Here is a 144179-nt window from a genome sequence, read left to right on the forward strand (position 1 = left end):
CAATGGACTGTAATACATAGCATACCAATACACTGTAATACATAGCACACCAATACATAGCATACCAATACACTGTAATACATAACACACTAATACACTGTATTACATAGCACACTGTATCATATAGCCCACTAATGCACTGTATTACATAGCACACCAATACATTGTATTACATAGCCCACCAATGGATTGTAATCCAAGGAGAATCAACATTTCGGGCACAAGCCCTTCATCAGGAATCAGGATACCTGTAATACATAGCACACCAATGGACTGTAATACATAACACACCAATAGACTGCATTACATAGCACACTAATACACTGTAATACATAGTACAACAATGGACTTTATTACATAGCATACTAATACACTGTAATACATAACACACCAATACATTGTTATACATAACACACCAATGGACTCTAATACACAGCAGACCAATATACTGTACTCACATAGCACACCAATGGACTGTAATATATAACACATCAATATACTGTAGTATATAGCACACCAATGGGCTGTAATACATGTTGAAGATTGTACTAAGAATTTTATCTTCAGTTATGGCGTCTGGTCTTTTCTCTGTTAATGGGCTACTGATTGGCAACATGCTCCAGGTGATTACTAAATGAGGATGCACAGCACATGCCGTCTAGGCTCTGCAATGTTGTGTGAGTTGCGAAGGGACGCTTACACCTGTTGAGTGGAGTTTATAATCATATACCGGCTGATTCAGTGGTGAGAGCACGGTCACTGTACAAGTTGACCCTTGTACAGCACAATCATTGACTCCACTGAAATGTAACATATGCAGTGCAAATCATCAGGCCACACTTTGATTGAATTCAAATTTGAAATCACTGGGGTAGCTTCTGAATTTAATTGGTAGAGACTTAGTGGTAGATACAGGAATTGGCCATTCAGCCTGTTCCATCATTCAGTACAATCATGGCTGATCTTCATCTCAAATTTATTGGATCCACATTTGAACAAATATCAATCAGCCTCGGCTTTGCAACTTTTCCTCAACAATTGGCAATGAGGTCATGGTCACCATTATGGTGTTAACTCCAGATTGTTATTGAATTCAAGTTGCACCTTATGCTATGGCAGGATTCAGACCTGCATCCCCAGAGGGGCTGAGGTTCCTCAAAGTGGCTGAGGGACCTTATGCGAGGCATCTCACCCCCATAGTCTGTGCCCCTTTGCACTAATTGTTCATGTTCTTCTCCTGCAGAGGGAGAGAGGGATGAAGTGACATGAGTATGGGTACATCAGCACTTTATATTGATAGATACAGACAGAGTTTGATTATCCGTGCGTGTTACTATTAAGAAGAATATGGAATGGGGCAATTCAGGAATAAAAGTGTTCTGATTAAAAGATGGCTCAGTGTTGCCAAAGACTGAGAGCCAATGAAAAGTAATAGAAATGTGTGACTGCGATACCTGTGAGGTGTTCATCCTGAGCTATGTTTGTGGTGGGGGGTCCTTGTCCCATTTGGTGAGACACTATCAGATGTGTAGAATAGAATAGAACCCCATCCCTACAACATAGAAGCAGGCCATCAAGTCCACACTGACCCTCCGAAGGGCATAACCAAAATCGCCACAACTGTATCCCTGCATTCCCCACAGCCAATCCACCTGGCCTGCACATCTTTGGACCATGGGAGGGAACCTGGGAAGAGTGTGCAAACTCCACACAGGCAGTCACTTGGGGCTGGAATCCAACCCAGGTCTCTGGTGTCGTGTGGTAGCAATGCTAACCACTGAGTTGCCCATATGCAGTCACCTAGCTGGGATGAAAGGTCAAAGGTGGTGCATGAGCTGCTGAATGTTGGATCACCTTTTATGCTTTAAGTTTGGAAGGAGTAACAGGAATGCAGAGTACTGAGAAAATGGTAGGATTCTTGGTCATGTAGATGAGCAGAGAGATCTTGGTGTCCATGTACATAGATCCCTGAAAGTTGCCACCCAGGTTGATAGAGTTGTTAAGAAGGCATATGGTGTGTTGGCGTTTATTGGTAGAGGGATTGAGTTTTGGAGCCATGAGGTCATACTGCAGCTGTACAAAACTTTGGTACGGCCACGCTTGGAGTATTGTGTACAGTTCTGGTCACCGCATTATAGGAAGGATGTGAAAGCTTTGGAAAGGGTTCAGAGGAGATTTACCAGGATGTTGCCTGGTGTGGAGGGAAGGTCTTATGAAGAAAGGCTGAGGGACTTGAGGCTGTTTTCGTTAGAGAGAAGGAGGTTGAGAGGTGACTTATTTGAGACATATAAAATAATCAGAGGGTTAGATAGGTTGGACCGTGAGAGCCTTTTTCCTCAGATGGTGATGGCTAGCATGAGGGGACATAGCTTTAAACTGTGGGGTGACAGATATAGGACAGATGTCAGAGGTAGTTTCATTACTCAGAGAGTAGTAAGGGCATGGAACACACATTGCCTGCAACAGTAGTAGACTCACCAACTTTAAGGGCATTTAAATGGTCATTGGATAAACACATGGATGAAAATGGAATAGTGTAGGTTAGATGGGCTTCGGATTGGTTTCATAGGTTGATGCAACATCGAGGGCTGAAGGGCCTGTACTGCGCTGTTATGTTCTATGTTCTAAGTGGGAGAGGCAGTGACACTGTGATTGCCCATAGCTTTATGTTAGTCACGTTAAAGTCAGGAAGTGGCAGAAATTAATTGTGTGTGAGGTATCTGATGCCTGGCTCCAATCTTGTGTGTGACACTCCTGTGCCAGTAGACACTTACAATGCAATCTCTAACTCTGTGAGCAATGAAACATCAAGTAGACAGTGGTACCTAACCTTGGCAGAGTGTGGCAGATCATTCACTAGGGTGGCATGGCGGCTCAGTGGCTAGCATTGCTGCCTCACAGTTGAGAGTGTGTTGCTGGAAAAGCACAGCAGGTCAGACAGCAACCGAGGAGCAGGAAAATCTATGTTTCGGGCCGGAGCTCCTCGGATGCTGTCTGACCTGTTGTGCTTTTCCAGCAACACACTCTCAAGTCTGATCGCCAGCGTCTGCAGACCTCACTGTCTCCCACTGCCTCATAGTGCCAGGGACCTGGGTTCCATTCCACCCTCGGGAAACTGGTTGTGGGAAGTTTGCTTGTTCTGCCCGCGTCTGCATGGGTTTCCACTGGTTAGGTGGATTGGCCAAGCTCAATTGCCCATCGTGTTCGAGGATGTGCAGGCTAGGTGCGTTAGCCACGGGAAATGCAGACTTACAGGGCTATGGTAGGGAGGGTGGGATGCTCTTTGGAGGATCACTGTGGACTCAATGGGTCAACCACCTGCTTCCACACTGTAGGGATTCTTGTGGCATGGGACCCCGGTTCTTTAATGCCAGTCATAGCTGCCAGTCCGTATCTACCTCTGCCCAGGCTGCCCTTTGAGAGCCATCATTGGCTTTAGTTGCTATCGCCTTCTCCCCAGACAGCCCTCAAAAGAACCCTGTGTGAGACTGTGCTGTCCCCTTCTGTCTACTCTCTGATATTCCCGAGATTGGGGTGCCAAGAGTGGAATTTGAGTGATGTCTCCCCCCCCCCGGGTTGGAAAGAGTGAAGTGTAGTCTGAATATGGTTTACGTTTGGAGCCTGGTGTGTGGGAATGGGGGGGGGGGGGGGGGGGGGCGATGAGAAACGCAGGCATCTTGTGCCCCACTCGCCCATAAAAATGCCACCTCTTACCCACGCACGAATACGTAATGAGCCGAGATGAACGCATTCCCTGAAGCGAACTCACCCCCCCCACACCCCCCCTCCTCATCCTCCTCCCTCATTCATCTCCACCTCCACACACAGACTCAAATTCACAAACAAAAAGACAAGGTTGTGCCCCAGATTGTGTCGGGCGTGAAATAACACTCTGCCTGAGGCAAGTTACAGACTGGAATCAAACCCTAAAGCCCCAGACAACTTCCATAAATCTGCCGACGTTGCTCCTTTATATTATATTATATTTGGACCGGCGCTTTCTCCCCAGTGTGACGCTGAGTCTGTTGAAATTCTTGAAGATTAGCCCGGAACATGTTGTACCTCTAATCCAGACCTCTCATAACACTGATAGCAATGCCAAGGCAAACTAGTGTATGCACAGTGTCCTGATATGCACTTGATTATTTCTCCAGCTTCCTTTTGAGAGAGCTAGTCTGCTCTGTTGAGCAAGGAATGTCACAGTGAGGGAATGGGATATCCATCGATCCAGGTTTTAAAAGAACCTTACTGGACAGGTCAGCTGCAGTTTGCAGGCTGGTTAAAGTTCGTGAGGAAAGGCTGAAACTTTACCTCTTATCCTCTCAAATTCAAACAGCCAGGGCAGACAAATGTTTGCCACCATTTTCTGATTCTCACTTACGTCAGGTTGCCGGAGTTTGAAGCAAAAACAGAGACTGCTGGAAAAGCTCAGCAAGTCTGGCAGCATCTGTGGAGAGAAATCAGAGTTAACGTTTCAGCTGGAGTGTTGGCTCAGTGGTTAGCACTGCTACCTCATAGCGGTAGGGACTCAGGTTTGATTCCAGCCTCAGGCGTTGGTCTGTGTGGTGTTTTCACATTCCCCCCCTGGTTTGATCCCCCATCCAAAGATGAGCAGGTTAGGGTGGATTGGCCATGCTAAATTGCCCGTAGTCTCCAGTGATATGCAGGTTGGCCATGGGAAATGCAGGGTTATGTGGAGGGAGTGCTCTTCAGAGGGTCAGTGTGGACTTGATGGGCTGAATGGCCTACTTCCGCACTGTAGGATTGCAAGGTCACAGGACCCAAAACACTAACTCTGATTTCTCTCCACAGATGCTGCCAGACTTGCTGAGCTTTTCCAGCAATTTCTGTTTTGTTTCTGATTATTTAGCATTGTCAGGTGGCACGGTGTCTCAGAGGTTAGCACTGCTGCCTCACAGCGCCAGGGACCCGGGTTCAATTCCTGACTCGGGTGACTGTCTGTGCAGAGTTTACACATTCTCCCTGTGTCTGTGTGGGTTTCCTCCCACAATCCAAAGATGTGCAGGTTAGGTGGATTGGCCGTGCTAAATTGCCCATAATGTTAGGTGCGTTGGCCAGATGGAAATGGGTCTGGGGTAGGTTACTCTTTGGAGGGTCGGTGTGGACTTGTTGGGCGTGCTGTAGAGAATCTAATCTCAGATGGAAATGTGTTGCTGGAAAAGCGCAGCAGGTCAGGCAGCATCTAGGGAACAGGAGAATCGACGTTTCGGGCATTAGCCCTTCTTCTGAAGAAGGGCTAATGCCCGAAACGTCGATTCTCCTGTTCCCTAGATGCTGCCTGACCTGCTGCGCTTTTCCAGCAACACATTTCCATCTCTGATCTCCAGCATCTGCAGACCTCACTTTCTCCTCAAAGAATCTAATCTCAGTCAAGCATCTTTGGCTTTTGTAATCGATTGATTTTGTTGCAACTCTTTCTGTAGCATCTCAAAATAATATGGGTCAAACCCATGCCTCCTCTCCCTAACCTTGGGGCAACAGGAACGAGACTCAGGTTGAAAGTCAGTTTCCAGAGCTGGGAGAATAATGTGCCGAAGGAGGGTCACCGGACCCAAAACATTAACTCTGCTTCTCTCTCCACAAAAGCTGCCAGACCTGCTGAGTTTCTCCAGCAATTTCTGTTGCCGATTTCCAGCACCCGCAGTTCTGTGGGGTTTTGTTTTGAATATTGTGCTGAATCCACTGCAGCTTTGAATCTGCAGTGCCCCCGTTTGAAAAGTGAGAGAGTGTAATGGGGGGGGGGGGGGCGGGCCAGGGGCGGGGAGCGGTGCTGGCAATAGATACAGGGAACGAGTCTCTTCAGTGTAGGGGTTTGGACACACAGACACAGCCCCGTCCCTTTTCAAACCCAGCCTCATGATAGATTTACAAAAGAGGCATTACTATTGCACAACAGATATAAACAACAGTTACCCACCAGGCAAGGGATGTATTAAGGTCAACCAGCAACCCCTTGGCTTCCTTCAGTGTTCACACTGTGCTGCCACTAATCTCAAATCAACAGGAAGCCTTCTTAAGGACGGTTGAATTCCTAATGCACAACTCATGCTGATAAAGAAGGGAAATACTTGTATTTCTATAGCGCCTTTCATGACTTCAGGCCATCTCCAAGCAGTCTGCAGTCAGTGAGATATAATTAGAATGCGGTTTCTGTTTAGCTTAGGAAATGCATTGAAGGAACTGCCTCAATCTTAATACAGTCTCTGCTCCCAATCTCCGATTCAGAGAAAATCCAGCACTCATTTTAAACCCACAAACATCAATGTGATCACGAGCAGATCATCTGTTTTAGTGATGTAGGTTGAGGGATAGATGTTGTACAGGCCACGAGGGAGTTCTTCCCTTTCCTCACTGGCAGGGTCCTGGGTTTAACAATGCTGACTTGAATTTAACACGTGGTTATCTCTTTTCACTTGCCAGACAAAACTGACAGCAAGCCGCACAAAGAGCCGTTGGGAGGGAGCCCGATGCTTGACAAGAAAGATGAGTGTGAAAGAGCAGGAAGGGCTGGAGGTCAGAGAGAAAACAGCTTTACTTGTTCTCACTTTGACAATTTGTGAGGCTGGTTACAGGATTTGGGAATCATAGAATCCCTACAGCCTTTCAGCCCATTGAGTCCACACCAACCTTTCAGACCCACCCCATCCCTATATTATCCCATGGCCAATCCGTCCAATCTGCACATACAGTCATAGAATCATAGAGACGTACAGTACGGAAACAGACCCTTCAGTCCAACTTGTCCATGCTGACCAGATATCCTCAGTTAATCTAGTTCCATTTGCCAGCAGTTGGCCCATATCCCTCTAAACCCATCCAGATGCCTTTTAAATGTTGCAATTGTACCAGCCTCCCCCACTTCTGGCAGCTCATTCCATACATGTACCACCCTCTGTGTGAAAAAGTTGCCCCTTAGGTCCCTCTTATATCTTACCCTTTCAACCTTAAACCTATGCCCTCTAGTTCTGGACTCCCCGACTCTGGGGAAAAGACCTTGTCTATTTATCCTATCCCATGCCCCTTATGATTTCAAAAATCTCTATAAGGTCACCCCTCAGCCTCCGATGCTCCAGGGAAAACCATCCCAGCCTATACAGCCTCTCTAATCCTCCAACCCTGGCAACATCCTTGGAAATCTTTTCTGAACCCGTTCAAGTTTCACAACATCCTTCCGATAGGAAAGAGACCAGAATTGCACACAATATTCCAAAAATGGGCTAACCAATGTCCTGTACAGCCGCAACATGACCTCCCAACTCCTGTACTCAATATTCTGACCAATGAAGGAAAACATCACTATCCTACTTACCTGTGACGCCACTTTCAAGGAACTATGAACCTGCACTCCAAGGTCTCTTCATTCACTAACACTCCCAAGGACCTTACCATTAAGTGTATAAGTCCTGCTCTGATTTGCCTTTCCAAAATGCAGCACCTCACATTTATCTAAATTAAACTCCATCTGCCACACCTCAGCCCATTGGCCCATCTGATCAAGATCCGTCCTTGGACAGTGGGAGGGAACTGGAAAACCCCGAGGGTGCCTGCACAGACACGGTGAGAATGTGCAAATGCCACGCAGACCGTTGCCTGAGGCTGGCATCAAACTTGGGGCCCTAGTGCTGTAAGGCAGTAGGGCTGACCACTGAGTCAATGTGCCACTCATGAATAGCTGAGGTGACAAACATGGGAGTGAGTTATAGTAGCGGAGTAGTTATAGTAGTTATAGTAGTCGAATGTGCCTCCAACAGTGCAGCACTCTGTCTGTACTCTCCCTCTGTACAGTGCCAGTCTAGAATATGACCTCAGGCCTTGGAAGTGGAACCTGAACCAATGACCTTCAGACTGCATGGGATAGGTTTCTTCACGAGCCAAGGCCACCAGCTGGAAGCACAGTATTGTCAGTTCCGTCCTGACATGAACGAACAATGCAGTGCTTTCTAATCTGCAACTCTGGAACGAAAGGAAGGACAAATGTTCGGCACAACATCGTGAGCCGAAGGGCCTGTTCTGTGCTGTATTGTTCTATGTTCTATGAAATTCTGAGGTGACATTTGCAGTCTGTTTCAAATATAGAAACATTCCTCATAGCTTTTGAAATAGTCACCTGCATCTGTGTGCAATCGATTTGAAAAAAAACTGTCACCAACTCTAAAAAATGGATTGATGTAGTGTTTCCCAACACCCCCCCGTCCCCCCCAGCCCAGAAACATCGAGGTAGATTTTCAACTCACCACACAATGTTGGTACACTTCTGGGGTGGGGTGCAGGAATGAGACATCTGGGTATATTGTGTGCACAGATCATTGAAAGTGAAAAGACAGGCAGAGAGCAGGTAGTATATAGTGGCCTCAGCTTTATTCATGAGGATATAGAGTACACGAGCAAGGAGTACACCCCAGTCCAACACCGGCATCTCCGAATCAAGAGCAAGGAGGTGATGTTGAACCTATACAAGAAAATTGTTAGACCTCAGCTGGAGTACTGTGTACCATTCTGGGTGCCACGTCATAGCAAGGTTCCAGGGATGAGGAATTTCAGTGGTGAACACAGATTGAAGAAACTGGGACTGTTGGAATTGGAGAGGAGAAGGATGAGAGGAGATGAGTGGGCTGGATAGAGTTATTAGGGTGAAGCTGTCCCCATTTGTAAAAGGAACAGGAACAAGAGGACATCGATTTAAAGTGATCTGTGAAAGAAGCAAGAGTGATGAGAGAGAACAAAATCTCCTCCACTCAGTGAGTCGTCAGTGTCTGGAAGTGCGGTGGGGGCACATTCAACGGAGACCTTCAGGGGGGGCACTGGATGCTTACTTGGATGGAAATGGCATGCAAGGGTACATGGCAGAGCAGGAGATTGGCACAAGGTAAAGATGGTCATTGCGAAGAGCTGGGGAAGGCATGATGGGCTGAAAGGCCTCCAGCAGAGGCGTAACAATCCTGTAGTTCCATGATGTCAAAGGCGAGGGGAGGCTGTGGCCCAATGTATTATCGCTCTGCATTTAATCCAGCAGTCCAGGCAATCCTCTGGGAACCTGGTTTTGAATCCTGCCATGGCAGAATTTGAATTCTGTAAAAAATCTGGAATTAAGAGACTAATGATGACCCTGAAACCATTGCCAACAAAACTCTTCTGTTTCACTAATGTCCTTTAGGGTAGGAATCTGCCATCCTTACCTGGTCTGGCCTACATGTGACTCCAGACCCACAGCAATGGGCAATAAATGCTGGCCTAGCCAGGGATGCCCTCATCCTGTTTGAAAAAAAAATAAATTAATGTGTCATTGTGAGGCAAAAACCCATGCTAGAAATTTTCCAAATTTAATTTTCAAGATTTCAACAGATTAAAATTCCCCAGAGTAATTGGGATTGGATTAAAAGTGTGTTTCCACGCACCTGAACCTCTGAGTGTCGAAAGTTACTGCTATAAAGAGTTCCAATTGGCAAAGCCGGTTTGAGACCCAGAGTTGGCATAAGGTTGAATTTCTACCTCAGCCTTCTCATCTATCAACCTACAAATACTTCAGCACTCCAAGGGTTAACTTCGAGTCCTATATTTGTAATGTTGCGTGTTATTTTTCTCTCCTAGTTGAATTCTTGGCTTGGACTCCTTGTTTATCTCTCCCTGGTTTCAGAACGAGGGCGATGAAGACATGAATGCAAATGAGTAGAGCAAGGAGCGACACAAATTCAGTGCTGCCGGGTAGACGCAAGTCCATTCGTGCCGGCCAATCAGCGCAGATGCATATTCAAGGAAAACATTGGAAAAATCCGTTGTAATAAAACTGTGGAAGGGTGGACTCTATGTTGGGAGCTTCATCCGTGTTTAAAATTAGCCCTTGTCATTAAAAAGCACTTCACTGCAGAAAGGCAACAAGTACAGAAAACAGGAAAGCCCCAGATTGTCTGTTAATTTGTCAGTCCTGATCTATCCAAAGTAAATTTTATTGTACAGCAAGAATTTGCTTTAATGTGGCATTTTTAATGTTCATTGCATCACATGAGAAATTGTCAAACATAATTTAACACAAAGCCATATAAGGAAGAAGAAAGACATAGAGTTTCTACAGCACAGAAAGAGGCCCTTCAGCCCATCATGTTACCACTGGTCAATCTATCTGCGCTTATCTCATCTTCCAGCATGTAGACTTCAGTGTTACGGCATTTGATTTAATTCTTAAATGTTGTGAAGGTTCCTGTCTCTATCACCCTCTCAGGCAGTGAGTTCCAGACTCCTACTACCCTCTCCGTGAAAATTGTTTTCCTAAAAATCTCTTCCAAACATCATTTCCCTTTCTCTAAAACTGTTCTTCCTGGTGATTAGTCCCTCAACTGAGGGGAATTGTTTCCATTTACCCTACCTACATACGACAATGCTGTCACTCTAACAAGGTTACTTTGTCTTTGGGTTTTTTTTTAAGAGAGGTCGTAAAGGCAGAGGTGCTGAGGGGTCCAGAAAGAGCTTAGTTTAACAATGGCAGGGAGTGGCCAGTTCATAGACTCATGGAGATGTACAGCACAGAAACAGACCCTTCGGTCCAACCCGTCCATACCGACCAGATATCCCAACCCAATCTAGTCCCACCTGCCAGCACCCGGCCCATATCCCTCCAAACCCTTCCTATTCATATACCCATCCAAATGCCTCTTAAATGTTGCAATTGTACCAGCCTCCACCCCTCCCTCTGGCAGCTCATTCCATACACGTACCACTCTCTGTGTGAAAACGCTGCCCCTTAGGTCTCTTTTATATCTTTCCCCTCTCGCCCTAAACCTATGTCCTCTAGTTCTGGACTCCCCGACCCCAGGGAAAAGACTTTGTCTATTTATCCTATCCATGCCCCTCATAATTTTCTAAACCTCTATAAGGTCACCCCTCAGCCTCCGACGCTTCAGGGAAAACAGCCCCAGCCTGTTCAGCCTCTCCCTAGAGCTCAAATTCTCCAACCCTGGCAACATCCTTGTAAGTCTTTTCTGACCCCTTTCAAGTTTCACAACATCTTTCCAGTAGGAAGGAGACGAGAATTGCACACAGTGGCCTAACCAATGTCCTGTACAGCCACAAAATGACCTCCCAACTCCTGTACTCAATACTCTGACAAATACCAAGTGCCTTCTTCACTATCCTATCTACCTGCGACTCCACTTTCAAGGAGCTATGAACCTGCACTCCAAGGTCTCTTTGTTCAGCAACACTCCCTAAGACCTTACCATTAAGTGTATAAGTCCTGCTAAGGTTTGTTTTCCCAAAATGCAGCACCTCGCATTTATCTGAATTAAACTCCATCTGCCGTTCCTCAGCCCATTGGCCCATCTGGTCAAGATCCTGTTGTAATCTGAGGTAACTCTCTTCGCCGTCCACTACACCTCCAATTTTGGTGTCATCTGCAAACTTACTAACTGTACCTCTTATGCTCGCGTCAGTAGTGTTGAAATAAATTCTGTTTTGCTTTCGGCTGGGTGGTCTGACCCACTGCACCTTACCTGGAGGGGAGGGGTGGAGGGGAGGGGGAGGGGTGGAGGGGAGGGGGAGGGGTGGAGGTGTGGAGGGATGGAGGGAAGGGGTGGAGGGGTGGAAGGGTGGAGGGGTAGGGTGGAGGGGTGGAGGTGTGGAGGGATGGAGGGGAGGGGTGGAGGGGTAGGGTGGAGGGGAGGGGTGGAGGGGTGGAGGGGAGGGGTGAGGAGTGGGTGGAGGGGTGGAGGGGTGGAGGGGTGGAGGGGTGGGGTGGAGGAGTGGAGGGGTGGAGGGGTGGAGGGGAGGGTTGGAGGGGTGGGGTGGAGGGGTGGGGTGGAGGGGTGGAGGGAGGAGTGGCGGGGTGGAGGGGAGGGTTGGAGGAGTGGAGGGGTGGAGGGGTGGAGGGGAGGGGTGGAGGAGTGGGTGGAGGAGTGGAGGGGTGGAGGGGAGGGGTGGAGGGGAGGGGGGGAGGGGAGGGTTCGAGGGGAGGGTGAGGAAGTGGAGAATTGGCTTCCATAGGAAATCCAGACTTTAGGATGTAGGCACACAGCTAATTGGTGAAGTGGGAAAAAAATTAAGGAATCAGAACCAACCAGAGTCCGAGGGGAGCAGAGATTTGGAACTGTTTTGTAGAGTTTGACGGAGGTTGCCTGGGAGTAGGGAGGGGCACAGCCATGGAGAGGTCTATAAGGAAGAATGCAAGTTTGTTTTTAAATCGAGGTGCTGCCGGACTGGGAAAGGTCAAAGATAAGTTCAGAACAAACAAAAGCTTGCTCAACCTGCACTGATGTTAAATTCAAGACAATAGTGAAAGAGGATTCTGGCTATTGAGGGAGTGCAGCGAAGGTTCACGAGGTCAATTCCTGGAATGGCGGGACTACCTTACACTGAAAGACTGGAGCGACTGGGCTTGTGTACCCTTGAGTTTAGAAGACTGAGAGGGGATCTGACTGAGACATATAAGATTATTAAAGGATTGGACACTCTGGAGGCAGGCAACATGTTTCCGCTGATGGGTGAGTCCTGAACCAGAGGACACAGCTTAAAAATATGGGGTAGGCCATTTAGGACAGAGATGAGGAGAAATTTCTTCACCCAGAGAGTGGTGGCTGTGTGGAATGTTCTGCCCCAGAGGGCAGTGGAGGCCCAGTCTCTGGATTCATTTAAGAAAGAGTTGGATAGAGCTCTCAAAGATAGTGGAATCAAGGGTTATGGAGATAAGGCAGGAACAGGATACTGATTAGGAATGATCAGCCATGATTATATTGAATGGCGGTGCAGGCTCGAAGGGCAGAATGGCCTACTCCTGCACCTATTGTCTATTGTCTATTGATGATATTGATATAAAAGGAGGTGATGTCAGACATAGACAGCTGAGATTGCATGAATCCCTAGAGGAACATAAAGGCAGTAGGAGTATACTTAAAACGGAAATCAGGAGGGCAAAAAGGGAAGGTGAGATTGCCTTGGCAAATAGATGTAAGGATAGTGCAAAGAGATTCTCTAAATACATTAAGGGCAAAACATTAAGTGGTGAGAGAATAGGGCCCCTTAAAGATCAATGGGGCCATTTCAGGAGATGGAAGAGATCTAAACAAATGCTTTGTGTCCTGTATTTATTGTGGAGCAGGACATGAAAGCTAGGGAAATTGGGGAAATAAACAATAATATCTCGAAAAGAGTCCATATTGCAGAAGAGGTGCTGCGGGTGATCATAAAACGCACAAAGATAGATACACCCCTGAACCCAAACAGGTGTCTCTCAGACCTTTGTGGGAAGTTCGGGAAGTGATTGCTGGATTCCTATCAACAACAGCCATGGATAAGGTGCTGGAAGACTGGAGGTTGGCTAATGTGGTGCCACTATTTAAGAAAGGCTGTAAGAAAATACCAGGGAAACTATAAACCGATGAGCCTAACATCAGTAGTGGGTAAATTGCTGGAGGGGATTTTGAGGGACAAGATTTACATACATTTGGAAAGACAAGGATTGACTAGGGATAGACAACATGGCTTTGTGCGTGGGAAATCATGTCTTGCTAACTTAGAGTCATACAGCTTGATTGAGATTTTTGAAGAGGTGACAAAGAAGATTGATGAAGGTAGAGCTGTAGACGTTCCCTATATGGACTTTAGCAAAATGTTCGACAAGGGTCTGCATGGTAAGCTGGCTGGTAAGGTTAGGTCACATGGGATCTGGAGGAGCTATCCAATTGTATACAACATTGGCTTGAAGGTAGGACACAGGGTGGTGTTAGAGGGTTGCTTTTCAGACTGGAGGCCTGCGACCAGTGGTGTGCTGTAAAGATTGGTGTTGAGTCAACTGCTTTTGTTATTTATATAAATGATTTGGATGTGAACATTGGAGGAATGATTAGTAAGTTTGCAGATGACACCAAAACTGGTGGTGTAGTGGACAAAGAAGAGGATTATCTCAGAGTACAACAGGACCTTGACCACATGGATCGATGGGCCAAGGAGTGGCAGATGGACTTTAATTTAGATAAATTGAGGTGTTGCACTTTGGTCAGGCAAACCAGGGCAGGACTTATACAGTTAATGGTAGGGCCCTGGGAAGTGTTGCTGAACAAAGAGACCTGAGGGTGCAGGTTCATAGCTCCTTGAAAGTGGAGTTGCAGGTGGCTAGGATAGTGAAGAAGGCATTTGGCACATATGCCTTCATTGGTCAATGCATTGAGTATGGGAGTTGTGATGCCATGTTCCAGCAGTAAATATACATTGTTGAGGGCCACCGTTGGAATACTGTGTACAACTCTGTTCACCCTTCTGCAGGAAGGATGTTGTTAAATGTGTGAGAAAAGAATTACAAGGATGTTGCCAGGGTTGGAGGATTTGAGCAATAGGGAGAGGCTGAACAGGCTGGGGCTGTTTATCCTGGAGTGTTGGAGGCTGACAGGTGATCTTACAGAGGTTTATAAAATCATGAGGGGCATGGATAGGGTAAATAGGCAAGGTCTTTTTCCCAGGTTGGGCATAGGTTTAAGGTGAGAGGGGAAAGATTTAAAAAAGACCTGAAGGTGCAACTTTTTCACATCGAGGGTGGTGCTTGTATGGAATGAGTTGCCAGAGGAAGTGGTGGAGGCTGGTACAATTACAACATTTAAAGGGCATCTGGATGGAGGACATGAATTGGGAGGGATACGGGCCGGGTGCTGGCAAATGGGACGAGGTCAGATTGGGATGTCTGGTCAACATGGATGAGTCGAACTGAAAGGTCTGTTTCCGTGGTGTGTGATTCTATTGTGTTGCAGGATTTGGAATTAACCTTAACTTGCTCCAGAAGACAAGACCATAATATGGCTAATGCAGAACAATCATCGACGCATGACTAATCAATCGACAATAAATTAAAGTATTAACCTAATTTAGACATTGCCTTTCATTTTCCGAATCGGCCCAATGGATTTTCTGTGACACGCTCTGTGTCACGCCTGCAACTGCACACCTCTGCCAGCAGTTGGAGTATCATGAGATCCTGAGATGGGGGTTGTCAGTTATATAAGAATACAACTCCAACAAGAATTCCATCTCCATCAATGGTGATTGACCGAACACTGACATTTTCTACAAACCCACCGACTCCCCCAGCTACCTGGATTACACCTCCTCCCACCCTGCCTCCTGCAAAATGCTATCCTCTATTCCTAATTCCTCTGCCTCCACCACATCTGCTCCCAGGAGGACCAGTTCCACCACAGAACACACCAGATGGCCTCCTTCTTTAAACACTGCAGTTTCCCCTCCCACATGGTTGATGATGCCCTCCACTGCATTTCATCCACCTCTGCCCTCAAATCCCACCCATCCAACAAGGACAGAACCCCCCCCCCCCCCGGTCCTCACCTTCCACCCCACCAACCTTCGGACACATCCCATCATCCGCCAATATTTCCCCCACCTCCAAACGGACCCCGCCACCAGGGATATATGTCCCTCCCCACCCCTATCCGCTTTCCACAAAGACTGTTCCCTCCGTGACTACCTGGTCAGGTCCACGCCCCCCAACAACCCACCCTCCCATCCTTCCCCTGCCACTGCAGGCATTGCAAAACCTGCGCCCACACCTCCTCCCTCACCTCCATCCAAGGCCCAAAGGAGCCTTCCACATCCATCAAAGTTTTACCTGCACCTCCATACATGTCATTTACCATATCCATTGCTCCTGATGCAGTTTCCTCTATATTGGGGAGACAGGACGCCTACTCGCAGAGCACTTCAGAGAATATCTCCCGCACCAACCAACCCCACCGCCCGGTGGCCAAACATTTCAACTCCCCCTCCCATTCTGCCGAGGACATGCAGGTCCTGGGCCTCCTCCATCACCACTCCCTTACCACCCGACGGCTGGAGGAAGAACACCTCATGTTCCGCCTTGGGACCCTTCAACCCCAAGGCATCAGTATGGTTTTCACCAGTTTCCTCATTTCCCCTCCCCCCATCTTACCCCAGTTCCAACCTTCCAGCTCAACACCATCTGCTTGACCTGTCCCATCTGTCAATCTTCCTTCCCACCCATCCGCTCCACCCTCCTCTCCGACCTATACCCTTTACTCTCACCTCCATCTACCTATTGCACTCTTAGCTACCTTCTCCCCAGCCCCAACCCCTCCCATTTATCTCTCCACCCCTGAAGGCTCCCAGCCTCATTCCTGATGAAGGGCTTTTGCCCGAAACGTTGATCTTCCTGCTCCTCGGATGCTGCCCGACCTGCTGTGCTTTTCCAGCACCCCTCTAATCTTGACTCTAATCTCCAGCATCTGCAGTGCTCACTTTCGCCTCGCTGAGTTGTATAAGAATCTTCACCCTGGAACCCCATGAGGTATGGGGTTGGCTGCACCCTTACTGTCTATAGCTCAGGTTTGCTGACACACTCCCTTTTAGGGTGGAGATCCATGGGGCCACTTCATGTGGAGTGATCAAGAAAAACCAATGAGAATAGGCTCTTTGGCTGGCACGGTGGCTCAGTGGTTAGCACTGCTGCCTCACAGCGCTAGGGTCCTGGGTTCAAACCCACTCCCGGGCGACTATCTGCATGGAGTTTGCACGTTCTCCCTGTGTCTGTGTGGGTTTGCTCTGGTTTCCTCCCACAGTCCAAAGATATGCAGGTTGGGTGGATTGGACAGGCTAAATTGCCCTGCAGTGTCCAGGGATGTGCTGGGTAGGTTAGCTGTGGGAATAGGGTTGGGGAGGTATGGATCTGGGTGGGATGTTCTTCAGAGGCTTGGAGCAGACTTGATGGGCCAAATGGACTCTTCCTGCACTTTTGGGATCCTAAATAAGAGGTGTGTTACTGCAGTGCTAAGGATTATACATGAGTCACACTGATAAGATAAACATTGTTAGGGAGACTGTGAGGAGGACCTGGATATCGAATCTAACTCCTCTGAGATTAGATGTGGTTTCTCCACCACGCTATGACATCTTCACAATGGGTGCGGCTTAAGGCATTCCTCTGTATTAACCCTTTCGGACTGTTCCACCCTGATACTACAGTTTCCATATCTATTCCTATAGCATTTCAAATGTCTTCAAAAGGGAGCTTCTTCTGTGTGGAATGATTTGGGGACGGCACAGTGGTTAGCACTGCTGCCTCACAGCGCCAGAGACCCGGGTTCGATTCCCGCCTCAGGCGACTGACTGTGTGGAGTTTGCACATTCTCCCCGTGTCTGCGTGGGTTTCCTCCGGGTGCTCCGGTTTCCTCCCACAATCCAACGATGTGCAGGTCCGGTGAATTGGCCATGCTAAATTGCCCGTAGTGTTAGGTAAGGGGTAAATGTAGGGGTATGGGTGGGTTGCGCTTCGGCGGGTCGGTGTGGACTTGTTGGGCCGAAGGACCTGTTTCCACACTGTAAGTAATCTAATCTCGATTATACAGCACAGAAAGAGGTCACAGATTATCCAGCACAGAGACAAGGCATAGATTACAAGCTGTTTGAATATTCAGCTATGCACTGGTGTTTGTTTCGGTGAGAAATCTCTGAGATACATTTTGCCCCACTTCAGCACGTCAGCAAATCTTTGAACTCTGTTCTCCATTCCACTCACTGAGTTTCCCTTCAAAAGTAAACCGTTTGCCTTGTCCACTTTCTGTGCTGAGAGGTTCCATTCTCTGAGTCAAAAATGTTTTCCTTATCTTTTTATTGGATTTATTTGTAACAAGTTTGTACTTATAGAGCTTAGCTTGGATTCTCCCATGAAGGGGAAGTATTCTCGTCATAGCGATCGTGTCCAATCAATTCGCAATTGGAACAAGCTCCTTTGGGTCACTCGTGGTCCTCTGAATAAGAAAGGTCAGAGCCTGTTTAAAATTTCTGACAGTTGTAATCTCTCAGTTCCTGCACCACCCTTGAAAAACCTTTCTCCTCTTTCTTTGTAGCTTGTGTGTGCTTCTTAAAGTTACGGTGTGCCCCCATTGTCATGAGCCTTCAATCATTTTTACGAAATCACACGCATCAGGAATGTGTGGAATGTGTGCTTGCTCATGGCTGTGCAGGTGTAGCAAGCCTAAAGTGGAAGCCTTTTGCAAATCCACTCAAAACATCCGTCACTGTCCTGCAAACCAGGGACGTTTGCCAGTTGCAATGTCTGCTGCTTTAATGTTGTGGAATGCCCTGCAATGAACTTCAAAATCTGGACAGTTTCATACAAAGGGGATCCAGTGGTACAATACAGAAATAAGCCAAGAACGTGCATTGGTTTACAAATTGTGAGGACTTCAAGATTTCCCAGAACAATCGCAGAGGCACTGACAATGATCTATCTCAGTTCAGGAGGTGGTTCCCTTGGGGGGGGGGGGGTTGGAGAATTGCGAACTTTACGTTCTTGTTCAAAAGGAAGGTTGCAATGATCAGCCCAACAATTACAGGCAAGTCAGTTTAATGTCAGCAGTGGGAAAACTTCTGGAAACAATTATTCAGGATAGAATGAATAGTCACAGGAAAACACATGGATTGATTCAGACGAGTCAGCGTGAATTTGTTAAAGAAAAATCACGTCTGACTAATTTGGGATAATTCTTTAAAAAGGTAGCGCAGACGGTTAATGAAGTGAAAACTATTAATGTGGCACACATGGGTTTCCAAAAACTGTTTGGTACAATGCCAGATAGACTTGTGAGGAAAGCTACAAGTCATGGTATGAAAGCAACAGTAGCAATGTGGATACAAAACTGGCAAGGTGAAAGGAAACAGACAGTCATGGTCAATAGATATTTTTCGGCCTGGAAGGACATTCAGACTGGATCATTACAGGAACCCTGGCGTTTCCAGATGTGTATGTGGTGGGATGGTAACATAGCAATAAAGTCACTAGACTAGTAATTCAGAACAACAGGCTGCGAACTTGACATTAAGGCACACTTATGCTCGAAACCTCGATTCTCCCTGCTCCTCGGATGCTGCCTGGCCTGCTGTGTTTTTCCAGCACCACATTTTTCAATTAAGACACTCCAGCCTAACTTTGAATTCAAAAGATATCTAAAATAAATGTTGACCATGACAATTGTCATAAAAGTCCTCCTGGTTCACTAATGCCTTTTATGGAAGAGAATCTACCACCCTTACCTGGTCTGGCTTCATGTGACTCCAGACCCACAATAACATAGTTAACTCTTAACTGCCATCTGGGATGGCCGAGAAACACTGGCCCATCCGACAATGCCCTCATCCCATGATTGAAAATATATATGATCTAAATTTTGGTGGACAAATTAAAAATCACACAACACCAGATTATAATCCAACAGGTTTATTTGGAAGCACTGCTTTCAGAGCGCTGCTCCTTCATCAGGTAGCTAGCTGATGAAGGAGTGGCGCTCTGACAGCTAGTGCTTCCAATTAAACCTGTTGGACTCTAACCTGGCGTTGTGTGATTTTTTAACTTTGCCCACCCCAGTCCAACACCGGCTCCTTCACATCATTGGGGTACAAGGGACAATTTCAAATTTTGCAGATGACACATAACTTGGGGGGAACTGTAATGTGAGCACAGTGTAGATATTCAAAAGGACATTGGTGGAGTGGGCAGATGGGGCGGCGGATGAAATTCGAGGTGGAGAAGTGTGAGGTGATTTACACTTTGGAACAAAGAACGTGGAGAGACAGTACAAAGTAAAGGAAATTATTCCAACGAGTGTACTGAAGCATAGAGCCCTGAATATATGTGTAAATAAGTCCTCAAAGGTGAAAAAGAGAAGCAGAAAGTAGAGAAAGCATACAGTGTTCTAGCTTTTATAAATAAGGTCTAAGAGTATCAGAGCAGGAGCATTGATCAGAGCTCATCTGGAATATTGTGCATAGTTCTGGGTGTCACATTGTGGGAAGGATATGAACATCTTGGACAAAGTGCAGAAGAGGGTAATGAGAATGGTTCCAGGGATGCGGAGAGATCGGAGAAGTTGGGGTGGTTTTCCTTGGAGCGGAGAAGGTTAAGGGGAGATTTGGTCAACATTTTCAAAGGCGTTTGGGTCTGGAGAGGGTGGATAGGGAGAAACTGTTCCCACTCATAATCAAGGAGTGGAGTACAGTTAGAAACAAGGGCAAGGTGAGAAAAGACTTTACTTCACTCAGCAAGTAGTTCAGGTCTGGAATGCAGTGCTTGGGGGGAAGCAGGTACAATTGAAGCATCCAAGAGAGTATTAGATGATTATTTAAATCAAAACGATATGCTGGGTTATGGGGAACAAGCAGAGAATTGGCACAACATTAATGTGCTCTGTGTAGACATGTCGGTGGCACAGTGGTTAGCACTGCTGCCTCGCAGCGCCAGAGACCCGGGTTCGATTCCCGCCTCAGGCGACTGACTGTGTGGAGTTTGCACATTCTCCCCGTGTCTGCGTGGGTTTCCTCCGGGTGCTCCGGTTTCCTCCCACACTCCAAAGATGTGCAAGTCAGGTGAATTGGCCATGCTAAATTGCCCGTAGTGTTAGGTAAAGGGGTAAATGTAGGGGCATGGGTGGGTTACGCTTCGGCGGGTCGGTGTGGACTTGTTGGGCCGAAGGGCCTGTTTCCACACTGTAAGTAATCTAATCTAATCTAATCTAATCTAATGTTGGGCTGAACCACCACCTTCCACAATGTAACAGCTGTTTGATTCTGTGAAACATCTTTACTGGAGTTCGCTATGGTTTAGGGGAAGGCAGGGGGCTCTACATATCATGGGAAAATGACCAGATAATCTGTTTACAGAACAGGCCTGGGATGTGGGGGGGGGGGAGTTGGTTGGGGAGGGGGATGGTGTTGGTGGTGGTCAGCGAGGGGATTGGGTAATGAGAGCCAGAAACTGTAGGTTCAAGTCCCACTTCAGAACATGATGGCCTAGAAAGATATGTTCACAACATTGCTGAACCTGTTAAAAATCAACCCACAAATCCTCCCAACACGTGTCAACGCCTGGGGGGGGGGGGGCGATTCCTGGTCAACCACATGATAGGAAGACCATTGGAGTCTCTACCATCACTATGCATAAGAGTGGACTTCAGCATTGCATGGGGAATATGAAGGTTGGCGTAACAGGAGAGAGTCCTGGACATTGAAGACCATTAACAGCAATGGTACAGCTGCTGTTTTTAAACTCTACCTACATCACCTTACCGACAGCAGGGTCCCCGACCACAGCAAGGGGGTGAAAGGAAGCAAATCTTCAGAGGTGATAGCCCACTGGTATAACTGCTGGCCTGTTAATGCAGAGACCCAGGTCAAATTCTGGGGACGGAGGATCAAATCCCGCTATGGCTGATGGTGGAATTTGAACTTAACCAAAGAAATCTGCAATTAAGAGTCTAATGATGACCACGAATCCATTGTTGATTGTCAGGAAAAAAAAACATCTGCTTCACTAATGTCCTTTAAGGAAGGAAACAGCCACCCTTACCTGGTCTGGCCTACATGTGATTCCAGACCCACAGCAATGTGGTGGGCGCTTAATTGCCCTCTGGAAAAGTAGAGCTGGACAATAAATGCTGCCTAGCCAGTGATGCCCTCATCCCTTGGCATCAATGAATAAATGAGGGGACTTAACTGAGGGAAACCTTATGTTCCATTAGTGCCCGACAGGAGTGATTTCTCTGATTGTGGATTAAAGGACAGCAGCACATTTACCTTCTATCAATGAGCTGACATACCTCCCCTGCAATGTGCTGCCCAGATTGTAAAGGTGGCTTAATGCATAGTTTCTGTAGCAATTTCAGAACATAGCCATTGTGAGCATCTCTCAGCAAATAAATTCCACACCCCCAAGACTTTAGCCTTTATGCTTTCCATTGTTAAAAAGTGCAAGATGGCCCTGAGTATTCACTGCAAGAAGCTGATAAGCTGCAAATGTGTCTTCACTCTGTTTCACCCAGAGCCAGCAGATAAAGAAGGCACAATTACAAATCCAGCTGCTTTTACACCTGCCCTCCACACTTCATACAACTGAATCTGCTGCTCATAACCTTGCACTCAACAAGACAGATTGCGTGCAATATTTTGAAAAGCCATTAAGAAAAAGAGTTGGTTAAATGTTTTGCAGAATTCTCTGTGCATTTTTATCACGGGGTTTCACTCTTTAAGGCCATTGAAATAATACGGACAGTCAACAAAACACACAAACAGAAACAAAACGCACACAATCAATAAAATTCACCGAAACTGCAAGTGTGGGAGAAACTCAACAGGTCTGGCAGAATCTGGAGAGAGCAGTCCAAAGTTAAAAATCATACAACACCAGGTTATAGTCCAACAGGTTTAATTGGAAGCACTGGCTTTCGGAGCGACGCTCCTTCATCAGGTGTCTGTGGAGTATAAGATTATAAGACACAGAATTCATAGCAAAAGTTTACAGTGTGATGTAACTGAAATTATGTATTGAAAAAAGACCTGGATTGTTTGTTGAGTCTGTCATCGTTTAGAATGAGCATGTTGGTTTCAGAGAGAGAGAAGTAGTTAGCATTTCGAGTCCAGTGACTTCTTCTGTTCTGAAGAACAGTCATTAGACTGGAAAAGTTAACTTTTCTCTGGAAATTTGTGCTTTTGTTTTGAGATATTCAGCACCCATTCAGTTTATTTCAGCAGGGACACTTCACCTCAGTAGAATCTCCCAAATAGACAACCATTAACATGAAGAACAATTCCCTCCGCCACCAGTGCTCAGTAGCTGCAGTGTGTACTATCGAGAAAATGCACTGCAGAAATTCAACAAAGGTCCTCAGACAGCACCTTCCAAATCCATGACCTCTTCCATCTAGAAGGACAAGAGCAGCAGGTACATTGGAACACCACCCCCTGCAAGTTCCCCTCGAAGACTCACCATCCTGACTTGAAAACAAGAGGAAAGCACTGCAGATGCTGGAATCTGTACTGAAAACAAAATAAAATCTGGTAATCACAGTGGGTCAGACAGCATCTATGGACAGAGAGCAAGCTAATGATTCGAGTCTAGATGACTCGTCATCAGAGTTGGAGTGAAGCTCTGATGAAGAGTTATCTAGAGTTGAAATGCTAGCTTGCTTTCTCTCCGCCATTGCTGCCTGATCCACTGTGATCTCCAGCAATTGTTGTTTTCTGAGTTGAAAATGAAGTGGGAGATGGCACAGGACTGGGTGACACCAAACACACGGACACAAAAGATGGCCGCTGAGCCATAAGTTGGCCACTTGACACACAAGATGGCCGCCGGACCACAATATGGAGAGAGACAGCAGAGCTAACACAGATACTGCCTGGGGCTACTAGAATGCCAGCACAATGCACTCACAACCTTGTTGATTAGTTTAAGGCGGGTGCAGGAGAGAATACACATGCGTAGCGTGCACTGCCTACCGAAGTGTCTGGGTCCAACCAACATCTTTGAGAAAAATGCTAACTACTTGTTACGGACTCAATACATAGTGCTATAGCCAGTGCTGCAGTAATCGTCCTTCTCAAGAAGAGCGATTAGCGTCCTTTACTACAGCAATGGACTTCTGCACAGACATTGAAACTGACAATGTCTGCGCTGAAACTGACAACACACAGACTGAAACTAACAAAGGCTGCGCTGGAACGGGCAATGACTGCATCGAAACTATCAACGATTCTGCAATGTTTACAAAAACAAACTATGTTACAGAGACAATAACCTCATCACTGACCTATTGTATTACAAAATGGATAACAGTATCTTGCCATGTGCTCCGGGTTGGGAGAAGACTCGCAGCTGACCACTGTGCTGTTGGCATCTTTCTCTCCCCGGAGCGCCAGTATTTCCTTGTACAATAAACACTGTCGTTAAACCCCGACTGTGACTCTGCAGCTGGTGATTTTCCCCACAACAAAAATTCATCTCAGTTCCTCCACTATCGCTGGGTCAACGTTTTGGGATTCTCTCCCTATAGGCATTGCGGGTCACTCCACAAGGGCTACAGCGGTTCAAGAAAGCAGCTCACTACCACCTTCTCAAGGGGCAACTAGGGACAGGCAATAAATGCCACTAGATCCCATATTAAAACAATTGGCTGCTGCATCTCCAAGATAACAGTAGAGACAACACCGCGAATGTAATTATCGCAAAGAAATTTGAGATGTCAGTGGTCATTAAAAGCATTGTAAAATTTTAAGTCTTTTCTCTCTTTTCCTCTTTCGGTCTGTGAGTCATTCCATTGTGCAAGAGTGGATTGCACAGTTGGTTGCTACTTGGATACAGTTTACACACAAGACAAGACTAAGGTTAACTGCGGTTTGTTCAAACCTGCTGAAGAATCCTTGGAATTCCTTCGGGGGGGGTGCAGATCATGCAGGAAGATCAGAACGATAGGCAATCTCGAGGAATGTTCACAAAGACGTGGGTAAACTGTGGAATGTCAGCCGGAGCTCGGCCTGCCCTCCAGTGACCCCTACAAGAAAGGAATGGAATGTCTTCGTTAGATAAATGATCGCAAACCCTTTCGTTTCCATCATATTTGGTGGCACTAATTTGATCCGGTCATGTGTCAACTCAATTCTGTAAAGCAACCAGTACGTTATTGTCAGCTATTTTCACTGTCCCACAAGAGTCTGTACTGGGGTCTCAACCTTTTAACAATTTACATCAATGGCTGAGACGAGGGAAGTGGCTACTTTCACAGACGACACTGAGGAAGGTGGGAAAATATGTGGTGAAGAGAATGTAAGAAAATCGCAGATGGATATAAGTACTTCGAGTGAGTGGGCAAAAAATCTAACAGATGGACTACAATGTGGGTAAATGTGAAGATGTTCACTTTGGAAGGAAAAATAAAAAAAAAGAGGATTACTGAAACAGAGAATTCCAAGAGTTAGGTGTTTAAGTGCATGTCACAATAGGTTGTCATGCAGGTAGAGCACATAATCAGGAAAGATAATAGAATGTTATCCTTTAGAATGAGATGAACTGAACATAAAGGATTGAGAGCATGTGGTGGGTGCCTTTGTGCGTCTGTTTGTGTGTGTCCATGTGTTTGCCTGGGAGTGTGTGACTGAGTGTCTCTGTATGTGTTTCTGTGTGTGTGTGGCAGAGTATGTGTGTATGTGTCCCTGTGCTTCTGTGTTTGCATGTGTGCGTGAGTGAAAGAGAGAGACTGAGTTTCTGTGTACATGTGCCTGCGTTTCTGGGGTGTGCGCCTGTATGTATGTGTGTGCATGTGTGTATTTATGAGTGCCTGTGTAGTTTGTGTGTTTATGTGCGTCTGCGGGTGCATGTGTGTGTGTGTGTGTGTCTATGTAGGCTGAGCTCCTGTGTGTATGCTTATGTATTTCTGTGTAAGGAGTCCATATGTGTGATCCTCTATGTGTGTGTCTCTCTCTCTGTTTGTGTGCGTGTGTGTGTGTGTGTCATGCATAGGCACACATCAGCCTCCAAACTAATGACAATTTGGACTTTACTGATTATGTTCTTGACAGATTATGGTCTCGTGACTCAGAAGCGATTCATTGATCCTTTCATGCGGGCCCAGACCTGGCAGGGGTCATTTGGAGCCGAGAGTTGGTTTCACTGCCTGGCTTTACCGAGAGCAGACTAAACTCATCAGCTCCTTGCATGTTTAAACCCCTCACATAAATTAAACCACACTATTCATGTTCACAGACAATGCAGCATATTGTCCTCCCGAGGATTCCTGTGGAGTGCCAGTGGAGGGGGAGGGGGAGGTGAAGAGAAGGAATGTTTTAATTGCTTACTCTGAAGTGTCAAGGCTTTTAACGGCACTCCTGTTTCTCAGCCCATTGGCTACAGATCCAGTCGATGTGTATTTCAGATTCGTAAATAGCCAATGATTTCCCAGATGGCTAAAAGCTTGAGGGAAGTGAAAGCTCCTTAATGTTGGCATAATGCAAATGACAACACGCAGAACTCCTCGAGAGCAAGTGGTTGCCGTGCAAGCTGTAATTTCTCAGGGAACACTTGAGTTAAATTTAATGTTTTGTGCAATTCTTTTCAAGGGCAGTGAGAGACGTGTAATAAATGCTGACCTAGCTGGTGGTGATCACATCCTGTGAACGAATAAATTGAAAAACTAAAATAACAGAGGGTTAGGATATTTGTAAGCACCAATCAATACTGCAGGGTCAACACCAACAGTTCAGGCAAATGTACAAACCAGGAGAATAGCGTGACATAGAATCCCCACGCCGAGAAGCAGGTCATTCGGCCCACCAAATCCACACCAACCCTCTGAAGAATATTCATCACAGACCCACCCCATTCCTGTAACCCTGCATTTCCCATGTCTAGCCCACCCTGCCTGCACGTCCCCAGACACTGTGGGAATTCAGCGCGGCCAATCCTCCCTAACCCACTATCAGGAATTTGTAATCATTGACGTTAAGGTGGTTATCTATAAAGTGAGAATTTTACCTGGTTGGCCATTTTTCCCTTTCATTTTGAGTGGGGGGGTCACCTTTAACATGTTTTAGACAGGAAGAGAAAGAAAGACTTGTATTTATGTGGCACCTTTCACAATCTCAGGATGTCCCTTAAGAGTCAATGTAGTACTTATTGTTTTTGTTGTAATGTAGGATCGCAGCAGCCAACTTGTGCATAGCAAGCTCCCACAAACATGATACATGGGCAGGTTATTTTTGTTTTGGTGTTGATTGAGGAATATGTGTTGGCCAAGACACTGGGGCTAACTCTATGGTTCTTCTCTGAAATGGAAGATTAGCATCGGAGAATCATAGAGATGTACAGCACAGAAACAGGCCCTTTGGTCCAACTTGTCCATGCCGACTGGATATCCTCCATTAACCTAGTCTCATTTGCCAGCATTTGGCCCATATCCCTCGCAACCTTTCCTATTCATATACCCAGCCAGATGCCTTTTAAATGCTGTAATTGTACCAGCCTCCACCACTTCCTCTGGCAGCTCGTTCCATACACGCACCACCCTCTGCGTGAAAAAGTTGCCCTTTAGGTCTTTTTTAAATCTTTCCCATCTCACCCTAAACCTATGCCCTCTAGTTCTGGACTCCCACGATTTATCCGATCCACGCCCCTCATGATTTTATAAACCTCTATGAGGTCACCCCTCAGCCTCCGACACTCCAGGGAAAACAGCCCCAGCCTGTTCAGCCTCTCCCTGTAGCTCAGATCCTCCAACCCTGGCAAATCTTTTCTGAACCCTTTCAAGTTTCCTAACAACCTTCTGATAGGAGAAAGACCAACTTCAGGGGAGAGATGTAACCTCCATTCAATGTTTCATGATCACAAATACAGCACTCCTTCAGTGAAAAGTTGAGAACGTTATCAACAGGCCTATGGTAGCATTGTGCTAATTTTACTCGTTATAAGCGGTCCCTGATTTTCATGATTCTGGACGGAATACCCTGCATGGATATGATTCCGAGTGAGGAGGGATGAACAGGCTTCCCTTGTTTCTCAACTCCTCTCGTAACAAGGTAAACGTAAAAAGTTGTCTATCCTTTGTAGATACCTCTCCCTGCCATTAATATATTAAAAGGAGCTGAATTAACCAGTATTCTTCGAGTTAATAAAAGGGTGACTTTTTAGCACTTAAATGTGAGTTAAGATAACAAACACCACGCACATGCACATGAATTAGAAGTGTGAATTGAGTGAAAAGATAACGGTTAAAAAGATTAATAAATCAGTCACAAAAACAGAAAGTGCTGGAAAAGCTCAGCAGGCCTAGCAGCATCACAGGAGAGAAATCAGAGTTAACTTTTGGGTTGAGAGACACTTCCTCAGGACTTAACGAATCAGTCTCTGGTTTTCCCTGGGAGCAGATGGTGGAATGTTTTAGCCGTTAAGTAGGATGATACTGATGTTGGTAGTGAAGCAGTTGTTTTTGAGATTCTTGGCTTTGCAGTTTAGTTCACAGGCTGTTGTCTTGTTTCTTTTTAATATTGACTTCAATGGCTTGCCTGACTTCTAGGATTCAAGAGCGAGAGAATGTCTTTACCTGCAGCACAGGGGTGTTCAATTGCTGTCCTTAGCTTTGGCTTTTGCAGCACACCAGTCTACGCAAGCACTTCTGCCCACTAACACACTGAGACTAGGTTGGCAGGGGTTTTTAACACCTATTCTTGTGTATTGATGAGAGAATAAAGCAAAAACATGTCTTCTGAACTCATGTTTACAGTCTGGGATCTAATCCAGAGGAGAAGGCTTTCCTGCTGAGAGGCATCATCAATTTTTGCATTTATAGAATCCTACAATGTGGAAACAGGCCATTCAACCCATTGAGTCCAAACCGACTCGCTGAAAAACATCCCACCCAGACCCAACCCCCTCCCTGTAACCCTGCATTTCCCATGGCTAACCCACCTAACCTGCATACCCCGGGCAATCTAGCACCCCAATCCACCCAACGTGGGCATCTTTGAGCTGCAGGAGGAAACCCAAGCACCCAGAGGAAACCCACGCAGACACGGGGAGAATGTGCAAACTCCACACAGACAGTCATCAGAGGGTGGAATTGATCCTGGGTCCCTGGGTGCTGTGAGGCAGCAGTGCTAACCACTGAGCCACTGCATGTCTCCTCATTTTAAGACTCTCTGCTCGAAGTTGTCCTGACACTCAAATGGTCTGATATTCCATGGGCTCACATGGAGAATTCAAGCAACCAATGAATTCCACTCTCAAGATTTGCATTACCAGACATTCCCAGCTTAGGAACATGGGAACAGAGGTGGATCATGCAGCCTGTTAAACCTGCTCTGCCGTTGAGGCGGCCAATCAAACATTTCAGTATCTTTCACTCACATTGTTCCCCCTATGGACCCTCATATTTGAAGTATAAAGCATCTCTCAAACCTTTTCCTTCCAGGCTCAGTTTGACAGAACAGGAATAAGTGTGAAAACTTGGGCATCTGAACTACTTTTCGGGGATGGTCAGGGCACCGGTGCATTTAAAAAAAGCTGGTCACCGTACCATGAAGAGGATTGCACTTTTGCAAAACACCTTAAAAGCCAAATGCAGAGAGTCCTCGGGGATGCTGATTCTGACCGAAAGCACAAATGTGTTGATTCATCAGTTACTTGCAAGGATAAGTTGTTCAGTTCTCTGAGGGATACAGGCCTTCCACATTCCCACAGTAACACATTACTGTATCCCCTTACTTTTGAGGTGGGGCTGTTGCATTTATAGGAATTAGTGGCCAGTGCCCATTAGGGTTTGCATGTTGAGCTCCGAGTGGATTGGAGTTGGATTCAAGGCTGGTTGAGCTCATGTAAATTTGATACCTTAAGATCAACAGGTTAGTACAATTACAAAGGCATCTGGATGGGTACATGAACGGTAAGGGTTGAGAGGGATATGGCGAAAGTGAGGACTGCAGATGCTGGAGATCAGCGTCGAGAGTGCGGTGCTGGAAAAGCACAGCAGGTCAGGCAACATCCGAGGACGCAGGAGAGTCGACATTTCGGGCAAGAGCCCTTGATCAGGAATGAGTCTGTGAGCCGAGGGGGTGCTGAGATAAATGGGAGGCGGTTGAGGCTGGGGCGAAGGTAGAAGGAGCTGGGGGTAAAGGTGATAGGTCGGAGGGGAGGGTGGAGTGGATTGGTGGGAAGGAAGGCGGACATGTAGGACAGGTCATGAGGGTAGTGCTGAGCTGGAAGGTTGGAACTGGGGTAAGGTGGACGGAGGGGAAATGAGGAAACTGGTGAAATCCACATTGATGCCGTATGGTTGGATGGTGCCGAGGCAGCAGATGAGGCGTTCTTCCTCCAGCCGTCGGGTGATAAGGGAGTGGTGATGGAGGAGGCCCAGGACCTGCATGTCCTCGGCAGAGTGGGAGGGGGAGTTGAAATGTTGGGCCACGGGGCGGTGGGGTTGGTTGGTGGGGGTGTCCCGGAGATATTCTCTGAAGTGCTCTGCGAGTAGGCGTCCTGTCTCCCCAATGTAGAGGAGACCGCATCAGGAGCAATGGATACCTTAGCACTTCTCAGATAGATCCCGGAGCACACAGAAGAAAAAGACTATTAATGACTATAGGTCCTCTTTTCACTCTATCGAAAAAAAAGAGTCCCAAAACTATTTGTCATCATGGTGCATTGCCAGAGCTAAGTGAGTCAGAGCAGGGAGTTCAATAAAATGGGCAAAATATCAATTGAGGGGGAGGGCGGAAGGGAGGATACAGAGTAAGGAAGGGGCATTGATTGTTCTGAGGGTTAAGCTGACAATCTGATTCTGTGACCACGAGAGCAGAGACAGTGGCCTTGATAGGCACTGTGGAAAAGTTGACTGATATTGCTATCCAAAGTATTGCAGTCATGGTGCTCAGTTTTGAATTTGATTCAGTTTTGGATGCGGGCTATTCATTTTCTAACACCAATTACAACTGAAATGCAAAATATTCAAAATATTGGACATTTGAGATGAAAGCAGTGAGTAATATCAAAGGTATTTGGTGAGAACTGTTCAGGGAAGTCAAAAATCAGGCATTGTTTCAAAGCTGAGGTCTCAGTGTTCTGTCAGGAAATAAAAGCAGGCTGCGTTAATTTAGCTCCTTATGCAACCACACAATGTCCCAAAACCTCTTCACTGTAAAGTAAGTACCATTTAAAGTGCAGTTTCTGTAGCAATGTGGGAGAAAGTGAGGACTGCAGATGTTGGAGATCTGATGAAGAGCTTATGTTTGAAACATCGACTCTCCTCGGATGCTGCCTGACCGGCTGTGCTTTCCCAGCACCACACATTTTGACTATTGTAGCAATGTGGCAGTCAGTTTGCATACAGCAAGCTCCAACAGCATGAGATAAAAGAACAGATAATGGCTTGGATTAGGCTGAGGGCTAATTGCTGGCTGGGGGATAAATGAAGCAAATGCAACAGAGCAGCCAGTCTCCATCCAACAAAACCTCACAACCAGAAAGGACCCGTTACTCTGTACGGGTGGCATTGGCTGAAGGATGAATTTCGTCCAGGCCATCAGAGGGAAGTGCCATTGCAGAACCACAGGCTTTTAATGCCCATCCCAGCAGACAGATAGAGCTTCAATTTGATGCTCACTTTCAACGGTACAGCACAGCCTCTGCACTGTGTCCAAACATCAGCCTAGATTGTGTGCTTAAGTTGCTGGAAATGGACCCTGACTTGCACCCATATTGTTTCCCCATCACTCTTACACTGGATCCCAGTTAAACAATCTGGCCTTAAAATTTGCACCTTTGGTATTAACTCCTTCCTGAGCCTTGTCCCCTCCACGTCACTGTAATCTGTTCCACCCCACACCATCGGAAATACCTGTGTTAATTTATTTCATTTTCATTGCTTCACCATCACTTATTTGCCTTTACCTGCTGAATCCCAGCTCTGAATTGCCTCCTTGCAGCCCTTCATCTCTGGGTCTCTCTACCTTCTTTTGAAATTCTCATTAAATTCTCTTTGTCCTTAGGATGCTGGATGTCAAATGATGCTTTATAACCTGTGGATGCTTCATGACATTAAAGATGTTATGAAATGCAAGTTGTTGTCATTGTTTATTATCCTTCCTCTCCTAAACATGGTCCAATTCCAGCATGGCCTCTTGCACCTGACCTGAATGGTTATGCTTCAAACGTTACCTTATACATCAAGGTTGAAACGTTTATACACAATCATGAGCACATTGCCCTGAAGCAGTCCATGTTCAAATGAAACAGGATCTGGGCAACGTCCAGGCTTGGGCTGACAAGTGGCAGGTAATATTTGTGCCTCACAAATGCCAGGCTATGACCATCACAATCTAACCACCTCCCCTTGTGGTGTTATCATCATTAAATGTGGCGTTATCATCACTAAATGTGGCGTTATCATCACTAAATCCCCCATTATTAACATCCTGGGGGTTACCATTGATCAGAAACTCAACTTGACTTACACCAGAGGTGAGGAACACTGCAGCAAATAACTCACCTTCTGACTCCCCAAAGCCTGTCTATCATCTACAAGGCACAAGTCAGGAGTGTGGATGGTCATCAGTTACCTGGATGGGTGCAGCTCCAACAACACTCAAGAAGCTTGACACCATCCAGGACAAAGCAGCCCACAAAATCTGCAAGCATCCACTCCCTCCGCCACTGACACTCAGTAGCAGCAGTGTGTACTATCTACAAGATGCACTGCAGAAATTCACCTTCCAACCCGTAACCACTTCCAACTAGAAGGACACAGGCAGGAGATACATGGGCGCACCGCCCCATGCAAATTTCCCTCCAAGCCACTCACCATCCTGACTTGGAAATATATCACTGCTTCTTCACTTTCATCGGATCAAAATCCTGGAATTCCCTCCCTAATGGCATTGTGGGTCAGCCCGGAGCAGGTGGACTGCAGCAGTCAAGAAGGTAGCTCACCACCACCTTCCCAAGGGTAACTAGGGACGGGCAATAAATTCTGGCTTGACCGGTGGCACCCCCATCCCACAAATGAATAATAGAACAAACAAATATAGGACAATAGGGAATGGGGCTGATTTCAGAGCTCTTTCAGGCACAGTTGATGGTATGACCTCCATCTACATTGAATAATTCTCACAGTTTTGCAGATCAAAGAGTCACCATCGTACCTGCACAAGCCCTTCAAATGAGCATCAATGCCAAGTGCCAATCCCCTGTTTTCTCCCTAAACCCTTACCCTCTACTTGTATCCAAATAACCATCCCATGCCCTCTTGAATGCCTCAAACAAACCTGCCTCCACCACAATTTTGGGCTGTGCATTTTCATACCCTAAAAGCCCACCACGTGTAAACAAAATGTTCTCGTTTCACCCCTTGTCACTTTTAGCACATCACTTTAGATTTTTTTTTGTCGCGTTTACAAAGTAAAGCAGGAAGTCCTTTTCACAAACTAGCCAACAGTCAACCCACAAGATCGCCATTTGTGGGGAGTTAGTGCATACGAACTGCTGAGTTTGCACCATTGTCAAACATATGGAATCAGAGCTCACATAGCTGTTTGAGTCACTTTTCTGAAAGAGTGCTGCATAAAAAACATCTCTAACTAGGCAAAACCATTGCTTAGCATTTCACTTTGCCGTGATAATATCGTCAGATAAATCAGCCCTGTGGGATGCGTGTCAAGAATTCTGGGATCAGAGGCTAATGGATTCCATATGTGCTTTCAACTTGCAATACATCATCTTGCTTACCTCTGTGTTGGGAGCATCAATTCTTAACATTGATCCTTATGTTTCAGTTGCTTTTGTTCTGCAACATCTTTCCTGGTGCATAGAGTCATAGAGCTGTACAGCACGGAAACAAACCCTTCGGTCCAACCCGTCCATGCTGACCAGATATCCCAACCCAATCTAGTTCCACTTGCCAGCACCCGGCCCATATCCCTCCAAATCCTTCTTATTCATATACCCATCCTTTTAAATGTTGTAATTGTACCAGCCTCCACCACTTCCTCTGGCAGCTCGTTCCATACACGTACCACCCTCTGCGTGAAAACGTTGCCCCTTAGGTCTCTCTTGTATCTTTCTCCTCTCACTCTAAACCTATGTGGGACACTTGCTCAAATATTTGATGTGTGGTATTTTTCAGGTCTCATTGTATGATTCTCACCCAGGCCAAACAGCATCTTTCTTTTAACATGGTACTGGTTCCTGAATTGTAAAACAACGTGAACAAACTGTTTGCACAAGTAAGTTTTGAGAAGATTTGCAGGTTGAGCTTCTGGATGTAGGTTTGCTTGCTGAGCTGGAAGGTTCATTTTCAGACATTTCATCACCATACTAGATAACATCTTCAGTGAGTCTCCGGATGGAGCACTGCTGATGGTTCCTACTTTCTATTTATATATTTGGGTTTCTTTGGGTTGGTGATGTCATTTCCTGTGGCGATGTCATTTCCTATGGTGATATCATTTCCTGTCTTTTTCTCAGGGGTTGGTAAATGGGGTCCAAGTCAATGTGTTTGCACTAGATCAGTAACATCAGAGGGTGTGGAGATAAGTCATTGTCAAAAAAAGATCAAGGGATGGATTTTGTAAAGACGCAGTGAGTTGTTATTAGATTAGATTGCATTTCAGTGTGGAAACAGGCCCTTCGGCCCAACAAGTCCACACCGACCCGCCGAAGCGCAACCCACCCATACCCCTACATTTACCCCTTACCTAACACTACGGGCAATTTAGCATGGCCAATTCACCTGACCTGCACATCTTTGGACTGTGGGAGGAAACCGGAGCACCCGGAGGAAACCCACGCAGATACGGGGAGAACGTGCAAACTCCACACAGTCAGTCGCCTGAGGCAAGAATTGAACCCGGGTCTCTGGCGCTGTGAGGCAACAGTGCTAACCACTGTGCCACCGTGCCACCCTCGGTGAGCTGGAGGAGATTGTCTGGCAGGGTGGTGGAAGCAGTTTCAGTAGGAACTTTCACAAGGGAATTTTATAAGTGGGGAAGTGATGGCCTAATGGTATTATTACTCGACTATTAAACTAGGGACCCCAACGTCGTTGGGATCTAGATTCAAATCCCACCATGATAGGTGGTGGAAGTTGAATTCAATAAAAATCTGCAACAAGATATAGTGATGACTGTGGGTCTGGTGTCAGTTGTTGGGAAAAATTGATCTGGTTCATTGATGTCCTTGTTGGACGGAAACAGCTGTCCTTACCTGGTCTGACCTACATGTGACAGCAGACCCACAGCAAAGTGGTTGATCCTGAACTGCCCTCTGGATAATTAAGGATGGGCTATAAATCTGGCCTAGCCAGTGATGCCTATATCCCATGAATAAATTAAGAAAAGTATTTGAAAAGGTGATTGTTTCAGGATCATGGAGAAACAGCAGACTAATTGGACATCCGTTTCAAATGCCAGAACTGACTATTCCACCAGTTGTTCAACTTTAACCTCAGTCGTATATTTGATGCGCAGCTCCACATATATAAATACTTGACATTAATCCATTATCTCGCAAATCTTCCTTTCTCAGGGTATTTTACCCTTTAGTTTTTCTTCTCATCTAGTCCTGAGATTAGATTAGATTCCCAACAGTATGGAAACAGGCCCTTTGTCCCAACAAGTCCACACCGACCCTCCGAAGAGTAACCCACCCAGACTATGCAGGATTTTCTCTTGTTGGTGTTCATCTTAGGATCTGTACAGTGTAGAAAGAGGCCATTTGGCCCATTGACCCACTGACGAGCATTCCACCCAGATCCCAACACTGCTCACACTAACCCACCTAGCCTGCACTTCCCTGGGCAATTTAGCATGGCTAATCCATCTAGCCTGCACTTCCCTGGACAATTTAGCATGGATAATCCACCTAGCCTGCACTTCCCTGGGCAATTTAGCATGGCCAATCCACCTAGCCTGCACTTCCCTGGACAATTTAGCATGGATAATCCACCTAGCCTGCACTTCCCTGGACTGTGGGAGAAAACCAGGGTGCCCAAAGGAAATCCATGCAGACAAGGGGAGAAGATGCAGACTCCACACAGACAGTCGCTCAAGGGTGGAATCAAACCTGGATCTCTGGTGCTGTGAGCCACCATGCTGCTCTAACCTCACCTCATTCAATGTCTGTTGATTTCTTCCAGTTAAAGCTATTGGTTCACTTCTTCCAGGTGTCCTGATAATGAGGTGAATTGGCAGCAGGCACAGTAGGAGGCTAACTGCAGGAGGTACAGACTGAAGTCGATGTGTGCACATCTGAGGCCCCCTCCACGTGCTGTTTCTCTTCAGAACCCCACTGGGTGTCATTTCTTGCAGACCACATAATGAGCAAGTGGCAAGAGGTGATGATGGGTTCGTTTCTGGTCGGAACAAGGCAGTGCTTTCTTCCAGTGGAATCAAAAACCTTGGGACGCTGCATGTGAACATAAAATGCTGGAAATTCTCAGCAGGTCAGGCAGCGTCTACAGGGAATGGAGCAGAGTTTTAATCCAAACTGTCGGAAATCGTACCAGGTTTTAATGGAACACAGAGGCTGGGAAAGTGGGGTAAACAGAGGAACGATCAGAAGAAAACATCCTCGATGGTATTGAACGCAGGAAAGATTAGCTAGCAAAAGCGATTATGGTGAAAGGCAGCAAAGGATGTAAGTGAGATGAGCAAAGAAGCAGGCGATGGATTAACTGGGAGGGGAACTGGGAAAAGCGAAATCCCCAGTGATGTCTGCTGTTCTAAGAAATGAATGTGGACATTTTTGGCTGAATCTTACCAGAAAATAATGGGATAATAGTAAGGTCCTAGGGAGTGTTGCTGAACAAAGAGACCTTGGAGAGCAGGTTCATAGCTCCTTGAAAATGGAGTCGCAGGTAGATAGGATAGTGAAGAAGGCATTTGGTATGCTTTCCTTTATTGGTCAAAGCATTGAGTACAGGGGTTAGGAGGTCATGTTGCTTTGGAATATTGCGTGCAATTCTGGTCTCCTTCCGATCGGAAAGATGTTGTGAAACGTGAAAGGGTTCAGAAAAGTTTTACAAGGACGTTGTCAGGGTTGGAGGGTTTGAGCTATAGGGAGAGGCTGAACAGGCTGGGGCTGTTTTCCCTAGAGCGTCGGAGGCTAAGGGGTGACCTTATAGAGGTTTACAAAATTATGAGGGGCACGGATAGGGTAAATAGGCAAAGTCTTTTCCCTGGGGTCGGGGAGTCCAGAACTAGAGGGCATAGGTTTAGGGTGAGAGGGGAAAGACATAAAAGAGACCTAAGGGTGGTGTGTGTATGGAATGAGCTGCCAGAGGAAGTGGTGGAGGCTGGTACAATTGCAACATTTAAGAGGCATTTGGATGGGTATATGAATAGGAAGGGTTTGGAGGGATATGGGCCGGGTGCTATCAGTGGGCCTAGATTGGGTTGGGATATCTGGTTGGCATGGATGAGTGGGACATAAGGGTCTGTTTTTGTGCCATCCTTAACTGGTCTGGCCTACATATAACTCCAGATCCACAACAATACGGTTGACTCTTAACTGCCCTCTGTGCAATTAGGAATGGACAATAAACGCTGGCCTAACCATGACTGAATGAAAAAAAAATAGTCAATTCAATCTCTTCTCAGATGACAAGCCTCTCAGGAATCAGATTAGTGAAGCTTCAGTGCACTTACTCTATGGCATGTATATCTTTTCTCATTAAGGAGACTAAAACTGCACACGGCACTCCAGGTAGGGTCTCAGCAAGGCCCTGTACAGCAGCAATAAGACTTTCATGGTCCTGAATTTAATGTCTCTTGTGAAGAAGGTCAACAGACCATTTGCCTTCCTAAATGCTTGCTGCACCTGTCTGCTTGTTTTCGTGACCGCTGTACAAGGATATCCAGTTCCACTTTGTCCTTGAATGTTTCCCAGTCTATCACTGTTCCAATGTCACTCTGCTATTCCGCTTTTCTGACTGAAGTAGATGATTTCGCAAATATCTACATTATATTGCATCTGCCAGGTATTTGCCCACTCACTCAACTTGTCAAAATTGTCTTGAAGTCTCCTCACCACTCTTTTTCAGCAAATTATTGCATTTGACTCCCTCATCCAAATCACTGACCTATGTTATGAATATCTGGGGACCGAGCATTGGTCACTGTGGTACTCCACTTGTGACCACCTTCTTCCAAAATGGATCCATTTTTTCCGACTCCCTGTTGTCTGTTTGCTGAACCCATTTCCTGTGCCAACAAACTGACCCCAATCTCATGTGTTTTGGTTTTTGAGCACTAACCTCACATGTGGGACTTAATTGAAAGCTTTCTGAAAATCCAAATACACCCTATCCACCATTTTTCTGAAGTCAAATCCAATTTGTGCGACATGGCTAACTTTAGCATTGCAGTTGTGTGGAGCTATTGGGTTATTATGGCCTCAGAGATTCCTGACTCCAATTCCCAACTCGCTGTTCGAACTCAGGTATGTGGAAGGACTTTGCTTGCATTTGCACTCCTGAAATCCACAGAGCGGGATCGCACAGCATTAACGTGACAGATATGGAACATTGGTCAGTGTCAGCTTGATGGAAGAGTATTTTTAAAAGCACGGCTTTCACGAGTAATAGATACATAGAAAAATGAAAAGATAACATCAAAATGGCTGTGTGGAGTTTGCACATTCTCCCCCATGTCAGGGTGGGTTTCCTCCGGGTGCTCCTCCCACAATCCAAAGATGAATCCCATAGTGTTCAGGGATGTGTAGGTTAGATGCATTTGTCAGGATTAAATGTAGAGTAATAGAGTAGGGGAAGGGATCCGGGTGGGTTACTCTTCAGAGCATCGGTGTGAACTTGTTGGGCCAAAATGGCTTGTTTCCAAACTGTAGGGATTCTATGATCTACTCTATGAAAATAATAATAAATAGCAGCTGTATAGATAAGGTAAACAAAGGGATGCAATGGCGCAGCGGTATTGTCATTAGACTATTAATCCAGGATGGCAAAATTTGGATTGAATTAAGAATCTGATGGTTTCATGGTCATCATTAGACTCAATGTGGAGGTGCCAGTACTGGACTAGCTACCTGATGAAGGAGCAGCGCTCCGAAAGCTAGTGCTTCCAAATAATCTGTTGGACTATAATCTGGTGTTGTGTGATTTTTAACTTTGTTGTTAAACTCTTAATTCCAGGTTTTCACTGAATTGAACTTCTGCCATCTGCCGTGGTAGGTTTTGAACTCAGGGTGCCAGGACATTACGTGGGTCTCTGGATTAAGACATTGATGATGACCATGAATCCATTATTGATACTGGAAAATCCCATTCGGTTCATTAAGATCCTTTAGGGAAGGAAACTGCCATCCTGCCAGCCTTTGGGTGACTCCAGTCCCACGGCAATGTGGTTGTCTTTTAACTGCCCTCCGGGCAATTCAAGATGGGCAATAAAGACTGAGCCAGCAAGGTCCTCATCCTGTGAATGAATAATTTAAAAAAATTAATTACATTTTTAAAAATTGGGAATTTGGAATCTAATGGACCCCATCAATATGTTGTTGATGATTGGGGAAAAGCCCATCTGATTCATGAATATCCCTTATGTAAGGAAACTGCTGTTCTTACCTGGTCAGGCTTATATGTGATTCCTGACCTCAGGGTGGTTGACTCTTAACTGCCCTCTGGGTAATTATGGATAGGCAATAAATGCTGGTCAAGCGGGTGGTGCTGGAAAGGCGCAGCAGGTCAGACAGCATCCGAGGAGCAGGAGAATGAAGGATGAAGGGCTCCTGCCTGAAACATCGACTCTCCTGCTGCTCGGATGCTGCCTGACCAGTAACACACTCTCGACTCTGATCTCCAGCATCTGCAGTCCTCACTTTCTCCTAATAAATGCTGGTCAGGCCAGCGATGCCCTCATCCTGCAAATGAATAAAAAGTAAACTCTCAAAATAATAACAACTCTACTATACTCCTTATGCACTCATGACTGTCTGGCAACATGCCACCCTCAGTCTTTTTACAAGCCTGCTGCTGACACCACCTTTGTAGGTTAGATCTCAAGCAATGATGAGCTAGAATAAAGGAAAGAGATTGAGTGTTCAGCAAGACAACAATCTCTCCATCAATGTCAGCAAAATGAAGGAGCTGGTCAATGATGTCTGGAAGCGGAGAGGAGAGCCCCCCTGTCTGTAACATTGGAGCTTGGAGGTGGTCGGCAGCAATAAGGTCCTGGGAGTGATGATCACCAACACTCTGTCCTGGTCCACCCATGTCAATGTGATGGCCAGTAAAGCACAACAGCTTCTCTACTTTGTGGGCGGCACGGTGACTCAGTGGTTAGCACTGCTGCCTCACAGCGACAGGGACCCGGGTTCAATTCCCGCCTCAGGCGACTGACTGTGTGGAGTTTGCACATTCTCCCCGTGTCTGCGTGGGTTTCCTCCGGGTGCTCCGGTTTCCTCCCACAGCCCAAAAATGTGCAGGTTAGGTGAATTGGCCGTAGTGTTAGGTAAATGTAAGGGAATGGGTCTGGGTGGGTTGTGCTTCGGCGGGTCGGTGTGGACTTGTTGGGCCGAAGGGCCTGTTTCCACACTGTAAGTAATCTAATCATTACTTCCTAAGGATATTCAGCATGTCCACATGGACTCTTACCAATTTTTATAGATGCACCTTAGAAAATATCCTACTTGGATGCATCATAGTGTGGTATGGTTCTTCCCAAGACTGCAAGAAACTCCACAGAGCTGTAAACACAGCCCAGTCTATCAGGCAAACCTGCCTTCCATCCATTGACTTCATCTAGACTTCACAAAGCCTCAGGAAAAAAGCAACCAACATAATCAAAGACCCCTCCCACCCCCATCCTTCAGGCTGAAGGTATAAACGTTTGAAGACAAGTACAAACAGATTCACGAACAGCTTCTTCCCCGCTGTTATCAGATTTTTGAACAGATGTCTCAAATGTTAATTCTGATCTCTCTCTCTGCACCATCTCTATGGCTGTAACACTGCATTATGCACATTGCTCATAGAATCCCTCCAGTGTGGAAACATGCCATTGGGCCCAACAAATCCACACTGACCCTCCGGAGAATATCTCACCCAGACCCATTCCCCTACCCTATTACTCTACATTTCCCCTGACTAATGTACCTAGCCTACACATCCCTGAACACTATGGACAATTTAGCATGGCCAATCCACGGAGCCTGCACATCCCTGAACACTATGGGTAATTTAGCATGGCCAATCCACCCTAACCTGCACATCTTTGGACTGTGGGAGAAAACTGGAGCACCCGGAGGAAACCCACGCAGTCTTCACACAGACAGTCGCCTGAAGCTGGAATCAAATCCAGATGTTCTGCCAACCTGATGTACATTGTATGGTACAATGGCTCAGTGGTTAGCACTGCTGCCTCACACCACCAGGGATCTCGGTTCGACCTCAGCTCTGGGCGACTGTCTGTATGAAGTTTGCACATCTTCCCCATGTCTGTGTGGGGTTACCTCTGAGTGCTCCAGTTTCCTCCCACAATCCAAAGGTGTGCAAGTCAGGTGGATTGGCCATGCTAAATTGTGACAGTGTGCAGGCCAGGTGGGTTAGTCACGGGAAATGCAGGGTTACAGGGATGGGGGTGGGTCTGGGTGGGATGACCTTTGGAGGGTCAGTGTGCACTCGACGGGCCAAATGGCCTGTTTCCAGACTGGGGGGGGGGGGTCCATGATATAATCTGCCTGCAAAGCATGCAAACAACAATTTTCACTGTATCATAGTACATGTGACAAAAACAAATCCTTCAATCCTGACATGATGCTGGTGTGTTGGCTTTCCCTGAGCTAATTTGAGTTGACATTGATGGGTGAGGGGGTGCTATGTGAATGGAAGTTGGGGTTGGGGTGGCCCGGTTTGGAACTTTGAAGTTTAACATTCACATTTCCATTTTCTCTTCTTACTCGCCAACATCTCCTCCAGTTGGAATACTTCAGGAAGTGGCCATTAGCCACAGGTACCACCAAAGGGGAAAGCTTTCCAATGGTCTCAATTTGTTGTGGATGTGTTTGTTCAGTTCCTCTCAACTTACTGCTTCACGATCAACTTAGGGCAGACATTGTTAAATTTGGGAAGGGGGATGAAGAGTGGCACGTGGTTGAAGATTTTAAACTCAGAACTACCCCAGCACATGACGGTTTTGATGGAACATCTAAATACAGTCTGTGAGCAACAGTTTGTCTCAGGACCTTCTGTTCAAGAAGTAAAGGGTTAAAGGGTCTTGGAGTAAGGGCAGGACTGTGGAATTGAGGGTTATCTGACCAGTCATGCTGTCACTGAATGGCAGAGTAGATTTATAGAGTCATAGAGTCAGACAGCAGGGAAACAGACCCTTCGGTCCAACTCATCCATGCTGACCCAACATCCCAATCTGACCTAGTCTTATTTGCCAGCATTTGGCCTATATCCTCTTAAACCCTTCCTGTTCGTGTATCCATTCAGACGCCTTTTAAATATTGTAACTGTACTCACCTAAACCATTTCCTCTGGCAGCTCATTCCTTACATGCACCACCCTCTGCATGAAAAGGTTACCCATTTGTTCCCTTTTCCGTCTTTCCCCTCTCAACTTAAACCTATGCCGTCTAGTTTTGAATTCCCCCATTCCAGGGAAAAGACTTTATCTATTTACCCTATCCATGCCCCTCATGATTTTACAAACCTCTATAAGGTCAGTCCTCAGCCTCTGTTGCTCCAGGGAAAACAGCCCCAGCCTGTTCAGCTTCTCTCTCTAGCTCAAACCCTCCAACATCCTTGTAAATCTTTTCTTGATGGGCTGAATGGCTTATTTCTGCTCCTCTGTTTTATGGTCTATAGAGCTGCATTTGGATCGTTCCCAGAAAAGTCTGGAGCTCTACCCTCGGAGTTATCCTGAGATCCACAATTTCTTTGCTGTGAATGTACCATGACCACATTCTTGCTTGGGGTTGGAATTTGACAGGAATGACTTCAGAGCTAAGAGCCCATTGGAAGCAAGATGGCCGTTTCCCCGCTCACACAGCTCATTTTGACTACGTTCTTATTCTGTCCAAACCTAAACAGAGATTGCTGGAAAAGCTCAGCAGGTCTGGCAGAATCGTTGAGGAGAAATCAGAGTTAAGATTTCAGGTCGCCTAACCCTTCCTCAGAACTCAATTTTGGTATTTTCCCCACCGTCCTGATTGGCTTACAACACTTGATCATCCCCAGGCTCAGATCATGAAAAGTGATAATAGTTTGAGCAGGATACGAAGACGCAACGACATAAAGTTAAAAGAAACAAGTCACAAATAAACAAACCCAGCAGGCGTGATAGACTGGTGGAAAGAGAAACAGAGTTAACTTTGCACATTTAATGTGACTCTTCCACACTTCTGAGTTTCTCCAGCATTCTCTGTGTTTGTCTCAGATTTCCAGCATCTGAAGTATTTTGCCTTTACCTCAGAAGGTCTTATGACGAAAGGTGGAAGGACTTGGATCTGTTGTCATTGAAGAGAAGAAGGCTAAGAGGGGATTTGATAGAGACATACAAGATGATCAGAGAATTAGATAGAGTAGACAGTGAGGATGATGACGTCAGCTTGTACGATGGGGCACAGCTACAAATTGAGGGGTGATAGATTTAAGACAGATATCAGAGGCAGATTCATTACTCAGAGTGGTAAGGGCGTGGAATGCCCTACCTGCTAATATAGTTAACTCAGCCACGTTAGGGGCATTTAAACAGCCCTTGGATAAGCATGTCGATGATGATGATATAGTACGGGGGGGGGGGAATGGGCTTAGATTAGTTCACAGGTCGGCACAACATCGAGGGCCGAAGGGCCTGTTCTGCACTGTATTGTTCTATGTTCTATGTGCCTTAAACCACAAAAGAAAATTCAATAAATCAAAAGTAACTACTGATTTCCAGTACCCACTATGTTTGGATTTCAGTTTAGATATTAATTTTAACTTCACCTTGATCTGTATCAGCAGAAACTGGTCATGCAAACCAGGCTTCAGTTTCTGGCTAATTTTCTACCCTGTTTCTCTTTACATGTGCCTTTCCTCTCAAAATGCAGCTTCACTCATTGTTCACTTTTCACTGAATTTGACAAGCACCGGGTTTGCTGGGAGCGACATCTTCCAGAAGCCATTCTGCAATAAGGAGAGAATCTGACAGTGTTATATGGAACTGCCAGTGGGTGATGTATGCTGCAACCCAGCTCTGGTTATTGAGAGAAGGAAGACAGGGATTTAAACAGTATCTTTCTCAACTTAAATATATCTTTACAATCAACTAGATACTGTCGGAGCGCAGTCTCTGTTCAAATGTTGAAACCACCACAACCATGACAGGCATCTCCCACAAACAGAAATTAGATTTTGTTAGCTCCTTCTGCAGCTGTACAGGGTCCTGGTGAGACCGCACCTGGAGTATTGTGTGCAGTTTTGGTCTCCAACTTTGAGGAGGGATATTCTGGATATTTAGGGAGTGCAGCGTAGGTTCACGAGGTCAATTCCCGGAATGGCAGGACTATCATATGTTGAAAGATTGGAGCAACTGGGCTTGTATATGCTTGAGTTTAGAAGGATGAGAGGAGATCTGATTGAGACGTATAAGATTATTAAAGGATTGGACACTCTGGAGGCAGGAAGCATGTTTCCGCTGATGGGTGAGTCCTGAACCAGAGGACACAGTTTAAAAATAAGGGGTAGGCCACTTAGAACAGAGTTGAGGAGAAACTTCTTCACCCAGAGAGTGGTGGGTGTGTGGAATGCTCTGCCCCAGAAGGCTGTGGAGGCCAAGTCTCTGGATACTTTCAAGAAAGAGATTGATTGAGCTCTTAAAAATAGTGGAATCAAGGGTTATGGGGATAAGGCAGGAACAGGATACTGATTGAGGATGATCAGCCATGATCATAATGAATGGTGGTGCTGGCTCGAAGGGCAGAATGGCCTACTCCTGCAGGTATGGTATATTGTTTTCAGTGATGTTAATTGAGAAATTAATATTATCTATTAAACTTCAAGTAAGTCCCAGTTCTTTGTCAAATGGCATTCATGGTTTCAACTTCACATCTTTAGCTAAGAGACAGCACCTCAGTCAGGGCAGCGCTGTTGAAGTCAATTTGTTCTCATGGCTGTTTTTACTTATTAGCTCATGGGATGTGGGCATCCCTGGCTTGACCAATGCTTATTTCCCAACCCTAACTGCCCTTGTGAAGGTGGAGGTGAGCTCCTTCCTGAATCACTGCTGTCCACGTGCTGTAGGTAGACCCACAATGCTGTTGGCAAGGGAATTCCAGGATTTTGACCCAGCCACACTGAAGGAATGGTGAGATATTTCTCAGTCAGGATGGTGAGTAGCTTGGAGGGGAACTTGCTGGAGGTGCATATACGTGCTACCCATGTCCTTCTAGAAGGTAGAGCTCATGGGTTTGAAGGTGCTGCCTGAGAATATTTCGTGAATTGCCTCTTCTCAGATGTCAGTGAACGAGATGTGATTAAGTGATCAAGATCGTTGTTAATTACTTTTATTCCAGCTGTATTCATTAATTAAGTTTTAATTCCACTGAGCAGCTCAGATGGGGTTTGAACTCATGTCTCCAGATTATTAGTCTCCAGGCCTCTGGATTACTTGGCCAGTTATATTACAGTGCTACATCTAGGAGATGACAGGGTTAGCACTGCTGCCTCACAGCACCAGGAGCCCCAGTTTGATTCCACCCGCAGATGAATGTACATGTGGTGTTTGCACATCCTCTCTGTGTCTGTGTGGGTTTCCTCCGGGTGCTCTGGTTTCCTCCCACAGTCCAAAGATGTGCAGGTTAGGTGGAATTGGCCATGCTAAATTGTCCATAGTATCCGGGAAATGCAGGCTAGGTGGGTTAGCCATGGGAAAGGTGGGGTTACAGAGATGGGGTAGGGGGTTGCATCTGAGAGGGATGCTCTTTGGGAGGGTTGGTGTGGACGTGATGTGTTGAATGGTCTGCTCCCACCCTGTGGGGATTCTACGCTATCTTTGCCTGGTTTTTACATTTATGCTTTCCAGTCTTTGATGTCAATTTATTTTATGCAAGTTTCTCATCACTTTGATTGGCTCCAAGTCTTGCGCTTGTCTGGCATTTAAAAAAAAATCCTCTCCTGGGATCACCTTTGTCGCACTGAGTGGAGTTAAGTTGATACTGGATTGCGATGACCGCTCAATCTTATTACCCTTCTTACACTCACTGTTGAATCTCACATCAAAGAGCAACCATTCGGTGGAGACAGTAAAGTGTTGGCTAGTGCCTATACACCTGTCCGTCAGTGTGAGCCAATGCCTTCAGAGAGGCGATAGGGATATTGAAAAGAGGAAAATTGCGGAGGCAGTTTGGCTAACTACAACATTATAAATGGCAGCTCACAACCTTTCTCATTAAACATTTACCAGTGAAACTTTTGAAGTTACTCCTTTTCCTTTGATACCAAGCCTGAGTAAGACAGCATTTCAGCTTTGCAATGCTCAGTGTGATGGGGTAAACATCAAAGCGATCCCTGAGCCTGGCGCATTTACAGCAGCTGATGTGTTCACTGTGTAGCTTCGTCACATGGGAGCCAAGAGCACTGCTCGAGCTCTGCCTCTATCATGTAATTTTTCCCAGAGGCTCCCTACGCCCACAGAACCAGCACTGTCAGCTGCAAGACCATGTTGCTCCTGTTAAGTGCCTCGCCCACCAATTTGCCGTGTACTATACCAGCCTGGCTTTGTAACGTTCAGTGAGCCCTGCAAACACCAGGCACTTAGGGTTACAAGACCACGAAATTTGTAAAGTGTGTGCTAATGACATTATCCTGGACAACTGGTGACAATAATCCATAGAGGACTATTTCAGATTCAGATCATGTAGTCCCAGTTTAATAGCTTTCACAACATGTTTACACATTTATCTAAATCAGCAGCACAATGATAGGCTAGCTCATTCCAGCAGTGAGGGGATGCAAAGAAATTTCATATCAAAATATGATTAAAGTTTGGAGCAGCAGACTGTTTATTTTCTACTTTGTAGAAACATGGAAAATAGCTGTGGGGAGTAGGCCATTTGGCCCTTCAAGCCTGCATCACCATTCAATAAGATCACGACTGATCATGCAATCTCAGCAGGCAGAAGTGAGGACTGCAGATGCTGGAGATTACAGTCAAGATTAGAGTGGTGCTGGAAAAGCACAGCATGAGCATTCCTGATGAAGGGCTTTTGCCTGAAACGTCGATTTTCCTGCTCCTCGGATGCTGCCTGACCTGCTGCGCTTTTCCAGCACCGCTCTAATCTGGATGCAATCTCAGTATCCCATTCCCGCTTTCTCTCCATACTCCTTGATCCCTTTGGTTGCACGGGCCATGCTCAGCTGGCAGAATTCATACTTAATGAACTCGTCCTAACAGCTTCCTGTGGTAGAGAATTCCACAGGCTCATGACTCTTTGAGTAAAGAAATTCTTTCTCATCTCAGCCCTGAATGGCTTACCCCTATTCTTAGACCACGAACCTTCTTACCACGATTCTTAGACATCGAATACATTCTTCCCACATCTAACCTGTTCAGTCCCATCAGGAATTCATATGTTTCCATGAGATTCCCCCATCATTCTTTTAAATTCCAGCGAGTTAAAGCCCAGTCTTACCTCATTGGTCAGTCATGAAGTGCTAGCAAAGTTTAACAGCTAGTGCAAGATAAGTTGTGGTAATTATATTTGTTCTTTATCACTTCATACATTCACTTTGCAGTTAAAGACTAAGACAAATTCTGCCAGCGTCCATCTGACTCTGCCTGTCTATCCTTCCAAAGATAAAACAATTGGGAACTTTGAGATTCAGTGTGATAGTTAATCGGCAGCTCATTCAACATCCACCACCCCCACACCCCCACATCACAATGACTGGGGAGATAGAAACAGGAAACAATATAAATATATTGGGGGTGGGGGTGGGGGAAGGAATGGAAGGTTATGCTGATCTCAAAATGAAAGACTCACATTTACATTGCTCATTTCACAGTCACCTATGTCCTTAAGCCCTTTATCAGCTAATCAAGTAATTTTGAAAAGTACTCTGTGTTGTACTGTTGTACAAATTGCACACAGCAAAGTCTGTCCGAAGTTGATGTGGTAACTCCCAGGTCATCAGTGACATTGCTTGAGGGATAATGATTGCCCAGAGCAACCTGCCAGTCTGCTTTAAAATAACGACACAGGGTCATTTATGTCTGTATTAGATAACAGGTAGGCTTCAGTTAAACACTTGATCCAATTGAGAGCATTGTTCTAATGAGAGATCTACTCTCTAGTGAGTGAACAATAATAGAGTTTGTTGTACATAACAAGACTTCGAAGCCAGTAAATGAAGATATTTACCTGGAGTGTTACACACCATGTCATGTTTGGACTGAATTAAAAATCACACATCACCAGGTTATAGTCCAACAGGTTTAATTGGAAGCACACTAGATTTTGGAGTGACGCTCCTTCATCAGGTGGTAGTGTCACACAATCACCTGATGATGAAGGAGCGTCGCTCCGAAAGCTAGTGTGCTTCCAATTAAACCTGTTGGACTATAGCCTGGTGTTGTGTGATTTTTAACTTTGTACACCCCAGTCCAACACCGGCATCTCCGAATCATGTTTGGACTGAAGTAACTTCTATAGCTGCTAACTGCACGATGTCTGAAGCAACTCTTTTTAATTAAGAATTGTAATGATTAGGAGTTGGGTATAAAATCTCCATATTTCTCTTTTCTATCACAACAAAGTGTAGCCTACATCTGTCCTTTTGCACTGATCCTCAGGTAGCAGCAGATACATGGGGAACATCACCCCCTGCAGTTCCCTCCAAGCCACTCACCACCCTGGCTTGGAAATATATTGCCAGTCCTTCACTGTTACTGGGTCAAAATCCTGCAACTCCGTCCCCCTATCAGCACAGCTGGGGGTACCTACACCAAATGGACTGCAGCGGTTCAAGAAGGCAGCTCACCCCCACCATCTTGAGGGCAATTAGTCATGGGCAATAAACGTTGGTCTGGCCAGTGCTGCCCATGTCCCCAAGAATGAATTAAAAAGACATGTTACAAGCCCCAAAGATTGTTCAAAGATTTCTGACATTAACCAGACCATAGTATCTGAAGGGATTGATAAGTCTGCTTCAGTACTCAGTTTAAAACTAGTTGCTGTCCTGCAGGTCCATACATCAAACAAGTGCAATTCTTGCTATTGACGTATTACATTTGCTGGGAAGGGCTCATCCTGTACCACAGCCTCCCATACCACTGGGATTTCTGTGTGCTGCTGTGGTCTGTGTTTAATTTTCTCTCCCTCTCTCTCGCATGCACTAAAAACTCTCGCTAAAACTGCTGAGTGGGTTCCTGTGCCAGTGGAGGTCCTTCACGGATTGCCCTCTGCCCTGTTCTGTCGCACGCTTGCTATTGTTGTACTTTCCGAGGGTTTGCTTCCTCCTCGTCGCTGTGGGTTGTTTCATTTCTGAAATATTTCACTTACTGTGGCTGATTGATTTCTTCCTGTTGCTAACAGTGTAATGCACCGCGGGCTTCTCCTGTGCTTCCTTCACTTCTGTGCAGGCTTTCCTGTTCCACGGTCTACTGCCTGTTTACACATCAAAATCTATTTACTAGTTGGCTCCTATCAGCACTAGGCCTCACTGTGGGGATTTAGCTCAGCTTTTTAAGACCATAACAGCAGATATAGGTCTTTCAGCCCAGCAGGCCTGCTCCACCATTCAATAAGGTCATCACTGACCTGATTATCCTCAACTCCACTTTCCGACCTTTCCCTGCACTCCTCGATTCCTTTCACTGATTAAAAATGTTTTACCACAGCCTGAATATATTTAATAATCCATTAAGTCAAGCTTTGTTTAAATTTAAACCAGGCAGGTTGTCTTTGAAGAGATTTTTTTAATCAGCAATATTGACAAATCTTGGGATGAGATCATTTGTGATGAGCCTTGCATAATTGGAGAGGGTTATCTGCTCCACATCAGCAATTAGCCAGGCTGCACAGGCAATCTCTGTTCCTCGATTCTGGTAGAGTGGCATCACATTTGGAAAGATACTTAATGAACAGCATGTACATACAGTTTCTTTCTCTCGCTGTCTCTGTCTCTCTCACAGACACATACACACACAGACACACACATAGACACACATTATTTGGAAAGATAGTTAAATGAAGAGCATGCACACACAGACTTTCTCTCTCTCTCACAGACACACACACACACACACACAGACACACACATAAACACACACACAAACACACATTATTTGGAAAGATAGTTAATGAAGAGCATGCACACACAGTCTTTCTCTCTCTCTCTCACACACAGAGACACAGACACACAGAGACACACACACACACATCAGGCATAGACAGCTGGGATTGAGTGAGTCCTGAGAAGAGTATAATGGAAGTAGGAGTATACTTAAGAGGGAAATCAGGAGGGCAAAAAGGGGACATGAGATAGTTTGGCAAATAGAGTTCAGGAGAAACCAATGAGATTCTACAAAAGCATTAAGGGCAAATGAGTAACTAAGAAGCAGACAGGGCCCTTAAGGATCAGCATGGCAGAGTTTTAATGGAACCACGGGAAATGGGTGAAATACTAAATAATTTCTTTGCATCAGTATTTACTATGGAGAAGGACATGGAAGCCAGAGAACTTGGGGAAATAATTTTGATGTCTTGAAAAGAGTTCATTGTTATGCAGGAGGTCTTAAAATGCAGAAAGGTAGATAAAACGGAGGGACCTGATCAGGTGTTTCCCAGAATTTCGTGGGAAGCCACGGAAGTGATTGCTGAGCCTTTTGCTGAGATATTTGTATCATCGATAGTCACAGATGAGGTTCTGGAAGACTGGAGGTTGGCAAAGGTAGTGCCTCTATTTAAGAAAGGCTGTAAGAAAAAGCCAGGAATCTATATACACCAGTGAGCCTGATGTCAGTGGCGGGTAAATAGCTGGAGGGGATTCTGAGGGACTGGATTTACTGTCCTTGGAAAAGCAAGAACTGATTAGGGATAGTTTGCATGACTTTGAGTATGGGAAATCACCTCTCACTAACTAGATTGAGTTTCTTGATGATGTAACTGAAAAGATCATTGAAGGCAGAGTGTAGACATTGTCTACTTGGACTTTAGTAAAGCCTTTGACAAGGTTCCTCATGGTAGACTAGTTAATAAAGTAAGATCATGGGATTCAGGGAGAGCTTGCTAATTAGATACAAAATTGGTTTATGTTAGGAGACAGCGGATGGTGGAGGAAGATTAGATTAGATTTCCCACAGTGCGGAAACAGGCCCTTCAGCCCAACAAGTCCACACCAACCCTCTGAAGAGTAGCCCACCCAGACCCATTCACCTACTCCCTACTAATGCACCTAACACTACAGGCAATTTAGCATGGCCAATTCACCTAACTTGCACAACTTTGGACTGTGGGAGGAAACCGGAGCACCCCGGAGGAAACCCACGCAGACACAGGGAGAACGTGCAAACTCCACACAGACAATTGCCCGAGGCTGGAATCGAACCTGGGTCCCTGGCGCTGTGAGGCAGCAGCGCTAGCCACTGAGCCCCTGTGCCGTCCTGATTGCTTTTCAGACTGGAGGCCTGTGATCAGCGATATTCTGCAGGGATCAGTACTGGGTCCACCTTTGATTATTATCTATAGAAATGATTTGCTTGAGAATTTTGGCGGTCTGTTCAATGTTTCACTTTCACCTTTGACACTATTCTTTGTTCACATAGATATGAAGTATGGAAAATTTGATTTTATTCCCTGACATATGTTGACTTCCCATTATTACTTATTCATTCACAGGATGAGGACGTCACTTACCAGGTCAGCATTTATTATGCATCCCTAATTGCCCCGACAGCAGTTGAGAGTTAACCACATTGCTGCGGGCGTGGAGTCAAGTGTAGGCCAGACCAGGTTAGGATGGCAGTTTCCTTCCCTGAAGGACTTTAGTGAATCAGATGGATTTTTTCCGACAATCATTAGATTCTTACTTCCAGACCTTTCTTTATTGAATTCGAATTTCACCATCTGGTTTGGCAGGATTGGAATCTGAGTCATCAGGACATTTCCTAGGTCTCTGTATTAACATTCCAGCGATAATACCAGGAGTCCATTGCCTCCTATCTCTCTGGCAAGACCTGTGAATACATCATTGAGAAGAGATGTCCCACATACCTCCAGCTTGAATCTATCTGAAAGACACAACCTAACATTGCCATGTTGATGCTGAATAGGTGCTGAAGAAATCTCCAGTTGGTTGATAACTACTGTCAGAGCAGCTAACAGATGAAAATCTTTGCTGTGTCTCAGATTCTCTTATTGTTCCATGTCAAAGGCATTTCCAAGGGAGGAGCAGAATGTAACAGAAAATTAATTAAAAGTTAAAAACAGTTTGAACCTAATCGGCGTAACTTTGATAATCGCAGATGCATTCAGACACTGCTCTCACTTTCCTGGTCTCAACGTGCATAGAATTTACTTGAAAAAATATCATTTAATCCCAAGCAATGACTTGTGACATTGAGACACGCGGACGTACAACGGTGTTCTCCGCATGTCTGGCTTGCGACCGAAGCATTTCGAATCCCAAAATTCATCACAGCCATCTCACAACAGGCTTTGTTCTCTGCAAATGCTGTGATGTGCTGGCTAGCATACCCCCTTGTGTTACAAGCCATTCAGCGCAACAGATTCAGCACACCAAATTCCTCCCACTCTTCTTTCTCTAACCCCACCCACCCCTTTGTGTGCTCCTTTCTGTCTGTTACTTTTCCTTGTATGTCTCCAGGCTTGTCCCTCGAGTTAGTGAGGTGCACGCTCCCATCATTCTCTGGGCGCAGAGTCACAGTGGAATTCTTTGTTGAGTTTCTCCTCATCTCTTTGTCGGGATGTCCCTCTGGTATTTTTTCCTAGGGATTCTTCTGGCCTCACGAGCTCAGGTAGTTGGGGAGTTTCCCTGTTCCCAGTGGCAGGTTTGCAGTTGGAAATGACACTCAATTCAGAAGGATGGGGACCTGCAGAAATCCTATCCATTTCCACCAGGCTCTGGAGTAGAAGGCTCAAAGTCAACAAGCTGCCCGGAAACCATTTACACACCACTTCACGATAGGCTCGAGGCCTTTTGAGGCACCGTGGTAGTGTCCCTACCTCTGAGCCAGGAGGCCCAAGTTCAAGTCTCACCCGTGCCATGACATTTCTCTGAACAGGTTGATTAGAAAATACCCCCACCACTGGGAGCCCCTCGCAATGAGGGGTGCACGTGAGGTAAACCCTAAGATGAAATGTAGCTTCTCACCTCAGGATGGGCCCTTGATCGAAGGAATTTAGTGTTTGATCATGAGCAGCAACAACAGGAGGGCGTGCCCACTGAGAATTACCCTCTGGCCTTTACCTCTGAATTGCTGTAGCTCTCTCCTGTGATCCCCCTAACCCCAAGAACACCACTGCCACCCCCACCCACCATGAAATCCTGTGACTCCAGGAGCTGGTGAAGATTTCATTCTGGTAGTGGCCATAGTATGGCAGCATTGAGGGTGAGAGATGCTCGCTCTGATTGGTCAGTCAATCTCATTGGCCCAGACTTGGAATGTTAACACATTCAGAACTATTCCCTAAAGAGCACACACCTTCCAGGTCTGTGTGGATTAATGTTGCATACAACATGACAAAGAACTCAATGATTCTGTTCCCCAAACCTGATCGTTTTAGTCAATCAATTGACCAATGGGGAGGCTGTAATATTTTGCATGCATCAAACTCTATAAAGTAACATCTTTCATTTTGTGCCATGATGTGGAGGTGCCGTTGTTGGACGGGGTGGGGGAGGGGAACAAAGTTAAGAATCACACAACACCGGGTTACAGTCCAACAGATTTATTTGGAAGCAAACAGCTGAGCTGGAAGGTTCATTTTCAGATGTTTCGTCACCATACTAGGTAACATCATCAGTGAGAGTCTCTGGGTGATACACTGGTGATATGGCCTGCTTTCTATTTATGTGTTTAGGTTTACTTGGGTTGGTGATGTCATTTCCTATGGTGATTTCATTTCCTGTTCTTTTTCTCAGGGACTGGTAAATGGGATCCAAGTCAATGTGTTTGTTGATAGAGTTCCAGTTGGAATGCCACACTTCTAGGATTTCTCAGGCATGTCTCTGTTTGGCTTGTCCTAGGATGGATGTGTTGTCCCAGTCAAAGTGGTGTCCTTCCTCAGGATGCTAGTGAGAGTGGTCATGTCGTTTTGTGACTAGTTGATGTTCATGTATCCTGGTGGCTAGCTTTCTGCCTGTTTGTTCAATGTCATGTTTGTTACAGTTCCTGCCAGGTATTTTGTAAATGACATTAGCTTTGCTTGTTGACAACAAAATTTACAAAATACCATAACTCTATCAACAACATGTTGACTTGGATCCCATTTACCAGTCCCTGAGATAAAGAAAAGGAAACAACATCATCACCGGAAATGACATTGCCACAGAAAATGGCTTCACAAACCCAAGGAACCCTAAACACATAAATAGAAGGTGGGCCATATCACCAGTGCTTCATCCGGAGGCTCACTGATAATGTTACCTAGTAAGGCGATGAAATGCCTGAAAATGAACCTTCCAGCTCAGCGAGCAAACCTACATCCAGGACCTCAACCTGAGCTACAAATCTTCTCAAAATTCGCTAACAAATAGCTTTCAGAGCACTACTCCTTCATCGGGTAGCTGTGGAGCAGGTTCATAAGACACAGAATGTACAGCAAAAGATTACAGTCTCATGCAACTGAACTGATAACCTGAACAAATCTAGGTTTGGTCAATATATCGTTGCAGTTTTTGCTATCTTTTGCTAGCAATCTTTTGTGTCTATGATCCTGCTCCACAACCACCTGATGAAGGAGCAGCCCTCCGAAAGGCAGTGCATTCAAATAAACCTGTTAGACTATAACCTTGTGTTGTGGGATTTATAGCCTGCAGTGTTTCATGTATTGAGTCCTAAGTATCTCACCCACTGAAACATGGAATCACAGAAGTTTTATGAGGATCAGGAGGTTATTTGATCCATCCTGTCTGCACTGGGTCTTCAAACGACCAACACGATTTAATGCTATTCTCCACCCTTTCCCCATTGCCTTCCTCTTGTCCCATTAACAAGGGCTGTCATGTGCCAGCACAGTCTTGCTGGGCCGGACAGCCTGTTCCTGTACCGTACTGTTCTTTGCTCTTTGCTGTTTAAGGCCTAACATATAGCAACACCAAAAAGCATCAGTCAGTGGCTGAATTGGGTGATATGCAAAATTCCCGAAATAGGTATAGCTCCATCACTTAAAATATTCAAGACCTGCCTTTAGATGATTTCCACTCCTTTAAGGTTTTAATTCGAGGAATATCATTGCAGAGGACTATGTCTCGTTTAGCTATTGCTACCCATATAATATGTTGGTGGAACATGGGTTTTACATCATTGAAGAAACCAACACAACTAAAGCAGAAGCATTAAAGGAGAAATTAGATGTGCCTTCAAGGACGAAGAGAATAAGTGTTTATGATGGTAGATTTAGATAGACTCACAGAATCATAGAGATGTACAGGAGGGAAACAGACCCTTCAGTCCAACTCGTCCATGCCAACCAGATATCCTAAATTAACCTTGTCCCATTTGCCGGCACTTGGCCCATATCCCTCTAAACCCTTCCTATTCATATACCCATCCAGATGCCTTTTAAATGTTGTAATTGTACCAGCTTCCGCCACTTCCTCTGGCAGCTTATTCCATATACACACCACCCTCTGTGTGAAAAAGTTGCGCATTATGTCCATTTTAAATTTTTCCACTCTCACCTTAAACTTATGCCGTCTAATTTTGGGCTCCCCTACCCTGGGAAAAAGATCTTGTCTATTCACCCTATCCAAGCCCCCCCCATGATTTTATAAACCTTTATAATGTCATCCTAACCACTCTACACTCCAGGGAAAACAGCCCCAGTCGATTCAGCCTCTCCCTGTAGCTCAAACCCTCCAACCCTAGCAACATCCTTGTAAATCTTTTCTGAACCCTTTCAAGTTTAACATCTTTCCCAAAACAGGAGTCTAGAATTGAATGCAGTATTCCAACAGTGGCATAAGCAATATCCTGTGCAGCTGCAACATGACCTCCCAACTCCTGTACTCAATACTCTGACCAATAAAGGAAAGCATATCAAACGCCTTCTTCACTATCCTATCGAACTGCAACTCCACTTTCAAGGAGCTATGAACCTGCACTCCAAGGTCTCTTTGTTCAGCAACACTCCCTAGGACCTTACCATTAAGTGTATAAGTCCTGTCCTGATTTAATTTTCCAAAATGCAGCACCTCACATTTATCTAGCTTCAACTCCAACTGCCACTCCTCGGCCCATTGGCCCATCTGATCAAGATCCCATTATAGTCTGAGGTAACCCTCTTCATTGTCCACCACACCTTCAATTTTATGAGTCAGTGTAACAACACTGAGGCTTTAAGAGGTGTATTTGTCCTGGTTTTTTTTCAAAGAGAGGTTTTAAGGCAGGGGTATTGAGTCACTAGAGTTTGTGAGACCTTAGAGCAATAGAAGCAGTCTGAATGGCTGGGGTCAAACTCGCACAGAATCAGGAGTTTTCGCTTCAGTAGTAGTTGTTGCTGAGATTTTGAAGACATGGGGGCTGTTTTTTTCCCTCTCTCAGTTACAGCTAAAGTTGGGGGTTCTCTCCCTGGTACTGGAGTTGCATATGAGACAATCTGTTTTCTGAATTTGCCTTTTGCCAATGGTGTTTTCACGGATGTTAATATCTTGGAACATGTGTTATTCTGTTACCTTTGCCAATGGAGTTAGGTTATTCCAGCTTCTTCTTTCTTGTAATTTAAATATAAGGTGAGAATAAATCATGTTTTGCTTCTAATCTGACAAGCCAAATTGCATCTGGAACACAACACCTTACACTTACCTTTAAAATAAGACAAAGTTAGACTCCAGGCTATCTTCTCAATGTCTTATGAGGGGGGTTTGGCCCGATCTATGACAGTCAGGATGGGGGGGCGAATGCTTCAGAGGCACATAAATGCAATCATTGACTGGATTGGACAACAAGGTAAAAACAATGACTGCAGATGCTGGAAACCAGATTCTGGGTTAGTGGTGCTGGAAGAGCACAGCAGTTCATGCAGCATCCGAGGAGCAGTAAAATCGACGTTTCAGGCAAAAGCCCTTCATCAGGAATACAGGCAGAGAGCCTGAAGCGTGGAGAGATAAGCTAGAGAAGGGTGGGGATGGGGAGAAAGTAGCATAGAGTACAATAGGTGAGTGGGGGAGGGGATGAAGGTGATAGGTCAGGGAGGAGAGGGTGGAGTGGATAGGTGGAAAAGGAGATAGGCAGGTAGGACAAGTCCGGACAAGTCATGGGGACAGTGCTGAGCTGGAGGTTTAGAACTAGGGTGAGGTGGGGGAAGGGGAAATGAGGAAACTGTTGAAGTCCACATTGATGCCCTGGGGTTGAAGTGTTCCGAGGCGGAAGATGAGGCGTTCTTCCTCCAGGCGTCTGGTGGTGAGGGAGCAGCGGTGAAGGAGGCCCAGGACCTCCATGTCCTCGGCAGAGTGGGAGGGGGAGTTGAAATGTTGGGCCACGGGGCGGTGTGGTTGATTGGTGCGGGTGTCCTGGAGATGTTCCCTAAAGCACTCTGCTAGGAGGCGTCCAGTCTCCCCAATGTAGAGGAGACCGCATCGGGAGCAACGGATACAATAAATTATATTGGTGGATGTGCAGGTAAAACTTTGATGGATGTGGAAGGCTCCTTTAGGGCCTTGGATGGAGGTGAGGGAGGAGGTGTGGGCGCAGGTTTTGCAGTTCCTGCGGTGGCAGGGGAAGGTGCCAGGATGGGAGGGTGGGCTGTGGGGGGGGGGCGTGGACCTGACCAGGTAGTCACGGAGGGAACGGTCTTTGCGGAAGGCGGAAAGGAGTGGGGAGGGAAATATATCCCTGGTGGTGGGGTCCGTTTGGAGGTGGCGGGAATGTCGGCGGATGATTTGGTTTATGCGAAGGTTGGTAGGGTGGAAGGTGAGCACCAGGGGTGTTCTGTCCTTGTTACGGTTGGAGGGGTGGGGTCTGAGGGCGGAGGTGCGGGATGTGCTGGAGGGACAAATGGCCTGCTTCAGTGGCATATATCTAATGTAATGCCTCACTACCCTCCAAAGGACAGCATCCCAGTTGTACAAAGGGTTAACTGGTGAAGCCTTGCTGTACCCACTCTGCCTTGTTAGAAAATGAAATACGTGCATCAAAGGCTAATTGCTGAAATCTATTGATTCAAGTGTCTTTTTAAAGAATCTATTAACATTCTTTACAAATATTTATCAAATTACATACAGTATCCATTTACCACATTAATCAACTTCACGATCAACAGCATCTTCTGTGTTCCTTTCCCACTAAAGGTTACAGATGAGAGAATTTCATTAAAGAACTCATCTGCTTATCTCTGTATTGTAATTACAGCAAATCAACTAAGCTGAAGAAAAGAATAAATTGGCAGTCTTGCCAGGATTAAAAAAAAACTGCTGATGAACACTAACAATTGCAAGGCTGCTTTATTGTTTGCAGCTCTCGTTAACAATTCATTAGGGCTATTGGGAAACTCTGAAAATAAGAAGCGATTTCATACATGGGACACCAATATAGTGGGGTAGTTCGGCTTTCTGATTCAGGTTATTATGTTTTATTCACCAGTGGAGTGTGGGTATCTCTGGCTGGGCCAGCAATTATTGCCCACCCCTAGTTGCCCTTGAGAAGGTGGCGATGAGCTGCAGTCCATGTGCTGTGGCCTGACTTGCAATGCTCTTTTATAGAATTCCTACAGTGTGGAATTCCTACAGTAGGCCAGTGGCCCATTGAGTCCACACCGACCCTCCAAAGAGCAGCCCACCCCTAACCAACCCCTGCATGGCTGACTGACCTAGCCAGCACGTCCCTGAACACCATGGGCAATTTAGCACGGCCAATTCACCTGACCTGCACATTGTTGGACTGTAGGAGGAATCCAAAGCACCCGGAGGAAACCCACGCAGACACAGGGGAGAATGTGCAAACTCAACACAGACAGTCGTAGAGATAAACAGCACGGAAACAGACCCTTCGGTCCAACTCGTCCATGCCAACCAGATATCCCAACCTAATCTAGTCCCACCTGCCAGCACCTGGCCCATATCCCTCCAAACCCTTCCTATTCATATCCCCATCCAGATGCCTCTTAAATGTTGCAATTGCACTAACCTCCACCACATCCTCTGGCAGCTCATTCCATACACACACCACCCTCTGTGTGAAAACATTGCCCCTTAGGTCTTTTTTATATCTTTCCCCTCTCACCCTAAACCTATGCCCTCTAGTCAGTCACTTGAAGGTGGAATTGAACCCGTGTTCCTGGCGCTGTGAGGCAGCAGTGCTAACCACTGAGCCACCGTGCTACCCTTAGGGAAGGGATTCCAGGATTTTGACCCAGCGACTCAGAAGGAATTGTGATATATTTCTAAGTTACAGTGAGTAGTTTGGAGAGGAACTTGTAGATGGTGGTATTCCCACAAGTCAAATAGCAGTATGAACTCAACACTGAGCCAAACTGTCACTCGCTGAGGTACGTGTACGCCAGGGAAAGCTGGATAGGGAAGGGTTTAGTTGTAGTAGTCAAGAATTCAGATCCCAGTTTGGTGATGCTGTGGTCAAGCTCCTGACCTGACAATGTGCCATTTGAGAGGTTCAAATCCTACCACTGCAAACATGCAGTGCCAGAGAAACTAACCACAGACGCAGTACAGCTGAAACAACACCATACAAACTGGTTCATTAACATTTCGGAGGGTTGATGTTGACTTGTTGGGCCGAAGGGCCTGTTTCCACACTGTCGGAATTCTAATTCTCAAAAATATTTTAAGAAGGGCAAACTGCCCCGACTACCCCTGTACTAGCTTCCACGAGACTTTGTTGTTTGATCAAGTTTGAACAGGCAAACCTCAGGGCAATTCAGCAAGAATGAGGAATAGGGCCTTTTCTCTACACATCCTAAGGATGCGAAACAGAGTTTTAAGTTCATTAGATAGAAACGCCGATAAACCTGCTTCCTCCAATCCATTCCAAGTTGAAATATTGGAGGGATTGTCAGCCTCGTCATATGTTGAGTATGAGGGCCCAGCGAAAGGGCAGGAATTCAATACTGCTCGGTATTTTTTTGCGAGGTCTCAATTGCTCTTACAGCCTAAACAAAATGGCCGACCACAAATCTCAGGGCCATGACTGAAACTGTGCTCAGTTTGCCCATCAGGAACACTTCTCCTCCTATGAGCCAAGCAGAAACCAGTGAGAGACAACAGAGAGGGCGTGCTGGGGAAACTCAGCAAGTCTGGCAGCATCTCTGGAGAGAAAGACAGATGTTCTGAGTGTTATATGTCTCATCTTCTGTGTTTTGCGTTGTATAGTTGGATATGACTCTTCTTCAGATCACAGAAGAAGACTCAGATCAGACTCGAAGTGTTAACTCTTCTTGTCTCTCTATGGATGCTGCCAGATCTGCTGAGTTTTTCCAGCACTTTTTTTTGCAGATTTATAGCACTGACTTAAAGTAATAGAGTCATAGAAATGTACAGCATGGAAACAGACCCTTCAGCCCAACTCATCCATGCTGACCAGATATCCTAAATTAATCTAGTCCCATTTGCCAGCACTTGGTCCATATCCCTCTAAATCCTTCCTATTCATATACACATCCTGATGCCTTTTAAATGCTGTAATTGTACCAGCCTCCACCACTTCCTCTGGCAGCTCATTCCATACACGTACCACCCTCTGTGTGAAAATGTTGCCCCTTAGGTCTCTTTTATATCTTTCCTCGGTCACCCTAAACCTATGCCCTCTAGTTCTGGACTCCCCCACCCCAGCGAGAAGACCTTGTCTATTTATCCTATCCAGGCCCCTCGTGGTTTTATAAACCTCTATAAGGTCACCCCTCAGCCTCAGATGCTCCAGGGAAAACAGCCCCAGTCTGTTCAGCTTCTCCCTGTAGCTCAAACCCTCCAACCCTGGCAACATCCTTGTAAATCTTTTCTGAACCCTTTCAAGTTTCACAACATCCTTCCGATAGGACGTAGACCAGAATTGCACGCAATATTCCAACAGTGGCCTAACCAATGTCCTGTACAGCCACAACATGACCTCCCAACTCCTGTACTCAATACTCTGACCAATAAAGGAAAGCATACCAAACGCCTTCTTCACTATCTTATCTACCTGCGATGCCACTTTCAAGAAACTATGAACCTGCATTCCAAGGTCTCTTTGTTCAGCAACACTCCCTAGGACCTTACCATTAAGTGTACAAGATCTGCCTTTCCAAAGTGCAGCACCTCACATTTATCTAAATTAAACTCCATCTGCCAATCCTTTGCCCATTGGCTCATCTGAACACTTTAGTCAAATGTGTCCATTCAACAAACTGGTCAGTCAGGAACCCATACGCATTCCTTTTGGATTTTACAGGGTATGCTTTGTGAATGCTTAAATGGGATCTATTTTTCCGCCAAAATTTCTGTTCCTGTTTTGAGATCTCTGTTAAAACACGGACAAAACGTAGCAGGATGGGATGCTCTTAGGACCGATGGACTGAATGGCCTGCTTCCAAACAATAGGGACTTTCTGATAAAATGCTGGTAAATCCCTTCTGCGCCCTGTGTAGTGCAATCATATCCTTCCTGTAATTTGAAGTCTATTTTATTTGATTATTTTAAAAACTCATTTGGGACACCTTAGTGTATCTGGAGACACCTGATGCATCAGAAATGCATGCCCAACTCTTTAATGTTCTTCCCTTTCATTCTGCAGTCTCTGAGGATGGAAAATGTTTGAGAAACCCTCGAGTATTCAGTGCATGTTGCAGCATGTAGGACAGCTCTACAGCAGATCATCATTAGCGCTGCTTTGACTCGGAGGAAGTTCCGAAGGAAGGATTTGAACAACTCATAATTAGTAATGACACCAGCTAAGGATTAACCCTTACTTTGATGGCCAGCAGAGAGTTGCGTGAGGCAGTAACAAGTCTTTGCTGTGATCGAAGCTTTTACGATCCAACAGCATGTGGAAATTCCGTCCGAGCCCTCTGACCAGTGTGAGGTATCAGCCAGTCCAGGCAAGAAGGTGCCAAATTCGATTTGTGATGTGTGCACAGTTAACCCATCATCGTCTGACGCTGTTCCAAATTATCTCCAGTGCCTCTGATATAGAAGGGACAGAGAAAGAAAATACTCAATCACTGCTTCTCTTCCTGAATGCTTCAGCTGTTAGCACTCTCACCTCTGAATCAGAAGATTATGGGTTCAATCCAAAATTCCACAGCATCCCTGAAGTGCCGAAACAGGCCATTCGGACCATCAAGTCTGCACCACCCCTTCAAAGAGCATCCCACCCAGTCCCAGCCCCCCCTGCTCTATTTCCGTAACCCTGCATTTCCCATGGCTAACTCACCTCACTTATACATCTCTGGACACTGTGACTAATTGAGCATGCCCAATCCATCTAACATCTTTGGACTGTGAGAGGAAACCGGAGCACCCGGAGGAAATTCACGCAGACACGGGGAGAATGTGCAAACTCCACACAGAGAATCTGAAATCGAACCCAGGTCCCTGGCGCTATGAAGCAGCAGTGCTAACCACTGTTGGGTGGACACTCCACTGGGTGGGAGTACTGTGGGAGTTCTGTGCTATCGGAGATGTCAACTAGAAGCCAAACCAAAGGACTATCTACCTTCTGAGGTGAATGCCAGCGATTCGTGGTGAAAAAAATGGGTGAATTATTCTTGGTGTCTCTGTAAAACGTTACCTAACCAACATCACAAGGACAGATGCATTGGTTGTAATCGCTTTTCTGTTAATGGGTAAACTGGTTGTCTCATTCCCTAGATTTGAAAACTAACGTGTTGGTTGTAAAGTGTTTCAGAACACATTGAGGTAATGGAAGGTGCAACACAAACGTGCATTTTCTTGGAAGCGTAAGAGTTGGTTGTGTTATCTGACCTCGGGACAGGGCTTGGGTGTGAAGCCATTCACAATGTTCCGATGTTGGGTTTACGCCCAAGGAACAAGCGTTTGGCAGGGATTCAGAGTGCTCCCACTGTTTTTACAGGAGGTCTCCCACCTGAAATGGGTCTAGGATGATGGGGGAAGCACAGAGATCCAATAAATTGGGATTTGAATCCCTGAGAGCCTTGATTGACTTTATCATTCCAGTTGGCTGCAAGTGTAGACATTTCCCGAATTAACCTGTGCACGGATGGTGTGACACACATCAGGGCAAGTGGAACTTGAACCTGGGTCTCTTGGCTCAGTGGGCAGAGTATCACAGCATCACAAGAGTCCCCTTATACAGCAGTGGCAAGTTGCAGGAAAAGTTATTCGTGCATTGAGTAGAGGACTTGAGAGGTCATGTTGTGGCCGTACAGGGCATTGGTTAGGACAGTATTGGAATACTACATTCAGTTTTGGTCTTCCTCCTACTGGAAGGATGTTGTGAAACTTGAAAGGATTCAGAAAAGATTTATAAGGATGTTGCCAGGGTTGGAGGGTTTGAGCTGTAGGGAGAGGCTGAACAGGCTGGGGCTGTTTTGTTTAGAGTATTGAAGGCTAAAGGGTGACCTTATAAATGTTTATAAAATCATGAGGGGCATGAATAAGGTGAATAGCTAAGGTCTTTTCCCTGCGGTAGGGGAGCCCAAAATTAGAGGGTATAGGTTTAAGGTGAGAAGGGAAAGATCTAAAAGGGACCCAAAGGGCAACTTTTTCACACAGAGGCTGGTGTGTGTGTGGAATGAACTGCCAAGGAAGTGGTGGAGGCTGGTACAATTGCAACATTTTAGAGGCATTTGGATGGGTATATGAATAGGAAGGGTTTGGAGGGATAGATTAGGTTAGGAGATCTGGTCGGAATGGACGAGTTGGACCTGTTTCCGTGTTGTACACCTGTATGACTCTAAGTTCTAAAGCAATGATTGAAAAATGTTTATCATCTGGGACACCAACAAATTGCAATTAAATTGCATTTTAGTAGCTTGTGAGAAAATCCCCTGAGGTGTTTTGCAGGTTAACAGAATTAGGGAATTGCACTGTAAGCCAAAGAGGGAGATAAAAAGAGTTTTTGCAAAAACTTAACAGTTTGGGAAGGTTTTTAAAACATGGAGTCAGAGGAGGGAGTGAGTTGAAGTTGACTCTGCGGAGGGTATTTGACACTGATGGACGATGAAGGAAAGCAGAGATGTGTACTATAGCCAGGATCATAGAAAGGTAATGCTGAAAAGATTTATAATTGATGGAGATTTTCTGAACAAAATTGTATCTCTGAGTGTCAAAGCAACTGCTTCCTGATAACTATTGTCTTTGCATATTAACAGGAGTGTGAGGTCATTCTGGTAAGATCAGGTGCAAAAACATTGCCCAAGACATTTTAAAAGTTCAACAACATTCGGGAGCGATTCATTTCCTGGCGGAATGAAACTCCACAGCGGGAACATTCCTCTCTGGGGCCTCCAGGGTAGTAAGTCATGTCAGGGCCATCAATCACATCATTAACAGGGGCTCCTACAACGCGAATGGCCAGCTCTGCATGGCTGCAGCGAGATCGATTTGCATGAACACAGTAACCGCAGCGATTTCAGGACAGCCGATAGACTTCCATGGGAAGGTTCATGATGAGATTACAAGTGTTTCAGTTCTTCCAAGGTTAATGGTGGAAAATCTTCTGGCAATTTCTGGGGAAATCATAAATCCGAACACATCTCCTCTTTGCCACAAACTGCTGAGAACCTTCAATGGACTATTTATAACCGATGCTGTTAATTTGCCATTATTTTTTCTAGCTCATTAGTGCATCATATGTTTACTTACAAGAGTTAATGACCTCTACAAACCTAGGCTGCATTGATAATATCATCCTTGTCTCCTTTAACACTTACAGGGAATCATTTAGTTAAGAGGTGCTCGGAATGTGGATATAACATGCTTGAGATATCCTTTTTTTTGCCAAATGCAGACAACTTCATGCCCCAAGCACATTGCAGCACTGCTTCCCATCGGCTTAAACAAGTTTTACCTCGAGTTAATCACCTTTAAAGGACATCTGGATGGGATTTCAGCACAGTGGTGTGTTGGGGGAGAAGGGTAAGAAGATGGTGAGGAACACAAAACTAAATTTCAGAGGCAGGATCAACTTCTCTACAAATCTTGATGCCTCTAAAACACTAAGACCTGAGAACAGCGTGAAAGGTCTTCAAATCCATCTACAAGATAAGGACGTTCATCTGTACAATCCAACGTTTTAAAAGCGAGATTTGTATCAAATGAAGAATAACATTAGAGCCTACTTCTGAATTTTGGCATCAGCTGGCACACAGAACTATGGAGCTCTCTCTAACCACTCTCAGGAGTTAATTGTGACTGTTCAATTATCTGTTTTTGTAAAGCCTGGGTGAATTAAGACTAGATGAAACTTGGTTTAATTAACACAGGGGATTAGTGCCGGATAATTGGGAGAAAAACACACATAGTGAGCAAATAACTTCAAAATACCCAATGGACAAGAGTCACGTCAAATAGCAAGACTCATTGAAAAAAAAATCCTAGGCCTGGTGAACCTTGGCTAGATGGTTTTTTTTAGATTAGATTGCATTACAGTGTGGAAACAGGCCCTTCGGCCCAACAAGTCCACACCGACCCGCCCATACCCCTACATTTACCCCTTACCTAACACTAAGGGCAATTTAGCGTGGCCAATTCACCTGACCCTGCACATCTTTGGACTGTGGGAGGAAACCGGAGCACCCGAAGGAAACCCACGCAGACACGGGGAGAACGTGCAAACTCCACACAGTCAGTCGCCTGAGGCCTTAAGTGTTTTGCCTTAAGTGAGAGCCAGTGCAAACAATTATTTTTTTCTGGGTTTCTGTCCTACTCTCAAAGCCTGTGATTAGTGCTGGCCTATGTTTCCACAATGATTGGCAGCCCTTCAATTCAACGCTGAGGTAACCATTTCCCACATGTCCACCCAAGAGATGGCGGCATGCTATTCAACCAGAGTAGAGCTCACTCCACTCCTCATCCAAGGTTCTCATGTTTACCAGGATCACAGAAGTGCGGCATACACCAAAAGATGTAAGATGTGCCTCCAATGAGAATATTAGTTAATGAAAAATTTTCCTCTCTTTAGGTTGAGGGGTGGCATGGTGGCTCAGTGGTTATCACTGCTGCCTCACAGTGCCAGGGAGTTCAATTCAGGTGACAGTGTGGAGTTTGCACATTGTCCCTTTGTCTGATGAGGCTTCCTCCCACAGTCCAAAGGTGTGTAGGTTAGGTGGATTGGCCATGCTAAATTGCCATAGTGTCCAGGACTGTGCTGGCTAGGTGGGTTAGCAATAGAAAATGCAGGGTTATAGGGATAGGGTTAGGGATTGGTTCTGAGTGAGATACTCTTCAGAAGGTCAGTGTGAACTTGATGGGTCAAATGGCCTGCTTCCATACTGTAGGGATTCTATGATGATGCATCAGCTCCCTTTTGAATGCTGTTTAATCCATATTGATTTTAGTCTGTTTCTTACAGTAAAAATTTTAAAACCTGAAATCTCGTCCTTCACTTATTTCCATTGGTTACTGGAAAATTAATGTCCCAAAATATTTTTGGTCCCAATGGCAATTGTAACCATGATTTGAGTTAAAGTTAGGATGTTTTTTTGAAAGACCACGTGTTCTGTTAGGGAACATGTTACATATAACTCTTGGTCCATTGGCTACCAATCTGAAAGACAATAAGATCTTAAGGAATAGGAACAGGAGTAGGCCAGTCAGCCCCTCCAGCCTGTCCCACCATTCAATCGGATCATGACTGATCTGATATTCCTCATGTCCATTTTCCTTCCCTTTCCCCATAACATTCAAGAATCAAGACTGATCAAGAATCTTCTATTGCAACCTTAAATCTATATAAGAACTCTGCCGCATACAGCTCTCTGTGACAAGGGGGTCGAAAGATGCACAACTACTTATTTAAAATTCATTTGTGGGACTTGGGTGTCGCTGGCTGGCCAGCATTGATAGCCCATCTGTATTTGCCCTTGAGAAGGTGGTGGTGAGCTGCCTTCTTGAATCGCCGCAGTCCGCTTGCTGTGTAATGCCAGTAGGGAGGGAATTCCAGGATTTTGACCCAATGACTGTGAAGGTACAGCAGTATATTTCCATGTCAGGGTAGTGAGTGGCTTGGAGGGGAACTTCCAGGTGGTAGTGTTCCCAAGTAACAGCTATCCTTGTCCTTCTAGATGGAAGTGGTCGTGGGTTTGGAAGGTGCTGTCTAAGGATCTTTGGTGAGTATCTGAAGTGCATCTTTTGGATGGTATACACTACTGCTACTGAGCACCAATGGCAGAGGGATTAAATGTTTGTAGATGTGGTGCTAATCAAGTGGGTTGCTTTGTCTTGTATGGTGTCAAGCTGCTTGAGTGTTGCTGGAGCTGTACTCACCCAGGCAAGTGGGGAGTATTCTATCATGATTCCTGATGAAGGGCTCTGGCCCGAAATGTCAATTTTCCTGCTCCGTGGATGCTACCTGACCTGCTGTGAGTTTCCAGCAACACACTCTCAACTCTGAAATCCAGCATCTGCAGACCTCACTGTCTCCTAGTATTGCATCACACCCCTGACTTGTGCCTTGTAGATGGTGGATAGACCTCGGGGTGTCAGGAGGGGAATTACTTGCCACAGTATCCCTAACCTTTGACCTTCTATTGTAGCCACTGTGTTTATGTGGCAAGTCCAGTTGAGTTTCTGGTCAATGGTAACCCCAAGGATGTTGACAGTGGGGGATTCAGTGATGGTAATACCTTTGAGTGTCAAGGGGCAGTGGTGAGAGTGTCTCTTATTGATGATGGTCATTGTGTGGCATTTGTGTGGTGTGAATGTTACTTGCCACTTGTCAGCCCAAGCCTGGATATTGTCTAAATCTTGTTGCATTTGAACATGGACTGTTTCAGTGTCTGAGGAGTCACAAATGGTGCTGACCATTGTGCAATCATCGGTGAACATCCCTACTTCTGACCTTATAATGGAGGGAAGGTCATTGATGAAGCAGCTGAAGATGGTTGGGCCTTGGACCACTACCCTGAGGGTCTCCTGCAGAGATGTCCTAGAGCTGAGATGACTGACCCTCCACAACCACAGCCATCTTCCTTTGTGTCGGGTATGACTCTAACCAGCGGAGTGTTTGCCCCCGATACCCACTGATTCCAGTTTTGCCAGGGCTCCTTGATGCCACACTCAGTCAAATGCAGCCTTGATGTCAAGGGCTGTCCCTCTCCCCTCCCCTCCCCTCTGGAATTCAGCTCTTTTGTCCAAGTTTGAACCAAGGCTGGGGTGAGGTCAGGAACTGAGCAGGTTGTTGCTGAGCGGGTGCTGCTTGATAGCGCTGTTAATGACACCTTCCATCACTTTACTGATGATGGAGAGTAGACTGATTGGGCGGTAATTGGCCGGGTTGGATCTGTCCTGCTTTTTGTGTCCAGGACATACCTGGGCAATTTTCCACATTGTTGGGTAGATGCCAGTGTCGTAACTGTACTGGAAGAGCTTGGCTCGGGGAATGGGAAGTTCCAGAAGAGACATTCTTCCTTATCTCAGTCTTAAATTGGCAATCCTTAATTCTGCAACAAAGCAGTCTGGTCCTAAACACTTCCATGAGCGGAAAGGGTTGGAGTGTGCACCAGTAAAGGTTCTAAAGTTAACTTTGGATATCAAAAAGTGCAACATTCAGAAATTATAATGGCTACAAATAGCAGACAGGGTTTAACATGCTACTTTTACATCTTAGATGGATATATGTTGGTTAAGCTAAGGTATTAAGGAATATGGGCCAAAGGTAGGTATATGGAGTTAGACTTCAGATCAGCATGACTTCATTGAATTATAGATCAGACTCAAGGGGCTGAATGACCTACTGCTGAACCTATGGTTCTTTCCCACACCACCATTTTGGTAATTAAGACACAATGGAAGTCACTTTGGATTTCGTTATTCCACTCTGATGTTCTCTTTGCATTATTAGACACAGACATTGAAACATTTCTTTGTCAAACTACTATGGCAGCAGATTTACATCAGCTGGGGACTCTATAGTTGGACACAGGATTTTAATGCTGTCTGTGTAAGGCGGATCAGAAGCCAACATCCAAAAGTGTATAAAAATCAACGCTGACTCTCCGATGCTGTCCTGAGGGAGTGCTGCATGATGGACCAGTAATGGTGGTACACCACTCTGCCGTCTCATGTGGGTGTGACATTATTTCAGAGAAGGGTAGGGGAGTTATTCATTGTTTGTTGGTCAATAATTATTCCACAATCAACATCGCAAATTTATATGGTCATTGTCACTTTGCTGTTTGTGCAAGCTTTCTGGGCCGTTGCTTCAAATTTTGGCAAATTCCAAGTTGAGTTTGTTGGAGGGTTTTCCATCATGGGTTCTCTCACCATATCTTACCAAACTCAATGTGGTCCTTACTTACCCCACACCTATAGCATCTGTCACATCCAATTTTATGCGTTCTTCCCATGTGCTCTTCCCAAGCTCACCAGCAGGTATCCACTGAGATGCTGCACCATCTTTAAAAGGTCACAGTTCACCTGGATGAATACGAGTAATCAAAGGACAGAGTCGGGACATGGTGGAGAAGGGGAAGGTAGTACCAGGTAATCCAGGGGGATGGGGTGGTAGGATCATCGTTCTGAAGGGCCAGTGTGCCAATAGACACTGCCAACCTGCTCTGAGATTACCAGCAATGCCACGAGGTCAATGCCAGGGTGAATGTCGCCCTCTGTTCCCTTGATCCATTGCACTCACTCTATCGCTGCCAATGCACCTCCCACACCAAGGTGCCCCTCCTATGATTGTATGCAGTAGCTTCCCTCTCTCGCTCTCCTCCCCCCCCCCCCCCCCCCCCCCCCCCCCCACCTCCCACATCTCTAACCCCGCATGCCCTCTGTGTTACTTCCTTACTCCCTCGGAATACCTCACCACCTTTCCCTCATGTACACCAGCACTAATAGCAGTGCCACTCACTGTTGTCTCACCTGCTCTGCCCGCCATTACAGGAGAACACAGTGGCTGGGTAGGAGTTGGTGCCCAACATTTGGTTCCTACAGGCAGACAACCCTTACCCTGGCAAGAGAAGGCTAGGTCTGTTCCTGCAGAGATATCCATGTCCCGACAGCCAAGTCCCATTCTGCTTGTCAATGCCATTCTGTCCTTCAGGAACTGTGCTATCATCTCATTCATTTCACACCATTTTGAGCCACTGGCTACAATGCTGCCCTTCTCTCTCTCTCTCTGTCTCTCAAGGGTAAAACCAGCATCTGCAGAAACGTCCCCCTCAACATCTGAGGGTCAGGGCGCCACAGCCTCAGAGGAAAAACGTGGCAAGACTGTCTCTTGCAGCTCAGATAGAGCCACCTCAATGGGAGGCCAAGAGGTACAGAGTGTGGGAACACCACCTGCTGACCACCTCACTGCCACATTGTCGCAGCTGGCTGAGGAGGAAATGCCCAGGCCGCTGGCAGTGAGAGGACCGCCAGAGCCCAGGTACCAGCTGAGCCCCAGGCAGGACTGGGCCCTCTGGGGTCTGTGCCCACATGCACAGGATGGGTTTCACCGGCTAGTTTCTAAAGCTGTGCCACGACGGAGTTTTAATCCGCTTCCATGTTGTCTGGACGTGAGCTGTGCAGATATGAAAGCATCCAGCGCCCACCCCAACATCTGTCTCCAGCACAGCAATCACAAGGTGCACTTAAAAGGCAGCAATTTGTTGTTGACTGATGTGTAAATAAGGTAGTTTCCAAAACCCACATTGACCTGGTTTAAGCCACTCCAGTGTAAACCCATTATATGTGGGCAGTGAGGATTACCGAGAAGTAGCACATTTTTTTAGGGAACATACAGTGACTGGGATCCATTCCATGGAGATCATGTTGCTATTTCTGAAAGCTGCAGAATAACAAACGCCTGTATTTTGGCACTCCTGACTATTCCTGTTGACTCACCAAATGATTACTGTGCAGTTAATTAAATATTAGCAGCACACACGCATATTCATCTCATTGATGTCATGCAATTAATTAAATATTAGTAGAAAATATTTGCAGACTCCCTCCTAACAATTTTTGTTGAAAAAGTAATGAGCTGTTAACATTCGGAGCTTGAAGTCTGTGTCTAACAGTGTTACTGGAACCAACGCATCCACTCCAGTTTCTCCAACTCACCACAGTGTTGACCTCTCCCACTTGCTGAATACATACAGTTGCTCATGCATTAACTGCTTATAAAATCCCCAAAGGTCATCTCCACAGCAACCCGCAGGTCCTTAACAACCCTGGCAGTTCAATGATTTTTTGCTTTGTTTTGAAAGTGAAGGAATAATCTTTTTTTGGGACTGATATGCCATTCATTATCAGGCTCTTGGAACGCCCTGGAGACAGAGAGGCACAGCAGATTGGGCGAGCACGTTCGCCAACACAAAGAGCAATACAGAAGCTGTTGATCGTGCTGTGAATACAACAGCAGCTCCCTCCCTCCCTCTCTCCTTTTATCTCAAGCTCCAATTTTTCTACCTGTACTGGGCTAATGCAGACCTCTGAGATAAATTGCAGAAAAAAGTCACCAGCTCCTCCATAATGAAAGATTGGATGTGTGTGTGTGAGCAGTCCGAATTGTAGCGAGGCGGTGCTTGAATGACACTTGCGTTTATTAACATCAGGAGCAGCCTGCTGTTTCTCTCCTGCAGAACCCCCTGCACAGCGGCCATCTGCAAGTTGGTCTCTTTGCAAAGTCTCAGAAGGAGGGCTCATTTGACTGTGCGGCAGCTCAGTCAGCACACCGCTCTCCTTCCAGAACAAAAGGCACACTGGTACTCTGGAAAAAGATGTCCAACTCACAGGTCGGGGTGAGGGGGTTACTGTGTCAAGGTGTCTCTCTCTCTCACACACACACACACACACACACACTCACACAGACACGCACACACACGCACTCACACAGACACGCACACATACACACACACACACTCACAGACACACACACACACGCACTCACACACACACACACTCTCACACACACACATGCACGCACACACACGCTCACACAGACACACATACACGCACTCACAGACACACACACCCACACACACACTCACACACACACTCACACAGACACACACACACTCACACAGACACACACTCACACAGACACACACACTCACACAGACACACACACATATACATACACAGACACACACACATACACACACTCACACACACACTCACACAGACACACACACTCACACAGACACACACACATATACATACACAGACACACACACATACACACACTCACACACACACTCACACAGACACACACACACGCATGCACACACCCACAGACACACCCACACTCACACTCACATAGACACACACACACAGACACACACACTCACATAGACACATGCACACACACACCCACACACACACGCACTCACACAGACACACACACACGCACACATACACACAGACACACACACCCTCACACACACACACTCACACACTCACACAGACACACACACACATATACATACACAGACACAGACACACACATACACACACACTCAGACACACTCAGACACACACACACACACATACACACACACTCACACACACACTCACACAGACACACAGACACACACACATGCATGCACACACCCATACACACAGACACACACACACTCACACAGACACACACACACAGACACACACACTCACATAGACACACACACGCACACATACACACAGACACACACACGGACTCACACACACACACCCTCACACACACACACACAGACACACACAGACACACACACACACTCACACAAACGCACACACACTCACACAGACACATACTCACACACAGACACACGCGCACACACACAGACACACACACACTCACACAGACACACATATACACTCAGACACACACACACTCAGACACATACACACACACAGACACACGCGCACAGACGCACACATGCGCACACACACATATACACAGACATATGTACACACACACACAGAAACAGACACACACAGATACACACACACCGACACACACAAACAGACACACACAGAGATACACACACACCGACACACACAAACAGACACACACACAGAAACACACAGACATACACACAGACACACACACACAGACACACACACACACACACACACACACAGACAGACACACGCACCTCTGCTGCCCCTTAAGTAATAAGCTAGTATCACCATTCTAAACAAAGCTGCCCGAGTGACTTTGTGGGCATGTTCCTCTCATGTATGGATGGAGAGGCAATTTGCCAAAGATTTGGGCTTATTTACTGATATATTAAACAGAGAATAAAACTATTCAGGTCATGGCCATGAAGCTCTTTTATTTTGCCAACAAACCTGACGGCTTTGGATGGAGATTAAAATGGAAGTAAATTCAATAATGCTCTTCAAAGGGGAACCGGATAAATACTCATAGAGATGGACAGCACAGAAACAGACCCTTCAGCCCAACCCGTCCATGCCAACCAGAAATCCTAACCTAATCCAGTCCCATTTGCCAGCACATGCTCTATATCCCTCTAAACCCTTCCCTATTCATCTACCCATCCTGATGCCTTTTAAATGTTGTAATTGTACCAGCCTCCACCACTCCCTCTGGCAGCTCATTCCATACACGTACCACCCTCTGCCCCTTAGGTCCCTTTTAAAATAATTAACAAGAAAGGGTCAGAGAGGTCCTTCCCATGGGGCTATCAGTGACACCATGTGCTGAATGTCCTGTGTTATTCGATGCTGCTGGGGAATGTGTGGGAGTTATACAGACTGTGCTGGTCAGGGGAGGGAGGGGAATGATGGGGTTGGGCAAGGATTCATTGCAGAGTTTACATAAGCATCCATTCTCCTCCTGGCACTCTGCCAAAGAGCTTCAAAGGGACACAAGGATGGCCTCTGAGAGATGAGAGCAGGGTAAGGGCTATAACGCAGGGCTGAATTTTACCCATAATCCACAGGGGCCATTTCAGGGCTTTTCACAGGAAGTTTCTCTCCCTGAGCACCAGCATGGTCTCTCTCCCCCAATTCCCTACTGCCGCTTAGGCCCTGCTCTCACACAATCATGTACCAGCCAGCGGTGGAAGTGCCCACCACTGCTGAGACTGATGCCAGTGTTTAGATCAGAGTGATGCTGGAAAAGCACAGCAGGTCAGGCAGCATCCGAGCTATGCACTGGGTTAACTGAGGAGAAACGAAACTAAAGAGAAAAGCTCCTTAGGGCTATAGAATCCCTACAGTGAGAAAGTAGGCCATTCGGCCCATCAAGCCCACATCGATCCTCCAAAGAACAGCCTGCCCAGACCACCGCCATCATGACTAATTCACCTAACCTGCACATCTTTGGACTGTGGGAGGAAACCCATGCAGAGACGGGGAGAATGTGCAAACTTCACACAGACAGTCGCCAGAGGGTGGAATCAAACCCAGGTCCCTGGCACTGTGAGGTAGCAGTGCCAGCTCCTGTGCCATCCACACTGCTGATGTGTTGACACTCCATCGGTGATAGAATCTCACATTTGTAAATGCATTGCTTTTTTACATCATCGCCCGCCATTGTAACAGCGGTTACCAGAACCAACCCTGACGAGCTTCCCATTCTTAGCTTTGTAGCATGTTTCAGCTAAGGGGGTGCTACTTTTTCCTTAATGCCCAGGGCAGCATAACATGGTGTCATTGTTCAGGACTGACTGTGACCCATCTCCATGATCAACCCCAATGGACAGAGTGATCAGACCCATTTTGGGATGGGCCAGCACTAACAGCTGACTGATCTTTGTGCACTTTCCGATTGACTTACCACGAATCCTCTGTCCGGTTGACTGTGGCCCACCCTCCCCAATCTGTAATGATACAGAACCCCTGACCCTGATTATCACAAGCACCTGATTGGGCATGTGCGAGACCCTGGACTGATATTAGACAACGCCCTTGTCTTACTGAGTTGAAACCTCCTGACTGACAGCAGCTTCCTTTGAACTGACTGAGGACTACTCCCCTTAGATTTTCAGACATGGTAGATGCCACATGTTGTGTTTTTGCCGTATGTAGTAAGAATGGGTAATGATGGGCTGTTATTGCATACAAACAGTTAGGCAGCTCACCCCTCACTAATGACTTCCATGTCTCACTGTTCAAACCTGGGTGCAACATCTGACTGATTTTCCCTAACAACGAGAAGCTAATTTTTTCTGATTTTTCTACATTTTCCCAACTGTGTCACCTTTGGGGCTGAGAAGATCGACACAGGAAAGCTTTCTTAGCTCACGTATTCAGAAGGAGTCAACAATTCCCCAACGCCGACCAATCATTGTATCATTTAACTGTCTATTTCATCATCAGCATTGTTAAATTGTTCCACTCCCCCAGAGCACTGCCAGATACCTCTACACCCTGAATTTGGCAGTTACCTGTGTGTGCCTGGTCTTCCTTGTCCTCCTCCTCAGAAGAAAAAGCTACAGACTTGTGAATGACGCATACAAGTCTGACTTATACACCTTAGAACAGTGCCCCACTATGACTAGTACATTCACTTCCAAACACTGCAAACTTTGTTTTAACCTTCTGAACTGGCTCGCTCGATAAACCAACAAAAGTTACATACCTGGACTTCACTGCAGTTTACTGAATTTACTGTAGTATTCATTTCAAATGATAATTTGTAATTTATTTACCTCATGTAAATACACTTTGAGTCATTGAGTCAGAGCAGAGAAACAGACACCTTTGTCCAACTCATCCATGCTGACCAGATATGCTAAATTAATCTAGCCCCATTTGCCAGCACTTGGTCCACATCCCCATAAACCCATCAGATGCCTTTAGATGTTGTAATCGTACCAACCTCCATCACTTCTTCTGGCAGCTCATTCCATGCACATACCATCATCTATGTGAAAAGGTTGCCCTTTAGGTCCCTTTTAAATCTTTGCCCTCTCACTTTAAAGCAATGTCCTGTAGTTTTGACTCCTTTACCCTGGCGAAAATACCTTTTCTATTTCCCCTTTACATGTCCCTCATGATTTTGTAAACCTCTTCAGCCTCCGATGCTTCAGGAAAAAACAGCCCCAGCCTATTCAGCCTCTCCCTATAGCTCAAGTCCTCTAATCCCAACAACATCTTTGTAATCTTTTCTGAGTGCTTTCAAGTTAAACAACATCTGTCCTAGCTGGGAGATCAGAATTGAATGCAGCATGCTAAAAGTGATTTAACCAATGTCCTGTGCAGCTGCAACATGACATCCCAATTCCGTAATTAATGTACTAACCAATGAAGGTAAGTGTGCCAAACACCTTCTTCACTACCCTGTCTACCTGCAACTCCACCTTCAAGGAACTATGAATCTGCACTACAAGCTCCCTTTGTTCAGCAAAACTCCCCAGTGCCCTATAACTCCCCTGCCCTAAATTGCCTTACAAAGATACAACACCTCACATTTATCTAAATTAAACTCCATCTGCCAGTCCTCAGCCCATTGGCACATCTGATCAAGATCCTGTTTTACTCTGAGATAACCTTCTCACTGTCCACTACACCCATCAATTTTGGTGTCACCTGCAAACTTACTGACTATCCCTCGTTTATTCACAATTAATCAATTATATAAAGGTTGAAAAGCAGAGGACCCAGCATCAATCCTTGGGGCACTCCACATATTGTTATAATCGCATGAAATAACAACAGTTTCAGCATGAACCCATTGGGCTGAAGGGTCCGTTTCTGTGCTGTAATTGATTCAATTTGATTAAAAAATTATTCAATTTCAAATGAATTTCTCCTCAAATACTGTTATCTACTGCAATGCCCGATTGGTCAGTTGAGGGTGTGAGTGAGACCGTTATCTGCCGGTAACTTAAGGCAAAGTTGCATTATTGCTGAAGTCATTTATGCTGTAAATGAACTATAACAGTAATGTGTATACCCCCGGCATTATGTCTCTATTACTTTGTGTGTGTTTTTACATTGATTATGTGGACCTCTTGATTGTCCAAAATATTAGAATAACGAGCACACTCCAGGTCCGTTAGTTAATAAAAAGTTTGCTGTATTATTATTTTCTTAACTGTTTTTTCCCCTCTTCCAGTTCAAACTGTTTTCAATATCATTTTCTATCATTTTGTAACAATGCCTCTTAATCATTCCCTTGTATGGTTGGAAAGCCCAAGTTTATCGATACCTCCCACAATCCAAAGATGTGCAGGTTAGGTAAATTGGCCACTCGAAATTGCCCATTGTGTCCAGACATGTGTAGGTTAGGTGCATTAGTCAAGGTAAATGTAGAAGAATAGGGTAGGGGAATGGGTCTGGGTGGGTTACTCTTTGGAGGGTCAGTGTGGACTTGTTGGGCCAAATGGCCTGTTTTCAACACTGTAGGGATTTCTATATTTTACTCAGTTAAAGACCCTTTTCTGCAACTTTCTCCAAAATATTTTCCCCACATTTCAATTAACATAATTAAGGTATGGTCTGATAACAACATTTTATAATTTAAGTAGGAATTTCTTTAGCTTATATGCTGAACAAAGAGACCTTGGAGTGCAGGTTCATAGCTCCTTGAAAGTGGAGTCACAGGTAGATAGGATAGTGAAGAAGGCGTTTGGTATGCTTTCTTTTATTGGTCAGAGTATTGAGTACAAGAGTTGGGAGGTCATGTTGAGGCTGTACAGGTCATTGGTTAGGCCACTGTTGGAGTATTGCAATTCTGGTCTCCTTCCTATCAGAAAGATGTTGTGAAACTTGAAAGGGTTTAGAAAAGATTTACAAGGATGTTGCCAGGGTTGGAGGATTTGAGCTACAGGGAGAGGCTGAACAGGCTGGGGCTGTTTTCACCGAAGTGTCGGAGGCTGAGGGGAGACCTTATAGAGGTTTACAAAATTATGAGGGGCATGGATAGGATAAATAGTCAAAGTCTTTTCCCTGGGGTAGAGGAGTCCAGACCTATAGGGCATAGATTTAGGGTGAGAGGGGAAAGATATAAAACAGACCTAAGGGGCAACATTTTCACGCAGAGGGTGGTGCGTGTATGGAATGAGCTGCCAGAGGAAGTGGTGGAGGCTGGTACAATTGCAACCTTTAAGAGGCATTTGGATGGGTATATGAATAGGAAGGGTTTGGAGGGATATGGGCCAGGTGCTGGCAGGTGGGACTAGATTGGATTGGGATCACTGGTCGGCATGGACGAGTTGGACCAAAGGGTCTGTTTCCATGCTGTACATCTCTATGACTCTATAGCTCTATATTCTTTGTGAAGAAAACTATTTGCTTGGTTTGCTGGCTGTTGCTCTACCCAGCTTATTCAAGTTGGTCTGGAATATTGGTGCATTAGTTCCTGGAGACATGGGGAAAGTAGGAGCAGGATGTAATTGTTATGTTGAATTGTGAGGTCCCGCATACCCCGGATATTGGCCTGACATCTGTACTATCATCCAGGCAACAAGCTGCAGAGAATAAGGTGAGGAGTGGCTGGAAATGTAGGCATCATTGTTTCATAGGCCCTTAAGGAAATGGGGAGGGGATGAGGGTGGTGGGAAGGAGTGGTCACTGCACTGAGGGAATGTTGTTCCTCTGTGCAACTGGGTATCCCACCCAAGCCTGTCACTGTTATAGACACTGAAGTTGCTAAATTAGGTGTGTGTTCATGTCACCCCAGGTTTATATCGAAGTTGGAAATTCAAGCTAATATGCAACAATGTGAAAATAAATTGAATATAGATTAAGCACTATTTCTTGCAGTGACCGGTAATAATTGTGTATATATCGTAAAACTGCCACCTGTCAATCCATTAAACCATCAAAACCTTTTCCTTTCTCATAAACCCTCTTCCTAGCAAAAGGTTCTGAGTATTTCAGACCTAATCAAGTGCCTATAGTGGCAGGGATAGAGATACAATCATCTATTGTCTTTTGTTTCAGTTTAAGTTCAAAGCAATTGGAAGCATATTTTGCTGGAATTGGCTGTTTCTCTGGTGAGTCAGCCTTGGGAGTTCCAACTGCCCCAGTATTCAGGCTCGGCGTTCTGGTTTGGTGCAACCTCTTTGTGAACGTGGATCAGTTCCGAGACTGTGAAGAGCTTCCCGTTGCTCAGGAGGTAATTTCCTGTAGATAAATTCGATGTCGAGCGAGAGAAAGGTGTGGGAGCTACTGTTTTATGCCAAATGCTGTTCATTTGTGTAAACGAGCCATTTGTGGAAATCTGAGTCATGGTCTAATCAGGGAGTCTATTCAATGGCACGTCATAGAACACATGCCCAATTCCTGTCCTTTACAAACTGTACTCTGATATAGGGGAAGGAAAGGTACTCATTAAATCATGGAACATACATTGGCTGCTTGTGTGGCTGAAATTGAGATGTCCATTGTATTAAAATGGCAACACTACAAATGTAAAATGAATCGCTTTGTTACTTGTGGACAGAATGTTATAGGGGTCTGAAGGAGGTGGGCTATGGTGAGATCGGAGGTGGTGAGGGCCGTTGTGCCTGGCACCCCTATCTGCCTCTTCTGCACCTCCCTGTGCATGTGGAAACATGTCCCTGATTGTGGATGCCACAGAGTGCCCTCCTGCCTGGCGCTGAGCAGGAGCCTGGTCTCTGGCACCACTCTTGAGTGCTAGCAGCTGGCGTGTTCTGTTTTCGGTTGCAGCATGGTGGCCACCAGATTGTGCTCCCACACTGACCGAGGTGAATATTCCCCAGAGGGGTCAGTGGGGGGAGCTTTATTGATCTTTCCCCTGAGGCCTTGGTACCCCTACCCTCAGAGGGCTGGCTGCTGGAGAAGCTGACCATTTCTGCGCTGAGGTGATAGGTTTGCTGACTGTATATGAAAGACAACTCAGGGAGAGAACGCATCACGTCCAGGAGTTAGACCTGGTGTACAGTAAATGAGACTGACAGTAGGATTACTGGGAGAACTGTGAGAAAGAGAGGTCTACAGATGCTGGAGATCAGAGTGAAAAAGCACAGCCAGTCAGGCAGCATCTGAGGAACAGGAGAGTCAGCGTTTCAGGAATAAGCTGGGAGAGTTCCAATGAAGAGAAGACTGGGAATCACTCTGTTGGAAGCACATGGATGTTTCTGCATTCCTGCAGGAGTAGTCCCAGTTTGCTTCTGCCAGAGGCAGGATTCTATCCTCATATGAGCTGAGGGATTGAATGTTGGGAATACCACCAGCCTTCCTGATCCTTTAACCTTCTTGGGTCCTGTCTTCTCCTGGAGTAAGAGAAAGGGAGGAAATGGATACAGGGTGAGAGTGGGTGACACAGCTGTTAGACGTGGTACAGGTGGTCTGAAGGTGGACAGGTATTCTGAGGGAGTGAGATGGGAGTGAAGACACAATGCAGGCTGAGTGGTGTAGGAGATTGCTAACGGGTGGGGTGTGGGTGGGTGGCATCAGATGAGGGAAGATGTTTCAGGCAAATGTGAGGTGGGCAGGGCACGAGCCTCAGTGGGAGCTGGGTGCAGTAGTGGAGATTGAGTGAGCCGGAGGGAAAAGGGTGGCACTTACCCTGGCAGAGGTTCATTGACTTTCCTGAGGTGCAGCTCGCCATTCCTCTACATGGTGGAGACTGCATTGTCCCCAATACCAAGCTGGGTACAGCCTCCTCTGCCAGCCCTCAGGGAAGAAGACACCCCTCTGTCAGAGCACTGCCCGAGAATCACGATGCCATCTTTTCCTTTTTCCGGTAACTTCAGAGAACATTCTTCATCAACTTCATAATGCCAATGAATGCCTGGGCACACAGCGGCCTTTTGGATATGGCTTGTGGAGCAGGAATGCTAACCGTGCACAGGATATCCTCTGGGTGGGTCCCAAAATGGCGCATGGTAAAATGGGGTTAGAAGTGGATGGGAGGGATTATCATAGGGGTGGGTGGGTAGTTACTGAGTCACCGTTTGTAAGATAAGGCGGGAAATCACACAAAACCTTATAGTGAGAATTCCTCCAACAATCTTGAATCAACGTTTACTTAACCAGAGAAGTGTAAGATGCAGCTCCATGGTCCCAGGTGTGGATATTACAGATCATTTAAAGAGGGAAAGAGACATGCACAAGGAGGGTGAAGGGAAAAAGGTGGCATGGTGGCTCAATGGTTAGCACTGCTGCCTTACAGTGCTAGGGACCTGGGCTCAATTCCAACCTTGGGTGACTGTCTGTGTGGAGTTAGCGTGTTTGCCTTGTGTCTATGTGGGTATCCACCCATAATCCAAAGGTGTGTAGGTTAGGTGAATTGATCATGCTAAAATGTCCAGGGCTGTGTATGTTAGGTGGATTAGCCATGGGAATGGGGGGGGTGGGGAATCTGGGTGGGATTTTATTGTTGGAGGGTCAGTGTGAACTCAATGAGCTGAATAGCCCGCTCTCACAGAGCCTGGATAGGCTGGAACTCTTTTAGTGAAGCAAAGGAGGTTGAGGGGGGAACCATATTGAGTTTTAGAACATGATGAAGGTCATAGATAAGATGTGCAGCAAAGGTATTTTCCCTATGGTAGGGGAATTCAAAATTAGAGGGTGTATTTTTAAGGTGCGAGGCAAAGGATTTAAAAGAGATCTGAGGAGCAACTTTTTCACTCAGAGAGTGGTTCATATATGGAATGAATGGCCAGAGGAAATGGTAGATGGAGGAACAGTTCTAATGTTTAAAAGACGTTTGGACAGATACATGAATAGGAAAGTTTTAGAAGGATGTGAGCCACATTCAGGCAAATGGCACTAGTTTAGTTTGGGATTATGGTCGGCATGGACGAGTTGGACTGAAGGATCTGTTTCCATGCTGTATGACTCTATGATACCTTACACTCATCAGGAAAAACACAAGAACGCCAAATTTCAAAGGGAGTAACAATTTACACAACACGAGAAAAGTCTACTGATTGGTTGCCAAGTCAACTCTGATTGGTGCATACGTTGCCATGCAGTATGCCCCATGGGACTATTGCTCCCCTATGCATCGTGCTTAGATAATTACCTTTTACCTACTGAGGGCAAGTCCTTTAAAATATTAGATATTTATACTGCACTGTGGAATTGCAAGAATCTATGGAATATAATACCGAAGAATGTGGGACACTGAATAAATTGAAGGAGGAGATTGGCTGATTTTTAAATCAGTATTGGGTTAAAGGGAAATGGGCAGGAGAGTAGAGGAGATCAGTCACGATCATGTTAAGTGGCAGTACAAGCCTGAGGGGCTGAATGGCCAACTTCTGCTCCTTGTTCGTACATTCTTGTGAGACATATTGATGAAAGGTGCATAAATACCAGAATGGACCAAATGGATCGAATGGCTGGTGTCGACAATAAGCTGGGAGTGAGACCGTGCACACTATTTACAAAGGGACCAGCAGTAACAGATTTCCATTCCTTCATGTTGGGAGGGATTTGAACCCAGGTCCCGGAGGCAAAAAGCCAGCTTCTGCTTTGCTGAACCTCCTCAGTCTCCCACGAGACGTCTAGAAATCTTATTCAATCAGAAGTGAAAATTGGATTGGGAAAACAGCATAGTATCAACTTTTATTTGTTAGAGGCAATCCCTTACAAACAGGAGACAGCATGGATCTAAAATGGACACAGGCTTTGTTGAACTGAAACTCATTTCACCATTTAGATAAACATCATAATCAGATAAACCACAAAGTGACACCTGCACAACCACCACATATTATTCCTGTCTATAAAGTTACAGTATTGATCTTCGCCATTCTTTCAGTGAAACTGAAAATTCAGTTCCTATATAGAGAGCTATTGATCCCATCCAATCTCTTGCTGTGGCTGAAAATTCAATCCATATTTTGCTAAAACACTCACACTCAAACAAAAAGGCAAAGAGACAGAGAATAAGGTTGTCTGTTAACTGCGAAGGATTTCAAATTAAATTGAGAACAGGCTCAGAAATCATTGTCTATTCAGCAATTGTGCTTTGTTTTTGCAAACTCCCTTGTGTGAACGGAGAGAGAGAGAGGTCCCAGAGAACAGGCAGGGAGATATTTACAAAACAGTCCTTGCCAAGCCTTTGAATACTCAAATCCTTCAACAATGGTTTATGAGACTTATGCAAGCTCTTGTGATGAATAGGTCAATATTTTAATATATTTGGCATTTCAAGAACACAGTTTATTCTTGTTTTTATGAAAATCTATTATTTGAAGTATTGATTAAAGATATCATTGATCAGACATGAAAATACACTGGGACACCATGAGACATAGGGGCAGAAGAAGGCCTTAAGCCCATTGAGTCTGATCCACCATTCAAAGAGATCATGCTGATCTGGTCATCTTTGACTCAATTTTCTCGATTATCCTTGGTTTCTTGTCTGATTAAAAATCTGACGATCTCAGCTTTGAATATACTTAATGGCTCAGCCTCAACAGCCTTCTGCAGTGAAGGATTCCACAAATTCATTATCCACTCAGAGAGGAAATTCCTCTAAGAAATTCCCCTTCATCTCTCTCTTAAATAGTAGATCCCATACTCTAAGATGTTGTCCTCTTGACCTAGACTCTCCCACAAGGAATCCCTCAGCTCCATCCTCCCAAGATGGCGGTGAGACAGTAGGGAGTGTTGATGCTCCTGGCCCCTCTGCATCTGATCACCAGGCCTGCTGCATCCTTTTTTTAATCAGTATTTTCCAACATCAAACTTCATCTCATCTTCTTTTGGCAGCTTTGGGGAAAAAAAAGGAAATTTCAAGAGGTTGCTGCAGTGGAGAATGCGATGCGGATCTAATTTGTTCCTTGTGGCCACTACAGTCATGTCCTGGTGAGTTCTAGGGTGTGGTCGGCTAGTTCAGTGGTGGCTTCATTGACAAGGTAGGTCCTGGTTGGGATTCCAATGGCCTGGGATTCCAATGTCTTGGGATTCCACTAGCCCGGGATTCCAATGGCCCATGATTCCAATGGCTCGGCATTCTAATGGCTGGGGATTCCATTGACCTGGGATTCCATTGGCCCAGATCTGATGGCCTGGGATTTCAATGGCCCAGGACCCCATTGGCTCGGCATTCCAATGGCCCGAGAAGCCAATGGCCCAGAATTCCAACGGTCCAGGATTCCATTGGTCTAGCATTCCATTGGCCTGGGATTCGAATGGCTCAGGTATCTATTGGCCCAGGATTCCATTGGCCTGGGATTCGAATGGCCTGGGGTTCTAATGGCTCAGGATTCCTTGTGCTAGTTTCACTGTTGTGCATCCTTGACTTCAGGTCTACCGGAGCTGTGAATTGAACCAAGATGGACTTCGTCATAATTTTTTAAAAATATAATTTCTGTTGTTAAAATAGTGCTGGAGTGTAGTGGCTTAAACAGTTCTCACCGTATTGTTTGTTAAAAATATAAGTGACTATAAATTACTATTCAGTTCTACTACCATTCTAAGGGGAAACAACCTCTCAGCATCTACTCTGTCAAGCCATCTCAGAATCAGCCAAATCTGCTCAATCATTCCTTCCTTAGATTATGGGACCAAAACCATTCACAATACTCCTGGTCTAAACATTGCCTTGCATTAGTGTTATCATTAATGCCCGATTCTCTTTGAAAGAAAGGCCAACTTGAAAAATGTCCATATTACACAGGAGGAGGTGCTGGAAGTCTTAAAGCTCACATAAAAGTGGATAAATCCCTCGGACATGATCAAGTGTACCCTAGAACTCAGAGGGAAGCTAGGGAAGTGATTACTGGGTCCTTTGCTGAGATATTTGTATCACTGATAGTCAGAGGTGTGGTGCCGGAAGACTGGAGGTTGGTTCACATGCTGGCACTATTTAAGAAAGGTGGTAAGGTTAAGCCAGGGAACTATAGTCCAGTGAGCCCGATGTCAGTGGTGGACAAATTGTTGAGGGAATCCTGAGGCACAGGGTTTACATGTATTTGGAAAGGCAAGGATTGACTAGGGATAGTCCACGTGGCTTTGTGTGTGGGAAATCATGTCTCACAAACTTGATTGAGTTCTTTGAAGAAATAACAAAGAGGATTGACGAGGGCAGAGTGGTGGACATGATCTATATGGACTTCAGTAAGGCATTCAACAATGTTCCCCAGGGGAGACTGGTTAGCAAGGTTAGATCATACAGAATAGAGGGACAACCAGACTCAAATGTAGAAGACAGAGGCTGGTGGTGGAGGGTTGCTGTTCAGACTGCAGGCCTGCCACAAGGATTGGTGCTGGGTCCACTACTTTGCCTGGATTGGGAGAGTCCAAAACTAGAGGACATAGGTTTAGGGTGAGTGGGGAAAGATCTAAAAAAGGACCTAGGGGACAACATTTTCACACAGAGGGTGGTACGTGTATGGAATGAGCTGCCAGAGGAGGTGGTGGAGGCTGGTGCAAGTATGACATTTAAAATGTATCTGGATGGATATATGAATAGGAAGGGTTTAGAGGGATATGGGCCGGGTGCTGCTAAATGGGACTAGATTAATTTAGGATATCTGGTCAGCATGGATGAGTTGGACCAGAGGGTCTGTTTCCATGCTGAACATCTCTATGAATGTATGACTCCAACATTCTATTTGCCTTCCCTATTATGTACTGAACTTGTATGCCAGCTTTTTTTCCCTCTGCAGCTTTCCGCAGTCTTGCTCCATTTGAATAATACCCAACTCCCTATTCCTCCTGGGAAAAGACATAAATTCACATTTTACCACATTACATTCCACGTGCTAAGTTGTTGTCTTACATGCAAAGCAAAGGAGACTGGCTGCAGCAAGGAAATTTATGCAAATTCTAAAAAGGATCTAACCAAAGTAACAAGTAATATGAAACTGTACAAACTAATGAAGGGAGGGAGATGATAACAAGTTATCAAAGTGATGGTGTCAAAACAGAACAGTAAGAAGACTTTACAAACACAGAAAGGGATGGTGAGGTTACTTTAGCACGACATGAACCCGAAATCACAGCTGATGGCCGTCTGCATGGGTATGGAACTTGGTTATCAGTTTCTAAACATGTCGATCCTCATCATGTGCCTTGGGTACCCATCATGTTATTCTCTCCATTTGGTTTGTCTCTATCACCATTTTACTTTTGATTTTTTTTATAATTCTCTCCCTGCCTTAATTAATTGATTCAGAGGTCATCCCTTCACTTGCTTTCAGCTGTTTGTTCACACCAGTTGACACTTTACATCACCTGCAAAGACATTATATTCAGCCTGTGGACACTCCACTCACACCTTTTGTACTTATCTGTTGACATTCTTCGTTACCTGGAATCATATTGCCATTATCTGTTCACCTATATACAGAGGAACCTCGATTATCCAAACGAGATGGGTGGGCACTATTTCACTCAGGTAATTGATGTATTCGGTTAATTGATTTCCTCTGGGGCTCGGAGTTTTCTGTGATGTCTGCTCCCCGTTCAGGAGACTAGGCAGCAGCAAATCGCCTGCATGCCCCCACTCCCTGTCCGCCCCCCACCCCTGCCCACCCCCCAATCCTGTCTGCCCTCACCCTACCCCACCCCCACCTGCCCCCACCCCATCCCCAAACCCGCCAACCCCATCCGCCGCTCCCCCATCACCCCCTCCCCCCCACCAATCTTGCATGTCCTCCCAGTCACTGGATGGGTTTCCTCTGGGTGTTCTGGTATCCTCCCACAGTCCAAAGGTCAGCAGGCTAGGTGGATTGGTCATGCTAAATTGTCCTGGGGAGGTGGATTAGCCGTGCGAAATATGGGGTTACCGGGTGTGGGGGTTGGGTCTGGATGGAGTGCTGATATGAGGGTTGGTGCAGACTCGATGGGCTGAATGGCCTCTTTCTGCACTGTAGGGATTCTAGTAAGGTATCTGGAAGTCAGTGTCAACCAGCAAGTACTGGCTGGCTATGTAGCGAAAGTTTTGAAATATATCTCACGCGATGTGAGCATCACTGGTAAACCTAACATTTGTTGTACAATTCTAATTGCCCTTGATAACAGATAAGAATCACTCACATTGCTGTGGGCCAAGAGTCACGTGTAGGATAGACAAGATGGCGGGTTCCTTGCCTGAAGGGCCAATGGGCTTTTACAAGAATGGATGGTAGTTTCAAGATCATCCTTGACTGACATAACTTAAATTCCACTAGCTGGCATGATGAGATTTTAATGCTCGTCTCTGGACTATAACCATGACACAACCATCTCCCCCTGAAGTTGGTGTGGAATAGAACCTTTCCTGCAGATGGTCAGATGGAGTGAAGTCTATGGAAAGTAGAGGAATGGGAGGTTTGATTAGATTACATGCAGCATGGAAACAGGCCATTTGGCCCAACATGTCCACACCGACCCTCTGAAGAGTAACCCACCCAGACCCATTCCTCTACCCTATACTTACCCCTGACTCATGCACCTAACACTACGGGCAATTTAGCATGGCCAGTTCACCTGATCTGCACATCTTTGGATTGTGGGAGGAAACCCACGCAGACACGGGGAGAATGGGCAAACTCCACACAGACAGTCACCCGAGGCTGGAATTGAACCCAGGTCCCTGGCGCTGTGAGGCAACAGTGCTAACCACTGAGCCACTGTGCCACCCCAAAGCAGAGCAATGGAGTAGTTGGGTCTGGAACCAGGATTGGGAATACTGAGGTGAGGGAGAGATGGTGATGTTACAAATTTGGAAGGATGCAGTCATTGTGATGAAGAGGATATGGGGTCAGTAGCTTCAGGGACGATGCCAAGTGATCTAACTGAGGTTGATGTGGGAGGAAGGTGGGGCTTATTGCAGGGGCCGAAGGCAATGGTTCCAACTAATCAGCAGAGGAAATGGTAACTCACTGAAGACGCAATTTTGGACAAGCAATCTGACAACACAGAGGTTTTGGTGGGGTCAAGAGAGAAGATGGAGAAGTAGATGGAGGATTGTTGGTAAAGGTGTTGAAAATGAATGATGTTTAAACTGAACAGGTGCCTGTCTGTATTAGTTCAGCTGAACTTTACATGTTGTAAGATCATGACTTATGATGTAACATATGCCCCATAACCTTGCAGCATATTCCCAACCAGCTGCTCTTTATATATCTTTGACAGGAGAAATTAATGTTCATAGCAGGCGCTTAAAGTAAGACATGATTCCAGCTGTAGCAATGAAGTAATCTATTGAGCCTCCTTCCTGAATGTATCCATGCTGCTATGTCGCAACATACATTTTGCCAACGAATTGATGCCGATTGTGTTTACAAATCCCCCAGCCCATGTTAGTTGTACCAAAAGATCCACCATGCCTACTCCACCAACTGGAGAACTGTGAGACTCATCTCTCTACCTTTCCAACAGCTGGGAAAGGTTTTGACAGCTGGGAGATGTGGGCTGTTTGTGCAGGACAGGATAAGAAGCTGCTTACTAATAGCCAGTTGGGTTCCCTACACCCTGTCTTGTGTAGGCAAACTGAATCGAGTACAGTGAAGATTGTGGGCATGCAACTCCCTCAAGGTCACACATTGACTGTCGGTTGGGTTAAGAACAACCACATAAATGTTTTACCTGTTTAATGAAAAAGTGTTACCACAACCCACTACATGATCGTCACCAACTTCAGAGCGATTATCTCATCCAGGCGATATCGCAGTGACGTCTCCTTTTCAATTGGCCCGTGGATCCTCAAACACCCCAAGGGTATTAGTGAAGCAACTTCAACCTGTTTGGGATATGTGCCACAGAGACTGATGTGTGGTTTTATCAAAACAGTGGCAAATCCACAAACTACATGAATTTCTGTCATGACTGTTGCTAGAACACATTTTAATGGAACAAAAATGTCAAGTTTTTGACAACAATGTTGTTCCTTCTAGTAACAGCCGCTATTGATCTTAGTGTCTTTGCGGATTTGGTAACCTGAGGTAAACTGGAAGGTGTGTGGTCCTCAAACAAAATCAAATGCTTGTTGGCTATTATTCAGAAAAAGCCAGTCCCTAATACCAACGGTTTATGTTCATTTTTTTAATTTTTCTCAATGAAAGAAGCAAAGCATTATATTGTATAACAATATTATTCTTGCCAATATCCCAGCCCTATAAAGAATGAAATAATTTGCATTTATTCTGAGCTGGAGCTGGAAAACGCACAGCAGGTCAAGCAGCATCAGAGGAGCAGGAGAGTCAATGGTTCATGTCAGGAGTTTTCATCAGGTCTCAATGAAAGGCCCAACCTGTTCCTCTGATGTTTTCTGATCTGCTGTGCTTTTCCCAGCTCCACACTTTATCGACTCTGACCTACCAGCATCTGCAGTCCTCACTATCTCCATTTATTCTGTGGCTTTTCACAAGCTCAGGATGATCCAACATGCTTTATGGCCAACAAACTACCTTAAGTGACAATTGTGTAATGAGGAGTGTGACACAGGAATCAGTGCTTAGACCTCAACTGGTTACAATTCATACCAATGACTTAAATAAAGGGATTCCTGAACTAGGGTGCGAGTGCACGCCTTTGTTGGGTGGTTGAGTCTAAATTTTTATTTTGGACCAACCTAATGTAGCTTGTAGTTGGCTTTAAACCGAAACCAACAGTTTAAATTCTATACAGGTTCGTGACATTGACCCTTACTGACACATAGGAGAGTGAAGCTGGAAATGAAGTACTCAGGGCTATGTGGCCTTTCAGAAGGACAGGCAGGGAGGTGATGAGGTAGCTTTGTTAGTGTGAGATGGAATAAGTACAATAGCAAGAAATGATCTCGGATTAGCAGACATAGAATCGATATAGGTGCAGGTAGAAATAATGAGGGGAGAAAATACTATTGGGAGTATGTATCTAACCAGAGATCAGGCTATCTTCGACCTAATAATGTATAATGAGATAGGTGTAATGTCTGATATCAGAGTGAAAGATCCCTTAAGGAACAGTGACCGTAAACATGGTAAAATTAAGCATTCAGTTTGTGAGTGAGAAACATGGGTCAGAAACAAAAAGTTGTGCCAAACTTAAATAAGAGTCATTAATAAATAAGGCCAGAGTTGTCTGGAGTAGACAGGGAAAGGCAATGTTGCCCCACAACGCCAGGAACCCGGGTTCAATTCTACCCTCGGGCGACTGTGCGTGTGGAATTTGCACATTCTCCCCGTGTCTGCGTGCGTTTCCTCCGGGTGCTCCGGTTTCTTCCCACAGTCCAAAGTTGTGCAAGTTAGGTGGATTGGCCGTCCTAAATTACCCACAAGTGTTCAGGGATGTGCGGGCTGGGTAGATTAGCCATGGGTAATGCAAGGTTACAGGGACAATATAGGGCCATGTGTGTCCAGGTAGGATGCTCTTTGGAGGGGTGGGATGAACTTAATGGGCTTAATGGCCTGCTTCCACACTGTAGGAAATCCTTCCATTATGATTCTACATTTTCCACGAAGAAGATAACCCAACAATAACAAATTGAAAGAAAGAAAGAAAGCAGAGCATGACTAAGTTCAAAGGTAATCCAAAGAATTGGTAAAGTTTTAAAAACCAACAAAATGATTTCCAAAACAAACAAGACGGCACAATAAACTTTGAAGTTAAGCTAGCAAATAATGTAAAAATGGATAGTAAGAGTTTGCATGAATATTTTTTGGAGGGATTCAAACATGGGATGAGATTTACTGTGTTACTGATGTTGTTCAAAACGGCCATGACAGCAGAAAGAATTCCCCTGGTTTTCTCGAGAGAATGTTCCATCTGAAAGGCTGCATCACTGGCTCTGGAATATCAGCCTAGATTTTGTGATTAATTTTCTGGAACAGGACTACGACCCACAGCCTTCTGACACAGAGGAAAGAGTGAAGTGGGGCCAAAACTGACACCTAAATGCTTCATTGTTGAGTTGGCTGTTCCAAAATGATGAATCAACCAAGTTTCAAGTTGGAGTTGCTTCAAGTAAAACTGGCCGGAATGCTCCCAATCTTCCTTTCCAACTGTGTTGAAGGGTGCCATAACATTGCTCCGCACCTCCCCTTCCATCCTCCTCCATGACTGGATGGGAGAAAGTCAAATTACACCTTGTGTCTATCAGGCATCTAAGTGGTCACCTCGTGGGCATAGTATTGGATCTCCCTGGTGAACGAGGGAGGTGATTTTTCAGGGAAGGGCAATGATAGGATGGGGGCTGGATCATGGGACTGGGGCAGTCAGGGTGTCAGAGGAGAGGTTGGTGTTGGTTTTCAGTGTTCACCTCTTCAATCATCATCCATGACTCCAGTCACCTCTGGACTGGCATAGGGGCTGGTCCACCACTCCCATATCTTTCTGGTTGCTTCCTTTTAGTGGTTTGGAAGGCTGTGGTGTGGTGATGGTGAGAGTGTGATGAATCCTTAACATGTGGTTAACTGACTAACTAAGGACCTCAAATGTCAGTCTGACAGTAAGGTGAGCCTTGGGCCTTCCCACCCAGAATTTAATTGCTGTAGTGGAGGAAAGTTGACAGAGCTTTCTGTGACCCCAACCCATCAATCTCCTTCAGTTAGCTCCTTTGCTACCATCTTTGTTTATATTCACTCATAGAATCTTGGTGTCAATGACGAGACCAGCATTAGCAAGTTTTGAAAAGATTTGTAGCGCGGGTTGAGGTTCTGGATGTAGGTTTGTTCACTGAGCTTTAAGGTTCATTTCCAGATGTTTCTTCACACTTCTAGGTAACATCTTCAGTGGGCTTCAGGCGAAGCAATGCTGAAAATTCCTGCTTTCTATTTATATGTTTGGGTTTCTTTGTGTTGGTGATGTCATTTCCTGTGGTGATGTCACTTCCTGTTCCTTTTCTCAGGGGTGGTAGGTGGGGTCTAACTCGATGTGTTAATTGATAGAGTTCTGGTTGGAATACCATGCTCCTAGGAATTCTTGTGCGTGCTTTTGTTTGGCTTGTCCTCAGATGGATGTGTTGTCCCAGTCGAAGTGGTGTCCTTCCTCATCCATATGTGAGGATACTAGTGAGAGTGGGTCATGTCGTTTTGTGGCTAGTTGAGGTTCATGTATCTTGGTGGCTAGTTTTCTGCCTGTTTGTCCAATGTAGTGTTTGTTACAGTCCTTGCACGGTATTTTGTAAATGATGTTAGTTTTGCTCATTGTCTGTGTAGGGTCTTTCAAATTCATGAACTGCTGTTTTAGTGTGTTGGTGGATTTGTGGGCGACCATGATGCCAAGGGGTCTGAGTAGTCTGGCAGTCATTTCCAAGATGTCTTTGACGTAGGGGAGAGTGGCTAGGGTTTCTGGATGTGTTTTGTCTGCTTGTTTGGGTTTGTTGCTGAGAAATCAGCGGACTGTGTTCATTGGGTACCCATTCTTTTTGTATACAAGGTATAGGTGATTTTCCTCTGCTCTGCGTAGTTCCTCTGTGCTACAGTGTGTGTTGGCTCGTTGAAATAATGTTCTGATGTTGTGGGTGTTAGGGTGGTTCCTTCTGCAGTCTATACCAGCATTTTGCCCATGCTTAATTGCCAAGAGGATAGTTAAGAGTCAACCACATTTTTGTGGGTCTGGACTCAAGTGTAGGCCAGACCAGATAAGGAGGGCAGATTTCCTTTCCCAAAGAGCATTAGTGAACAAGATGGGTTTTTCCAACAATGATTAAATGGTTATCCTTAGGGCCTCAATTCCAAATTCTTTACGGAATTCACATTCTACCATTTGCTGTGGCAGGATTTGAACCCAGGCCCCCAGAATATTAGCTGAATTTCTGGATTAATAGTTTAGCGGTAATACCATTAGACCATTAGCTCCCCACACTGGAATCTCCAAACTGAAGCTAAGTGATATCTGAGAGCCTGGGTGCAGCTGAATGGGTCATCAGAAAATTGGGTCAACATTGGAATTGTACTGTTTTGTAATAATGCATGGGAAAGCAAACAGCCCAAGAAATAAAATTGGCCCAACGTCAGAAGACGAAAGAGTGATAAACTCCACGCAGTCATCACACAAACCATGTTTTTCAATTATTTACTGTTTCCTGATAATAAAACGTCAATGAAGGTTGTTCAAGACTGCAATGTCTTTAAACGATTGTCACACTTCCAAAAGATCAGGTTACATTGGACCTTTGATGACGTTCAGAACTCAAGATACTATTCCCACATTCTCAGTGATGGCAACTGTTGTGTCATGCCGTTTGTTAACTGATCTCAGCTTGATTCAGGCACTCCTGTGAATCATTTCATTTCATATCATATTCTATGTGGTGACACAGATAATAAAGAAGCTCATGTGTTCACTAATCCCTTGGTAAGACACTTAATAAATCTACACCACACAAAAGATTAATGTCACAATGGAAATGTTTAATTGATGTTTAGTTTCTCCTTTAGAGCAAAAGTTTTAAAAGATTGATACTTTAAAAAGTTGCTTTTATTACCTTAAGATGCTGCAAAGTATTTACAAGGGTAGAGCTTATACAATTAACAGTAGGGCCCTGGGTAGTGTTGCAGAACAGAGGGGTCTAGGGGTTCAGACACATACTCCTTTGAAGTTTCTATCACATATACATAGGGTGGTTAAAAAAAGCATTTTACACAATTGGCTTTGAGTATAGGAAGCCATATTGATGTTGAACAGGACATTAGTGAGGCCTTTCCTGGTATACTGTGTGCAGTCTGTTTGGAAGGACATTATTAATCTGGAGAGGATTCAGAAGAGATTTACCAGGATGTTGCCAGGTGTGGAAGGTTTGAGTTATAGAGAAAAGCTGGATAGGCTGGCACTTTTTTCACTGGAGCGTAGGAGGTTGAGAGGCGAACTGAGAGAAGTTTACAAAATCATGAGGGATATAGATAGAGTTAATGGTAGTTGTCTTTTCCCAAGGATGGGGGATTTCAAGACTAGGGGGGCATATTTTTAGGGCGGGAGAGAGAGATTTAAAAGAAGACATGAGAGGCTAATTGTTTACGCAGAGAGTGGTTTTTATGTGGAATGAACGTCCAGAGGAAGTGGTGGTTGTGGGTACAATTACAACATTTAAAAGACATTTGGATAAGTACACGAATAGGAAACATTGGAGGGATATGGGTCAGAACGGGCAGGAGGGATTAGTTTAGGTTATGTTTGGCATAGACTGATTGGACCAAACTGTCTATTTCCATGCTGTAAGACTCGAAGATTTCATGTTTGAAAACTTGTACCATAACGATTGCCTTAAAAAGCTCGATTGAGGAGAGATGATTTTCTTTGTGTAAGCAACTTTTAAAAAATTCATTTATTGGATTTAGGCTTTGCAGTCAGGCCAGTTTTTTTTTTACTTATCCCTGGTTACCCTTAAGAAGATCTGCTTGAACCACTGCAGTTCACTTGATGTAAGTGCATCCATCACATTGCTCGGGAGAGAGTTCAGGGATTTTGATACAACCATACTGAAGGAATGACAATACATTTCCTGGTTGGGGTGATGAGCGGCTTGGAGAGGAACCTACAGAGGGTGCTGTCTCTTGTAGCAGTTGCCCTTGTCCTTCCAGTATAGTGGAGGGTTCGGCAGATGCAGTTTAGATTCCTTGATGTATTTATGCAGTGAATCTTGTGCAAACTGCCGGGTCAGAATTTGAGGGAGTGAATGTTTGTGGACCTGGTGGCTATCAAGTAGGCAACGTTTTCCTGGATAGTATCCAAGTTTCTTGAGTGTTGACGACATTGCATTCATCCAGGCCAATGGAAAATATTTCACCGCCCTCTGACTTGTGCCTCTAGTTGCTGGACGGACTTTGTGGGGTTAGAAGGTGAGTTACTCACTGCAGAGCTGCTGACCTGCTTTTGTAGTCACAGTTTGTACATGGCTAGTCCAGTTGAGCCTCTGGTCAATAAAAACTTCTAGGGTGGTGGTGGTGTGGAGTTTGAACATCTTGGGAGTTGTCATTGAGCATAAATACTTTATTATCTAAACTACCGAGAAATACACATGTCCTTTATATTTATTACTCATCATATTCCTTACAGCAGGCAGTCCACAACGATGTCCAATTTTCAAACAGTCACCTCACCTCCATTTTATCAACACACAACTTCGAGTAACAATCTCCAGGTCGTATCCTCAGTTCTTAGAGAGTTCTTTAAATTCTCCACCAGCAGTGAATCTGATCTGAATTACTTCTCTCCTCCCTTCTCTCAGAATCTCTGCGTAGAATCACTTTGACTGGAACGTGTCTTGCTGCCCTGACTGGCTGTGGTAACTCACAGAGCCAAGCAATCCTTTCTCTCTCCTAATGACACACAGCAGCATTTTGGCCTGTGGTAATCTTTGAAGTCAAGAAGTCAAAAATGATATCAAAGATGGCTTCCTCAGCCTCTACCCCATGACATCAAGAAATGTATTAGTCTTGCTTCTGGGAGAAATGTTGACTCTCAGCCCACCTCCCATCCATCTTAAGAATAATTAGGCTATTTACTGTATAAGAGTTTTCAATCAGATACCTACGAGCCTTCTGGGACTTTGAGAAGTCAGAGTCTACCTAATATGAATTTAGAGCATGCTACTGCTGTCTCCAAGTGTAAGACCTTTGTACTTTCTTCCCAGTAAAGCTATCTGAACCTCTTCTTTCAGTCTCTAACAATCGAACCACCCAGGCTTACTCTCAGAACATGTCACATGACCATCTTAATTTCCCTTTTGGCATTTGAAGACTCGGTTCCAAAATACAATAATATTATAAACCTCACAATTATAACGTTATCATTTACATTGTTCTATCACTCTGTCATCAACTTCAGGATGCTCCCTTGATCATTGTAACAGGGTCAACATTCCCATTTATGGGGAGACAATGGCATGGTAGTAATATTGCTGGACTGTGAATCCTGAGACTCAAGTTCAGGGGCCCTGCATTCAAATCCCACCATGACAGGAGATGGAATTAGAATTCAATGACAATCTGGAATTAAGGAGTTCATTCGATCCATCTGGTTCACTAATGTCCTTTGAGGAAGGGAATCTGCCTTGATTACCTGATCTGGCCAACATGTGACTTCAAACTCACAACGATGTGGTTGACTCTTCGTTGCCCACTGGGCTTATGGATGGATAATGAATGCTGGCCTAGCGAATGACGTCCTCATCCTGCAAAGGAAAAAAAAAACAAACATCCTTGGAACCAATCAATCTGAGAATGGACAGGATCAGGATTCCTGATGAAGGGCTTTTTCCCGAAACGTCGATTCTCCTGCTCCTCGGATGCTGCCTGACCTGCTGTGCTTTTCCAGCACCACTCTGATCTTGACTCTGATCTCCAGCATCTGCAGTCCTCACTTTCGCCTAGGAGCAGGATTCCCACCACTGAGTAGGATTCTGCTGGATATCATTTAACCAATACGACTCTCTGAAAACATGAAGGAAAACAGCAGTGTTCGCTCTTCTTCATAATGTTGAAAGCTCATCTAAACCGTCCCAGCTCAGTTCTCATTCTTTGGAACCTTGTAAACCATTTTTGTTTTATTAGATTGAACATTATCAGGTGGAACCGAGTGTGGATCTTATTAAAGACAAAGCTTGCAAGGGCTCTTGTAGCACAGCAGCAGTGACCCTATCTCTGAATTGGGAGACCCACCTTCAAGTCCCACCTGCTCCAACGGTGTGGAATAACATCTCTGAACAGGTTGCTGAGGAAACATTTAACTCTTTAGCAGAACTCTCCTGATCTTGAAATTACCTCATCCCCTTCAAGTGTCTGTAAACTTCCCTTCAATGAAATAAAAACACCTTAGGGAGAGCCCTTGTGGTGCTGTCATAGTGTCCCTACCTCTAGGTTAGGAGGCCTGGGTTCAGGTCCACCTTGCTCCAGAGGTGTAGTTAATAAAAACTCTGAATAAGTTTGTTGGAAGAATATTTAGAAGGACCTTGGGACATGTTACAATGTTAAAGATGCTATATAAATGCAAGCTGTCGTTGAAGCTAACACATATTGTGGAGATCCATAAGCAGTGCATACCTCAAGCAAAGCATTGGTCACCACTCATTGCCAGTTTATCCTTGCCTGTAACCAAGCTGGGATCCCGCACCCCCTGCAACACAAGGCCATATGAATATTGACTTTGTGCAAGGATTCGGAAGACCTCCACTAGGGCATTGTCGAAGTTCGATGGACTTACTGGAGAATGTGAAGGTTAATAACAGATTCTCAGAGCGCTTTGTTCCCCAGAATGAGAGATTGCTACCAGTGCAGTGATTGGTTCCTCATTGCTGAAGGAATCTCTGCTGAGCTTGTCAGGCCAAACATAAGCTGTGGAGTTTGCCTGTAACTGCCACCGCACCGCAAGTGCCTTACATTCAATTCAACCGAACCATTGACAGGGACACCAAAGTGCCACTTGTGTTCCGAAGGAGGATGTCAGGCTGTTTAAGTAGCAGGCTATGTTTCATGGAAGTCTCCTCTGTCCAGTGGCACCATTCATTATAAAGTAAAGGATACTGCCTGAGCTTGTGCTGGGGTCAGATATTCATTTATAGTCTAGATTGGCACTGTTAATGGCTGTTTACTTTATTGTAGACCTGTCATGCTCCCAATAAATTGTATTCCAGTAGGAGGTGGGTGTGTGAGCTCCTTTTTTCTTATAACCCTCTGTGCCCTTGTCACTTCACTCTCAACATGTTTTATCAGTGGAAGGTTCATGTTTGGGGAAGGCTTGGTGAGTACCTCTCTAATGTAGCCTCTGTTGAGCTATTTGATTAGATCGCATTGTAAGCCCAGTTTGTGTCTGAGGCTATCAATATCTTTCCTTGCTGCAGCCTCATAGTTCAATTAATCAATGGGCAGATAAATCATTACGGCACTATCCTGTTCATATATATTTCAAAACACACTGCCCCTATGCCTGATTGCTTGTATTTCTCAGAGATTAGTTTTTGAATCTTTTCAGTAGATTTATGTTGCTGACTATATCCTTTACAGCTTCATAACAGCCACGATCAATGCATTCAGTCCCAGCGAGATTACCCACAGACCAATGCTTTGTTAGGCGAGAATACAAAGAGATATTGGAGGGACCTTATATTTAGAGTCAGACCAATTCAATCCTTCAAATCTCCCAGTGGTATTTCATCATGATTTCAAAATGTGACAATGGCATTGTTGTACGAATTATTTAGAGAACACAAGGAGATGGTTTGGCGATATTCCACAATTTAAAAGATACTTATTGGACGTTATTTTTAAGAGCTCAAGCTTTCAAAAAATGACACAAACAAAAATGAATATAAAACACAGGCGACACGTTTAACAGGAGGAGCCTGCCTTTTGTGTGTTGAGAAATTAATGGCTGCCCAATTCTCTTTTCACCACCGAGAAGATGTGAAAGATTATGAACCTGTTTTTGATTTTCTTTAAAGGAGTCAGTGTTTGAAGTCAGAAGGCAAGGGGAGGGGCAGAAACATGTTTCTTTTTGGTCTGTGACAAATCATCTGTTTGCTCTGTATAACTCATACAATCAATGCCTGATGGCACCCCAGTCATCGACGCAAATAAAGGAAAATACTTTCTGTATAAAGTGAAGCGCTACATTTAGTATAGGCTTGTGTACAGTCCCATGAACAGTTTGTGTTGCATCAGATCACGTCGTTGGGTGGAGGTTGGACTACAACATTAATAACAAAGTGATAGTTCAACATTAGGGTCAGTGAAAGAGACAAAAGAGCAAAAAGGAAAGAATAACAATGAATAAAACCATGACAATGAATAACTTCCATCAATTGAGAGAGAAAGGTGCACAATATTACTTTCTATTCCATATTCATGAGCTCCCATAGCATTACTCACAGCGAGCTGATGATTTTGCTGTTTCAGTGGTGGGGTGTGAGGTTGGTGGCAGCGAGAGACTGAGAGAACTTAAAAAAAAAATGATCTGAGTCATTGCTGAGAAGGAACAGTGACAAAGAGTAATGAAGTCATAGAGTCATAGAGATGTACAACATGGAAACAGATCCTTCGGTCCAACCCGTCCATGCCGACCAGATATCCCAACCCAATCTAGTCCCACCTGCCAGCACCCGGCCCATATCCCTCCAAACCCTTCCTATTCATATACCCATCCAAATGCCTCTTAAATGTTGCAATTGTACCAGCCTCCACCACATCCTCTGGCAGCTCATTCCATACACGTACCACCCTCTGCGTGAAAAAGTTGCCCCTTAGGTCTCTTTTATATCTTTCCTCTCTCACCCTAAACCTATGCCCTCTAGTTCTGGACTCCCCAATCCCAGGGAAAAGACTGCCTATTTATCCTATCCATTCCCCTCATAATTTTGTAAATCTCTATAAGGTCTCCCCTCAGCCTCTGATGCTCCAGGGAAAACAGCCCCAGCCTGTTCAGCCTCTCCCTGCAGCTCAGATCCTCCAATCCAGGCAACATCCTTGTAAATCTTTTCTGAATCCTTTCAAGTTTCACAACATCTTTCCAATGTTGGAAGGAGACTAGAATTGCACGCAGTATTCCAACAGTGGCCTAACCAATGTCCTGTACAGCTGCAACGTGACCTCCCAACTCCTGTACTCAGTACTCTGACCAATAAAGGAAAGCATATCAAACACCTTCTTCACTATCCTATCTACCTGTGACTCCACTTTCAAGGAGCTATGAACCTGCACTCCAAGGTCTCTTTGTTCAGCAACACTCCCGAGGACCTTACCATTAAGTGTATAAGTCCTGCTAAGATTTGCTTTCCCAAAATACAGCATCTCACATTTACCTAAATTAAACTCCATCTGCCACTTCTCAGCCCATTGGCCCATCTGGTCCAGATCCTGTTGTAATCTGAGGTAACCCTCTTCGCTGTCCACTACACCTCCAATTTTGGTGTCATCTGCAAACTTACTAACTGTACCTCTTATGCTCGCATCCAAATCATTTATTTAAATGACAAAAAGTAGAGGGCCCAGCATCGATCCTTGTGGCACTCCACTGGTCACAGGCCTCCAGTCTGAAAAACAACCCTCCACCACCACCCTCTGTCTTCTACCTTTGAGCCAGTTCTGTATCCAAATGGCTAGTTCTCTCTATATTCCATGAGATCTAACCTTGCTAATCAGTCTCCCATGGGGAACTTTGTCGAACGCCTTACTGAAGTCCATATTGATCATTTCTACTGCTCTGCCCTCATCAATCTTCTTTGTTACTTCATCAAAAAACTCAATCAAGTTTGTGAGACATGGCTTCCCACGCACAAAGCCATGTTGACTCTCCCTAATCAGTCCTTGCCTTTCCAAATACATGTACATCCTGTCCCTCAGGATTCCCTCCAACAACTTGCCCACCACCGAGGTCAGGCTCACTGGTCTATAGTTCCCTGGCTTGTCCTTACCGCCCTTCTTAAACAGTGGCACCACGTTTGCCAACCTCCAGTCTTCAGGCACCTCATCTGTGACTATCGATGATACAAATATCTCAGCAAGAGGCCCAGCAATCACTTCTCTAGCTTCCCACAGAGTTCTCAGGTACACCTGATCAGGTCCTGGGGATTTATCCACCTTTAACCGTTTCAACTCATCCATCACTTCCTCCTCTGTAATCTGGATATTTTGCAAGATGTCACCACCTATTTCCCTACAGTCTATATCTTCCATATCCTTTTCCACAGTAAATACTGATGCAAAATATTCATTTAGTATCTCCCCCATTTTCTGTGGCTCCACACAAAGGCCACTTTGCTGATCTTTGAGGAGCCCTATTCTCTCCCTAGTTACCGTTTTGTCCTTAATATATTTGTAAAGCCCCTTTGGATTCTCCTTAATTCTATTTGCCAAAGCTATCTCATGTCCGCGTTTTGCTCTCCTGACTTCCCTCTCAAGTATACTCCTACTGCCTTTATACTCTTCTAAGGATTCACTCGATCTATCCTGCCTATACCTGACATATTATTCCTTCTTTTTCTTAACCAAACCCTCAATTTCTTTAGTCATCCAGCATTCCTTATACCTATCAGCCTTCCCTTTCACCCTGACAGGAATATACTTTCTCTGGATTCTTGTTATCTCATTTCTGAAGGCTTCCCATTTTCCAGCCGTCCCTTTACCTGCGAACATCTGCCTCCAATCAGCTTTCGAAAGTTCTTGCCTAATACCGTCAAAATTGGCCTTTCTCCAATTTAGAACTTCAACTTTTAGATCTGGTCTATCCTTTTCCATCACTATTTTAAAACGAATAGAATTATGGTCACTGGCCCCAAAGTGCTCCCCCACTTACACCTCAGTCACCTGCCCTGCCTTATTTCCCAAGAGTAGGTCAAGTTTTGCACCTTCTCTAGTAGGTACATCCACATACTGAATCAGAAAATTGTCTTGTACACACTTAAGAAATTCCTCTCCATCTAAACCTTAACACTCTGGCAGTCCCAGTCGATGTTTGGAAAGTTAAAATCCCCAACCATAACTACCCTATTATTCTTACAGATAGCTGAGATCTCCTTGCAAGTTTGTTTCTCAATTTCCCTCTGACTATTGGGGGGTCTATAATACAATCCCAATAAGGTGATCATCCCTTTCTTATTTCTCAGTTCCACCCAAATAACTTCCCTGGATGTATTTCCGGGAATATCCTCCCTCAGCACAGCTGTAATGCTATCCCTTATCAAAAACGCTACTCCCCTCCTCTCTTGCCTCTCTTTCTATCCTTCCTGTCGCATTTGTATCCTGGAACATTAAGCTGCCAGTCCTGCCCATCCCTGAGCCATGTTTCCGTAATTGCTATGATATCCCAGTCCCATGTTCCTAACCATGCCCTGAGTTCATCTGCCTTCCCTGTTAGGCCCCTTGCATTGAAATTTAATTTATTAGTCCTACCTTGTCCCTGAATGTTTGACTCACTTCTGTTCTTAGCTGTACCCATCTTAGATCGATCTCTTTCCTCACTATCTCCCTGGGCCCCCCCCCCCCCCCCCCCCCACCTTACTAGTTTAAATCCCCCTGATCAGCTCTAGCAAATTTCCCTGCCAGTATATTAGTCCCCTTCCAATTTAGATGCAATCCGTCCTTCTTGTACAGGTCACTTCCACCCCAAAAGAGATTCCAATGATCCAAAAATGTGAATCCTTCTCCCATACACCAGCTCCTCAGCCATGCATTCATCTGCTCTACCCTCCTATTCCTGCCCTCACTAGCTCGTAGCACTGGGAGTAATCCAGATATTACTACCCTTGAGGACCTCCTTTTTAAATGTCTGCCTAACTCTCTGTAATCTCCCGTCAGAATCTCAACCTTTTCCCTTCCTTTATCGTTGGTTCCAATGTGTACAATGACCTCCTGGCCCCTCTCCCCTGTGAGAACATTCTGCACCCTCTCTGAGACATCCTTGATCCTGGCACCAGGGAAACAACACACCATTCTGCTTTTTCGCTGCTGGCCACAGAAACATCTGTCTGTACCTCGGACTACAGAATCCCCTAACACAATTGATCTCTTGGAAGCCGACGTACCCCTCATTGCATTAGAGCCAGTCTCAATACCAGAAACTTGGCTGTTCGTGCTACGTTCCCCTGAGAATCCATCACCCCCTACAGTTTCCAAAACAGCATACCAGTTTGAAATGGGTATATCCACAAAAGACTGCTGCCCCAGGTGCCGATCTCTCTCACCCTTCCTGGAGTTAACCCATCTATGTGACTGTATCTGAGACTTCCCCCCCTTCCTATAACTGCCATCCATCACATACTGTTGCTGTTGCAAATTCCTCATCGCTTCTATCTGTCTCTCCAACCGATCCACTCGATCTGATAAGATTCGCATCCAACAGCATTTATGGCAGATATAATCCACAGTAACCCTTAAACTCTCTTTAAACTCCCACATCTGACAAGAATTACATATCACTGCAAAGGCCACTTTTGCTCCTTCACAATCTACAGGCCCAGAAAATAACACCGTCTTATTCCTCTACAAACACTGCCCCAGGTTAAATTAATAGCTATGGCTTATATTTTAATTTTAATCAAGAGACTTATCTCCAAAAACATATAATCAAGAAAGAATCCACTATACTCACTACTGCAGCCTTTCTCTTGGACAGACTTAAAACAACAATTAACTTATCTGATTCTGTGCTGTGAACTTCACCCAATAGTTCCTCCAAGATTAGTTGTGAATTTCACTATTCGTTAATTTTCGCAGATGCACTCCGATGTCCAGCGATACACGAATTCAAACAGCAAAGGCGGTAACTGTGCAGGTTCTCTCTCTCTCTCTCTCTGTCTCCTGCACCGTCCCCACCATGTGCTTCCTTTGTCTGCTCTCCTCCCTTTTAAAACTGCTATTGTTTTGACTTTTTTTCCCAAAGTTCCAAAACAATGCAACATCATATAAAACAGTAATTGCTGCTCCTGGAATTCAAGGAAATCACCTCCAACACCTAAAATACCTCAAAAAAGGGAGTAGCTCTTACAGCCAGAAAATTTTCTCGTCCTCCATCTGAGATTACCAGAGATGTACAGCACGGAAACAAACCCTTCGGTCCAACTCGTCCATGCCGACCAGATATCCTAACCTAATCTAGTCCCATTTGCCAGCACTTGGCCCATATCCTTCTAAACCCTTCCTATTCATATACCCATCCAGCTCCATTTTAAATGTTGTAATTGTACCAGCCTCCACCACATCCTCTGGCAGCTCATTCCACACACTCACCACCCTTTGCGTGAATAAGTTGCCCCTTAGGTCCCTTTTAAAACTTTCACCTCTTATCCTTAACCTATACCCTCTAGTTTTGAATTCCCCCATCCCAGAGAAAAAAACCTCGTCTATTTCCCCAATCCATGCCTCTCATGATTTTATAAACCTCTATAAGGTCACCCCTCAGCCTCCGACGCTCCAGGGAAAACAGCCCCAGCCTGTTCAGCCTCTCCCTGTAGCTCAAACCCTTCAACCCTGGCAACATCCTTGTAAATCGTTTCTGAACCCTTTCAAATTTCACAACATCCTTCTTATAAGAAGGAGACCAGAATTGCATGCAATATTCCAAAAGTGGCCTAACCAATGTCCTGTACAGCCGCAACATGACCTCCCAACTGCTATTTTCAATGCACTGACCAATAAAAGAAAGCATACCAAATGCCTTCTTCACTATCCTATCTACCTGCGACTCCACTTTCAAGCAACTATGAACCTGCACTCCAAGGTCTCCTTGTTCAGCAACACTCCCTAGGACCTTACCATTAAGTGTATAAGTCCTGCTAAGATTTGCCTTTCCAAAATGCAGCATTTATCTAACTTAAACTCCATCTGCCACTCCTTGGCCCTTTGGCCCATCTGATCAAGGTCCCATTGTCCCACTCGATCAGAGTGTGTTCCAACTCGACAGCCAGCACAGGAAGAGCAAAGACACATTGTCAGAATGTTCACAAAATTCCAAGGAAGAGTAAGTCACTCCTCAGACAGGTATCCTAGCGGAATTCAAAATGTTCCACCTGTATTCAGGGTTTCTAAATTCAGGTTTGTCCAATGCAGATAAACAAACACTTAATATTTACTTTGCAATTGGGGATGAAGAAGATACACAAACTTGACATTTAGCTTAGATTCCCTACAGTATGGAAACAGGCCCTTCGGCCCAACACGTACACACTGACCTTCCGAACAGTAACCCACCCAGACCCATTCCCCTACCCTATATTTACCCCGACTAATGCATCTAACACTACGGGCAATTTAGCGTGGCCAATTCACCTGACCTGCACATCTTTGGATTGTGGGAGGAAACCAGAGCACCCGGAGCAAACCCACACAGACACAGAGAGGATGTGCAAACTCCACACAGACAGTTGCCTGAGGCTGGAATCGAACCCAGGTCCCTGGTGCTGTGAGGCAGCAGTGCTAACCACTGAGCCACTGTGCCACCCCAAAGGATATAAGGACTAACAGTCAAAGAATGGAAAGATCCTCAAAAGGCATCATCCATAATAGAAGACCATTCCGAATCAGATTAAACTTTCATATTCATTGGCTACAATACAGGTAATTTAGTAACTATAGACCACTTCTTGATAAGTAGCACAGGAAGAATGCCATTAAGGAGAGAATTGTGGCCCACCTTCACACAATGGACTGCAGAGGATCAAGAAGCCAGCTCGCCACCACTATCTCCAGGGCAACTCGGGACAGGCAATAAAAGCCCAAAGTGAATAAAAACACACATGGGTTGAGTGCAGTCATAGATCAATCACGATCTCATAGAACGGCAGGATAGATGTGAGAGTTAAATGGCCTATTCCTGTTCCTAATTTCTGAGGAAGGACATGCATGGCAGTTAATCAGAATAGATAACCCTGCATATTAGATAACTTCTCATAAATATCCATTTTATCAGAACAGTTGTATAATTCCATCAGTGGAAATGTGGTATAATATTTAATTTAATTTCTAAGAAATAGTGTTGGTATTTTGAGGAATCTGATGCTTGATTTTCTTTCTAAAATGAGATACCTGGACCGGTTGACTAAGACAAAGAAGCCATGACACTTCGATGTATAATTGTTTAAATGAATCGCATCGAGATAGTTCATTTCTTGACAGGGAGAATCCATCTGAGGCCAAGATAGTAATCTCTAGATATAATAAATGTTATCTTTAAGGTTTAAATCAAAAACACGAAAGAATCTGTCAGTGTTGTCATATATATTGAAAGCGCGGAATTTATTTCCTTGATCCATATAATTTAAATTAGCCACCATCTACATCATTAATGGAAACAATTATAATGCCCTCTAACCATAGTGACTCTCACCACTGACTCAGAGGGTAATGTAGGAATTGTGGACATAAACCACCTTGGCACTTAGAGGTAGAACTGAGAGAATGCAACTGTGCTTGAAATGTCATCTTAGGATATGGCACCAAACTATGGTGTCGCTTGCTGTTTGAGAGATATTAAAATCTAACAGCTTCTGGCAAATATTTATCCCACAATTAAGAGTACTTAAAGTAAATTAAATAATCATTTGTTTCATTGTTGTTTTGGCACATTGCAATGTACAAATTAGCCACAATTTTAGCCGACATAACAACAATTACTTTGTAGGTAATCATTTGTTTGCTGTAAAGTGCTTTGAGATGTCCTCTGATAGAAGTAAAGAAAATCTTAGATGTATAGCACAGAAACAGACCCTTCGGTCCATGCCAAGCAGATATCCTAAATTAACCTGGTCACATTTGCCAGAATTTGGCCTATACCCTCGAAACCCTTCATTTTCATCTCCAGATGCATTTAAAATGTTGTAATTGTACCCATGTCCACCATTTCCTCTGGCAGCTTGTTCCATACACACACCACCGTTTGTGTGAAAAAATAAACCTTTATGTCCCTTTTAAATCCTTTCCCTCTCACCTTAAACCTATGGCCTCTAGTTTTAGTCTCCCCTACCCTGGGAAAAAGACTTTAGCTATTCATTCTATCCAGGACCCTCATGATTTTATAAGCCTTTACAAGGTCACCCCTCAGCCTCTAATGATCGGGGGAAAACAGCCCAACCTATTCAGCCTCTGCCTATCGTTCAATACCTCCAACTCCAGCAACAGCTTTGTAAATATTTTCTGAACCCTTTCAAGTTTAACAGCTTCCTTCCTATAGCAGGGAGACCAGAATTGAATGCAGTATTCCAAACGTGGCCTGACCAATGTCCTGCACAGCCACAATATGCCCTCCCAACTCCTATACTCAGTGGACAGACCAATAAAGGCAAGCATACCAAATGCGTTTTTCACTACCCTATTTACCTGTAACTCCACTTCCAAGGAGCTGTGGACCTGCACTCCACGGTCTCTGTTCGGCAATACTCCCTAGGACTTTATCATTAAGTGTATAAGTACTGTCCTGATTTGCTCTACCAATTTTGCCTGAAACGTTGATTTTCCTGCTCCTCGGATGCTGCCTGACCTGCTGTGCTTTTCCAGCACCACTTGCCTCTAATCTCCAGCATCTGCAGTACTCACTTCTGCCAAAATGCAACACCTCCCATTTTTGCTTTGCTTTTCGCAACCGTGGGATGCCCCCAATGCATTTTAACGCTACTGAAATACTTTTGAAATATAATCACTGTTGCAATGAGAGATCCTACAGCAATCAAGTTGTGCATCGCAAGCTCCCACAAACTGCACCAGGTTAATGAGCAGACAGTTTGTTTTTGTGATGTACAAAGTTTAACAATCACACAACACCAGGTTATAGTCCAACAGGTTTAATTGGAAGCACTAGCTTTCGGAGCGCTGCTCCTTCATCAGGTGGTTCATCAGGAGCAGCGCTCTGAAAGCTAGTGCTTCCAAATAAACCTGTTGGACTATAACCCGGTGTTGTGTGATTGTTAAACTTTGTACACCCCAGTCCAACACCGGCATCTCCAAATCATGTTTTTGTCATGTTGATTAAGGGCCACATAAGTCACCAGAGAGAACACCTCTGCTCTTTGTCAAAATAGTTTTATGGTACATTTACATCCACTCAAACGGGAAGTTGGGAGCCTTTGTTTAACATTTCATTTGAAAGATAACATCAGACAGTGCAGCACTCCCTCAGAGCTGCACAAGTATCAGCCTCGATTTTTCTGCTTAAGTATGAACATGATTACTTACAGTGTGGAAACAGGCCCTTCGGCCCAACAAGTCCACACCGACCCGCTGAAGCGTAACCCACCCAGACCCATTCCCCTACATTTACCCCTTCACCTAACACTATGGGCAATTTAGCATGGCCAACTCGAGTAACCTGCATATGTTTGGACTGTGGGAGGAAACCGGAGCACCCGGAGGAAACCCATGCAGACTCGGGTTGAACTCATACCATTTTAATTTAGAGTGTAAAATACTATAAATTAACCCAGTGGATGCTAAGATGTAGGAAGCCCAATGCAAATACAGATGATTTATTTGTCTCTTGCAGTGTGTTCTATTTATTACAGGTATATTCTTGCTTTTTATCATTGTGTAGTAAATATTCAGTGTACTCTAATTAATTGAGTGTGGCCCAGTGGGGAATACCTGGTGTTGAGTAACTGGAATATTACTGTGATGTGGTTAACTGGGAACTTGTTGCATACTGGATGATTGTAAGTCAAGAGTGAAGCCCAAATTATTTCAAACATGTTTATAATATCTGCTGATACCTGATCAAAAATGCAAGGTGTCCTAGAGCATTAGATGCTTGCCAGGGAAAAAGAAACTAATTACCTGGGGTGATGTAGATCTAATTTGAATGTTGGAAGTTATATAGGATGTCAGCAGAAATATTTGCTTTAAATGCAACCCTGTTATTGTTCAGCTCCTACCTAAGGTAGTTCGGTTATGATGTGTTAACTCCCTATGAGCAGCGATTATTTTTATCATCACCGTAGGTAGTTGTCACTTAACTGGTGGTATCATGTAACATATTCCTGGAACCACCCACACAGTATTCTTGCATTAGTGGTTGCACGTAGGGACTTTAAAAAGCAAATAAAAGGGCAATTTTCTGCCTAACTCTGAGCAGTAACACAAAACACAGTGTAATAAAATAGGTACGGTGGGTGTAATCAGTTTTAATTGTATAGTGTGGAAAGGAAGCCTAAAGCAGTTATGTGCACTGTGGTTGTGAACCTCTTGCTTTCATATTCATGAACGAAAAGACACAGGATGCCGTTATAGCTGTCATGTTATTATAAATATACATCAGCTGGTGCAAGCAACAGTCTTTGGAGATCGGTGTATCATTATAATAATGTCCCAATCCCTATTTTCCTTCATTGACTAATCTTGATGAAAATTCAAGTTGGAGCCTGAAGCAGAGAATTTTGCAATTTATTCTCAGGAGCAAGAAGTGCTCAGTGTTAAGATCATACGATGTAGGACCATTCAACCCATTGAGTCCACTCTGTCCTTCATGCCGCACAACTCCACTTTCTCGCTTTATCGCCACAACCCCTGATTCCGTAATAATCAAACATCTGTTGATCTCAGCCTTGACTATACTTAAGGTCCATACCTCGGCAGCCCCTTTGTGGTCAAGCATTCCACCAACTCCTTATTTTGAGATTATACCCTCTGGGCCTACACTTTCTCACAAGGGCAAACAACCTTTTGACATCTACCCCATCAAGATCCATAGCATCTGATATGTTTCAAGCAAGATTCTTTCTAAACTTCAACAAGTACAAATCCAACCCTACTCAAACTCTTCTCATGGGATCATCCCTTCATACTTGGGATCAAATTAGTGAACCTCCTCTGGACTGCTCTTGTTCCAGTACACATCACTCTGCTATGTCACGTGGTTCATTAAAATGCGAATTTGTTATGACACGATTGAGGAATTTCTATAGCGCCAAACTTTTAAAGTGTGTATTAGTTATAACGTGATTCCGGCCCCATTAATTTAAATGGTGTTGCTGCTATGCGATTTTCTTATAACACGGAGTTGCATGAGAACAGAACTACCACGTTATAGCAGAACAGACTGTATCTCTTCCCTTAGATCAAATTGAGCAACTTTAAAAAGAGGAGTGTGTTATTATCTGAATTCAGGTCGATTCCCTTTTAATTCACCATTAACGTTTAAGTATACCTTAGCTTTGCAATTGGGTTACTTGGGGCTTTTCAGGAGAGATTAGATTCCCCACAGTGTGGAAACAGGCCCTTCGGCCCAACCAGTCCACACCAACCCTCTGAAGAGTAACCCACCCAGACCCATTTCCCTCTGACTAATACATCTAACACTACGGGCAGTTTAGCGTGGCCAATTCACCCTGACCTGCATGTCTTTGGACTGTGGGAGGAGACCGGAGCACCCAGAGGAAACCCACGCAGACACGGGGAGAATGTGCAGCCTCCACACAGAGAGTCGCCTGAGGCTGGAATTGAACCTGGTACTGTGAGCGAGCAGTGCTAACCAGTGAGGCACCGTGCCTGCCCCATGCAGTGGAGTTCAGCTGCATTTGTCCTCTGCCTTGCAGCAGACTGCCTTCTCCAGTGATTTTCTCTCCTTTCCTTGTGGGATCAGAGGGTAGGTTTCCCCATGGCTGAACCAACTTTCCTGGTATTTTGTGGATCAATATGACCATCCAGTTTAATGGAGGTATGAGGTTAGACATTAGTGGGTGACCTGGTGGATCTAAGGGCCAGATTCCTTCAAGATTCCTTACATCAATCTTGGATTTAAGATGTCACAACATTGAGATCAGCCTCCTCTACACAGAGTGAGGGAGAGGTACATGGAGGTTGGATGGAGTAAAAAGATCTTTTTCAATCTTGATTTGTCTATCTATTTAAATATTCCTTCCCTTCAGCAAAACATGGTCATGATTTGTGACTTTTTGTAGATTGTTGGAGGGCAAAGTTTTTAAAAAGCTTTCCCCATATTACAGACCATACATTCCACACCCCTGAAGTGCAATGTCTTAAACTTATTTCCCTAATTTAGCTTTGGATTACTTATATTACAGTATTATTTTGGCTCTAACTGATACTTATTCCAGATGTTTCTCAGTTAAATCCAAGTATACACAACTTGTTGATAAATAATACTTTTTTCTAATTCACCCCAACTTAAAGACAGTCCCGAAATAATACTGACCAATTACTTTACACATTTTGTGATGTCAGCATGGTTTTGGCCACTGTCCTTTCAAACTCAAGGCAGACTCCAACTTCCAGTTAAATGATCTAAGCCTTTTAATTTGTTGAGCATGGACTGGTCGGAAGGAAGATGGACAGGCAAGACAGTTCAGGAGAGCAGAGCCGAGTTGGAGGATTGGATCTGGGATGAGGTGGGAGGACAGGGGAGATGAGGAAATTGGTGAAGTCAACATTGATGCCGTGTGGTTGGAGGGTGCCAAGGCAGAAGATAGGGTGTTCTTAATCCAGTCTTTGGGTGGCTTGGATTTGGTGGCGGAGATGGCCCAGGACTTACATACCCTTGGCGGAGGTTGGGAGGAGGGGGGGGAGGGTAGTTGAGGCAGTCGGTCACAGTAGTGCATGTGTCCCGGAGATTATCCCTGAAATGTTCCCCAAGTTGGCGTCCTGTCTCCCTGATGTAGAGGACACCACATCGAAAGCAATGGATACAGTAGATGAGGTGCTTGGCTGTACAGGAAAATCTCTACCAGAAAGTCTCCAGCCTTGGATGGTGGTGAGGGGGGAGGTGTGGGTGCAGGTTTTGCATCTCTTGCAGCGACGAAGGAAGGTGCCGGGAGTGGAGGGTGGGTTGGTGGGGGGTTTGGACCTAACGAGGGAGTGACAGAGGGAATGGTCTTTGTGGAACGCAGATGGGGTGAGAAGCGAAATATATCTCTGGTGGTCGGGTCTGATTATAGGTGACGGAAATGGCAGAGGATAACACGCTGTATCCAGAGATTAGTGGAGTGGAAGGTGAGGACCAGGGACGTTCTGTCCTTGTTGTGGTTTGCTCCACCCTCCCCTCCAACCTATCACTATCACTCCCAATCTGCATCTACCTATTCCTTCCCAGCTATCTTCCCCCACCCCAACATTTATCTCTCAAAACCCTTTCCCACCCCTCCATTCCTGATGAAGGGCTTATGCCCGATACATTGACTTTCCTGCTGCTCAGATGTTGCCTGACCTGCTGTGCTTTTCCCGTGCCACACTTTTTGACCGTGATCTCCAGCGTCTGCAGTCCTCACTGTCTCCTGATTGGACCGAAGGGTCTGTTTCCGTACTGTCTATAACTCTGGCAATTTATAGCCTCCTGCTCTGAGTGGCTACTTCGCCAGTCTGAGTCCTCTCTGACTAAGAAGGCTTTTCACAGGAACAACATATGACACCAAAACATGACATCCCATTAATTCAGTATTGTTCATTCTTTTCTCTTCATAACCTAAGATAAAATCTGGTGTTCTCAAAGTCCGTCACTTGATTAAAGAGAACAGTGGCTATCAGAGCCTCCAGTGAGTATAGACCGATCCTATTTAACCTTCCCTCATGAGACAAAACCGTCCATCCCAGGAATCAACTGAGTGACCCTTCTTGGAACTGTCTCCAGTTAATCCCTACGTAAATAACGAGGACAAATCCTATGAAATATTCTGGGTCTAGTTGCCCCAATGCCTTGTCGAGCTATAGCAAGACTTCACGGCTTCATCCACTTGTAATAAGACCAACTTTCGATTTCCCCTCCCAGTTACTTGCTGTAACTGTATTATCCATTTGTAATTCAAGCATAAAGACATCACATCTCTCTGTACGTCAGCATTTTGTCATCTCTATTCGTTTCAATAGTTTTGTGGTTTTCCATCCTTCCTGCATAAGGGCACAATCAATAGTTTAAAAAGAACAATTCTAGCTTCTTATCTCTTCATGAACCAAGACATCGTTTCCATAGACTCTCAAAGAATTTACCATCCTTCCTAAAGGTTTGCAATTGAACACAATAGGCTGAATCTTCCCAACCCCCTGAGCAAGGCAGAATGTTGCAAGGAAGTTGGGAAGATTGTGTGAGATGGCCAGACATGGGCTTCTAGACATTGAAAGCAAAATTCCTATTTTCCAAACTATTGTTGAATGGCGAGACAAGATTCTCACCAGTGAGTGATGAGGGGCCTATTTGTGTGCATTAGGAAGCGTTGACATCTGATTATTGCTTACACTTGGCAGCTTGTCATAGACAAACTGGTGGGCATGTTGCTGTATGTCAATGTGTTCTACACCAATCTCAGATATGTACCATACGCCAGCTGCATACACACTGTGTGTGCATCAGCAAAATGGCCATGCCTTAAAGTCTAAGGGGAGGAATCCTCAATCTCGTCAAGACAGACACCCTTTAGTGAATAGTCATTGGTATAGTAAGTGAACAGCGACCTCACTATGGGCATGGTTAGTTGGCCACTTGGGGTGGTCAAGGTCAGGGAGTCTGTACCTGCAACCTTTGTTCAGTTTGCCCGGTGCCCACAAACCAAACCTGCCTGCTGCTCCTGCATCTGCTTCTGCATTTTGATAAAGTTCTTAATTACTGATCAAGGAGGATACTGCAGGGTCTTCTCCTGCCTGGGGCTCAGCTGATGCCGAAACGTCAATTTCCCTGCTCCTCGGAGGTGCTGCTGTGTTTTTCCAGCACCACTCTGATCTAGATCCTAGTTTCCTGCAGGCCTGGCATTTCCTCTACCAGCTGTGGAGAGGTGGCAGTGATGTGCTTACCAACAGGATTTGAATGCAGTGATGACACCCACCGAGATGCTGGGATCCGAGCAGGCAGAGGGTGTAGGGTGTAATCTCACAGAGCATTCTCTGAGGGACCCATAATTTTTCTTTCCCCCTCAGAGGTGGAGGTACAGATGTCTCATGAGGAAGTCCTCTTGGACACCCAGCCCATGCTGATGCCAGGGGTGTCCGCAGGAAACAGAAGAGAGAATGCACCCTGAATAATGGGTCAAGGTTGTGTGTGTTAGGAGTATGTCCAGAGCGGAAGTAATGGGAGAGGAGCACGGCAATGGACAGTTTCTTTCTTTATGCCAGGTCATGGGTGTTTTGACAGTATCGCAAGAGTGGCTCTCACCATCCAAGGCAATGAGCCTTTCCATGCAGGGTTGGAGGAGCTGAATGGCTTGGCTCGGTCCGTCCCATAGTGGACTACTTTCTGAAACCAAGGGAGGGATTGAGTGAGGTAGAAGTGACTGGCACAGCTATTAGGATCATCGGGAGGAAAGGTGATGAGGTGTCCCGAGGGAATGAGTATGAAATGTAGAACTCTCGCGGGGTTGATAGTCTGGGTTGGCGGGGTGGGGTGGAGTTGGGGCAGCGAATGGGGGTGGAGGGAAGGTGTTGCGTGCAACAGTGAGAACATCAGAGCATGCGAGCTGGTGGGAGGTGGGTGTTGTAACTGAGATATGGTAAGCGAGAGGTAGCAAAGAGAAGATGGTGGCTCTTACCCTGACCGATCAGAGAAAGTCATTGACCTCCACGTGGCAATGCTGAGTGATTACCCAGACAGTGAAGGATAGCTCTGACCAATCTGGCAGGGTCAGTCGGCGTAGTGGGTTGTGGAGGATGAGGATGGCCCTCTTTGCACCTCTCCACTAGAATCTCTAGGTCCATGTTCTCAATATGCTTTGCATATCCAGGAAAAAGAAAGGGAACTATGAGGGGCATCTCCAGACTGGCAGCTCTTCACAGAGTGTCCAAGTGCCTTTTCAACATGGCGCTGCTGCCAGGAATTCTGGGATAGGAACAGTGTGAGTATTTTTACCTCTGGTGAGTGGTGACAAGGTGACAATGTGATGCACAGGCATGAGGTGAGTTTGCGGAGATAATGAGAGAGAATTCATTGGGCCTCACAGACAAAGAGAAACCCTCCATAAAACACACCGAAAGCAACACAGAGCCGATATCTGATGAGATTCAGACCAGTGTGCACGAGTTAACACTTGCAGAAGTGTTTTTGTTGGGGGTGGGTGTGAGGGGAATGAGCAAAATCTGCACCAGGAAAGGCTACTGCAGAAAACAAAGCAATGATCCTGACGATTAGGAACCATCATTTTCCGATAATTTTCATGTGTTTAAAAAAATGTTAACAGCCTCTTTTAATGGATACAATTAGCTAAAGATTTTTGTTTCATCAGATTGCTTTAATTACTTTGCAATTAAAATTGCCAACAGTCAAAGTATTCAATGAGCAGTTTCTAAGCAGATTTCCCAGGATGGATCTTGTTAAGTCAGTCTACAGCTTATTGAACAAAGGCATGTTGAGCTATTTAGGATAAATTTGGATCAAGCTAGTGATAAACTCGACCAACTTTAATCCTGTGTGCTTTGCAATAGTGTTTTTTTGAATGAGCTTTCTGTAACCCTTCTCCCTCCAAATTTTCATGAACTGTTTTTCTTAATTGTCTTAATTAAGATTGAGCAGCTGCTGTTTGGGAGTGACAATTGCTTATTCCAAAAGCCTTTCATCTGAACAAGACCTGTTCATCCAGGGGGACTCGAAAGTCTAACTAAATTTTTATTGGATCCACTACTCAGTCTGGGAATCTTCTTTGTGACCAAGAACTTTGATACTATTCTGCAATTCTCCTCTGCAGTTTGGAGTGGTAGCCTCCTTTGAGAATTTTGATTTGATGACACGAAGATTGATGGAGTAGCAGAAAGCATAAGGGACTGTCAGAGAATACAGGAGGATATAGATAGACTGGAGAGTTGGGCGGAAAAGTGGCAGATGGATTTCAATCCAGACAAATGTGAGGTGATGCAAGACTAATTTCGGAGCGAATTATGCAGTGAACGGAAGAGCCTTGGGAAAAGTTGATGGGTAGAGAGATCTGGGAGTGCAGGTCCATTGTACCCTGAAGGTTGCTGCACAGGTGGATAGAGTGGTCAAGAAGGCTTATAGTATGCTCACCTTCATTGGATGGGGTATTGAGTATAAGAGCTGGCAAGTCATGTTAAAATTGTACAAGACATTGGTTCGGCCGCATTTTGAATACTAAGTACAGTTCTAGTCTCCACATTACCAAAAGGATGTGGACATTTTGGAGAGGGTGCAGAGAAGGTTTACGAAGATGTTGCCTGGTATGGAAGGCGCTAGCTATGAAGAAAGGTCGAGTAGGTTAGGTTTATTTTCATTAGAAAAAAGGAGATTGAGGGGAGACCTGATTGAGGTTTATAAAATCATGAAGGGTACAGACAGGGTGGAAAGAGACAAGCTTTTTCCCAGGGTGAAGGAATCAATAACGAGAGGTCACGCTTTCAAGGTGAGAGGTGGAAAGTTTAAGGGGGATACATGCAGCAAGTACTTCACACAGAGGGTGGTGGGCATTTGGAATGCGTTGCCAGCAGAGGTGGTAGAGGCAGGCACGGTAGATTCATTTAAGATGCGTTTGGATAAATGCATGAGTAGGTGGGGAGCAGGGGGGTACAGATGCTTAGGAATTGACTGACAGGTTTAGACAGTACATTTGGATCGGCTCAGGCCTGGAGCTGTAAATTTTCTTTGTTCTTTGATTAATATCACTCCAGTTAAACATCAAGGAGAGGCTCTGTCCACTAACCAGTTTCTCTTGTTAAATGAGTTCTCCACTCTGTTTGTGTTTTCAAGTAATTGTAAGCAGTATTGAGTTAATGTTCTTCAAGATGTGGAAGCACTGCATGTGTGTGTCAGCGGAAGGGTGACCTGCTGTTAAGTTAGAAGGCAAGTACAAACCAAGCCTCTTTCTCCACAAACCCCTTTTACCTCCCACCTCCCACCCCCCACCCTTACCTTCGACGCTAAATGCAAAAACTGATGGATTTCATAGAGTCATAGAGGTATATAGCACGGAAACAGTCGGTCCATGCCGACCTGACATCCTAAATTAACCTCGTCCCATTTGCCAGCATTTGGCCCATATCCCTCTAAACCCTTCCAATTCATATACCCATCTGGATACCCTTAAAATGTTGTAATTGTACCAGCCTCCACCACTTCTTCTGGCAGCTCATTCCTTACATGTACCACCCTCTGCATGAAAAAGTTGCCTCTTGGGTCCCTTTTATATATTTCTTCACTCACCCTAAACCTATGCCCTCTAGTTCTGGACTCCCCGACCCCAGGAACTTTGCCTATTTACCCTATCCATGCCCCTCATGATTTTATAAACCTCTATAAGGTCACCCCTCAGCCTCCGACGCTCCAGGGAAAACAGCCCCAGCCTGTTCAGCCTCAAATCCTCCAACTGTGGCAACATCCTTGTAAATCTTTTCTGAACCCTTTCAAGTTTCCCAACATCCCTCCGATAGGAAGGAGACCAGAATTGCCCACGATATTCCAAAAGGGGCTTAACAAACAACCACAACATGACCTCCCAACACCTATATTCAATGCTCTGACAAATAAAGGAAAGCATACCAAACGCCGCCTTCACTATCCTATCTACCTGTGACTCCATTTACAAGGAGTTATGAACCTGCACTCTTTGTTCAGCAACACTTCCCAGGACCTTACCATTAAGTGTATAATTCCAGCCCTGATTTGCTTTTCCAAAATGCAGCACCTCATATATTTATCTGAATTATCTGCCACACCTCAGCCCATTGGCCCATCTGATCAAGGTCCAGTTGTAACCTGAGGTAACCTTCTTCGCTGTCCACTACTCCTCCGATTTCGGTGCAGTAGGATCTCAGCCATTTCTTCTCTTGGACTTGGTTTGCTTTTTCTGGACAGAATGTACCTGGGTAACTGTCCTCATTGTGGGGTAGATGTCAGTTTTGTAGCAATTCTGGAACAGCTTGGCTTGGAGTGCAGCAAGCCCTGGAGCACAAGTCTTCAATATTCTTGCTGGGAGCGTGGCCAGGGCCAAAGCTAGCACACAAATCACCTTGATTTGTAGCCCCACCATTGTTTTGGTAGCCCTGGTGCTGTGCCTAACATGTCTCCCTGTACTCTTAATTCAATCTTCCTCAGCTGTGTGTAGTTTCTTGGTGACATAGATGCAGGCACAGCTTCACTATCACAGAAATACTAAGAGAGGAGCAGGCCATTCAGCTCCTTGGGTTTCCTCCAACACTCAATGGGCTCTAATAATCCTCAATTCTCCATGTCTCGGCCTTTTCCCTTCAAACATGGATTTTTAATTGATTAAAAATCTCTCCATCTCAGCCTTGAATAAACTTAATGACCGAGCCTTAGTGGCCTTCTCTGGTAAAGAATTCTACAGACTCACTTCCCTCAGAGAAGAAATTCCTCCTCGTATCTGTCCTCACCCTTTACTCCAAGATTATGCTCTCTGGACCTAGACTCTCTCACAAGGGGAACAACCTCTAAATATCTACCCCTCAGAGACTTATGTTTCAAATAAGGCCAATCCGTATAGGCCTAACCTACTCGACCTCTCATCATAAGGAAATCACATCTTTCGCAGGATCATTCCTCTCGAATCTACTCCCACTTTCAAGCTGACAGATCACCAGAGCAAATCATTGTGGATGAGCCACCATTTGTACTTCTCACCAATTGTACATTGCTCAGACAGAATCAGACTGGGTGTAAGATCAGCCTTACGGTAATCCCTAAAGTAGACACATTATTGAGCGCCATGCCTGACCAGCAAAGTCTTACACTACATTGGTAGCCTGTCCATTACCTCCTTGCTTTGGAGATGTTATCCATGTGTTTGTCACTCCCACATTTCATTACTCCAGAGGCCTGTATTTCCCCTCCCCCACTGAACCCACCAATTTCACCTTCCACAACCATCAGCTTTCCATCTCGTAGGCACAGCTTGGTCTTTGGCGATACCCATTGGCTCCTTGCCTTGGAACACATTTGCCTTCTGCCCCTGTCTCACTCTCCCGCCATAACCTGGTGTCACCATCCCTCTGTGATCTTGCAGCTTTAGAAGCCCTTCCTTGGACAGGTCTTGACCGTGAATTCCATACTCTCCCTTTCATCCCACAATGACTTCAGCTACTGAAGTTCCTGTTCTTTGCTTAACATTTTCACTCCCCCAGGCCCACGGATTAACCCAATATTTTGGTCATGCCTCATAACTTCTCTTATTCTTGCATCGGACGTGGGCATCGTTGGTTTGAATGGTATTTGGTGCTTGTCTCTAATGGTCTGGGAGAAGGTACCTTCTTGATCTTGGGAAGCAGGTTGGCCACAATGTTCCCAGGAAGGGAGCTCCAAGATTTGGACTCAGTGACAATGTAAGAACAGTAATATATTTCCAAGTCAGTCTGGCTAATGCCACTGCATGTGATGCAGCGTCACCCTCTCTGACTATTTACATTTGGTAGTGTTTTTTTGAATGCTTTGAATTTTTCTTGTTCACTTGGCAATTGGACAGAGTTCCTCCTACTTTGGCCATCTCAGATCTCACCTTGAGGTGTAACTCATTCGAGGAGGGGTTACAGAACAGCACGCTTGCTAAATATATCCAAAGCTTCGAGACAGGATTGGCTAAGCTCTCTCTTTTCACTTGGGGATAGTATAGGGCCAGTGGACTGCCTGGGTGGAGTTTCTTCATTGTCTGTGTGGGTTCGTCCCAATTTCTCCCACAGTCCAAAGATGCAGAGGTTAGGTAGATTGGCCAAGCTAACTTACCCCATAGTGTCCAGGAATGTGCAGGCTAGGCGGATTAGCCATGGGAAATGTAGCATTATGGGGTGGGTACAGTTAGGATGCTTTCAGAGGGTTGATGTGGACTTGGTGGCTGACTTCCACGCTGTTTTAAAAATGGTTTTACAAAATATGCAAAGATTTCCCAAATTACCTCCTTTTTAGATCGAGGTTGAGAGGAAGCATGGACCAGATCTCTGTACCTTCCAAGTAATTAGATTGTAGCTACAGGTAAACAGTTATGAATGGTCAGCTCATAATACTATCTATTAAAGTTTTCTTACACACACAAACAAACCCTCTTTTTCGTGTCTGTTTATGGACAGAGGGAAGAACTGACAAAGCAATTCCTGTTCACAAGTCTAACTGGGATATTTCTTATTGTTGTGCTGGTCAGAATGTTGCTTCTCAGTCATCATTCTCCAGATGCTTCCACTGATTTGCAAGAGGCACAGGGTGGTTGGTTCATCTTAAAGGGTTCTCTGACTAATCAAATGAAAAATCACAGCAAACAGCAACTCCTGAAAGAAAGGCAAGTTGGTTTTCTTCAGGATGAAAGTGGCTTACTGAAGAGAGTAGAGTGAGAGCTCCTAAGCTGATCATGGCTGAAGAGTTTCTCTGTCCCTTGTTCCCAGCCCCAAGCTGTTCTGTTACTGGAGAACTAATCACAATGTTGTTGACTGGTAGAAAGCCTGTCATTGTGAACTGACCATTAGTCCATAGACCAATCAGCTTCTTGTTAGGAATTAATGTACCATCTGTTCCCTCAGTTCCCATCATCCTTTGTTTTATAACAAATAGCTCTTTTCTCATTTCGGTCCCCAGTTAGGAATCAGGAAATTAAAAGTACCACAGGCCTTGCTGTTTGGGATCAGGGCTCTGATGTCAGGAAGAAACACAGGTCCTGGTCCTGTAATAGTCAACTGAAGCAATCTTTTACAGATTGGCATTTGCTGACCAAACGATGGCTGCATGCACACTATAAAGCTGGGAAGCTAGCATGAGGCTGCCTATTGCTGAAGGCTGTGCATCCTGACGTCGCAGGTAAGGGAGTGAGAAGAAGTGTGACCACCTTGAGGCTTCCTCTTGCCATCTTTTTACAAAGGGAAGGAATGGGCACCACTTCCAGGCCATCTGAGTAGAGAGGCAATCAGGTGGGTCAACTATGGGGCCAACGGGTTCATCTCAAAGCGAAACTGGAGAATTAGCATCTGTCTCTTACCTCACACCATCTCCTACATTCCAGCACTGTGGGGGTGGGCATGGGGCAGCAGTTCCCTGCAGCCTCTGACTGATGGCCCTGAACTGATTGGATAAACCATCCACCCATTATGTGCTGGGGGAGCCATTCCAGTTTCTAGGAATGTAGCCAGAGAGGGTGGCAGGACATCAGCTCACCAGCTGTGCCTTGGCACAGTCCTGCCCTTTCCCTACTCTCTCCCAAATCACCATCCGGCCCGAAAGTTTGAACGCTTCATCACTCACCGTAGCTTCATAGCTCAAACAAAAAAAAAATGAAAACAAAAATCAACAGGAAGTAGAAAAGCTGGCTTCTAAATAAAAACTGAATGGTTTTCTCCTGAGTTCTTCACAACATTGTTCAGAAGATGAATCTTTAATGATGGAGATGGCAGGACTATCCTAGAGGGTTACCACCCTGAGCTATTTAGCTGTCATGAGTAGATGGTCGGTTTTACCCCCCCTCCCCGCGTTCCTGATTGTCAATAAGGTGGAAGACTGGAGGATACTGAAGGTTCCTCATCATTTGCATATCTACAGCAGACCAAAAGCACCAACTGAGAATATAGGAGCCTGGATAATGAGCACAAGATCACCAGCCTATTTAAATAAAGCACATGAATAAGTATGCGAATGAGCTGGGGGACGGCAGTTAATAAATTGAATGAAAGTACACTTAATCCAGCCCAAAAAAGACAAGAATAAATTCCCAAAGTGAACAGTAAAAGTGTGTAATTCCTAAAAAGTACCAAGTGACCCAGAGTACACCAGGATATAACTCTGAGCTGGCGAGGAATCAATTAAATGATCCAGTTGAGCACAGATAGGAGCCAATCTGATCAATTATTTAAATAACAATCCAATTAAATTGAATTAAATAATTAAAGACTCAGGCTACAGGACAGAAAAATGCAAGCAGATCAGTGAGGGACATTGCAGTTCGAAAGTAAATAGTCTTAAGTGAAAATAGCTCTGTTTTAGAAGGTATTTAATGTTCTGTACATAAAACCGGGGCAGAGTTTGTGATAACGGTTCATGGAGCAAAACCTCCCTGAGCATGAGCCAATATTAGTAACACTCACAGCATCATGAATGAGTCATTGGTTTAATCTTGTTGCAATAATGTGCACAATTTACAGCAGTGAAAAGGAGACCCATTCCCCAAACAACATCTCTCACTATCCTGTTGAAGAATTACATTATTAAAATGTTGACAAAGTTGTGATTTTTGCTGCATGGGCAATGAATTAACACACTGAACATTACCTTGATTTTAACCTGGCATTGAGAGGTGTAATAACAGACTTCCCTCTTACTCAATTTTCTTTATTTCTCAGCATGTCAACTCGGTTCGGAGTGATCTTACCTCAATTTCATATTTAAGCCCCCCTACCCACCTCCCCTTTTACAAAGGTTTGATCAGGTCTGATATCTCAGTGCAGTACTCAGGGGAGTGCTGCACTGGTGGATGTACTGTCTTTCAGACACAGACAGAAGAGAGGGCCTCACTTCCTGGTCAGGTGGATGTAATAGAAGATCGCACTGTTTTGAAGACAAGGAAGGAGGCCAGCCCTGCCAATTTTTATCCTTCAATTGACGTCACAAATACAAATCATGTGATCCTGCTCACATCGCAGGATATGGCAGTCATAGGGTGAGATGTACAGCACGGAAACACACCCTTCAGTCCAACTCGTCCATGCCAACCAGATATCCCAAATTAAGCTAATGCCATTTGCCAGCATTTGGTCCATATCTCTCTAAACCCTTCCTATTTATATACCCATCTAGATGCCTTTTAAATGTTATAATTGTACCAGCCTCCACCACTTCCACTGGCAGCTCGTTCCATACACGTACCCTCTGCGTGAAAAAGGCACCCGTTAGGTTCATTTTAAATCTTTCCTCTCTCACCCTAAACTTATTCCCTCAAGTTTTTGGACTCCCCTATCCTAAGAAAAAGCCTTGTCTATTTATCTTGTCCATGCTCTGCATGATTTTATAAGCCTCTGTAAGGTCACCCCTCAGCTTCTGACGCTCCAGGGAAAACCGCCTCAGCCTATTCAACCACTCCGTGTAGCTCAAACCCTCCAACCTTGGCTACGTTTTTGTAAACCTTTTCTGAACCCTTTCAAGTTTCACGACGTCTTTGCTAGAGCAGGGCGACCACAATTCAACGCAGTTTTCCTAAAGTGGCCAAAGTCTTGTACAGACGCAACATGACTCCCAACTCCTATACTCAATACACTGCACATTTCGGTAGGCATGCAGAGCAATTTAGTGACCACATTTCAAAGGCACTTCATCAGCTGGATGAATACGTCTTCCATTTTTCTCTCGTTGCCTATTGCCTTCCACCTAACAAGGCTCTAGGCTGCTCTATCAGAGAGACGCCCCTCGTGTGAAGAGCACCACGCATCAGGTTATCAATCCTTCAGGAATCTCCTGGCAACTCTAAGTATTGGTCTCCGAGGCACTGGGATTCAGGAAAAAGACATCCCAGCATCAGAAACAAAAATGTGCTTTCGCTTCGCATTGTTTTTATATATTGCCCCCCAACAGCAATTCACCTAGAATTGATCTCAGAAAGAAAGTACCATTTGCAACACACAGACTTTCTCAATTTCAGTTAGTGGCAGAATAATACTGAGTCTGTCAACATAGGGCTGCCTATTGTCTAACTTACTGTGAACAACTGCAAGTAAAATGTGCTGCTAGTCCCTGACACGTGCCAGTACCAACATGCCATAGCATGCTCACACTGACTGCTCTTTGGAAGTGGGAGTCCGATACTGAAAAAAAACTAAGAATATTTCACTTCAAGGAAGATTTTAAAACAGCTAAGCTATTAACTAGCAAGCCTGTGCCTGACAGCTTGTGTGGGCTGTGCATCGTGGTCCTAATTGTTAGCTGATAATTTGAGAGAATAGGTTCTTTTTTAAACAAACTTGCACAGTATAATTTGCTGATGTTACACATATTTGAGGAGAAAGTGAGGTCTGCAGATGCTTGAGATCAGAGCTGAAAATGTGTTGCAGGAAAAGCGCAGCAGGTCAGGCAGCATCCAGGGAACAGGAGAATCGACGTTTCGGGCATAAGCCCTTCTTCAGGAATCTTCAGGTTACACATCGTCCACACTACTTTGGTTCATACTATTCAGCTGAAGTGCTCATAATTAAGAAATTAAGTTATTTGTAGGATGGGGCAACCGTTTCTACTTAATTTCTTGCCATCCAAAGTATCAAAAAGCAAGCAAAACAATTGAAATAAAGTAGATTCACTTGTGATAATAGTAAACTTTACACGATCGCATAATTATCTGAAACTTGCAGGATGTGTCCCAAACCCCATTGTTCAGTTGTTAGAGAATCTATTTCCAACTGCGTACTTGTGTCTCATCCAACAACAAAATTCCCAGGAGCAATTGCAAGATGAAGGATATGCTGAAGTATGGCAGCAAGTAAGTATAATGTTTGCAGGAAGAGCACCACATTTTATAGTTTAAGCTAATCTTGTTCTACAATTATTATCTCTGAAGCTTTTCTATTCTTGGATTGTCACAAATTGTCTTGGATTCCCAGTCCTATTCACGTGTTTACAATCCAACCTGCTCAAGATTGTGAATTTGCCAAATTATCAAGTTAGTATTTGGAAGCTCTGGCCTACAGTGTAAGACATTGTATCACCTCTCGTCAATCTAATTCCAAACAGTTAGTGTTCTTTGTGATGTTCAAGGAGTTGAATAATATTGGTTAGGCCACTGTTGGAATATTGCGTGCAACTCTGGTCTCTCTCCTATGAGAATGATGTTGTGCAACTTGAAAGGGTTCAGAAAAGATTTACAAGGATGTTGTCAGGGTTGGAGGATTTGAGCTACAGGGAGAGGCTGAACAGGCTGGGGCTGTTTACCCTGGAGCGTCGGAGGCTGAGGGGTGACCTTATAGAGGTTTACAAAATTATGAGGGGCATGGATAGGGTAAATAGACAAAGTCTTTTCCCTGGGGTGGGGGAGTCCAAATCTAGAGGGGCATAGGTTTAGGGTGAGAGGGGAAAAATTTAAAAGGGACCTAAGAGGCAACTTTTTCACACAGAGGGTGGTGCGTGTATGGAATGAACTGCCAGAGGAAGTGGTGGAGGCTGGTACAATTACAACATTTAGAAGGCATCTGGATGGGCATATGAATAGGAATGGTTGCGAGGGATATGGACCAAGTGCTGACAAATGGGACTAGATTAGGTTAGGATATCTGGTTGTCATGGATGAGCTGGACCGAAGTGTCTATTTCAGCTCTGTACATCTTTTTGACTCTGCGACTTTGTAACAGTCTTTAATTGTATCTGTTGTGTTCAACAAGGTGCAAAATCCAATTGCAAGGAAATGCAGAGAAAATGGCATTCTGTGATTTTCCATAAAAGCCAACATGTCTGAAAATCTCTGAAAGGCACTAAACTGGATACAGAATGTATCCAAAGAGATTGACAATTAAGTGGACCAACAGCTTCACACAACTACATCCCAACCAAGTAGGAAGCATAGTGGAGATTAAAGCATGAATTATTATTCACATTAACGGTAGCATATCAAATTGGCAGGCATGTGAGACCATCTGCTGACAACACTACGCTGCGAGCCACCACGTTGCTCATGTCCAGTGAGCGTATCACTCTTTTCATTCTCATTTCACAAGGGAATGAAACCTTCCCACCCCACAACACTGTCAATGTGGCTTCCTCAACAATAATGAAAGAATGTGGCTCAGCACTAGCTTCTCAAAGCGCCGTTCGAGATAAGCAATAATCACTAGCCCTTGCCAGCAATAGGCCAAGTCGCCATGGTCAAATATACTATGGGGTTGCTGTCTTATTAAAGGGAAGTGACTGGGAGATGATTTAACCTGAACACTGTCCATGTCACAGGCAAAGGGAGAGGTTAAGAAGGAAAATTCTTCACGGTAACCTCAGCTGGTGCAGCAATTGAGTCCGTGCTGTTGGTATTACTTTGCATTGCAAGCCCACTATGCTAACTGACCCCCTTCTCTGGGATGCCTACATAATGGGGAAGTAGCTGTGTCATGGTATCGTTACTGGACGAGTAACCCAGCGACCAAGATAGTGTCCTGAGGACATGGGTTCAAGTTCCACTATGGCAGACAGTGAAATTTGAAACAATGAAAATCTGGAATTGAAATCTCAACCAGTGGTGACTGTGGAACCATGGTCAATTGTTATAAAAACGCACCTAATGTCCTTCCGGAAGGAAAACTGCTATCGCTGTCTGGCCTATTCCACTTCTGACACCAGACCCACAGCAGTGGCTCTGAAATGGTCCTAGTAAATCTCATCAGTTCAAGTGGTAATTAGGTATGGGCAATAAATGTTGGTCTGGACAATGACACTCACGTTCCATGAATGAATAAAAACAACTATGAATGATTAAACAATAAGGAGCAGAAGTTTAAAGGAACAAACAATTAAACTTTAATAATGCAGATGAACCCATTAAGTACTGGTGCTGAAATATTTCTGTTTGTATTATGAGTGCATTTTATCTAGGTGTGACTTAGGCACTCGGGCAAATCAATTTCACAACAGGGTTTTATAAGTATAGGACTTTATTTAAATGAGAGGTTTTTAAAATGATTCTCTAGATGCTATGGCAGATTCTAATTTAAAGTGACATGAGGCAGGCCTACAGTACCTAATGGACAGTGTCCATCACATTGGAATCTTAGATGTCCATTTCAAAGCATTCTGTCACAATTTTGAAGAAAATTCCATTTGGCTAATTTTCATCATGTCAATTCCTTAATAACTGGTCTAATTGGTGCTTCAGTCAATATGAAGTAACTAATTAAAGTTGGGAGTGCAAAAATGGGGATGTGCAGTAATTACTACACGTATTACATTACAGTCAGTGGATCACAATATGCAGTGAAATTATCATTTGCAATGTGACCCAAGGAAACATCTAAATGAGTGTTGGCTACTGCAATGCTCCTGAGAGAATATAATCTTACTTTCTTTATCCTCACTAACATTGCACCACCTCTAAACTTGGAGCTCCCAGGGAGATCTCAGTAACAAACAAAAAAGATTAATACTAAGGTCTTAATGATACAGTCAGGTGGACTGCATGCTGTCTGGAGCAATCTGGTCTCATGCTGTTGGAAGGTAGAAGGTTTATTCAGGCAGGTCTGATTCATACCTTTATCGTTGTCTGATCGGCCGCTGGATTCTTACCAGAGGAAAAATACAATAGAATGAATACAACAAAGTGCACAGTTTTAAATCCACCAGCCAACCCAACAATAGCGTGAGATTCAACAAAATCAGATGCAGGCTGCTGGAAATGATCTCATGACTTTGACATCAGTAAGAGAGAAAACATCAGTCTAAAATGGGTATGTGAAGAGAGAGAGAGATCTTGGACACTGCACTAGAGAGCCATTTACAATAACCTACTGTGTACAGATGTAAATAAAGGCGTTACAGTACATAAAGAGATGAAAAATTGAGTGATAAGAAGCAAGCAGCCTCAGGGACATTGTGTGAGCAGAGACCATTAGTCTGAGATGCTCCAGATCAATATCCCAATGTGTAGTGAGCGATGCTGATTTTAAACAGAAGGTAAATCAAACCCCTAATCTTTCTCAGAACAACAAACCCCACTCAAATTATAGTTTTCAAATGCTCTGATCATGCGTTAGTTATTATTAGTTTTTGAGATGTGGTCGTTGCAAGGTCAGTATTTATTATGGGCACAGGCCCTTCTTCAGGAGAAGGGCCTGTGCCCGAAACGTCGAATCTCCTGTTCCCTGGATGCTGCCTGACCTGCTGTGCTGTTCCAGCAATAAAGTTTCAACTTTGATCTCCAGCATCTGCAGACCTCACTTTCTCCTCCGGTATTTATTATGGCACGGTGGCTTAGTGGTTAGCACAGCACCAGGGACCTGGGTTCGATTCCAGCCTCAGGCCACTGTGCTTGCACGTTCTCCTCGTGTCTGCATGGGTTTCCTCCCACAATCCAAAGGTGTGCGGGTTAGGTGGATTGGCCATGATGTTCAGGGATGTGTTGGTAAGCTGCATTAGTCAGGGGTAAATGTAGAGTAATAGGGTAAGGGAACGGGTCAGGGTGGGTTACTCTTGTTGGGCTGAATGGCCTGTTTCCACACTGTAGGGATTCTATGATACTCATTCTTAATTGTCCTGAAGGAGGTGGTTGTGAGCTTCTGTAGCTGTGTGATACTGGGACAGCAAATGTGAATGTTTCTGTATGGTTTGATTAAACTGATTGGTTTACTGGGCCATCTCTCAGGACAGGTAACAGTTAACCACGTTGTTATGGGTCTGGCATCACTTGGAGGTTCTACCAGGTATGAATGGCAAAAAATGATCTCCATAAACTGGATAGGTTTTAACATTACAATAGTTTCATAATCACTGGGATTTGAACTGAGTGTCTGGATGATGGGTCAAGTATCATTAGTAAAGTGGTTTTCTTTGGTTAAATTCCACTGAGGCCATGATATAACCTGAAAGCAGCACTACATGTTACCTCATGTAATGTAAATTGCAAACACATGGTTCTTGTTAAGCGATATCATAGCATCTCTAAACGTGAGAGCAGGGCCCATCGTGACCCTCTGAAGAGTATCCCCTAACATTGTAACCCTGCATATCCTATAGCTAATCCACTTAACCTGCACATCTGTGACTGTAGGAGAAAGCCAGAGCACCCAGAGGAAACCCACACAGAGTCAGGATGAACATGCAAACTCCACCCAGACAGTCACCCGAGGGTGGAATTGAACCCATGTCCCTGGCACTGTGAAGCAGTAGTGCTGACCACTGAGCCACAGTGCCACTCCTATGTCTTGAGGGTCTTGCTTTCTTCTTGAAGGTACATTTTCAACTTTATGAACAACACAACTACTTACATAATTATAACAACACAGACTTGTATGTAGTTTGGGTTCTGTGCTTACAATGTTTCTGTATGTACATAACTAATTGACTGAATACAATACACTGTCTCCATTGCATTGACAGAGTGACTGAAGGCAAGGCAGGTAATTTTATACATGTTGGGGCATAGTGTAACTATTTTAAAGCTACAGTACCTGTCTGGTCTGGAATCTATACCAAAGTGCAGCAGTTATCTCCATACAACTGTCCGGGTCATTTTGCCAGCAGCTACCAGTGGACTACCTGACCAAGAGAGATTATAATGTTGCCTGAACAGGTCAGTGAATAATGAGAAAAAGGACTAGTAGCTGATCTTTTTCTCCTTAACCAAGATGGTTCTGTGGCAAATTGCATACAGATATACCTAAGCCCACCGAACACAACAAAATGTGAGTTCAATGGAACATGGGATTAAGATGAGAGCCTAATGACAAACACTGTCAATTGTTGTAGACATTCATCTGGTTCACTAATGTCCTCTGCGGAAGGAAATCTTTCATCCTGAGCTTGCCTTCCTTTCAACTTTTATCATGCCTGCAGTGTGGGACACAACCCATAGATCACAGTCCAGTTATGTGAATGGCATCTTTCCCTTTGAAGTGTTCCTGTCTGGAATTCCCTTGACACTCTTCAGGTATGACTTTTCATGATTTCACAGATTCAAGACTAAATGTCACCTATGCCTAGAACCTAAATCACTATTGAATTTGTACTCTCAGTCATCTTTTCACTTGTATGTTGTTTTTTTTAAAAAAAAGACATTGTACTTAAAAGTTTAATATTGCTGTAAATAATTCAGGATTATAATCCATTGTTTTAACTGGGGGTAGGTGCTGGAAGTTCTAACTGGAGATTAAAAAGACAAAATCCAAGTATAACTCAGTTATGCCTCAAATATTGGACTACCTTCTGGCAGATATCAAACTTTCACCTCCTCTGACCTCACAAACTCTGATTCAACCAAAATCAGACGCCATTCAGTCCATACATCTATGTTAGTTATCTGAAAAAAACCCCACTTATTCTGGCCTATTCCCACCAGTTTCTTGTTTTTGAAATATATATTCACTTCTCTTTTTTTAAAAAAAAGCGATCTTGAGTAGTGCTTCCACTGGTATTCATGATGCTCTTCTAACCTTCTATATAGATAATTATCTTAGCCTCTATTCCTTCATGATGACCTTAAACTGATGTCTTCTTTTTATCAACTCAACCAGTGAACAAATTCTTTCCACATTAACTTTGTCAAGCCCTCTGATAATTTAGATCACCTTTGTTATATCTTCATCTTTGTTCTGATGGTGTGCATGTAATTACTCTGGGATTTCCTCAATAGGTTTTCTGGTATCATTCAGTGAATCTCTTTTCTACATTCTCCACAGCCTTGATATCTACGTCAGGGAAAGATCTCCAAACGTGCACTAATTGGTGTGAGCAACTGCGTCATACAGACTGCAGCGGTTCAAGGAAGTGGCTCACCAGTATCTTTCTAAGGGTAATTAAGGAATGGCAATATGGGTCATCCTTGCCAGTGACACTCATATCTTAGATGAAAAAAGCAAATTAACATTTTATGACAGGGCTATAAATTAATTTGTCCAAGCAATTATGCTCCCAAGGATAAGAGCAGTTGAAAGCATTTTCCAGACTGGTCGGTGTCTCATGAAATACAGCCAATTTTAATAATTTAATGCTATAGCTTTATTAATATTTTTGTGAAGTAGTTTTTGAAAAAAAAATCCTCAGAGTACTCATGATTGAGGAAATGTGGAGGAATTACTTAGCCAGCTGATGGAATTGGCATTGCTAAACGATCAATTCAGAAAACTTGAAATTCCCTGGCAGGTCCTTTTCTTGTTTCTAGGGCTTCAAGACTGGCACAAGGATTTTCAAACTGTCTAAACAGCAAAACTTCCCAATGGAACTGCAGGATCGATGATTGAGAAAGCACTTAACTTTGGAGACATCACTTTGAGAAGGGAACATGCTAATGAGCAAGTAAACAGGACATTGTATATATGACTATCATATTCCAGTTTGCAGTATGCAACTGTGAGTGTAGATGTATTTCCCTGCAAAGAAATTTGTCTGATGTACAAACCTACACAAGATTTTTTTAATGAAACAGAGCCTATACCAGTTTAGTGGCCTTTTGTGAGAATGGGAACAGATTGCAACATTAACTAGCACAGCTCTCCAGCTCCAGAAACAGGGCCTGAACTGAAGCAGTTGGAAGAGACGATTTTGGAATTCTTTGCAGGTTTCTGCAATGTGATTGGTTCAGTCACATTTGTGTTGAGAGGAGCTGCTTGCTTAAGACAAAACACATTTGCACCTACAGAGGTATGATGGGTAGAGAGAGGTCACCACTTCAGGAGACAGAGACACTGCTCTGTGTTGGAGCACCAGCAACCAACACCTTTTCTCCTCAGAGCTGAAACTCATGTTAAAGGTTATGTTTCTGTAATGCTGGGAACCAGGTGGACCTTGTTGGCTGTGAGGCCCCTGTTTGGGGTCGTTAACCCGGGTCAATCCAGGAGTCCTGGCTGACCCATATACACAAGGAGTCACCTGGTGTGGAGGGGGGAGGGTAGGTCAGAGGATCTCCTCGTGGGTCTGTTCCTGGGCCTGGCCAAACTGGCCATAAACAGGTCCAGGCAGTGGGCCGTGGAGGGGGTGGTTAGGGCCGACTGCCTGCCCCTTTTCCGTGGTTACGTTAGAGCCCGGGTGTCTCTGGAGAAGGAGCACGCGGTGTCCACCAACACCGTCGAGCTGTTCAGGGAGAGGTGGGTGCTGCAGGGAGTGGAGTGCTTTATTTCCTTGTCCAACTCTATTTTGATTTAACCCCTGCTCTCCCTTTCACTGTTTGATCACACATCATTGCCCTTTGATGTGTAGGGCACTGCTTGTCACTGGCCACTCGGGTGTTTCCTTTCTTCCTGGTGGTGGGAATTGAATAAAGATTTGTACACCTTGTGTCTCTCACTGTGTCTCACACCTGCACACACACACCATGGGTGCTGGGGAGAAATATAAGCATTGCCGCTGTTCCTGGGAATGGACTCTGCATTTTGAAGAGAACAGTTTATGGTAATGAACTCTGTGTACCAGAAGGGACACTGTTTGTTGGTAATTGACTCTGTCTTGTGTCCCTGGGTCTGGCAGGCCTCACTGAGAGCTGGGAGGCTCACAGGTCGTCCTGAAAGCTGTCACCCCGACAGCTGGAGGGTGGGTAGGCTGAGTGTGAACCAGATGGTGAGTAAGCTACCCTGAGTTGTTCTGAGCGCTGTCATCCCAAGAACAGGTAATCGGGATGGGCTGTCCTAGAGGTGGTCAGAAGGTGTGTCAGAGCAGCCGAGAGTCAGATGGTACATAGGGGCAGACCGAGAGCTGGAGGGCGGGTAGGCGTCCCCAGCACTGTCACCCCAGGCTGGTACTGGGGCGGGCTGTCCTCGAGGTGGCCGGAAGGTGCGAAGGGCGGTTAGGGAAGCCAGAAGGTGGGTAGGCCGTCCTGATTGCTGTCGTCCTGCGGGGGAGAGGTTGGGGAAACAGGAAAAGGCTGTTCTAGAGGTGGCCAGAAGGTGTGTCAGTGTGAACCAAGAGCCGGAAGGGGCGTAGGAGCGGGCTGCCTTTGATTGGCCCGAGGTAGGAGGGGTGGGTGGTTTGCTGGGTTGCCATGTGTGTCTATGATGTATGCACTGTTTTATTGATCAGTTTGTCGGATTGTCTGTAAGCAATTGCGATAACTGTTTCCTTCTTGCTTGATGTAGGGTGGGATTTGAGGCTTGTCCTCATTTCCTTGTGAACTGGTTGTACGGAGGGGTTTAGATTAGATTCCCCTACAGTATGGAAACAGGCCCTTCGGCCCAACAAGTCCACACCGACCCTCCGAAGAGTAACCCACCCAGACCCATTCCCCCTGACTAATGCATCTAACACTACAGGCAATTTAGCATGGCCAATTCACCTGACCTGCACATCTTTGGACTGTGAGAGGAAACCGGAGCACCCGGAGGAAACCCACGCAGACACGGGGAGAACGTGCAAACTCCACACAGACAGTCGCCCGAGGCCGGAATCGAACCTGGGACCTTGGCGCTGTGAGGCAGGTAAGTACTTTCTCAATCGTCGATCCTGCAGTTCCAATGGGAAGTTTTGCTGTTTTAGACAGTGCATTTTGGGCATTCTGAGTGGGAGATGGAGATGTGGAGAACAGAGAGATGGAGTGAAGTTTCTGTCGGCCCAACGTATCACTTGTAAAATAAATTATAATCAGGGGATAAGGGAAAGTCATTGCTTGTCACTGGTCACCTGGGTGTTGTTTCTTTCTGTTGGTAGAATACAAAAAAATATAAACACGGGATTAAGGATCTCCTGAGTTCAGGGACTGACTGAGCTGGCTGGGCACAGCCAGTATACTGTGCACATGGAAATAAAGGGGGATTTGGTGATGGGACACCGGCCTGTGTGTGCAGTCATTTCATTTCCTCTCCACCTTGTTTGTGCTGTCACCACACTCATGGCTCAGGATTCTATTCTGCACAGCGAGAAATGGCTATTGTGATCTCTGCTGGTGGTTTTTAGCCTGTATCTGGCACTAGTAGGTTCATAGGAGATAGTGAGGACTGCAGATGCTGGAGAGTCAGAGTAGGTAAAGTGTGGTGCTGGAAAAACACAGCAGGTCAGGCAGTATCCAAGGAGCAAGAGAGTCAACGCTTTCGGCGGGATCCTTCTCCAGGATCTGAAGAAGAGTTATCCTCAAAACATTGACTTTCCTGCTGCTCAGATGCTGCCTGACCTGCTGTGTTTTTCCAGCACTACATTTTATCAACTCTTGTAGGTTCATGCAAACTCTACTGTTTATACTATCATGCATAATACTGCAAGGACATCTCACACAAGGACAGACAGTTCCTGACCTTTTCCACAGTCTCTTGCTGAAATCACTGCTACATGATGCTATGTAGTGCTCCGGTTTCCTCTCACAGTCCAAAGATGTGCAGGTCAGGTGAATTGGCCATGCTAAATTGCCTGTAGTGTTAGATGCATTAGTCAGGGGGAATGGGTCTGGGTGGGTTACTCTTCGGAGGGTCGGTGTGGACTTGTTGGGCCGAAGGGCCTGTTTCCATACTGTAGGGGAATCTAATCTAAACCCCTCCGTACAACCAGTTCACAAGGAAATGAGGACAAGCCTCAAATCCCACCTTCTTGTCATTATGTCCATTCTCATTGCACTGTACTATCCACATTCATGGCACAGCCCTGTCTCCCTGTCTCAGTGAGGGGTACTGGGGGAAAGTGAGGACTGCAGATGCTGGAGATCAGAGTCAAGATTAGAGTGGTGCTGGAAAAGCACAGCAGGTCAGGCAGCCTCCAAGGAGTGGGAAAATCGATGTTTCGAGCAAACCCCTTCATCAGGAATGAGGATAAAGCTCCTCATTCCTGATGAAGGGCTTTTGCCTGAAACATTGATTCTCCTGCTCCTCAGATGCTGCCTGCTGTGAAACCTGCTGTGCGTTTCCAACACTGCTCTAATCTTGACTTGTCAGTGAGGGGTCCACTCAGTCCTGGTTCAGGGCTCTCCCTCCAAATGTTTGAGTGAGTAAATCAGGTTGACTTCAGTTATGCAGTAAACAGAGAGTGCTGCATTGTTGGAGCTGCTGTCTTTCAGGTGAGACATTAAATGCAGTTCTTTTTGCCACTTCGATAATAGACCATGTGTCATTATGTGACAATGAGCCAGAGAGTTCTCCTCAATGTTCTGACCAATGATTATCCCTCAACCAGTACATCTGTGTCCATAATGCTGCATGGACTAGGAACAGGAACACTTGTGTGATGTAGTCCATCTTGGTGCTTTGCAGGGTATTTTCAATTTATTGCAAATGATGGACAGAATGAGTGGCCAAACTGCGGCAGATGGAGTTGAGGCAGGAATTTGTAAGGCTCATTTTGTTGCAATGAAGCCAGGAGCTATTAACACTTTTGAATGTTGGTTCAGAGCACCTTTCATTTGGAATTTCAATGCGATTGCACCCATCTGATACTCAAAAGATCTCCCAGTTTTCAGATGACTATTCTATTTGGTTTAAGTTTGCGCAAGTATGGTGGACTATCACTTTAAGAGTCCATTCAGTGATGTAATGATGTCATCATTGGCCATGTTGGACAGACAAACAGCTCTCTCTGACCTTGCTGTCTGGAGAGTGAACACCTCCACAGGAAAGCTCCTGATGTTTAATACTCCAGCCTCCCTCTCCTCCTTCAAGGTTAACATGGCAGAGGCTATAACCTAGTGTTGTTATCATTAGACTATTAATCCAGAAACTCAACTAATGTTCTGGGATCCAGGTTTTAATCTCACCAGATCGTGGAATTTGAATTCAGTTAGAAAAAAAACATGGAATTAAGAATCTTACTGATGACCATGAAACCATTGCCAATTAACAGAATACCTATGGGCCGAAGGGCCTGTTTCCACACTGTAGGGAATCGAATCTAATCCACCTGGTTCACTAATGTCCTTTTAAAGAAAAAAACTGCCATCCTCACCCAGTCTGGCCTACATGTGACTCCAGACCCATAGCAATGTGGTTAACTTTCAACTGCCTCTGGAATGGCCCCAGCAAGTTACTTACTTGTATCAATCTCTACGAAACTTCAGCAAAGAAATGAAGCTGGATGAGCCATCCAGCATTGACCTACACGTTGGAAAAACACAACACCCTGTCAGAGCTATGAAGTCTCCTTACTGACATCGGTGGGGGGCAGGGGAGGGGGAGCTAGTGCCAACTTTGGGAGAGCTGTCTCACAGTTTAGTCAATTAGCCTGACATTGTCATAACCATGGTATCATACCTTACAGACAATGTCCCAGGCACCACCATCACCATCCCTGGATATGTCCTGTCCCAATGGCACGGCAGACTTGGCAGAGGTGATGGCACAGTTGAGTGTGAGTTGCCCTGGGATTTCTCAACATTGTCTCTGAACCACATGAAGTCTCGTGGCTTCAGGTTAGAGATATGGGCAAAGAGACCTCCTGCTGATTACTACGCACTACGATCCCTCGACTGATGAATCAGTACTCCTCCATGTTCAACTTCAATTGGAGGAAGTACTGAGGGTTCCAAGGGTACAAAATATACTCTGGGTGGGGGATTTCAAGGTCCCCCCAACAAGAGTGGCTCAGCAGCAGAACTACTGATCGCTGCTGGACAGGCGGTGAGGGAACCATCAAGAGGGAGGAACTTGACTTCCTCCTTATCAATCTGCCAGCTGCAGATGCATCTGTCCATGAAAGACCACCGCATGGACCTTGTGGAGATGAAATCCTGCCTTCATACCAAGAATAACCCCCATGGTGTTGTGTGGCATTATCACTGCGCAAAATGGCACAGACTTTGAACAGACCTAGCAACTCAAGATTGGCAACCGTGAGGCTCTGTGGGCCATCAACAGCAGCGGAATTACATTCCGACACAACCTGCAACCTTATGGTCTGGCATCTCCCTCACTCAGTCATTGCCACCAAAACCAGGGGATCAACCCTGGATCTATGGAGGGTGCAAGAGGGTATGCCAGGAGCAGCACCAGACATACCTGAAGATGAGGTGGCAACCCAGTGAAACTACCAATCTGAACTACTTGCATACCAAACAGCATAGCAGCCAGTAAGAGAGAGATTTAAATGATCCCAAAACCAATGGATTAGATCTAAGCTCTGTAGTTCTGCCACTTCCAGTCACGAATGATGGTGGACAAGTAGACAAGTCACTGGAGGAGGGGTGTTGACAAATATCCCCATCCTCACTGATGGAAGAGCCCGACATATCAGGACGAAAGATAAAGCTGAAGCTTTCACAGAAATCTTCAGCCAGATGTACCGAGTGGTTGATCCCTCTAGGCCTCCTCCAGTGGTCCCCAGCATCACAGATACTGGTCTTCAGCCAATTCAATTCACTCCACGTGATATCAAGAAATGGTTGGAGGTACTGGATACTGTAAAGGCTACGGGCCCTGACAATATTCTGGCAATAGTCCTGAAGACTTGTGCTTTAGAACTTGCAGGATAAACCCAACTCACCCAATTACTGCCCCATTACTCCCCTCTCAATCATCAGTAAAGTGATGTCATCATCAGTGCTATCAAGCAGCACCTGCTCAGCAATAACCTGCTCAGTGACGCCCAGTTTGGGTTCCACCAGGGCCACTCAGCTCCTGACCTCATTCCAGCCTTGGGTCAAACATGGACAAAAGAGCTGAGTTCCAGAGGGGAGGGGAGAGTGACAGTCCTTGATAGCAAGGCTGCATTCAACCGAGTGTGGCATCATGGAATCAATAGGTATCAGAGGGCAAACACTCTGCTGGTTAGAGTCATACCTGGCACTTGGGAATATCGTTATGGTTGTTGGAGGTCAGTCATCTCAGCTCCAGGACATCTCTGCAGGGGTTCCTCAGGGTAGTGTCCTGGGACCAAACATATTCAGCTGCTTCATCAATGACCTTCCCTCCAGCATAAGGTCATGAATCGGACACTTGCTGAGGATTGCACAGTTTTCAGCAGTATATGCAGATACTGAAGCATTCCATACTCAAATGCAGCAAGATCTGGACAATATCCAGGCTGACAACTGGCAAGCAACATGCACGCCACACAAATGTCAGGCTATGACCATCACCAATAAGAGACAATCTAACCACTGTCTCTTGACATTCAAAGCTGTTACCATCACTGAATCCCTCACTATCGACATACTGGGGATTATCATTGACCAGAAATTCAACTGGACTCATCACATAAAACAATGGCCACAAGAATTAAGAATGCTGCAGGAAGTAACTCACCTCCTGACTCCTCAAATCCTGTCCATCATCTATAAGGCACAAGTCAGGAGTGTGATGGAATATTCCCCACTTGCCCTGGATGAGTGCAGCCCCAACAACACTCAAGAAGCTGACGCTATCTAGGAAAAGGCAGCCTGCTTGATTGGCACCACATCCACTCCCTCTACCACTGACACTCAGCAGTGTGTGCTATCTACAAGATGCACTGCAGTAATTCACCAAAGATCCTTAGCCCTCACCTTCCAAACCCATGACTACTTCCATCTAGAAGGATAAGAGCAGCAGATATATGGAAACACCACCACCTGCAAGTTCCCCTCCAAGCCACTCACAATCCTGACTTGGAAATATATCGCCGTTCCTTCACTGTTGCTGGCTCAAAATCCTGGAATTCCCTCCCTAATGGGCATTGTGGGTCAACCCACAATGGACTGGAGTACTTCAACAAGTTAGCTCACGGGCATCTAGGGGCAGGCAATAGATGCTGGTCAGTCAGTGATGGTCAGGTCCCCTCGTGCCACGAGTAAATTAAAAAAACGATTGACTTTGCGTTTCATCCTTTCCAAAGCGAGGAAATTTGTTTCTAACTTTCAAATTATTCCTCATCTTGAAAATCTTCTTTAATCCATGTCATCAGAATGGTTTGTGGCATTTTCATTCAGGTAAGTCATCACCATTCTCTTGAACTTGACTTATTTTTATTTATTTGCTGAGGACATGTCAGTGTCCTTGGTTGGGCCACCAGTTACTGCCCCGTGGCACATAGTGGTAAGCTGCCATCTTGAATCACTGCAGTCGTTGGGGTAGGGGACTGTAGGGACATCCACAGAGTCCATACCTTAGAAACGACGTAGTGGTCTTGCCAATTCACTGGAATTATACCTGCAAAGGTTAAATTGTGTAGTGGGATTGCATACTCCATAAGAGGATAATGAATCTGTGCAATTAATTACAGATGGTTGTCAAGGCTGGGTCATTAAATATACTCAAGGTTGAGATAGAGAGGGAAGGAAATCAATGGCTAAAGGGAAAAGGCAGCAGATGGGGATTCTCAGGTCAAACATGATCTCATTGCACGTGGAGTTGGCTCTCAATGGGCTGTATGGCCTTCTTCTGCTCTTACATCTTGTGGTCTTATGGTCATAGATTAGGTTCATATTCCCTCAGATACAGAAGATTAAAGGGAATTTAATTTAGATGCATGAGATAGTTTAAAAAAGTGTGATGGAGTGCATTAAACAAAATGTTCTCTGATGGGGAAAACTTAAACGTTTGAACTATGAAAGGCTGGTATCCCGTCACCAAGTCACTCGTTATTTACATGACACTGATCCAGCTCCCTCAGAGACAGCACTCAGAACCTCTGTCCCTCCTGTTTAATTTTTAAATTTATTAACCAGTACAAACTACAAACAAGTTAATAATGAACAGCAGTTTACAAGAAACAGCAAATTACAGGGGAAAGGGGCAGCAAAGTCAGACCCCCCCCCCCCCCCCCCAAATCCCCACCATACAACCAGTTCACAGGGAACGGAGGACAAGCATCAAACCAAAAAGGAAACAGTAAACTCAATCACATACAGACAGTCTGATAAACCGAGCAATAAAACAGTGCATATAACATAGTCACCCGTGGCAACCCAGCAAACCACCATCCCTCCCCCCCCCCCAGTCTAAGGCAGCCTGCTCCTACACCTCTTTCAGCTCTTGGTCCGCACCACGCCCCTTCCAGTTCTCAGTCTGCGCTGACACATCTTCCGGCCAGCTCTAGGACAACCTGCCCGGGGTGACGGCCTACTCGCGTTCTGGCTCTCAGTCTGCCCCTATATACCATCGGGCACTCACCCACCCCAACGCAGCATCCGGCCTGTCGACTGCCCTGACACCCCTTCCGGCTACCTCTGTCTCTTCCCTGGGATGACAGTGTGCAGGGCTGCCCACGAGCCTTCCGGATCTCAGCGTGCCTCTACACACCTTCTGGCTCTCGGCCACTCTGACACACCTTCCGGCTTCCTCTAGGACAGCCCATCCTGATTACCCCCTCTCGGGACGACAGCGCTCAGATCGGCATCAAGTGGATTACCCAACTCCAGGTTCACAGGGCAGCCTACCCACCCTCCGGCTCTTGGGGTGACAGTTTTCAGGGTGACCTATGAGCTTCCCAGCTCACGGTAAGGCCTGCCAGACCCAGGGACGCACAAGACAGTGCCAGTGATACACCTGGCAAAAGTGAGGACTGCAGATTCTGGAAATCAGAGTCAAGATTAGAGTGGTGCTGGAAAAGCACAGCAGGTCAGGCAGCAACCGAGGAGCAGGAAAATCGACATTTCAGGCAAAAGTCCTTCATCAGGTGTTCAGTCTCCACAGAGGCCTGGGCCATCCATAGAGAACCAGGCCCACTCACAGGAACACAGTACATTATGAAGGTGCAGTTAACTCACAGGGGTTTAGTACACTCCTAAAGGCAAAGCCCATTCCCAAACTCCAGGCCACAGCAAGTGCTCACCTCCCAGCACACACACCAGTGTTCAGCCTTTACAGAGGCCTAGTCCACTGACAAAGGGCCAGGCCTACCCACAGGAACAGCTCATCTAGAAAGATGTATTTCCTCACAGGGGCTCATTCAAAACACCAAAAAGTGAAAACACATTAAAAAAAACACAAAGAAAACCAGAGTGCAAGCCCTGCCACAAAATTAACATAGTCCTTTTCTCAAAGTAAAAGAGAAAAGAGTAACATACAGGCTGTAACCAGCCAGTGAAACAACAGGTCACTAATGAGAACTGAGTTATACCTGAACACATTGACTGTGTAGATCAGGCAGTTTAGAAATCAGTCCTCAATAAAAAAAAAGGAATAGCACTTAATAAAACTGGCTTTGTAAACCAGCCAGTTTAGGAATCAGGTTCTCCCAGAAAAATGCGGAAACCAACAGCAGCAATAACCCATTGACTGTGGCCCAGCCAACACAGAGTCAGTCGCCTAAACTGAGGAGATTCCATATCTCCTGGTTATATCGGTCAGCCAGGGCTTTCCTGATGGTCCCAGGTGAACAGCCACAATCAGGAGAACTCATATTCTGTGAGGTCCTCCTGGCTGATCTCATTACAATCAGCACACATTATTCCAGATAGGAAACATTTCCTCATGTGGGGGGAGAAATCCCATGAGAAGCTGTTGAGAGGAATGTAACTGAAATGTCCCAACATGAGATTGATAGATTGTTGTTCAGTAAAGGTGTTTAGTTTCAGTAAAGCTAGATGGACAAATGGAGTTAAGATAACCAATTCAAACACTACCCCATTGAATGGCATGATTCGGAGATGCCGGTGTTGGACTGGGGTGTACAAAGTTAAAAATCACACAACACCAGATTGTAGACCAACAGGTTTATTTGGAAGCACTAGCTTTCAGAGCGCTGCTCCTTCATCATCAGCGTTCCAAAAGCTAGTGCTTCCAATTAACCCTGTTGGACTATAACCTGGTGTTGTGTGATTTTTAACCATTGAATGGCAGAAGAGCATTGAGGAAATTAATCGCTTACTATTGTTCCTGTGTTAGAATGTTTCTCGTATGTGTTCCATTCTACAGGTTTTGTTTTATTATCAAGTACAAATTCTGTTTAGCAGATACTCAGCAATTGGAACTGAGATACAAGCCTGAAGTACAAGTTGACTTAATAGTTATAATGTACTTTAATCATATCAGCTAATGTTAATTAATGTTCTGATGTTTTATGCTGGAATAGAGGAGATTGAACATAAAAGCAATTGATTGTACCTGAGGCTTTGACCAGCTGTCACTCCTGTCTGAGACTAAAATGTAGGAGACCGTTCATTTATTCACACAGTAAGGCATGTCTCCCAGAGAAGGGATGTCGAGTCAATGGAGCTGTTTCTCTGTAGATGATGAACAGAAAGGAAGACTGTTTTCATTAGCTGAGCTGATACAGCCAATATTGGTAAATGGGGGGAGGGGAGGGGAGGGGAGGGGGAATGTTGAGTGTATCACCAAGCTCAGAGCACTACACTCTTGCCTCTGAGTGAGAAAGACATGAGATGAAGTCCCAGCCCAGCAACATATAACTTAGGCTCATCCTCCTGGTGCAGTCCTGAAGGAGTGCAGCACAGTCAGAGACTCAGGGCTGAGGGATTACAGCACTGTCAGAGGATCAGTGCTGAGGGAGTTCTGCACTGTCAGAGGGTCAGTGCTGACAGAGTACTGCTCTGTCAGAGGGTCAGTGCTGAGGGAGTTCTGCACTGTCAGAGGGTTAGTGCTGAGGGAGTACTGCACTGTCAGAGGGTCAGTGCTGACGGAGTGCTGCTCTGTCAGAGGGACAGTGCTGAGGGAGTGCTGCACTGTCAGAGGGTCAGTGCTGAGGGAGTGCTGCACTGTCAGAGGGTCAGTGCTGACGGAGTGCTGCTCTGTCAGAGGGACAGTGCTGAGAGAGTGCTGCACTGTCAGAGGGACAGTGCTGAGGGAGTGCCACGCTGTCAGAGGGTCAGTGCTGACGGAGTGCTGCTCTGTCAGAGGGACAATGCTGAGAGAGTGCTGCACTGTCAGAGGGTCAGTGCTGACGGAGTGCCGCACTGTCAGAGGGTCAGTGCTGAGGGAGTGCTGCACTGTCAGAGGGTCAGTGCTGACGGAGTGCTGCTCTGTCAGAGAGACAGTGCTGAGGGAGTGCTGCACTATCTGACGGTCAGTGCTGAGGGAGTGCTGCACTGTCAGAGGATCAGTGCTGAGGGAGTGCTGCACTATCTGACGGTCAGTGCTGAGGGAGTGCTGCACTGTCAGAGGGACAGTGCTGAGGGAGTGCCAAGCTGTCAGAGGGTCAGTGCTGATGGAGTGCTGCACTGTCAGAGGGACAGTGCTGAGAGAGTGCTGCACTGTCAGAGGGTCAGTGCTGACGGAGTGCCGCACTGTCAGAGGGTCAGTGTTGAGGGAGTGCTGCACTGTCAGAGGGTCAGTGCTGAGAGAGTACTGCACTGTCAGAGGGTCAGTGCTGACGGAGTGCTGCTCTGTCAGAGGGACAGTGCTGAGAGAGTGCTGCACTGTCAGAGGGTCAGTGCTGAGGGAGTGCCGCACTGTCAGAGGGTCAATGCTGAGGGAGTGCCACGCTGTCAGAGGGTCAGTGCTGAGAGAGTGCTGCTCTGTCAGAGGGACAGTGCTGAGAGAGTGCTGCACTATCTGACGGTCAGTGCTGAGGGAGTGCTGCACTGTCAGAGGATGAGTGCTGAGGGAGTGCTGCACTGTCAGAGGGACAGTGCTGACGGAGTGCTGCACTGTCAGAGGGACAGTGCTGAGGGAGTGCTGCATTTTCAGACGGTCAGTGCTGAGGGAGTGCTGCACTGTCAGAGGGTCAGTGCTGACGGAGTGCTGCATTTTCAGATGGTCAGTGTTGAGGGAGTGCTGCACTGTCAGAGGGTCAGTGCTGAGGGAGTGCTGCACTGTCAGAGGGACAGTGCTGAGGGAGTGCTGCATTTTCAGATGGTCAGTGCTGAGGGAGTGCTGCACTGTCAGAGGGTCAGTGCTGAGGGAGTGCTGCATTTTCAGATGGTCAGTGCTGAGGGAGTGCTGCACTGTCAGAGGGACAGTGCTGAGGGAGTGCTGCATTTTCAGACGGTCAGTGCTGAGGGAGTGCTGCACTGTCAGAGGGTCAGTGCTGAGGGAGTGCTGCACTGTCAGAGGGACAGTGCTGAGGGAGTGCTGCACTGTCAGAGGGACAGTGCTGAGGGAGTGCTGCACTATCTGACGGTCAGTGCTGAGGGAGTGCTGCACTGTCAGAGGATCAGTGCTGAGGGAGTGCTGCACTGTCAGAGGGACAGTGCTGAGGGAGTGCTGCACTGTCAGAGGGTCAGTGCTGAGGGAGTGCTGCACTGTCAGAGGGACAGTGCTGAAGGAGTGCTGCACTGTCAGAGTGTCAGTGCTGAGGGAGTGCTGCACTGTCAGAGGGTCAGTGCTGAGGGAGTGCTGCACTGTCAGAGGGACAGTGCTGAAGGAGTGCTGCACTGTCGGAGGGTCAGTGCTGAGGGAGAGCTGCACTGTCAGAGGGTCAGTGCTGAGGGAGTGCTGCACTGTCAGAGGGTCAGTGCTGAGGGAGTGCCACGCTGTCAGAGGGTCAGTGCTGACGGAGTGCTGCATTTTCAGACGGTCAGTGCTGAGGGAGTGCTGCACTGTCAGAGGGTCAGTGCTGAGGGAGTGCTGCACTGTCAGAGGGACAGTGCTGAGGGAGTGCTGCACTGTCAGAGGGTCAGTACTGAGGGAGTGCTGCACTGTCAGAGGGACAGTGCTGAGGGAGTGCTGCACTGTCAGAGGGTCAGTGCTGAGGGAGTGCTGCACTGTCAGAGGGACAGTGCTGAGGGAGTGCTGCACTGTCAGAGGGTCAGTGCTGAGGGAGTGCTGCACTGTCAGAGGGACAGTGCTGAGGGAGTGCTGCATTTTCAGACGGTCAGTGCTGAGGGAGTGCTGCACTGTCAGAGGGTCAGTGCTGAGGGAGTGCTGCACTGTCAGAGGGACAGTGCTGAAGGAGTGCTGCACTGTCAGAGGGTCAGTGCTGAGGGAGTGCTGCACTGTCAGAGGGTCAGTGCTGAGGGAGTGCTGCATTTTCAGACGGTCAGTGCTGAGGGAGTGCTGCACTGTCAGAGGGACAGTGCTGAGGGAGTGCTGCACTGTCAGAGGGACAGTGCTGAGGGAGTGCTGCATTTTCAGACGGTCAGTGCTGAGGGAGTGCTGCACTGTCAGAGGGTCAGTGCTGAGGGAGTGCTGCACTGTCAGAGGGACAGTGCTGAGGGAGTGCTGCATTTTCAGACGGTCAGTGCTGAGGGAGTGCTGTGCACTCAGACATGCCCTCTCTCAGATGAAAACAAACTATAGTTGTGTTTGCCTCTCTCAGTACTTATAAAGAAGATGCAGGGTGAGTTCTTTCTGTTGACTTGACCAAAATTGTCCTTCAATCAATATTCATGAAATATTCATTATCTGGTAATTATCACAATTGTGAGACCTTGCTATACAGTGTTCCATACATTACAACAGGAGCTGACCTTTACAAATCAGCTGTATATATCGTCAAATCCAGTTCCCATTGTGTATATAGCCAAATTTAGCTCCTGGTATGTACACAGCCAAATCCAGCAGAATCTTCAGTTTCCTGGGAAATTCATTTGGAGTCTGGTATGGTGGGAATTTTGCAGAACTCCTATGTACACTGGCATAACAACTGAATTCAAGCCATGGGAAAATCCCAGAAAAGGCTTACAAACCTGACAACAATTGTTAATTGTCATGTGACTTCCCAATTAGTGCCCATGATCTGAATGCTTTCAAATATTATAAAAATTAATATTGTGCAATATTACTATAAAAATGAATGGTTCCCATAGAACCTCCAGTACAGAAGAGACCCTTCAGCCCATCTAGTGTGCACTGCCAAAACCACGCTAAATCTACACTCGATCCCCTGTCCAGCAGGAGAACCGTCACCTTGACTATTTTGACATTTCCAGTGCTCAATCAATTACTTGTTAGAGATTTTCTCCTTCATCTGCCTTCCCAGCCATGCATTCTGGACCTCTGGGTGAGGAAGACTTTCTTCAAATTCCCTCTAAACTTCCTGGCTTTCACTTCAAAATGATGCCCCCTTATTATTGACCCTT

The 144179-nt window shown here is 45.3% G+C and overlaps 1 long non-coding RNA gene across 3 annotated transcripts; it reads right to left on the reverse strand.

Moving 5' to 3' along the window:
* Positions 1-331: 331 nt before the first annotated feature.
* LOC122541883 (uncharacterized) lies at positions 332-70821 on the reverse strand. Of its 3 annotated transcripts, XR_015754245.1 has the most exons (5): positions 70691-70821; positions 61408-61621; positions 24203-24347; positions 9198-9273; positions 8365-9101 (listed from the first exon to the last, which is right to left on the reverse strand). It is a non-coding gene; the product is annotated as an uncharacterized LOC122541883 (long non-coding RNA). The 3 variants fall into 3 exon arrangements; XR_015754244.1 differs by lacking the exons at positions 8365-9101; positions 9198-9273; positions 61408-61621; positions 70691-70821 and adding exons at positions 332-1237; positions 4312-4447 and having other exon boundaries at positions 24203-24740; XR_015754243.1 differs by lacking the exons at positions 61408-61621; positions 70691-70821 and having other exon boundaries at positions 24203-24740.
* Positions 70822-144179: the final 73358 nt, after the last annotated feature.

Source organism: Chiloscyllium plagiosum, unplaced genomic scaffold (assembly GCF_037043375.1).
Source record: "Chiloscyllium plagiosum isolate Xiang-an unplaced genomic scaffold, Cpla_swu_hap1 HiC_scaffold_43, whole genome shotgun sequence".
NCBI classification, from domain to species: Eukaryota; Metazoa; Chordata; class Chondrichthyes; order Orectolobiformes; family Hemiscylliidae; genus Chiloscyllium; species Chiloscyllium plagiosum.